The sequence below is a fragment of the Theropithecus gelada genome, chromosome 6 (genome assembly GCF_003255815.1).
Source record: "Theropithecus gelada isolate Dixy chromosome 6, Tgel_1.0, whole genome shotgun sequence".
Taxonomy (NCBI): domain Eukaryota; kingdom Metazoa; phylum Chordata; class Mammalia; order Primates; family Cercopithecidae; genus Theropithecus; species Theropithecus gelada.
Window position 1 is genome coordinate 96,339,711 of NC_037673.1, and position 131,717 is coordinate 96,471,427.

Below are 131,717 nucleotides of genomic sequence, written 5' to 3' on the forward strand. Positions count from 1 at the left end.
CCATACTCTTAAGTGAAAGTCTTAATGAAATTGTATGCTGCTTAGCTTTTTAAAGATTTTTGTAAATTGGTGAAACAAATCTGTCTGCAATATAGATATGCTTATCTAGCACTTACTTATTGTACTAAAATCTACCCACTATCTCTACCGCTGCCTTCCTTCTTTTAATGATTTACGCAACCACTTAGAATCCAGCCAGGGGTGCCTGAATACGCTTGATTAAATTTTAACTGTTCTTCACTCACCGGAAACTTTGTCAGACCCTCCCTCAAAACCTACTGGAGCCTCCCGGAAAGTGAATCCTGTCTGAACAAAGAGTTTCTCAGAAAACATTAAAAAGAAATTTTCATTTATCTTTCTTACCTTTTATTTTTCCTTACTCCAAGACACCACTCTAACTTAAATTCCGTTGTGCTATGGAGATTATGTTCATAACTGGACCTGATTGAAAATGTTTACATGTATCCATGTTACTTGAAAACACAGGGAGAGCTTCCATAGTAAAAACTTAAGAATCATAATAATATAATTAAAGTTAGAAAAGGAACTAGCCAAAACCATCAGTGTGGACACTGGCTTGTATACATGTGTAAGCTGTGAAGCACAGCACACTTTCTGCCAATCTGAGAGGCATACTTCTCTTCTATCCTTTAGTAGAATGCCTGGTAAAAAAGTTAGAAGACTCCTATGTCGAAAAGGTCCTTAGAGAAGCATATCTGACAATATGAAAGAAGACAAAATAGACTCTGCTCAGGTAACCAAAATTCATTTGTCTTGTTTGTGTGCTGAAGTTCTGGAACCTAAGACCAGAAAGTCTGTATTTGTTGTTTATTGTTTTGCTTGCTAAGGTGACTCATGATAAGTCAAACTGACTAGTTGGTACCATGAGGCCGTTAAGAATCTTTAACACAGATGAGCCATTTTATAACCCTACATTAAAATAATGAATAAGTGAATAAATGAATGATTCTTTGAATTTAATTTGTGGTTGTGATCACAGTATCAGACATTTTTGAAAATACAATGGATGAATCCAACATATTTTAATTGAAGGCTTAGATACTTTTGGAATGAATGTTGCCCGGAATTTCAATGTATAAAATTAATAAGTTTAGTCATGGAGAATGGGCTTGTTGAATTAGATATGTTTTCCACTTTAATCCCTTTATCAACTGTCAAAATTATGGACCTGAATATCATGCTTGTCCTGAGTCTTCAAATGTTTTGAAAATCTTTCTTTCTCTCAAAAACTAGTTTTTGAGCACCTATTATATATCAGATAATGTTTAAAATGCCAAGGATAATGCAGAGACTAAGATCAAGACTTCCTGCCTTCTCAAAGCTAACATTCTAGTAAAGAAAAATAGCCAATGAAAAAGAAGTAAGTAATGTATAGATACCCAATAGTGATGAGTGTTAGGAGAAAAAATCAAGCAAGAAAGGGAGGTGTGTTTAACTTTAATATAATGTAGCTAGGAAAGCCCACTGAGAATGTGAAGTATGAGGGAAGAAGATTAAGAAGAAGTGAACCCTGAGATATCCATGAGTAGAAGGAACACTGAGGAGAGAGTTCATCAGAACAAAGGCTCTGAGGCAGAATCATGACTGACATGTCACAACAGCAGAGAAACCAGTGGACTGGAGGTGAAGGAGAAAAAGCAGCACGTGAGTGCGTCAAAGTGCTGCAAATTCTGTTGGGCCACTCTTAGGACTGAATCTATGTCTGAGTGAGAAGACAAAGGGGGTATATTACCTTAAAAATTTTCACTACTTTGATATATACATTTTCTCTTAATATTAAGATTCATTGGACAGCTACTCTTTTGAGCATTTCAAAACAAGTCTAATCCCTGTAACTTCAGCTTCCTCCCCGAGTCAAGAAAGAGGGGTTTTATTGTATTTTGTCACGTAACTGTCCATATTGTCAAAATGCATTGAGGAGTATGAACATGTCGTGAAGAACATGTGAATGAAAACTATGTACGTGAGGTCTAAATTGGACTCAGAAGACCTAGATGTTTTTCTCACCTTGACAATCATTTTGAAAATCTCAAGGTGGGCTAATTTGTGCAGTAGGCTGATGACAAGAGTGGGGTAAAGAGGGGTGTGAAGGCCAATATCTGTGACCATCCAGGTATTTTTCTCCCACAGCCAGAACTGGGGTTGGCTAACTGGAGTCTGACCCTTGAGGAAGATCTAGAGACCAAGGAGAGGGAGTACTAACTTAGCAGCAACAGCTCAGAACAAGAAGACCAGCACTTCCTGCCCTCTGAGCCCTAGAAGTCTGGATTTTATAACTAGGCACTGCTGGCTGGGGCTTCTGTGTACTGACGCAGTTACAAGGTCCGTATAGACAAGTGATGGCGGCGGCCCCTCAGGAGCAGCCAGTTACAGTTGGGGAGTCAGAGCCAGGGCTGTGTGCTCCATGCAGTCAGTGGGGCAGGAGCCTCACTCCCTACTGAGTTGGTGGGGTGAGAGCTCTACATTTCCTAGTGCAGCTGCAGCAACCCAGAGACAGCTCTGGACCTGGGCATCCCTGCACTTTTGGGGTCCTGGGAAGCCCTACTTCCCCAAAGGTCTTGGAAGTGCCTGTTCCCACTCTTCCCTCCTCCTGCTCCAATTTCAGAGCAAAGTGGAGGCTGAGCCCAGGTGCTGTCACAACCCAGCCAGATATGTGCCCTGACACATTCAGGGTGCCCTGACACTCCATGGCCCTGCTGCTTCAGCCTGCTCTGGACTTTGGGTGCCAATGAGCACAGAAGGGAGGCTAAGGGGACACTAAGGGCAGCTTGGCATGGGCCTATAGGCACCCCTTGTCATGAACAGCCTGGGCACCATGGATGGCATGTTGATAGCAGCAGGAAGAAGACAGTATCCTGGGCTGAAAGGGACAGGTCCATGATGAAACCCCATGATCAAGCCAGGGATAACCCAAAGCCTGGGGGCCAGGCTGTCAGTAGTGCGTGGAGTCTACCACGGCCCAGAGTGAGAACTTGTGGTGTTTTTCCAGGCCCACACATGGCTGCCCATGGAACAATCAGCAGGCACTTCCTCCTTTCTGAGCCCATAAAAACCCCAGACTTAGCTAGACTCCAACAAATGTTGGGACTATCAGCTGTGGGAAAAAGCTACCCACTTCAAGTCTCCTGGACTCATCAGGATGATCTGCCTGTAGAAAGTTGCTACCCGATGTGGGTCTTCTGAGAGCTGTTCTGTCGCTCAATAAAGCTCCTCTCTACCTTGCTCATCCTGCAGGTGTCCATATACTTAATTTTTCCTGGACATAGGATAAGGATTTGGGACCCACCTAATGGTGGGACTGAAAGAGCTGTAACACAAACAGGGCTGAAACACCCCCTCCCACCCCGATTTTCTATGCTTCAGGCAATGAAAAGGAGAGAAGAGCTGAGGCCTTTCTGGGAGCCCATAATTCTAGGCTCCCCGACCTAAGTCTGTGACACAGTGTAACACTCTTTGGGGCTCTGCATTTCCTGGCATCTCTGAGATTTTGGGCACCATTGTGTTCCCTTTAACCAGATGCTGGTGCCCACAACAGAAGCCTCTTGTGTATGCTGGTGTAGAGTATGTCTACTCTAGGTTTGGTCTCGCACAGAACCAACAGCTGTGCCAGCACCTGGAGCTGCCTGCCCCACCACAGCCAGTGTGCCTGGCTGTGCACAGTGGCCAGACCCTGCATTCGTTCACCCACCCCTCACCACTCTGCACCTGGCTAGCCCTTGGCAGGTGTGGGATCCAGGCTGATAGTGCAAGCCAAGTGCAGCCTGCAAGACCAAGTGGGTGGGATAAGTCCAGTGGGCCTGAGCAAAACTTGGGCATAGGCACCACAGGCCACAGAGGTTTTCCACCTGGAAAAGTGATGCCCTAAGGATCCTGAGACACAAGCAGCACTCTGATTTCAGAGATGTTAAAATATATGTGCTTTGAAATTGATTAAAACACAGTAATTAAATAATTCATTCATTTAATACTATAAAGGACCTACTATGTGCTAGGTACTGTGAGAGGCCTCTATTAATAACAGGTTGAACTGATAAAATAAAATTTGTCTCTATTATTTTGATAATTTTATGAAATCAATAGACAAACAAGTAATAATAATAAAATTTGGATGGTGCTGTGATGGGGGAATGTAGATTCATGATTGAGATGAGAACCAAGTGATATAGATACTACCCAGATAATATGTAGTGAAAATGGGATATCATATACTCTAACTAAAAGTAATAAACCAGAGATAATAGAAAGAGGACAATGCACATAGGAAACTAACAAAATATAGTATGGCTAGAATACACTGTTTAGCCCTGATGGGGCCCAGGACATGCTACCCCAAACTATGGCATATTGGTATTTGACAATATAGAAGCAGAAGGAAGGTCACTGTCACCTTCCCTTGTACTTCTTCCCTGAAGCTGACCGCAAAATCTAGGAAGACCATTCTGTGACTTTCTCTTACCATTTTCCCTGTGGCAGGTTATAAAAACCCTTATTTAAAAGGTACCCTCCTATACCTAGAAATAAGGAACATTCTTATGTCTGAAGACACAGAAAAACACAGATAAGGATCCAAACAGGTCTTTCTAAAATCCCCCCAGTTTAACACTATTGGTTCATGCCCCATTTGTCCAATCATAGTTCCCCGTCACTGCCCACTCTTTATCAAATCTAAGCATAAGAACACACAGGTTTCCCTGTTTCTTTCTGGCTTCATTTTCTTATGAAGCCTCCTGTGTCATGTGGAAAGTATATTAAAGAAGTTAATATGCTTTTCCCTTATTTATTTGCCTTTTGTTAAAGGGGTCTCAGCCATGACCTAATAATGGGTGAGAAAAATAATTCTTTCTTTTCCCTACAGCCGATGAAGTTTAAGCATCAAGAAATGTGATTAAAGAGACAAAAAAAGAAGTTCTTGAAGCGTTGATGAGCAAAGATTAACAGAAAAGTACATTTAGATCCATAATAGCTATCATTTAATACACTAAGAGTCCAAATCACCCTGAGTGCACCTTCTCCTTGTGATACCCTGCTTCCTTTGGAGAAAATGGAATTACGTGTTTGTGGTGAGAGAAAATGTTTACCTAGAGAATCAACCTGTAATTAACAGAACTTTTTGACTTGAGACATACAGGTGTGCACTGGAATGCATCTTGACACATGCAGAGAAACTGACTTTACATCTGGAAAGCTGAGGGCAGGATATTGTCTAATGATTCTTTCATTTAAGTATCTCAACCAAAATAATTTTAAAATTTATATTCATAAAATGAAATACAAAATAGTAGTAAAAATGTATCAAATAGTGCTACTTGTATCAACATCAATATGGCCTACAAACATCCACTTTTGTTGAGCTTAAAGTCATGCAAAATGAGCTACATATCATTTAATAATGTAAACATGTGGTAAAATTATTACAGAAAAACAAGGATTATGTATTCTATTTTATTATGAATAAATGTTAATGTATATGTTAAGTTTTCTGTATTCTATTTGTTATGAGAAACTAGTTCCTTTACACCATTCCCAATATCTAGTCTACTCAGCACATCACACAATTCTTCTCACTGCTAAGATTATTTTCTATTAATCATGGTATCTTATCATATCTAAGTGTCAGACTCTATGAGGGCATTATTATTCTCTCCAGGTAACAGATGATGAAAATCAGAAATTTCACAGCAAATGAGCAAAGGAGCTAGGACCAGACCAGGCCTGTAGCCCTGGGGCTCTTTCCCATATAGATGTAGCCTGAATGTTGACTGTGAAGGTCCCTCCACAATTTATCGAAGAAGGAATGTTTTGGGCTGTCCTGTCCAAGTCAATAGTCATTAGTCCTATGTTGCTCTTGAACACATTAAATGTGGCTCAAGAGAATCCAGGAATTCAATAAGTTGAGAAGTATCAGCCCATGTGTCAGACTCATATTTTTTTTCCCAACCAGGGTCCTGATTTTGACTTAACAAGCTCCTTTGGTTAAGGATTTTACCTTCTTTGGAGGTGGGCTACTCTGTCATTCTTACAATTAGGTTTTAGTCCTGGTCCTCAGCTGTCTATGTCTTCCCAATGCAGAAGAAGAATGTGTTTGTGTGAGCTCTCAAAGAATCCTTTTATCATTCCTATGACTTTTAAACTACCTATTAATTGGAAGTATCTTTTCCTAGAGCATCAATTATTGTGCTTAACAAGAGTCATTCAATCCTATTGTTCTTATAATCACTATTTTCCCTGTACCTGTTACATGACACCACTAATATCATCTAAATTCACTGGAAGAGAGTTGTAACAATTAAACATCAATGCATGCAAGTAGATACCTGTGCTCTACCTACCAACAGTGATGAAATGAATTCTTAATTTTCAACTAGGTGGCATCTCACTGCTTGATTCTTCTGCCACCTCTAACACCAATCGTCACTGGTTGAATTCTCTTGGAGCAGACATTGAGATGGAGTTTTATAAGTTGCGTATTTATCAGGTGTGAATATCTGTGAACTAGGGAGAGAGAAAGAATGTTTTGACAAGGAAAAAAGTCAAACTCTACTGCTGACCCTCAGACAGCCCCAGAAGCATCGGGGCAGGGACTCTAGAATGTATAGAGTTCCTCATTGTTTATGTTTATTTTCATTGTCTGTTTCCTCAGACATAGAAAGAGGCATATTACTCAGAGGGCCACTGGATTTTGAAGGCAGCCTACAATGGACTTGGAAAAATTACTCTGACTCGTATGACAGAAGACAGAGGATTCTGTGGCAGGTCTAGGCTGCGGTAGAAGCTGACCCTACAGCTTTGACCTTACGATTAGATAAGATGATGCTTGACATTTTTGTAGTAACTAAGTATTCTGTGTCGATTTTCTGAAATACTCCAGTTGGAATGCCACACCATAAATCCCTGGTGTTTTGGAGTCAGAGTCATGTCTTATTGGGGAGATAACTACTTGCAGTTTGAGAAGCAACTCTGGGAATACTGATGGACTCTGGTAAAGACTGAATGGCTGTGCTTGGGACTTCAAGGGATTATGCAGCTAACACTGCCCACCATGAGCTGGGGACTATCAGATACTCTGAGTAATAAGATCATACACCTGCAATCATATGTAGGATGAAAACCAGTATAGAACTCCTGTTAGTCAATTCGGGTTGTTGTAACAAAATGCCATAAACTTGGTAGCTTATGAAAAAGAGAAATTTATTTCTCACAGTTCTGAGACTCAGAAGTCTAAGATTAAGGTGCTAGTAAAATTGGTGTGGTAAGAGCCCACTTACTGGTTCATGGACAGCCTCTTTTTGCTATGTACTCATAAGAAGTGAACAAACCCTCTTTGGCTTCTTTTTTAAGGGCACTGATCCCATTCATGGCCATTGCCCTCATAACCCAAATACTTCCAAAATAGCCCACCTTGTAATAACATCACCTGAAAGGTTAGAATTTTTAAACTATGATTTTTGAGGAACACAAATACTCAGATTATAGCAGGACCTTATTTCATCTAGGATATATACCTAAGTTACATAAATAGGTGGCCTAAAATCCCGTGTAAACTACTTCTAGTGAACCATTGTTTATCTTAGTTCACTTCTATGGCCTTCTAGGGAGCTCCCTATGACCAAGTGGCAGAGGTAGAAAATTTGGGTCTAGTTCTCAGAGGGGTCAGCTCAATAGATGATGTGACCTAAATATGTACTACAGCCCATCCCAGGTGTGTTCCTATAGGACAGCGGTGAGGGGATATCCTTCCAGGGAGCAGAGTTAGGAGTAATATCTTTGATCATTCGCTTTGGTATCGAAATGGCAAATGATTTCTACTAGTTGAATTGGGACCTAAACAGACAGAAAATGGAAATAAAAGAAAGTTGAGAATATTATAAGCAGTTGATTATGGGGAGAGGGTTCAAAGTTTGTGAATTACTGTGTGTTTCATTGATATCTAAAAGAGAGCTTCTATCACAGAGGAGAATCTCAACCAGTAGGTGAATAGAATGGCTTGTCCTGCCGATGTCATTTGACTTGTTTCTCAGCTGCCACGGTGTTTGTACAATGGGCCATTTATGGTGGCAGAAATGGAACTATGTAGGGGCCCAACAGTATGGGTTCCTTCTCACTAAGGCTGATTAGCTACTGCCATTTATAATTGGACCAATTATCAAAGACAGTAACCAGTGTGGACCCCTAAAATGTTACCAGCTCAAGTTGAATAATTTGGAGGCATGTTGAAATGAGACAGGTGCAGTTCTATTGGACTCTTTAAACCCTGGAGAAGGCAGTAATTTAGTCTTACTAAATTGATATAATTAAGTCTGGATATGGATTTGCTTTCTTATATACGGTACTTCTTCCAACCTTGTCATCCAGGCTCTTACAAAATCACTAATTTATTGGAATGGGATGCTGAACAATTTTTTTTTTCAGACTAATAATTTCCTAGCAAACAAGATGAGGCATTAAGTGCATTACCATGGAATCCACTTCTCTCAGTACATAGCTTAATACCACAAAGCGGCAACATCATACAATGGAATGACCTGTCAACTGTTTTGCAGAATGACAGGTCAGGGGCAAGACACCATGCAGGTTTGGGAGGCTGTCCTTTAAAATGGGTTATAGACATTAAACTAATAGCTAATATATGACGCTGTGTCCCCAATATCTAGAATCCCAGTTCCATAACCAAGAGGTAAAAGTACAATTACTCCTGTTAATCCACTTTGGAACTTTGAATTTCCTTTATTCATAATTCAGGAAGTGGTACATCAGAAGTTCTGGTTTCTAATGGAGGAATGTTTCTTCTAAGAGACACAATGAAGTTCCCACTCAACTTAAGGCTAAACAACTACGTTATTAAATTGGGCTCCTTATCACAGTGAACCAATAGGCAAGGAAAAGGGTTACTATGCTGGCAGGAGTGATTGACATTGATTATGACAAAGAGTTAGAGTTTATGCTATACAACGCAGGTAAAGGAGGCTAAGGTTGGGACCCAGAAAATTCATCAAGTGTCTTTTAGTGCTTCAATGCCCAGAAATAAATCTGAATGGACAATTTCAGCAATCAAGTTCACCACATAAAAGTCAATTGAGTGCTCACACTCCTTGGAGTAAAAGTTTGGGTCATCCCTTAGTTAACAAACCCACACTAGCTGAAATGAGGGGGCCCTAAAATGAGTAATAGGAGGAGCTGATAAATATCAATCCTCCTGGAATGATTTACAGATAGAGGGGCTATAGTTTCCAAACTAACCCTTTTACATACAGTCTTCCATAAATTTGGCAGCCTTCTAATAATTTGGAGAGTTGGCTATGAACTGGAATTAATGGAGTACATGAGCCTATCCAAGTGACGCACTAGGAAGACTGTGTTAAACATCTAACACACTACCTCACTTCCTCTCTGCTTCACCCATGATTCCAGTCACAAATTCAGCAAACAATATTTTGCATACAATGCCTCATGTTAAGCACTACCTTTCTTGATACTGCAAGTGTTCTTCTGGCATATGCTATGAGTAACTTGTGGGAGCTAGCTTAGAATTCACAAGCACATCCCAGGAGTTCAGGGAGCTAATGACTCACAGGGAAACTCTGCGTTGGGAGTGGGGTCTGATGGAGAATAACTTCTTTCTTTCACCTCTTGAATCCTGAGACCCTTATCTTAAGGCCCCTCAGATAGTTCAAGTGAGAGTGAGCTCCCATTATTCACAGAAATGGCCGATTTGAAACATATCTTTATATAGGCTTTCACTCCTTTTCTGTCATAATTTTCTTGATTCTTCACTTCTGCTTCCTAGGAACATTTGCCCAATAAACTATTTGCGTTAAAATTCCCTTGAGCCATGTTTTAAGGGGACCTAGACTAAGACATGCATATGCACGTTATTGTATGACTAGACTCCTTGTTTTTATTATTATCTCCAGGGTGTCTCTACATCTTTCAAAAGCATCAGAATAGATATGACCTCTAGAGGTGTGGAGATTTAAAAACAAGGCTAAAATATCTTCCCCCAAACATAGTATTTTAGAGGAGGACATAATAGAGGAGTCTATGGAGGAGCCTAGTCATTGAGTGAAAAGTAATATTAAAAGTTTCAAATTGTATATCATGAAAATTTTGGCAGGTGGATTTTCAGATTCTGAGATCACTAAAAATCAAACTTTAAAATTAGGATAATTTGGAAACATATATTAAAGTAACTAAAATCACTTTTAATTCATTATTTAGGATCAAGTCTGAGACATTTTCTTTTATGATGCATTCACTCAAGCTGGAAACATAGAGAAAGTATTAAGAGTAATATTTGCAAGTGAAGGATTTCATAAAGTAAATAATTTCAGGCAGTCTGCAGTTACTTGGCATTGGTAGTAAGTGCATGCTTTATGGTATGCTTTAATTTTATTTAAACTTGTAGTTCAAAGTTAACCTGGAGAAGTATGATCAGGATGTGGGGAGTGCAGAGAATTTTATAATTTCTATATGCAGGTATTGTTAGGTATTTCAATTTTCTAGGACAATAGTTAGCTTCTATCAAAGTCTACTGTTTAGATTACTAAAAACAAACAAACAAGAAAAATAGCTGCCTTTTGTTATTTTGGTGTTCTGTCTTAAATGAATATTGTTTATTTTATTAATTAAATATTCCTTGTCTTGATTTTACTGCTGACTACAAACCATGTCCAACTCTGCCCATGTCCTGTGCTCAGGACATTTCAAGTTTGCAGAGGATGTGCAAAGACAATTTATTTAAAAAGAGTGCTGTTCTTCCACCAGGCTCCATTCTTTCCCGAAATTCTTCTGCTCCATGTTCTGCCTAATCAACTGCTGCTCTCATAGATGATCAGAGTTCCTGTGTTGCTTGTCGTATTAGTGTGTTCTCATACTGCTATAAGGACATACCTGAGACTGGGTAACTTATAAAGGAGAGAGATTTGATTCATGATTCAGCATGTCCAGGGAGAGGGAGGCCTCAAGAAACCTATAGTCATTGGTGGAAGGGGAAGCAGACATGTCCTTCTTCACATGGCAGCAGCAAGGAGACATATGGGAGCTGAGCAAGGGGGAAAGTTTCTTATAAAAGCATCATAACTTGTGAGAACTTAATCACTATCATGAGAATGGCATGGGGAAAACCACCCCTTAATTCAATTATCTCCCACCAGGTCCCTCCCACGACATGTGGGGATTTTCGGGACTACAACTCAAGATGAGATTCAGGTGCAGACACAGCCAAACCATATGACTTGTCATTCAAATAACTGAAATAAAGCTGCACAGATGTAAAAATTGCTAGCTCTTCATAGGTGCACATTGTCAACACTGAAAAACGGTTGTCAAACTGAATGAAAGATGTTCTTTAAAACTCAGTTTAATAGCCACTGGTCAGAAGACTCTTTCTTGATGATCCATTTCTATAGGCCAAGATCAATGTCCCCCATCCACAAACCTCCTTGAGGCTCCCCTATCTCTTTGGGCACACTATGAGTAGAATACTTGACAACAAATGATGTCATTTATTTTCTTCTATGCTGATTCCATTTAAATCTTGATAACCACAGAGAAAGGTATTCCTCCGTGTTTAACAGAGTGACAAGTAGTTACTATTACTTTATAAATGCTGAATAAATGTAACCATTTTATACGATGAAGTATTTCGAGATTTTTATATGCCATCAAGATTTACAAATACATACATATTAAATGAGTTTATAAACTCATATAAAAATGTACTTTTAAGATCTACAGTATTAAATAAATTTACCACAAATGAATGCTGAGTATTTCAATAAAAAAGCAGGACTAGAGCAATTAATGCAGATAATGATGAGAACAGCACAAGAGAACACTAAATCAAATTATACCAATGATCATAGAAAAGCAGAAAGGATGCTTATTTTTATTCCTCTAAACTTTATATTTTACTGTTGAAGAGCTCAGTAAATGAGATCTTAAAGTAAAATAAGTCCCATTTATATAAGAAGAAAAATCTTGACCCATTAGGAGAGCCTTTAACAACATTTCTACGTATATGAACATGGTAAATATAAAACAGTTGAGCCTTAATCTACTGTGTTATTGCTCTATACCTGGGAGACAAATGATCTATTTGAACAGAATAGCCTTATATCCAACCATAAAGATCAGCTAACAAAATCCAAAGCAGAACAACTCCAGTGGTAGTGATCTTTCCTGGAAAACATCTGCTGCCAGCTGAGTGTGTTTACATTTTGGCAGCATTGGCAGATGTGCTCATAGTCAGCCCATCTGTGCGGTGCCCAGAGGCTGGAGCCAGGGAAGCTGGGCTGGACAGACAACAGAGAATGAGCTTACTATAATATCCTGACTTGTTCTAGAAAATGCAAATGAGTGCCTCATAGCACTTTGTTTCTTCCTGTTCTACAAAAAAGGCCTGAAAGTTAACTGATTTGTACGTATGGCCTAGAATGAGCAACAGCTTTTAGTTGCCTGACTGCCCTTAGGAATGTAATCATGTAGGTGTGTGATCAATATTTTAGAAAAGAGAGTAATCATTTCTGTGAAAAATAATTTAAGAAATGTTTAGAGAATAAATAAATATACAAATTTAAACATTTTTCATATTTGAAAATATTAAAAATATGTAGTAGGTGGGAAAACACTGAATAAGTAAAAACTTTTACTGTGAAACTCTTATTTGTTCTCTCTTCTTGTATTGTTTATTACATTTGTTACATTCAGAAGTGTTATCCAAAGTAAGTTCTTCAGAAAATAATTTCATAGCCAATAGAGTACTTATAAAAGGATATATGGCTTTTAAAACAATAGAATTTCTATATTGCAGGTTCTCAGGTCTTTTATGATGTTAAATTATATTCTCAGTCTCTAACTAGGGAATCTATGGAGTTGTCTTTTACTGAACATATTTTTGTGGAACACATTCTGGACTAGAATTCTTTTGTGTTTATTTGAGTAATTCTACTTTGGTAATTGAATCAGAAATCAGCAATCTGGAAGCAAAAAGTAAATAAGTAAAGAGTTATTTTCATGTTGGTATTCATTTTTTACATAATTTCTTTATTGAGATTCTAGAAATTAAGCAACTAAGTGACTGAAATATTTTATCTTTTAAAAACGCGTTAAATTAGTTTTATTTCTCTCTCTTTTTTTTTTTTTTTTTTTTGAGACAGAGTCTCGCTCTGTCGCCCAGGCTGGAGTGCAGTGGTGTGATCTCGACTCACTGCAAGCTCTGCCTCCCGGGTTCACGCCATTCTCCTGCCTCTGCCTCCCGAGTAGCTGGGACTACAGGCGCCCGCCGCCACACCAGGCTAATTCTTTTTTTGTTTTTGTTTTTGTTTTGTAGAGACGGGGTTTCACCGTGTTAGTTAGGATGGTCTCGATCTGCTTACCTCGTGATCCGTCGGCCTCGGCCTCCCAAAGTGCTGGGATTACAGACGTGAGCCACCGCGCCCGGCCACTAGTTTTATTCTTCTTCTTTTTTTTTTTTTTTTTTGACAGAGTATTGCTCAGTCGCCCAGGCTGGGGTGCAGTGGGTTATTTCGGCTCACTGCAAGCTCCGCCTCCAGGGTTCACGCCATTCTCCTGCCTCAGCCTCCCGAGTAGCTGGGACTACAGGCACCCGCCACCACCCCGGCTAATTTTTTTTTTTTTTTTTTTTTTTTGTATTTTTAGTAGAGAACGGGGTTTCACCGTGTTAGCCAGGATTTTATTCTCATGTCTGATACTATTTTTTTTTTCTTCTCATGGGCTCATGCACAATGAAGCTAGTTTATAGAGCAAGTAATTAAGCTGCCACCTTAATTTGGAGATTAAGTTACTCCTATCCCCAGGAAGAGAGATAAATTAGTAAACAAAACAAAACACAACAAAAACAATATCAAATAGGTTAGTTTAGCTATCTGTAGCTATATGCAGAAGTTCAACTTTAAGAGATTTTTATAAACAGTTGCTAATGGAGATGAATAAAACATTTAAATTCAATCAAAATGTTTACATAGGAAGTTCATATTTAGATTTTAAAATAACTGTAATGTAATAAATTCTGTGATACATAAAGTCAGATTTGAACATAAAGGTAATCCAGCTTGCATGAAAAAAAACATAACAAGAAGAGTCAGAAGCAAGAATTTGCAGTTTTTATCCAGCACCATTCAGGGGAAAAACACTGACCTGGAAATCAAGATACTCTTATTATTGGAAATGATTGTCCTATTGGGGACAGGAATCAGTAATTAGACCTTCCCAAAGTCTAAATTATGTATTATTTCTACATACTTACCTATATTTTTGATCTGTACTCATTAAATAGTCATCTATTTTGCAAACTGTTTCCCAAAGAACTTCTTGGCAGCTAAGGAACCGCAGCATCAAAACGTGATGGTTAGGGAGGTGGACATTGAAGTTAGTGGTTTCAAGTCCTTATTCTCTCATTTTTGAGCTATGTAATCTTGAGCACATCACATGACCTCTCCCTTAATCTTATCTACGAAATTATAATATTTGCAGAATCCATTTCATAGACTTGTTACTAGGATTAAATCAGTTAATACACATTAAGTATTAAAAACTATGTTTGGCCCAGAGTAAGGACAATTTAAGTCTTGATAACATATGAAGGGGGAGATTCAAATGGCTGATACACTTTTTGGATTCCTATGAGTGCATATTCAATCTATTTTACACTAACATTATAGGCCTTGGTGAATTGGATTGATTTGATTCAGTAATCCATAGCTAATAAAGCTTGTTCAAAAACTTAGAGGAATGTACATTTTAATAAAGTATATGGAAAGCCCGTACATATCCAAATGTTCATCTTGACACCCGTGTTTTACATTGTAGCATGTAATATAAGGAAAGGTGTGAATACGGTAATCTATATTTATATCATAAATTGTGTAGAACATTATACTTACTTAATTATAAGGCAAATAAAAATGTATGCTCAGTTTTTAATTCTGGGAAGAGGTTTGTAAAAATAGTGTATTTTGGAATTTCTTAAAATAAGTATTAAATATGCAAAAATTTGATACATTTTAATATTCTTGGTTAGGAAAATTTAAATCATTTTCTTTATTTGGAGACTTCTCGGTTTGTAATATACTACCATCTCTTATTAATTTCTGAGAGTATTGTGGAATTATGTGAGAACACATCATTCCTTTGCAGAGCATGTTGAACAGCAATGTTTCTCAGAATACATTTTGAAAAGGCCTGGGCTGTAATATAAAATAATAAGTGTAAAGAGAGGGATTATAGCAAATCATCTACCATTTCAGGCAAAACCATACCTAAACCTATTTTTAAATCATAAGCATTTAAAAATAATATTTGAGAGTAGGAATAAATTATTTGTAAATACTGCCTTTTAGAAAATTGCTTCAGGCATCAAAACTCATACTACAATCCTGAAAGCTCTTCCATAACATCAAAAATGGAGTTCCACATGATGAGGTCTGATTATATCCCCCAAAGTAGCTAAGAATAACCCATTGTATATGAATCTTTGAAAAACAAGGTAATAACACAAATATAAATAACATCTATATGTATTAATTATTGTCAGTGCTTCATTACTGGTCTCCAGTAAATGTTTCAAAATTGCAGAATGCTACAGTGGCTTCTTAAAATTTCTCTTAAATGTTTCTGCGGAAATCAATACAGAGTCTGAAAACAGACTTGCAAGTTATAGAAAGCCATGGAAGAAGATTTAAGCATGTAGTTTTTCGGAATCATCTCCTGGAAGGCAAATTGCAAACAATATTAAGTGGATCAAATAGCAGTCGAAATACTAAATCAAAAATCTGTCATAGAATGTGCAGTGTGTACCAACCCATTGTAGCTAAAATAACTCACTAACATTAGTCAGTGGGAGTGTGAATTGGATATAAATGACTGTCACTTGTGAAATACTTTATTCCCTCAACCACAAACAGAATGTACTACACAAAATATTGTTAAGGATTTCCTAATAGTCATGGAGTTTTTGACATTGCTCATATTCCCATGTATACACTTACAAATAAATGGTTTGCCTAATTGCCAACCACTAGGGCTAAGGGGAGTGGAAAATCAAAGCACTAACCAAAGCTTGTTAAAAATGATCACTTAACATTAACGTACAAAGTATAACCAAGGGCTTGGATATATGAGATAAGAAAAGCAGTGAAAAAAAGGGATTTAATTTATTTTACAATTTTACAAATGATAAAACAATAACACCCGGTTGCTATACACAAACAATAAGAAAACAGTGTTGAACAGAATGAACTTGACAGAAAAAACCTCATCTTTCAATTCCACAAATTCTATAAGAAATACTCAGTAGCAATTATTGTGTGCAGCAATGCTATCTCTGTAAACTCTTTTTTTTCCTGCTATTTACATTTGAAACACTTGTGCTTTTGCCTACACAAAGAAACGGTTTTTATTAAAAGGTGCTACTTAAATGAAAAACACAAGGCCTAGAGCCACAGTCTGAAAACTGTAATTCGAATACATTGCTAGCTTGAAGGCTTTACTTTTCTTCTTTATTATTATTTTTAAGATTTGGACATACTAGACTCTTACTGTAACTCTACATATGAACGACATAGAATTCAGTTATAAAGTAGATACCTCTTAAAGCAGGTTAGTAACTGAAGTCTCAAAAGAACTTCTTTATTCTAAAGTGGCCTTACTTACCTCCAGGGTAGTTCACAGTGCAGACCCTGAAGATGTTAGCATAACACAAATCTAGTGTGTACATATTACAGACTCAGTGTGTATAAACATATATAGACATATATAACATTGTATATATGCATCACACATGTCTATTTGTACTATATAGTTATATCTATAGCACATATATAATAAAATATCTATTTCTAGGTGGGTTTTATTTGGATTTTCTTTCATCAAATACAAATAATAACCCTCACTCAATTTTTAAAACGTTGGGATATTGATAATGTTTGATGGGAAAACTTTCAAACTTGTAGAGATAACAACTAACTATACACAACTCTTCCCATACCCCTTCCACAATTACATATACTCCCTACAAAAACCACATGAAAACAACTCTTTTATGAACCAAGTATCACCTTATATGCATTATGTCTAACTGACTCAATTAGAAATAAATTAATTTGTTCACCCTTTTTCTGTATAGTAGCTGAATAACTAATTGGTATGTACACTACCCCTAGCATTACTTAAATAAATTGCTTTTGTAAGCATATATGTAGAAATTCCCATTAGTAATTGATATACAATTCATATGATATACAATACATGAAGACATTTGAATGCCCAGCACCTTCTTTCAGATAGAAAAACTTCCGCAGTAGTTTCATCATCCTGTGGGCTGAATCATTAGATTTGCCCAGAAAATCTATTACTTGCTCACTTTTTATTTCAGCAACTTAACATTAATTACAGCACAGGCTGAGTAATAATGATGAAAATGTTTCCATGGTCTATTCATGTCAACAGCACAATAACAACCATGTTCTGTAAAGGACAGGAATATTTCACAATCAGCTGCCTGAGCATTGCCAGGTACAGGGTTAAATAGTAAAAAATAAATTAAAATATTAAAATTGTGAATATATGATATTTTCAAAGTAAAAAAAACTCCACTTATTTCAAGTATGCTTTTATAATTTGATTTTGTTATGATCCTTTATGCTCTGCTATTGGTTAAATCTCAACTCGTTTTCTTATTCTTGCCATTAGCCTTCATTGATCCTGCTCTGTTCCTACAAAAAGGCCACAGTAGACAGTGAAAGCGGGAGGGCAGATGGAAAGATATACAACAAGGAATGAAATGGGCTTGTACGGTTTGTCTTCTTTGAACCCTAAATACTTTTAACTGAATTCATTCTTGACTATTGAAAGTTCCCTGAGATGAACAAAAGTAGTCTCAGTTGATACTGAAGCCCTTTTTTTCATGCTGAACATTTTTGGAAGTGGGCAATGTATTTAGGGAACACAAAGGATACAGTAGTAACAAAGCAATGTGAAAAAGCTAAAAAGGCACTACTCAATGCATCTATGAGATAAACATCAATACACAGAACAATTAATGGCTGAGATATGTGTGCTGTGGCCTTAACATGTTTAAATATATTTATTGAAAATATACTAAAAATGATCCAGCTGCAGTGGCTCACACCTGTAATCCCAGCACTTTGGGAGGCTGAGGTGGGTGGATCACTTGCAGTCAGGAGTTCAAGACCAGCCTGGCCAACATGGTGAAACTTCGTCTCTACTATACAAAATTAGCCAAGTGTGGTTATGGGCGCCTGTAATCCCAGCTACTCACGAGGCTGAGGCACAAGAATCACTTGAACCTGGGAGGTGGACGCTGCAGTGAGCTGAGATGGCATCACTGCACTCTAGCCTGTGTGACAGAGTGAGACTCCATTTCCAAAAAAAAAAAAAAAAAGAAAGAAAGAAAGAAAAAAAGAAGAAAATATGCTAAAAATGGCAAGGTACATTGCTGCTGCTTTTTAAAGACATACTTTAAGTGCCCAGATGGATTTTACCTATAAGATATTTGCTTGTGACTTCTAGATTTCTGTTGGATTTAAATTAAAGGCTACTTGAACAGCTTATCATTTGCAAGTAGTCCAAATTTAGATTTTATAAATCACTTTCAATTTGTTAAGTAAACCAGACTTTTCAACTTTACATTCAAAACATGTATCTATTCTCTTACAATTTCCAATAGATAAGAGGTTTAATTATAAAAGTACATTAATGTTCCATTCATTTTTAGCTATCAGCCTCCTATACGTATTAGATTTCACTTACTTAGAGACACATACATTCTCAAAAGATGTAACATTCTATATCCCAAGGTTTTACTATATTTTTAAAAGATGGCATCTCATTAAAAATATTGAGAACTGTACTACTGTGAATATCCTTTTCCATGGTAACACACACACACACACACACACACTTCATGCTTTTTATTCATTTCTCAGATTGTTTTCCCTAAGAAACAAAACATATATATTCCCCATGCATTTCTTCTTTCCTCAAATTGCCTCCCCAAGAAATAAGAAATCAAAGTAGAAGTGAGAATGCAGTGCTTCTGCTTTCTAAAGAAACACTCCACTATCGTAAGTTACCAGAAAACTGGCCTACCGGTCAATTCTGTTATACATTAAAAATTTTTAAATTACTTTATTAATAATTTCATGTGTTTCTTGAAGAACACATGTGATATTGTGACTAAATTTAACTACAGAAAATATTGGTCAATTAAATTCATTTTAAATGCAAAATATTGACACACAATTTCATTGTTAAACCTCTTGAAATTAATCATCTCTGTTTTGAAAACAATACTCTATTAATAATGTTATTTCTGCACTAAGAAATTTAACAGTAATATATGAAGCATTTCCATATTTCTATTTGAATAACAAGGGGAATATCAAAGAACTGGATGTCACATTTCAGCTATATCAATCTAATATTTATTCTAAAGGGCAAAATGCTTCCACAAAATTATTATGTAATGCAAAAGGTGTGAAAAACATTTCAAATGAAAATAAAGTATGAATTTGGAAATTTAAAAATATTTAGAGACAACTTTCACATTAATAGCAAAATAATATATTCATGTTAATAATATATTATTTTCATGAAAGAAAAATGGTTTGCTGTGTAGAAACGCAAGCGTAATCTTTGGTACCAAAGATCTTTTTTTCTTTTTTTTCTTTTTTTTTTTAATTCTGCCTATTTTACCATCTCTGATGACATGGAACATCTTTCCTTTAGAATGGCCGAATATTACTTAGTGGTTCACTTTAGCTGGTACCTTCTACACCACTGGAAAATAATATGCAGGTTTAGAGCTGTGCAAAATGAAACTTTTTAGAAAGTCGGCCGGGTGCAGTGGCTCACGCCTGTAATCCCAGCACTTTGGAAAGCCGAGGTGGGCAGATGACGAGGTCAGGAGATCTAGAGACAATCCTGGCTAACATGGTGAAACCCCATCTCTACTAAAAATACAAAAAATCAGCCGGGCGTGGTGGCAGGCGCCTGTAGTCCCAGCTACTCAGGAGGCCGAGGCCGGAGAAAGGCGTGAACTTGGGAGGCGGAGCTTGCAGTGAGCTGAGATCACACCACTGCACTCCAGTCTGGGCGACAGAGGGAGACTCCATCTCAAAAAAAATAAAATAAAATAAAATAAAATAAAATCTTTGTGTGATAGCTTTTAAAAAGTATAAGAACTTTAAAAATAATTACTTAAAGTTTCTTTCCTCATTCATATGTATCTCAGAAAGGATTTCTAAGCACCCTAATACCCAAAACAAAAGAGATCCCAGAAGACAAACAAAAACATAAATTAAAACATAAAATTCATGATCAGACTCAGAGTCCTGACTGAAGGCATTTACTTGAGTTGTTTAATCTTATGGATTTCATTGCTCAAACTGCTTCCATCTTGGTTTCTGCTGACAAGGATGGTTTAATTTCCCAAGGTCAGAGTTATGTTCCTGGGGTTCCTCTTCTGATGTGCTTGGCGTTGCTGTGGGCAGCCTGACAGTGATAAACATATTTGCTTTGTTAACTAATGATGAGTGCACTGTTGGATCTTGTAAACACTACTGATTATACATTCAAACTGTATTCTTAGTGGAAGTGGCACTTACTAGGACCCTTGAAGTCAAAATATTTAATTTTTAGAGCACTTTGCAGGTATTTCGTCAGCTGGTAGTCGATTTCTCATGAACGTCCTTTATTCACCTTTCAGTTAATTGGTGGATGCTGAAACCCAGCCGTGTTTTGGATCCTATTTTCAAATCTCCGGAAGCATCTTCAGAAAAGAAGTGCATATTGTTTGTTTCAAAATGTGCTTTATTGCTTTACACACTTTCCTGTTGTCAGTTTTAGAGCTCCTCTATTATGTAGCACATTTAATGTTTTGAATTCCAATGGCATTCTGTGAGGGCTTGTATTGGAAAAGTACCTATATTTTAAGTCATCATAATAATGATATTTGACCGCTTTTCCATTTAAATCCTTAGGGAATGGCCAGAATCCATACAGGTGAATTTCATCACAGAATCTTGTGGCAAGTGTATACATGAGGAGACCTGTGCTGGGTCTTTTGATAGGAACTTTGTTGGTCAGCCAGTAACTGGAAAAACAAAAAACAAAATCAAGAAGAGAAGAATTTAGAGAAACAGAGCATATCCTATAGCAAGCATACAATGCAGAAAACTTAAAAAGTATCTTTATGAATAATATTTTAAAGAATTACTGAAGAAATATTTCTAAGCATTTAGAAAATTTGATGCTTTTATTTTATTTTTTCTTTAATTTTTATTCTCTTTCTTATTCTTGAGGTCATATAAATACGCAGGGGACCTGTAATGTAGGTGAATATTACTCTAGAACCTCACCTTTGAAATGAATCAATAGCAAACATTTATATAATATGCAGAGTAAAATCTTCTCAAAAGGGACTAAATATGACTGCAGAAGTCATGGTAACTGGGTAAAGATTAAATAATCTTCCTAGAAAAAAATAGTTTGAAACTATGCCTATAGATTTTCAAAATGTATGATATTGCAATTAAAATTCCAAAGAAATAAATGCTTTATCTATGTTATATCAACTGATTTATTCAGCTCTAATTTTCCAGGTCACAAGGTACTAAAGCAAATTAGAAGCCTTAGTTCCACTCATAAATAAAAAAGTTGTAGAATAATTGATAGTTTTCCACATATGCAATTCAACATTTTGTTAAATAGATAAAATATATTTCAATGCTGATAAGTACTTTACAGGCAATAAAGCACTTCAAAATGTTTAAATCCATAATTGCTGTCAAACATTCATGTGAAAAGCACACAAACTCACATCTCTGGAAGAAAGGAGATTTCCAATATTTCTTGGCATATTCATTTCCTTAAGGACAATGATGTTTTTTGAAAACAGCTGAGTGTGGATTTTTCTCTTACTTTCAAAGTTGTCCAATTATAAACACAAAAACTTAATAAGTTTAAAAATTATTTTGTTTTTGCTATTGTCTTCTATTTGGAGAGATATGTACTCTGCCATCCAGATGTAAGGGAAATATGTTAGATCCCATTTGTTGCTGTATTTAATAAACTTGCTTTAGATTTCACATATTATTTTCTTTTTCTCTAAAACTTTTATAAAGCTTTCCAGGGGAGATAAAATATATCTAGATTACTGAGTATGAAAAAAACTTAAAGTGAGATGTTACTTCATTTCCTTAAATAAATTTATACTTTCAAACCTCACTGGAAACATCCAAAACAGGGAAAATATTCCTCACCATAATAATTCTATATTTTGTCTTTCATTTTCTCGCTTCTCTGAATCAGGAATGGCCTTACACATATTCTATTTTTCTCATTTACTGAAGGCCGTGGGCTAAATATTTTGAGCTGTATGAAATGTGTTATGAACCATTTATTATCACAATTGTTTTGAGAACGTCTGTAATCAGTAAAGAAGATTTTATAAGAAATTTTCAGAGAAGAACATCTAGGAATTTTCTCATAACTCAGAGTAACTTAATGAGCAAAACCATAACTTATACACTATTAACATAATGAAGAAACCATAGAGAGTGATTCTATGCAAGGAGCATGGTCAAACTTCTTTGAAGACTTTGAAGAAACTATGATATGGCCTGAAGCTCACTGGGCTCTGAGAAAACAAGTGTTTTTTAACATGAAATAATGATTATAGGAAAGTATTGAGAATGTGATCTTATGTGAAAGCATTGTGAACGTGTATGGTTACAGAGGTTAGGTGATGCAGTTGGTTAGTTTAAAAAAACTATCTATTTATAAATTTTTAAAGTAAGCCAAGCAAATTCATATTCAGTCAAAAAGAAAAGAGTATTACCATTAGGCAAAGTCAATGATTGGGAATAATTTGACAGTATGAGGTTCATGGTGAATTATTTCTAAAGTTAGAAAAATGCTGCTATATTACTTGTATGAAACTCCAAACTTCTTACTATCAATGAATACTTTCCATTTCCTAATTCTGGAGAGATTTCCTCAAAGTTCATGTAACTATGGTTGCTCATTGACAAATACCAAAGCAATTTCTACATGCACTACAAATAAGTAACTACAATGTTAGAAATGCTGAAGGCAAAATTATTTTCTTTAAAATGGTGTCAGAGATGAGCAATCACTCAACCTTTTTTGATTCAGCGCATCTTATGAGAAACCACAAATAGAATATCACTGAAGTGTCTTGAAAATGAAACTGTGATTGCGAAGCATCTTATTTGAAAGTAATGGGTAGAGTGGCTTTAAAACCTTTCTGTGGTCTTGTTCTAGATAAATTAATCTATGCAGTTAAAATACTGAATTAATTTAGCTTTAATTCAGCTAACAGAAAAATAAACTTTGCGATATTTCATTTGCAACACTTTGAATAATTTCAAAGAAAAATATACCATCAATATTTCAGGACATTTTTGAAGAAACAACATAAAATAAATGCCACTTATCCTATTGATTTCTAAAAAGTGTCACAGGAAAATACACCTTAATAAATGACATCAATATGTAACAGATAAGTTGAAAAATACCTTAAGTCAGGCAATAAGTAATAACTTTCTAAAAATTTAAAAACACAGAACTGATCAGTCAATAAGACTATATTTTGTGTTTATTATCAACCTAATGTTGTGTTGGAAATTATATAGGCCAATCTAAATTATAGTAATTCAGTATTAAACCAGTAACAAATTCCACATGTGAAAAGAACAAAAATAGATATTCTTTTAAATTCTGTTAGCATATTTGGTTAGATAATAATTATCAGCATTAAAAGCTAGAGCCCAGACTACAATTTTGAAATCCATACCTGAATGTATACACCTATATACAATTTGATATTTGAAAACTGCAAATTCTTATGGAGTCTATCAAAAAGAGATAGAATATTAACTTGTGTTTCATCCTCATTAGGAAAAATAATAAATTGAAAATAATGCATTATAAAATAATGGAATAGTCACACTGTTTCAGTATAGCATGTTCTAATTTTTATCCCAAATACACATGTTATAGTTTAAAATTTAGCAAAATTTTAAATTCAACCAATAATTTAGTTTGCATACATGTATTTCTTTTTATGTAAATTGATTTTTTTGTGTGTTACCAAATCAATGTAAGCTCCTTGTAGAAAATTTGAAGGAAAAAAAAAACTGAGTAAGAAAAATATTACCTATAATCCATACACATAAAGATAATTACTGCTATAATATGCGACATTCTTTTGCTTCTCTGGTTGATTTGGATCTTAATATATGTTACATTCATACATAGACATATACAAGTTATTTTTCATCAGAGAGGCTTTGTTTTATTTTTAATATTATTAATTTCCTTTCATTCTTCCTTTCTTCCTTCTTTCCTTCCTTCCCTCCTTTCTTCTTTCTTTCCTTCCCTTTTGTTTTATGATTATACTTTCTTCCGTTGTATGAAACATTCACTCTGTACTTTATGTGTAAATAGAACATTTATAACTTTTTAATAAATTTGGTAGCCTCTGTAGATCTCACTACTCTCTCACATACAAAACAGAGCATGAAAGCTCTGTTTTGGCTAAGTGAGGTGTCTTATATACTCTTGCTCCAACATGGTAGTTCCATTTCTTACATCAAAGAAACTCAAAATTTGTAATGGCTCTACCGACCAAATCAGTGTGCTATAGAAGGCTATATTTATAGTCAGTAGATGCAGCTTTGAATCTGTGATATGTTTATAAGTACTTGAGAAAGCTGCTTCCCTTCCTTGGAGCCCAGTTAACAATATTTAACATAAAAGGTGTGATGCTGTAAAAGAGACAGTAAAAGTAAAAGAATATAAAGCTTGACATATAATAAGTAATACTACTTGGCTCTCAGCATATCCCAAAACAATCATTCTTCAGTCCCACTCCCAAATCCCACTTCTCTCTTGGAAACTTCTGTGACTACTTATTGGCTGGACAATTGTGGTCACGTTGTTTAACCTCAATGGACATATTTCCTTAATTGTGAAACAAACATTTAATTTATGGCTTTGGGGTTTCCTCTATAAAATTCGATTGTAGTTTCAAATCTTCTCTCTCCATGAAATTGTGTGAAACACTCTTATTCCTTGTCTCCTTTCTCCTCACAATTTTGTTCCCTCTCCTTCCTTCAGGTTGTAGTACATTGCAGAGAAAAGAAGGTACCTAATAAATGCTTACTGATTTTAAATCCAGTAATATTTTAGATTGTATCTCATAATAATAGCAGATATTAATCACCTGATGAGTCAAAATACCTGATTATTTCAAGCAACCACAGTTCTCGAACAACAATGTTATAATTAACAACATTGATACTAAGGAGAGCTCACATTCAATATATTGACAAACAAGGAAAATTAGTTTGTGTTTATATTTAAATAAAGAAGTCTAAATTTTTAGAAGTATAACATTGGTGCAAAAGTAATTGTGGTTTTTGCTATTGAAAGTAATAGCAAAAACTGCAATTAATTTTATACCAACCTAATAATGATAGTTTTTTTCCTCTTAAAATGTTAGTCTTCTTCAAAAAATCAAATGTGATAATTTCTAGAAGAATTTGAATATCAAGGATGGAATTTCACTGTGCCAACAGTTGTAATTTAATGTTATATTATAAACAAAGTTTCCATTAATGATCCCAGAAATTCTTCTATCTGGAATGTGAGATGAAGTGTATAACAAAATATACCTTTATATTCTTAATTCAGGAGCTCCTCTATTTCTCCTCTCATATTTATCTTCCAATAACTGAGATTTGTGCTTGATTCCACTGGAAGACTATGTCACGGGTTAAAAAAATGGTTTTTGGTTCTTCTAGTCTACAGTAATTTGAGATATTATAAAATAATTGGTTTTTTTTTTGTTGTTTTTTTTGAGACAGAGTCTCGCTCTGTCACCCAGGCTGGAGTGCAATGGCTCGATCTTGGCTCACTGCAATCTCTGCCTCCCGGGTTCAAATGATTCTCCTGCCTTAGTCTCCCAAGTAGCTGGGATAACAGACACCCACTACCACACCCAGCTATTTTTTTTTTTTTTTTTTTTTTTTGTATTTTTAGTAGAGACTGGGTTTCATCATGTTGGCCAGGCTGGTCTCAAATTCCTGATCTCAAATTCCTGCCTCAGCATCCCAAAGTGCCCCACCAAATAATTGGCTTTCTATTAGTAATCTTTGCAGAACATATCTGCACATTCTCAACTCTAGAGTCACGCCAGAAAGCTAACAGAGACCATTTATGATGATATTATTTTTCCCATCAAAAATCATGTATGGAACAATAAATAAATGTATGTTTTTTTGAGATTCCATCATTCACATTTGTCAATATTTCCATTCATTCTTATGAGGAGTATATGTGTGTCAACCATATAAAATGGAACTTAAAGCAGTCATCCCTGGACATATTGAAATGGAATATCTGCTGTTTTCTTCCCTACTATTAAAATAGTCCTTTCATTGTTTTCTAATCTGCAGTATATTATGTAAAGCACAAGCAAGTTAATTTTGTTTTGAAATTATTTTGGCACAGTTCATGATACCTTTTAAGATTATGAAATGGCTGGCCGGGCGCGGTGGCTCAAGCCTGTAATCCCAGCACTTTGGGAGGCCGAGACGGGCGGATCACGAGGTCAGGAGTTCGAGACCATCCTGGCTAACACGGTGAAACCCCGTCTCTACTAAAAAAATACAAAAAACTAGCCAGGCGAGATGGTGGGCGCCTGTAGTCCCGGCTACTCGGGAGGCTGAGGCAGGAGAATGGCGTAAAAACCCGGGAGGCGGAGCTTGCAGTGAGCTGAGATCCGGCCACTGCACTCCACCCTGGGCGACACAGCGAGGCTCCGTCTCAAAAAAAAAAAAAAAAAAAAAAAAAAAAAAAAAAAAAAAAAAAAAAAGATTATGAAATGGCTTGTGCTGTCAGATAAAGCAGGGTTGATAGTAAATTCTTTAAATAAAAGTAGAACTTCCAGCACTGAACTTGCTGAAAATAATTCACTCTGCCATGAAGTAATCCTTATAGTATGCCAGACAGACAATAAGTGATAGATCTTAGATCTTGTTCTAATGTGTGTAAATAAAGGGACAGACAGACATATTTAACATGATTTGGCAAGCTAAGTGTAAACCTAGGGGTAAAAAGATAAGCAATTATTAAGAGGTAGCAATAAGAATAATTTATTGAGAGTATATAATGGGCCAGAAACAGTGTAAAGAGCTCTATATATGGTCCTTTTTCATTTAATCCTCGCCAAAAACCTATGAGTAGATGTTATGTCATATATGAGGACACTGAGGTTTGGTGGTGATGGGAAAGAAAGGCTAAATAATCAGTTAAAAGTCACAGAAATTGTAGGTGACAGGACCAAGATTTAAGCTCACATATACCTGGCTATAACTATTTTAATTTTAACTTTTAAAAATTGTTTTCTTTAGCTACTTAAGAGCATTCAGCTTGGAATAGCAAGTTCTTAGGATCATTTCCAACAGGGAGTTAAATGGTGGAAAAAGTAAATAATGATCTGTATGGTGGTGTGGTGATTAACAGGCCAGTATCAATAGTGATTTTTTTCTATGTATGAAGCTTTTTGGAAATTTTTTTTTCAAAGGTAAATAAAAGAGGACTAGTATAGAGGACCCACTTTTCCCATGTACACTCTCAAAAGTGCTTGAAGTCAGAAGACAATTTTGTACTTTCACGATATATTTTACTTAACCACATTGCAAATGACAAAGGCAATGACATTGTACCAAAGGGTAAGAATTTCCTTGCAGAGTTTTATGATGCTTCTGAAGGTATTTTGAAGTATCATTAAAATGAAAGCAGAAGTCTGTAGCTTTAAGAGGTCAATTGCTAATTTTTTTTCTACGTGCCCTTTGTATTCAGAGCTCTGCGTCAAATAGCTGAGAAAGAGAAAGTAGAAAATATTTTCTACAGAAGCTCTTCATAGTATACATACAGAGAATACTTTATCACACTTTATAAGCTTAATTCATCAGAGGCATAAACGACTCATGGCATGAGGAAAGGAATGGGGATACTACTTTATGCTCAAAGATCACTAAATTCTATTCAGTACCAATGTACGTTATCTGACATCTATCAGAGAAACAAGGCTTTGCCCTTAGCTCTGAATTTCACCCCTCTTCTTTTTATCTGTCTATGCACATTGTCACATCAAGTATGGATACAATGTTAAGAAATTCTAGATCTACCTATATTATGTTGGTTCAGCCAACTGTCTCATATTTAATGAATACACAACTCCCATTATTGTGATATTAGTAATTTTACTCCATATAGTTTCAAACCACTTTCACATGATCCTCATAAAATATTACAATATACGCAATAGAATATATTATCATCCCTACTTCATAGAGGATGCAGTTGTGGCTCAATAAGTAAAATAGCTTATCCAGTTTTGCTCAGCCAACAAGCTGTACATTGGTATGTTGTATGAATGTTTAAAGCAGACATTGGGTGTCGGGAGACAGTTCAATGATATATAGCATTTGTCAGTTTCTGTGGTGTAAATATTACCATCATGGCTGATTTCAAGCCACCAACCTGACATCAGTGAACACTAAATTGGGAAGAGATGGTGCAATGAGATCTTACAAGCCAGTACAAGCAAGCTCCAGCATGCTGCAGACTGCAGAAGAGAGAGAAAATATTCCTTCTGACCTGCAGCTTCATGAGTTTTAACCAACAAAATTCAATTTAAAAAATTACTTAGAAACATTTCCAGGTATTAGTTGTTTATTCCATTTGTGAAGAGAGAAAATAGAGTAAACCATTTATTAAGAGAGAAAGTGGAGTAAGGAAGCTATCTTTGTAAAGATAGCATCATTGCCTATTAATATAAATGTTTACCATTATCTAATAAAAATAGAAACAGAAGAGATAAATGATGTTTTTATTTTAAACTCATATTCAACACAATACTGGAAACACAGTTGGTACTTAATGCATGCTTATTTAATTTATTCTTGCTGGTATTTTAGAGAATTGTAGTGTTAATAAAACAGCATTCTCATGACTTGCTAATCCCTGAGTTACAATATTCAATAGTTTGAAAGTATTGGAAAAACTGAAGCCCGGCTTTGATGTACCTTTGTTAATGATGTGATCTTGAGCAAACCATTTAAACATATTCGGACTCAGTTTACTCACCAACAAAATGAGGATCTTAATATGGTTTCACTGTATCTAAAACTTTCACTTCTATATGATCAAAAGCAGTATGAAATTCACAATAAGGAACAAGAGAGCTCATTCAACTATAGCAGTAGTCTAGCCTTTACATCTTGCTGGCAGATACTAACTACCCCTACTTTATCTGACATAACATGCAGCATTTCTCTTCAACCGCATCATGGAGCTCTTTGATTAGATCATCCCTACTGAAAAACTTACAATATAATTTCCACTTTCTTGTAATACTCGTAATTAAGGGTCATATAATCTTTTCTCCCAACAAATTCATAATTAATGTTTATTTCAATTTATTCATTTTAATTGACATATAAAATTGTATTCATTTTATAAAACATGATGTTTTGATAATGTTTGATTATCTGAAAGTTATAAAATGACCCATTACAATTTAAAAGCTAAAGCTAATGTAAGAGAATTAAGTCACAGGAAAATGGAATCTTGCTGAAAATTGAGAAAAATTAAACAAAAATAACCATAGAGAACACTCTAGACTTTATTTACCATGTCAGATTGTTGAATGGAATTAAAATATATGTCTCCCAAACTACATATATGATTCAACTAATCATATGTGGGCTAGATTTTGGTGAAGAAGAATTTTAAAAATAAACATCATATAATAGATGGATTATAACATAACTGCATTAGTAAAATATATTTGGGGAGTTGTCAAAGATAATGCTTAAAATCTTGAGCTGGCAAATTGGAGGTAGAGTAAAATATGAAACAGATGTCAAACCACAGATGTTAATGGCCTTTTCTTTAAATCCATTACTATTTCAATGACCTTCACTTTTAATCCTTCTGAGAAAAAACTGAAACTCATAACCTAAACTTCCAGAATGAAGAAGTGGTGACGTACAAAAAGTGAAATACTAGAAAAATAGAAAAGGGATGGTCTTCTGAAGCATGATGAAGGAGTTAAATTAGGTTAACATTTAAGTGCTCTTATGAGATCAGGTTACTGTTTGAAAATCAAAAACCAGCCGGGCGCGGTGGCTCAAGCCTGTATTCCCAGCACTTTGGGAGGCCGAGACGGACGGATCACAAGGTCAGGAGATCGAGACCAACCTGGCTAACACGGTGAAACCCCGTCTCTACTAAAAAATGCAAAAAAACTAGCCGGGCGGGTTGGCGGGCGCCTGTAGTCCCAGCTACTCGGGAGGCTGAGGTAGGAGAATGGCGTAAACCTGGGAGGCGGAGCTTGCAGTGAGCTGAGATCCGGCCACTGCACCCCAGCCTGGGCGACAGAGCAAGACTCCGTCTCAAAAAACAAAAAACAAAAAAAAAAAAAAAAAAAGAAAATCAAAAACCATGGAAACTGTACATTTTTCTTACTAAGATTGAAAGGAAACAGTGCAATAATTAATCACAGGACATAGAATCCTACAAGAAAAAAAAAAAAGCATTAAAATACAAGGAGTGGTAGTTATGTAGGTAATCCTAAAGCTCAGTAAAAACGGGTTAGATAGGGAAGACGATAATGATCTAGGTGTTTATCCATGCACATTTTTTCTTTACATTAACATGGAGTCCAAGGAGGTACTTAGAGAATATACCTCCATATTCCCCAGCTTATATGAGGTTAATTTCCCAATAAAAGTTAATTTTACTATGACAACAAAATATAAACAACTCTTCTAATGATCTGATGATCTTATTTTAGCTTGATTTGGACTGTTTACAAATGGATATGCTCAGTTTACATCAATAAATCAGGTTACATTAACCTCTCAGTTGTGCTAAAATCAATTTCAAGAAAAGTAAGGACCAACACATGTGATCTATATTCCATTGAATAATGTAACATTCTTGCTATCAATGTACACTAACTAAACATCAGTCAAAGATCAGAGTTCTCAAATCCCAGCAAATGAATAGAATTAAGATAGCCATAAGCAAATTCAAAGTGGTTCCTAAAAACATTCTCAGCAAGCATCAAACTAATAGCATTTGGGAAGGTTAGTCAAATATAAATCTTTATTCTCTATTTTTATTGCTGCCATAAAGGGCAGATACTGTGGGAACTGCCCATTTAGACAATTGCCTTGTCCCTGGCATAAACTGAACATTCAAATAAGGACTTTCCATGAGCATATAAGAAAGGGAACTTCCCAGCTGAGGAAAACCTCCATGAAGGAATAATGCTAAGACAATGTCAAGGTGGCAGGCTTTGGGTTTTGAATTCTATTACAAAGCCACTGTTTTAATTCTGCTTCACAAAATTAGAGAAAAACTTTCAACTTTTAGCCCTGAAACTTTAAAGGGCTATAAGATGCTATGAAATATGTTTCATTAGTCAAATATCAATAAATACCTGGATTGTTTTTCCCCTCCACATGTTAATCCCTATTTGGTGAAATGTCAATCTATTCAAACCATTGTTAATTTTCCTCCCTTTACTTTATGTTAAAATAAAGTCAATGGTGATACCTTCAACACATTTTAGGCAGAATCACTTAGTTTAAAAACTGCATTTATAAAATGATTGCCGAAATCAAGAATGTTAATATAGAGAAAGTTTCTAAAATAATGTTAACGTTCCTATTGAACAACTTCGGTACAGTGAAAAATCCTAGGACTTAGATTGCAGTCAGCCCTCACAGTGTAAGCTCTAAGCCTTGGCTAGTCCTTGTCATGTCTGTGTTTCAGATTCCTGATCTCTAAATTTGGGCAAGAACCTCTTCCCTTTAGGAATGCTGAAAGAATTGAATGATACCATACAAATAATAGTTCACTGTAAATTACGTATCAATATGTAAATGAAATGTAATATATTATGTCAAAGCAATCACATTAACAAAGTCAGGTCACATTACCTATGTACAAGTGTTAGAACCAGAGCAACTCCATCTTGAATAGGAGCTCGGTGAAATAAGACTGAGACCTACTGGGCTACATTCCTAGACAATTAGGCATTCTAAGTCTGAGGATGAGACAGAAAATCAACACAAGACACAGATCATAAAAACCTTGCTGATAAAACAGTTTGCAGTAAAGAAACCAGGTAAACCCCACCAAAACCTGTAATCCCAGCACTTTGGGAGGCCGAGGCGGGCGTATCACTAGGTCAGGAGATCGAGATCATCCTGGCTAACACGTGAAACCCCGTCTCTATTAAAAATACAAAACATTAGCTGGGTGTGGCGGCGGGTGCCTGTAGTCACAGCTCCTGGGGAGGCTGAGGTGGGAGAATGGCGTGAACCCGGGAGGAGGAGCTTGTAATGAGCCGAGATGGCACCACTGCACCCCACCCGGGGGCGACAAAGCGAAACCCCCCTCAAAAAAAAAAAAAAAAAAAAAAGACACCAAAACCGGGATGGTGATGAAAGTGACCTCTGGTCATACTCACTGCTACACTCCCACAAGGGCCATGGCAGTTTACAAAAGCCATGACAATGTCAGGAAGTTACCCTATATGGTCTAAAAAGGGAAGATATGAATAATCCACCCCTTATTTAGCATATAATCAAGAAATAAAAATAAAAAAGGGCAACCAGCTCTGTCTATGAAGTAGCCATTCTTATATTGCTTTACTTTCTTAATAAACTTGCTTTCACTTTACTGATTTGCCATGGATTCTTTCTTATGTGAGAGCCAAGAATCGTCTCTTGGGGTCTAGATGGGATCCCTTTCCAGTAATACATGCTCATATAACACTCAACTAACAAATGTAAGTTCAGTTTCATTTAACTCTTATTTTTGTTTAAATAATTTAACGAATTAGTGCCTGAATTATACAACCAGGACTTGAAAATTATCCGGTAAAACAAAGCAAAACAAATGAAGAAACAAAAAACTCCAATAGTTACCTTTTTTGGACTTGATAAATTTTAGAAAGCAGTGAAAAATGATCATGTGGTATCTATCTAGAATGTGGACTATGCAATTCAACTCAATATAGCAATCATGAAATTCATTTAAATTTAGAGGCACTGCCTAAGACAAACATTTATTCCATACAATTTGTTTTCTTTCTGTTACACTGGTATAATAGAAATTCAAGAATGGGAGTCACAAAGTTTTTTTACCGACACTTTGAATAAGAATATAAGTTGATAGAGATAATTAACTGAGACTTTATAACAATAAACTTAAAGAGAGTTAAATATAACTTTCTTTACAATGAAAATGTGATTGAAATGGCTTTTTGTTGTTGTTACTGTTCAAGAGGAATATTTCCATAATAAAGCCTCTCAAATCACTTGTTTGATGATTGGTTCTACTTGGGCAAAAAATCTGAAGAAAGGCAATCTGTGGGAGTTGGTTTGTGAAGAAGTGTACAGTGTCCTTGACCGTCTGTTTCTCTTTTAGTACATTCACATAATATTGTTTTGTATGATGACTCAAATTTCATGTATAAACTGCTAGAATGCATGTAATACATATAGAGTGCAGAAGGCAAGAGAAGAATCTAGGGTATATACAGGTTCATAAAGAATGTATAGAGTACTAGAGTATAAACTGCATTAAAATATTGGGGAAAGATTAAGTTTAAAATATTACGAAACCTCACATTGAATCTCTAGTGGGGTTACTTAACTAAAAGAAAACTGAGATATCTCAGTTGCTATCTTAATTCATTCTTTGGAAGAAGGCTACAAATCCATAAAATTTATGGGAACTCTTTAAAGGATATCCAGAGGATCCTACATTTCGAACAGACATGAAAAAAAAACAAAAAAAAAAGGCTTTTTATTTTTGGTCTAACAATTGTGTATCAAAGCAAACTCAGGAACTAAGGAACTCTGTTATATATCTAAGGAATTTTAAATAACAGCATCTAAAAAGGAAAAAAAAAAAGAGCGGGGGGTAAGGTAAGTCATCCCATTCAGTTCCTTAACCAAATAAGAAAATACACCTAATGAGTTCCTCCAACAGCTGCCTACACAAAAGACTTAGTAAATAAGATCTTTAGGCCAGGCGCAGTGGCTCATGCCTGCAATCACATCACTTTGGAAGGTCGAAGTGGGAGGGTCCTGGAGGCCAAAGGTGTTGAGACCAGCCTGGGCAACATAGAAAGACCCTGTCTTTACAAAAAAAAAAAAAAAACACATAGTCAGCAGTAGTGGCATACACCTGAAGTCTTAGTTATTAGAGAGGCAGAGGTAGGAGGATAACTTGGGCCCAGGAAATTGAGGTTACAGTGAGTTATTATTAGGCCACTGCACTCCAGCCTGGGTGACAGTGTGAGACTCTGTCTCTAAGTAATAAAAATAAGAGATTTTATCAGATTATTAGAACCAGTGATTATTCACTGTCAGAGAAACATATAGATTCCTAGAGTGGGATATAAGTAGAAGTATAATAAATACAGTTGTTTTGATTGGGTTCAAATCATATTATTTAATTTATTTTGCAACTCCAAATATTACTAAAGACAGACATGAGATTTCATGTTTATTTATTTATTTATTTATTTTGGAGGCAAGGGTTAAAGAAACTTTGAGGATGGTCTATGATTCTACTGAATTATATTTTATATATTAACATTAAGCTTTCTAGATCAGTGATGTTGAAATTAAGTAATGAGCACAGAAATAAGAAGTGCATTAGTGTCTGTCTTGGATAGTTCTCATTTTTGTCATCAAATTCTGTCTGTAACATATGAAGTTTTCAAATTTGCAAATATTCAATAATTCAGATTTATTCCAGACAAACTGCCAATCAGATTGTTCTCATAGACTTTAAAGAAAGCGAAGGATACTCAGTATGATTGCTCTTTCTACTGCAAGAATTATCAGGTCAGAAACAGGCTCTGAAAGCGCAGGACCATGACTGAACTCTGGACATTAAGTGGCATTTTAGGTCTCGCCACTGGCTAATGTAAGGAAAATATATATTATTTATGAATAGGATATTAATGCACAAATAAATGTACTTTTTCTAGCCATATAATTAACGTCTGTCTTAGGTAGATATTTTTGTCATTATTTACCTAACCTGTAGCTTGTAGAGAGATTATTCACCTAATTTGTAGCCTGTAGAGAGCTTAACCTAACACTGAATTGCCAGTAATGCTTAATTTGACTTGCTTATATTAGGGTCAAAAAATATAATTATAATTTATATAATTACATAAAATAAAATTCAGCAGAGCAAACACATCCTTGTCAAGGGCATAGCTCATTTCTTTCTCTTTTAACATTTCACCAGCACTTACTGTATTTCCAGAATTCCAGTTCTTTTGAAGAATATTCTTACTGGATAGAAACACAGGCAACCTGATGAACTTTTGGTTGGTTTGGAACCACTTAATTTTTTTTTTTTATGATGTGGTTCTATAGAATAAAGAAATTGTAACTACGTAGTAATGCTAAGTAATGATCTTCCAGTTTTTCTTGCCACACACCCTGGCCAGTTCCCCTATTCGTTGTTTCTTGTCTATATTTAAGAGCTGACTACATATGCCAATGTGGGAAAACATTGCTCCTTTTCAAACAGAAGTTCTACTTAAGTTTCAATTTCCACTTGATTCATCAAAACAAAGCTGGTTCAGAAAGGGGAAAAATTACAAATTGCTTACATCTGTTCGATGTAAAACATTATTCATAATCTTCCAGTGATGATGGCTAAGCCATCTGGGGAATATGATAGGTACTTGGGGCCAAAAAAAAAAAAAAAAAAAAAAAAAAATCACAGTGCAGTGAAGAAGTGACAAGAGTGAAGGTCTGAAGTTTATCCTGCAGTCCAGTTATGGCTTTCGGGTATTTTGGGATATGCAAGTTCTAAATTTATATGTAAACAAACTAGAAACTCTTATATACTTAACATTTTCACATAACAAGTTTGAATACACTTGTTAAATTAATGAATTATTAAAATCAAGAGTTTCTGAAAAAAGTGAAACAAATTGTTACAGGGTATCATTAGGTAATATATCATTTAATTATAATAAATAAAGTAAATATCCATATGAGTGTCCTATTCAGAATAGTTATATAACATGTATAGTTAGATGTTGTATATTATATTTATACAAACAATTATATATAATACATTAATACATCAAATCATATCTGTAAACATATATAACACATATGTAAATATATATATTCAGTCTGCTATTCAGATATATATATATGTACACACACACACACACACATCCCATAGGAAGAAAATTTCCTCTCCAAGTTTTTATTACCACCTATTTGGGCACACCTGTGCGGTGATATACGTTAGTTCCTTATTAGAAAAATACTTACAAAGTAACAAATTATATTTACTGGGCTTCTCCTAACACTAATGGTACAAGTTAGAAGTTTTGAAGTAATATTATAAATGTGTTGCTAGCACTATACATTTGACAGAATGTTGAAGAGAATAAGTTCAATATCAATAAATAAATATAAAATAACTTAAATCTACGTTGTAAAAACATCTCTTTTTCAGATGAGTCATTGAAGTAGCTTGGATAATCTACAACAATTTTGTCTTCATTGAGGAAAAAGAACAACAACTGGATATCTTAACTCTGTATGGCTTACAAATGTTCCCTGCCCCTCTCAGATGTAAACTAAGAGAATTATGGCTTCAGAAAAGGCTCAGCAATCAGAGATGAGAAGAGGTACTGGGGTCACTTGCATACATCTGCATATTTACTAGGGACCATCCTGCTGATAAAACTCACATTCAAATATGACTAGAGCTGCTGTGCATTTGTATTCATTCCACCATGGAAACAGTTTGAATGCTGTTCTCTGGAGACTTATGTATCTCAGTGACAGCTGCATTGCCACAATATGCTGAAGTGGCTCATCTTGACAGGTCATATCCTGGATTTCACATTCTGAATGGCAGCTGGGATGGCAGAGTGTTTTCTCACAGTGGGTGGGCCCTGTATTTAATCAGGCCCTCCCTGACTTCAGAGACAAGCAGCACGTGTGGCCACAGGCAACTCAAAGAAATCCAGGATTTACCTTTGTCACTCTAGTTCCTCCCTAAAGAGCATTGACATTCACAGCAACAATCTGCAGCTCTACAAGAACAGGGCAAAGTGCATTTTAAGATCACGGATTTCCTATGTTTTCTTATAGGACTTTGCCCTGGTGCCATGTGCAACATCAGTACTGTACACTGTTGATAAACACTGGTTAAGTAATTCAAATTTCAAACTGAAATCTATCTCTGTATCCATTTATCTATGCATATACAGAATGTATGTAGTGAAGCAAAAATAAAACACTCTAATTTACAGTTCTGGGACATCTCACTAATCAGAGCAAACCTGTGATTGCAACTACAAAACATGAGTCCACTACCATTCACTGGAAAAGTAAATTACCTGTCCTGGGAGAGCCTGGGGTTCTGGGGGAGTTTTCACTTCTTGGGTTCATTACACACTGGGGCCCACATAAACCAACCACCGTGTAAAACCCTAATGAGCTGATGAGCAATAAATTGATATGTGCTGAAATGAGGAACATTTCTGTGAGCCTTTCAGAGTTCCTCTTTTGTGTCAGTCAAGAGCTTTCCAAAACGTTCACTCACAGCAGCCTGAGAAAGCAACTTTCCGGTATTCCTTAGGGTCAGTGTGCTTTTTGCAGGCTCCAAGCTCCGCTTTTCCTTCTCTGAGACCTCAAAAAGCAATACCTCTTTGAAAATCCCTGAAAGAGGCTCATTATGGATCAAAAGCTTTTCCGTTAGATGGAAACATAGGTTGGACTTGAGATTTCTAATCACGTCTTTGCTAGAAGTCTCCTCTCAGGCCAAAAGTTGATTTTGCCCTAGATTCCTCACTCGTGGGACCCCATAGACATCTCTAGGGCTACTTCCCTTGCCTAAACCTGCACTTTGCCTCTAGAAAATTTAGGTAGAAAGGTCTTAGAATTCCAGAAGAGGATCAGAGGATTGTGTGGGATGTGGAAGATCGTTAGTCTTGAACAAGCATTGGTTCAAGTCAAAAGAGGTAAACTACTATTCCTTAATTAAGGAAGGGAAGAGTTCCGTTTTCTTCAATGGCCCACATTCCTGGGAAATTTTCTTAGCAGGTCTGAGACTGAGAAGAATTTTCATTGGCTTAATTATTACAGCCAGGAAAAGAACAAAACCTTGTCAAATGACTCACTATGAAATAACTATGAATTCTGACGCAAGCAATTACCTATAAACTATGAATATTCTGCACATAGGAGCATCAGTGTGTATTCACACTTGCTCTCACCTCACTGGCATGTTCTGCTCTCTTGGGCTAATTGCCAAGAGAATCCCAGTGAACAGTACCCCGTGAGCCCCTACAGAACTGTGTGAGCCATGCAGTCTTCCCCAGCACTCTCTCTCCCTTCAAAATAATTATCTATTGGTTTGATCATTAAGATTCTTTGTCTTTTGGTCTCTCATGGATTAGAAATTTAAACTCAACCCTTTTTCAAATACAAGCACCTATATATTCTTTGATCTGTTTTTTCCCTTCACTCCTCCCAACTATTACCTAAATGCTTTGATAAATCTTTTCATTTACTTGAACTTTTTTCCTTTGTCTGAATTCTATTTTAGAGTAATAAAGTAAAGGTTGAAAAAATAGGATATTGACAGTGATATATCTATAATGGGGAAAGGAAAGTCATAAGTTAAAGAGAAAGTAGACGTAATAAATTACTTGTTGTGTATAATCTCTGAAATCCTCGAACATGTTCAGATCCTTTAGAATTACAACAACATTTCTACCTAGCAACATATTCTTCTGTAAGGAAAAACGATCTTTCCAAAGCACAATTAAACAACATAAAGAGATAAGAAGTCTTTATTTATTATTTATGTTTCTTTTTTCTTTTTTTTGAGACGGACTCTTGCTCTGTGCCCTAGGCTGGAGTGCAGTGGCACGATCTCGGCTCACTGCAAGCTCCGACCCCGGGTTCACGCCATTCTCCTGCCTCAGCCTCCCAAGTAGCTGGGACTACAGGCGCCCACCACCACACCTGGCTAGTTTTTTGTATTTTTTTAGTAGAGACTGGGTTTCACGGTGTTAGCCAGGATGGTCTCGATCTCCTGACCTTGTGATCTGCCCGCCTCGGCCTCCCAAAGTGCTGGGATTACAGGCTTGAGCCACCGCGCCCGGCCTATGTTTCATTTTTAAGAGTATAGTCATGTTAGTTTTGCAATCTTTGGTCACAAATGTGCCACACTGAAGATAAAATACTTATGTGGCTCACTCTAAGACATTAGGAATCGCTTATAAAACTGTTGAAGACCTGTTACAAGGGACAAGTAAGTGAAAGGGAATACTTAGAAGACATTCTGTGCAATAATTATAGGTGCAGACTCTGGAATCAGACTGATGAGTTTCAAAGCCAAGTGCTACCACTTACTATGTGAGCTTGTATAAGTTATTTGACTTCATTGTGCTTTATTTCATAGTCAATAAAATGGGAATAATATTTACCTTATAGAGCTGTTATGGAGACCAAATAAAGTAAAATTTGTAAAGTGCTTTAAGTAATGCCTAGCACATAATTAGTACTGTAGTATTTATTGTTGAATAAAACAGTCAATAGTTTCCTATTTGGATTTCAAATTTTTAAAGCCCAATCCATTTCTAAGTTAGAAACTGCCATACGAAGCAAATATCTGTATACATCAAATATTTTATTCTTCTGAATTCAAAATACCTCTATAAACCCTCGACAGACTTATTTTATGTCTTATAATATTTCTGGGTGGTAATATATTATAATAACTTTATGAGTTCAGGCAAGCAGTCAAGGACACATCATCAAGAATGGTATGGCAACTGATTATTGCATAACTTAAAGATATTCTTTCGAATGGTTGCATTATATTTGTCTATGTGTGTGCATGTATGTGTGTGCATAAATGTACAAATACACAAGAAACATGTACAAGTACAACTCAACTTAATTTTTAAAGGATACAAGCAAATAATTTCTATAGGAGATTCAGTAATCATATATATTTATGTAACTATACTTGCATATGACTTCAGATATAAATATTATGTTTTATTATGTTTACTTAGAATTGGTAAAGCACAGTATAACCAATGCATTCTTAAAATTAGACCTATAACTTCTCAAAATAAATCCTATTACACCTACGTATAGGACTTATAATAAATGTCCAGTGACAACTCTCTTCAAAAGTATTAATTGAAATTGAAGTAACTGGTTTGCAAGAGGTAATTAGTTACATTATATAATTATATTTATCTACCTAAATTAACTTTTGGAATTATTTCTTTTTTCATTATTGGTTCTGTTCTCCATTGACCACTTAATTTTGAGGAACTACTGTTCTCCAGGTACTTGACTCGTGAACAAGCCCAGACAAGAAAAAACATATAGTCCTTACCCTGGGATGACTGACAGTCTCTATCCCATAACTAAGGCCCAGGGTCCCGTTTACCGGACCACAAAAGGACTGTATAAAATGCCTTGCAGGTGCCACAGCAAGACAATCTCCAAAATGTAACTATAAAAAAATTCTAAAATTATACCTTGAGACATAAAACATTTATCAATTCTAAAACTTCCCATCTGGATTCTTAACAAGATCTTTTAAAATTCTTTTGGAGGCACAGTTCTTTTCATTTAAAAAAAAGACTTATAAAACCTACTTCTGATGATTCAGTGATAAAATAAATGTTCAATAATGGAATTCAATAAATGGAATTATTATGACGACCATTGTTTTTCTTTCATGCAGAGACACAACTCTTCTTCAGAGTACTTTCTCTTCTCCATCCTGTTTCATATTAATTTTTCTTTCATTCTCCACTGTCTCTGCTCCACTGAAATGTTGTCCATCAGGCCCAATGCATAGAGCTAAAATGCCCCTATATGAGTTGGTCTGATTATCTCTGAGGGTCAGGGGGCTCAAAACAAAAATATTTATTTTTTAAATTTTCCTTATCTAACTCTTGAACTAACTTTTCCACAGTTGGTTTGCGTTATGGGGAGAGGGGCTGGAAAGGTGACACAGGAATTGAGAAATGATGGGAATCTACATATTGTATGCAAGTCAAAAATACTTGAGTATACTCCCAGAATCTAGAACTATAACTTTATTTAAAATATTGGTTCTAGGAAATATTTAGAAGGAAGGAACTTACCTATGAATTCTAAAGAGAATCTAGTTTAGTTTAAATGCTATTTTTAATCTTTGTCTACATAGATACTAAATATCAGTAACAAAAAGTTCATATTTGGATGGATTAAGTGTGCTCCGCTCATTGACACTTAAAGCAGGAGCTTTGATACAAATCAGTTCACGCTTTAGGTTTTATTTAATTATTTATATTTATTTTAGTTAAATTCATATGGGTTAGTTTTTCTTTTGGAGGTTCTATTGGGGCACCACAGTGTTTGCAATTATAACTAAGATGTGATACTGTATATCTGGGACATATGCCTGAGGGAAGCCTTCTCAATTTCTAAAAAAAAATTGAAGATATTTTTGTATCACAGATGTTTTTTTATTGAAGATATTTCAGTATCACAGATGTTTCATTTTCAAACATGCTTTGGACCACAGAAACTGCAATGATAAGAAGAGAAATTTGCTATGCCCATAAATGAAATGAAGGAGATTGTTCTTATTTTCAAAGTATGACTCTCCCTTTTTCAGTTAATGTAGGTTACTGCACTAAAATGTATTGCAGCATTCTAAAAACATAATCTTAATAGAACCCTAGCTAACTTCCACATATATCTCTTTCTTTATCTTCTTGTTTTCATTAGTCTGCCTTAGATCATCATTAGTTTGCACAAAGTGTAACAAATTAACCTCTAAAACGTTCTTATAGGCTCCTGTCACATCATTCGAGACCATCTAGAAACTTACACCAACCCAACTCTTCAGGACATTCTCTCATTGTTCTTACTCGGCTCTAACTTGTCTATTCTATTGCTTTTGCTCCTCTTCCCCTCTATGTGTCAAGTTTCATCTACCTTACTACTCTACCACCTTCCATTGAGAAAATCCAATCCACTCTTACAGGCCCTAAATGCCTCCTTTTAACGAAGTATCTCATGATTGACCCCGAGAAAAGTAATTCTTCCCTTTACAGCATGTTGTTGTGTTCATTCACTCATTCATTCATTCTGTCTTTAGTCAGGTAATAGATATTGTGTTATAAATTCAAAGGTGAATCAGGCAAACTCTGTACCTTCATATCACATGTAGGTTGCATTTGGCATAAGTTTTATACATTCTTATTGGTTAACATGTTATTTTGCAGGAAACACTGTGAACTCTTTGAGGGTAGAGATTAAACTAACTGATCTTTACATGCCTGGTAACTAGCACAGAGTCTTGCATGTACAGGAAGACAATAAATCTTCGTTAAAGTGAAGTAAATTCCTAACCTTCTTGCTGAGTTCAAATTCATGATTGATGACACACAGGGTTTATGTATTATTTCAACGATTGTAAGTTGGTCTCTAAAATTATTTTATGCAGTTGATTCGGCTGTAAAATGAATACCTAGCATAATAAATCAAATTTTTTTGTGCATTTTTATTGTACAAGGCAGTATGGAATGGAGAGGAAGCAGGAAACGTACAGATGATGGAACCAAGCTACTTGGATCCCAGCCTTGAATTTTACTGGTTATGTTAACTTGGGCAAGTTACTTAACTAATTTATTCCTCAGTTTTCTTAAGGGGAAAATAGGATCAATAACAAACCTATGTTAAAAGGGCTGTTTACATAGTGTGAAAATCACTTGTAATAATGATTGGCACACAGTGTTACATGGGTGTTAACTAATATTACACAACAAAAAGGCATCTGGTTTTGCACATGTAATTTTCTCTGCCTGAAACATATTTCCCTATTCTTGGCATTAGCTAGAGTATCAATTTCATCAGCAGGTCTTTTTCTTTTAATCAGTCCCCTAACTCAGTTTTGCTAGAAGGGATTCTCCAAGAGCATCCACTCCTCACTCATCTTGCACTTATCATACTGTACTATAATTTCCTAGTAATGATTTAATTATCCAAGTGAGGTAACAACTGTATCTATTTAATCCAAATGTGCACCCCAGATATGGCAAAATGCCTGGCACTTAGAATATGTTCAATAAATATTTGTTGAATAAGTAAATGAAAGAATTAAAGGATATTGAAGAGATTGGGTTATCATCTTAATCAAATGAGTGCTAATATAATAATCAAAAGACATTATTTCTATAAAATTCCATCTAAAAATAGATGCACTTATATATACACACATATAATATATACGGATATGTACTACTGAGGTCCGTTTTAAATAGAATTAGGTAGAAGAATAAAAGAATAATAAAACATAGAACGCTTTAGTGACAAAAGGAATTGTAGGGTATAGAGAGCAGAATGCTTAGAAATTAGAAATTAGCATTTAGTAAAACTTTAAATATTAAATACAGTGATCTCATAACTATTTAACTCACATTAAAAAGAAATGTTTTCAGCTATGATAATGCCTATAATTTGGTATCGAATGGGGACATTAAAATATAATTGCTAAAACGTATTATTATGGTATTTATTTTATGTTGACAGTTTTGAGTTTCTAAAGCTTTAATATTGCTTATTATTTTTTCCCTTAAGTTGTCACTACTGATCAAATTGATTCAGTGATACAATTTGGATCTATGTCCCTGGGAAATATCATGTTGAGATGTCATCCTCAATATTGGATGTGGGGCCTTGTGAGCAGTGATTGGATCGTGTGGGTGGATCTTTTATGGCTTGGTGCTGTCCGCGCGATGGTGAGTGGGTTCTCACAAGATATGATTGTTTAAAAGCGTGTACCATCTCCCAGCTCTTTTCTCTTGCTCCTGCTCTCGCCATGTGAGAGCCTGCCCCACTTTGCCTTTTGTCATGATTGTAAGCTTGCTGATGCCTCCCCAGAAGCCAAGCAGATGCTGGTGCTGTGATTCTTATACAGCCTGCAGAACCATGAACCAATTAAATCCCTTTTATTTTTAAATTACCCAGCCTCGGCCGGGCGCTGTAGCTCAAGCCTGTAATCCCAGCACTTTGGGAGGCCGAGACGGGCGGATCACGAGGTCAAGAGATCGAGACCATCCTGGCTAACACGGTGAAACCCCGTCTCTACTAAAAAATACAAAAAGCTAGCCAGGCGAGGTGGCGGGCGCCTGTAGTCCCAGCTACTTGGGAGGCTGAGGCAGGAGAATGGCATAAACCCGGGAGGTGGAGCTTGCAGTGAGCTGAGATCTGGCCACTGCACTCCAGCCTGGGTGACAGAGCGAGATTCCGTCTCAAAAAAACGTAAATAAATAAATAAATATATAAATAAATAAATAACCCAGCCTCAGTTATCTTTTTATGGCAACATAAGAATGGCCTAACACATCCAGCCTTCTTGGATTATTGTTTTTTCGAAATATAAAACATGTGAAATGAAAAACAAACAAGGAACTAGGGCTGAGATGTCTTCCAGCTTATATTCTTGTTATTACAGATGTGGCATTTTTATATCCCAGAAAATATGTTAATTTGTTCTTTGTTTGTAAACAAAATTTTCAATCACAAATGCTAAAGCTACCCATGAGTTTAGATCTATTAGTAAATGGCACATGATTAGCTATACAGTGACACTTCTCCCTTGAATTATCATATGGAGAGTTAATCAATTTTTCATGGAATTGTGAGACATTCTGACAGCCAGGAATGATTCTCTACTTATTTTGAAAGAGGTTGTCATTTTTTCTAACACAAACAAATTAAGTTATACTCACATGAAAGTAGGTAAATGAGTAGGAAAATGCATGAGAAAAACCATTCAATTTTTAAAAACCTTTTTTTTCAGCCCAAGTAAATGTGGCTACTTGAAATTTGAAAATATGCAATGCTATTAAAGATAAACATTGGAAAGTTAACTTGTTACAGTACTGCTATTACTGATGGTTAAAATAAGGTTCTCCACTAATTCATATTCATTCATACCAAATTTTTCATCTGAGATTGTACTTGTCACTCCTGTGAAAAGCTTAAGATGAAGTTTAAAATATTAAAACATCATTATAGGTGCTGTGGTTGCCAATTATTGTTTCAGAAATAGCATAGTGAAGTCAACAGATATTTACCAATAATTAATATACAGCTATTTCAACTGCCAAGTTTGGAATGGACCCATCCCCACTTTGGGGGATACATTGGACATATTCCTTCATTATTAATATTCACCAGAATAGAAAGATAACCATCAGTTGACTTTATTCTAAATTGAGAGAGATATAGAAGTAAAAAGGAAGCTAAACGCAGATATTTTGAGTAGAGTATTTTCTGAAATCAAAGTAAGGCATAATAAGATGTGATCACTAGGTCTCCTACTTGTTTTTCTAACCAAAATTCATTTATGTATTTCAAGACACTTTATTAGAACAACTGTGATTAATTTAAATAAACCTGCAGAAAGGGAAGAGTTGTCTGGAAAGAGAGAAATACCTTGAGAGAGAAATGAGCTTTGCTTAATTACCCAAAGGAGAATTTACTGAATCTATTTTTCAGTGATGTATTAATTAGAGATAAGCCTTGTTTAGCACTTAAAATGTGCCAGGCACTGTTCTAAGCGCTTTGCATATAACTCAAATGATTTCTCAGTAGCCCTGAGTAGACACTGTTAATAATCTTATTTTACAGATGAGGAATGATAATAACTAACTGGCACAAAGTCATGGAACTAGTAAAATGTGGAACTGGGAATTACAAAGTAATCTGGCTCCAGAGTCTGTGCCCCTAAAGACCATGTTGAACTGGATCTCTAGTATTACTATTAATTTGGCCATGCCATTTTTACATGGATTAAATTAATTTCAAATATTAAAATTAAATTGTTAAAATCATAAGATGTGATAGAGGGTTGAATGCAGAATTCATTTTTTTTTTTGCATTGTTCTGAGATTTGTCATTAGGTTTGGTAGACTACTAATGGATAAAAGTACATAGAAAAGAAGAAACCTAAAATTGAATGTAGAAAGGAAGGTTCACATGCTTTCTCAGCTAAATATATGGTACTCCTTACTAAGTATAACCTAGAAATAATTAACTTTCACTTTTCTACAGCAAATGTTAAATCCCACGTTGACTTCTCCAACTTGGCAAATTAAAGTTATCATTTCAAAACTCCCAGGTGGACAAATATGTTTTAAATAAAATGAAATTTAAACAATAAACTTGAATTATTCATAATTTTTAAATTCTAAAAGCATTATTTTATCATTTCCAGATTCAATTTTTTATTTAGATTTGGTAGAAAACACAGACTGAAACTTGGAAAAAAATAAAATCCATCAGAGAAAATTGCTACTGTTCCGTACTGACGTTAAAATATAATACTTTGGAGACTTACTTTCCAATTTCCAGGTTAAAATACTCCCACGTCACTTATCACTATTGACTTTACTCATAGGAACTCTAAAGGAAGTCTAGGGAATTTTCTCATTAGTGCTAAAACACACACACACACACACACACACACACACAGAGACCATAATACCTAAGGGAAATAAGATACCATTCTGATCATTAGCTCTACTTTCCACTTGCAAAACCTGAGTCATCAATAAGTGTCACAAGTGCTTTAGGGAGCCAGTATTGAACTGGTTTCCGAGACAGAGAGAGAGAGACAGAGAGAGGAGGGGAGAGAGAGAGAGAGAGACAAGAGAATAGATAGTAGATAGATGGGTAGATAGCTAAATAGTAGAGAGATCTAGAATTGATTGTCTACTACAGCTTTATTTTCCATACCCATACTCTCTCGCTAAATTTGTGAAAGAACATAGAAGAAAATAATAGGACATTTTAAATCTCAGTCTCATGTCATCATTTCCGCTCCAAATTCTTTCTCAAGAATAATTCTAGAATACTTGAGCACAGACTATTTTACTTTTCTCTTATGCCCTTTTCTATTTTCATACACTGTTCACTTCAAATTCAAAGTCCTCTCTCCAAATCATTGGGCAAAAGGATGATTTCCTTTACATTATAGGTGAGGAACTATAAACAGCAGAGGACAGATTTCAACAACTGTTCCAAGTGAATTTCCCAACACACACACACACACTCACACACGCACACACACTTATCCATTTTGCCAGTCTTTTCATAGACAATAAGTAAAGGCATTGGGGTGTGTAAGTTCTGTGAGCAGCAGAAATCTTTTACTAGTATTTAATACTATTTGAATATTTTTCAGCAAATTTTATCTTTCTTTGCTTTCTTTAAGTCAAATGTTACATTTATCTGTCATTTTATGGATTTTTTTTTTTCATCCAGACAGGACAGTTAATGGAAACAAATGATGCAGATTTTCTATCTGTAACATTTAATAGTTCTGTAGCACTGGGCAAGTCTCCTTCCAGCAAAAAGGGTGAAATATTTTAGATGCAGTGGTTGTAATAGAATGACATTCAACCATAAGAATGAATTTAAGAGGTTTTAAATGAAACATCTGCCATTTTATTTTGCTCATGTAGTAGCACAAAATCAGTCTTTTGAGAAAACCATTATGTTCAATATTAAATTAAGAAAGCTAGAAATTAAGATAACCTATATATTCTTAGGTACTGTTGCAAAATATTTGGTTGTAATTCTCTTTAGTGGTGAGATTCCTTTTTTTATGGAACGAGGGAGACATTATATTTCAATTCTTAATTTAAAAGCTCTATAAGTCAATCACTGAGAAGTACAGTAAAACATCATAGGTGAAAGGAGTTTTTCCCCCTAAAAAGTTGAGCATACTTTACACCCAAATACCTTATTTCTATTTAAAAATTAATCATAATCTGTATTAATAGTTTAATAAAATACTGCATTACAGTTCTGGAATTAGGAATAGAATTGAATGCATAATAAGCTGAATATACATACTAACTGAAATATGTATACACACACAAATATACACATACATATATATATACAAGCATACTCAAATGTGCATATATATACATGTATATGTAATATTTGTCATATTTTAATCATGTATTATCAAGAATTAAATCTTATTTCTGTTTCTTGTATAAAACTTATATCACAAATTCTAAAGGAAATGATATAATTTTACTTCCTCAGATAAGCAGCAATCACTTTACTAATATCTCATTTTCAGGCTAAGTAGTTAAGAAATCAATTTTTTCCAATTATGTAAGTAAACATATTTCTTACCTGTGAGAACCAATGTCATAACTACCAAGTTTCCAGAATAAAATGAAAACATTTAAATAATGTCAAAATGCTTTTAAGCATATATAATAGAGAAATTAGAATATATATACTGTGCTATGTCATTACTACTGGATTTTTTTTACGTTTTAGACAAAGAATGAAAATTTAGAAAAATAATAACAGATTTAGAGTAAATATCCATTTCTGACACACACCATAAAATCTGAATGCTATTCAAAAGCATTTAGCCAGTCCAGACTCAATAGCAGGATGAAGAACTTAAATACTTTTTCTTTGTCCAAAACATTTAGAGACTCCACTTCAGGGATTATTATATAAAGTATCCATTACACATGTTGATATTTGATTAGTATAATAAACCAGAAGTGATGAAGTCTATAAAAGCTATTGACTTTGTGTTTACAGATATCACTGTTGCCAGTGTAATTGCATTGGCCAATCTAAACTACGATGACAGTTAAAATCTAAATAAAATATTCTAATACATGAGATAGACATTTCTGATAGAGTTTCCAATGTGATAGAAATGATTTCATTTAATAAGCCTGAATGTTAATAGCTGTAGTTTTCTTCACTCAATTTACACAAGAATCTCCTTGAATCGTATGTCCATTCTGTAGTGCTGGAGCTGGCCCTTATTAATTCACAGAGCCACAGTGAATTTTTTTTTTTTTTTGAATTTTGTGAGCTGTTTGTCATCTTCTCATTAGTCTGAAATTGGACATGGTGGGAGTATTTACATTATGAAAATCAGCAAATGCTATAAATCCAGTTTGTTTTCCCAGAGAGTTAGTTGTTAAACATTTACTAACACATACGGCCTGAAAGGAATCTCTACTGGTGAGATGTTGCCTCCTTTTTTGCAACTATTTCAGATTTGGTTTCTCAAACTCATGCCGAAAGATGTATATTTGAGACCAACCTATTGTATATGTTGTCTTAGTAAGTCACTTAATCTATCCAAGCATGTCTTAATGTCATTATTTTTAAATGAGATATTCATTGGAAAATATGCAGTCTTCTCCACTTCTAAGAGTGTCGGAATCAATTACCACATATGTTCATACTGCATTCTACCCTCAAAAGGCAGCATAATGAAGCAAATAGTTAGAGAGCTGGATAAAGCCAGAAACTAGGATGAGTGAATCAGGCTTGTTATCAGGATCAATGAGACAAAGCGGTACATGGGACTGTGAAGGACAGGATATCAGTGCCTAGAGTATAGAAGACAGCACAATTTAGCTCTGCCTCACCATAATCATGAAGAAATAGAGATCTAGGACAGACAGATATTCTGATTTTTAAAAGAATCACCAGATATTGAAATGTATTTTGAAAAATCTCATGATAATTGGATGTTGACAGTTAATTTCATTTTTAAATATCTGTGTTATTAAGCAGGTCAGTAGGCCAAGTCAAATTGTGAGTCATGAGTCTGCTACCTCTCTTCTACAACCAGAAGAAGGAACAGAAATTACACTATGGTGTTTCTATAAGATAAATGAAAGAAATCAGAGATTTTAATGAAGGCCAATGTTACATTACTTAGATTGCTAACAAATACACATCAAATAACATAACCAAAATACATCTTGGCCAGAAGTAGCATGCAAATTATATATTTTTTTCATTCCAGTCAAAATATTAGGAACTGATTAAATTTGGAGCACTAGAGGAAAAAAAAAAAACCTCTTAAATTAAAAATCAAATTAAAAGTCACTGTATTACAAGTATTTACTTATTTATCTATAAGAATATAATTAATTTAATCTGAATTTATAATGAAAATGTTTCTGTGAATTCCAGAGACTCACTGTAAGTCATCAACACTGTAGATACTTAGAAGCTATTCTCTGGCAGTTTCTTCTGCTATAGCTTCATGAATATTTGCTTTGAATAGACTAGCAAATATGTACAAGAGAAACTAAAATTGCTATTGAGTAATTTCAGCAAATCATAAAATGGTAGCATTCAGTTTCCGACACTATGACATCCACATTATAAACTTCCTAGCAAAATTATTTAAGCCATAGTGACAAAACTTGCACTAAAAACAGAACATTATTATTTTTTTCTTTTTTGTAGAGATGAGGGATTGCTATAATGAAAAGTCTGATTTCAAACTCCTGGCCTCAAGCAATCCTCCTACCTTAGCCTCCCAAATAGTTGGAATTAGAGGCATGAGCCACCACACCCGCCGTTTAAAAAATTTTTCTATAAACTTTCGCCAACTTACAATATGTAAAAAATTATATTTAGTTATGAAATGAATTTCACTTGTTTTCTGGGTAACTGCATATTGCAAGGTTTCATATCTTGTTTCAAATTTCATTTAAACTAAAATATTTCAAATGTACATAGTTTGAGCTTTATAAATACTATGGCACACCATCAATCAATTTGCCAGAAAAGATCTTGATTTTGCTCTGCAGATGTCAGCTGAAAGCCTGAGCAGATAAATGAACTTAAATTTAATGAAATGCTTCAAAGCTCAGCTATAAAATTTATACTCTCTTTGTTAAATTGAAAAAATAACCATTGAAATTCTATTTTAGAATTATTTGAAAACTTGGGTCTGTCTGAAGTTTGAGCTTTGAATCCTTAGCTACAAAGGCAGTTAATTTAGTTGTTTCCTCTTCTTGTCTATGAAAAATAATCTTCTCTTTATCTCTGGCCAGGAAATACAAGACAGAACAGCTCAAGATCTGTGATAACTTATATAAATAGAAAGCACTCACTTTCTGAATATTATTTTGGCAATACATACAATGGTCTCTAAATTAATAGGTGTTATTATATTGAAAAAACATACATCAAAAAGAAATGATAAAATGGCACAAATATTGCCATGCTATTATAAAGATAAACTGTTCTATAGGGAGACTGGTCGAAAGAGAGCTGCTCCTGGAATTAGCAACTCTAACTGTGCCACTAACTGAGTGCCCATTTTTGAGCAAATGAGACTCTGAGCTGCAACAGTCTCCTTTATAAAATAAGGAATTTAACTGGATTATGTCCAAAAATCATGAAAATATTTTCCATATGTAAGCATTAGCTACATATAATAAATGCATATATTTAAATAAAAATATATACTTTTAATATTTTCAATTCATACAGAGTATTTTTAAAACTATTCCTGATCCCAAACTTTTATATTATGTCATATCTTCTTCGGTCTTATCAGTGAGACACAGCAACATTGTCGAATACCTGAAAGGAGAATTTTCAAATGTGTTTAGATTTTTCCAAGTTATTATAAATTTCCTTTCACCCTTTCCTTTTCACATTTTAGAGTATTTTCTACTTATTTTAAGGAATATTGTAGTGCTATTTTAAAGAAATCCAGAGCAGAGAATACATACAGTTGTTTGATGAAATATTTGTGTGTGTATATATATATATGTGTATATACATACATATGCACATGGCTATTTTAGAGTTTTCTTTAGGGTACAAGTTGGGGAATTTTCAAGGAGACCATGAAACTAGTTTTCAACGTGTTGTTCTAATGGACTAAAAAACAAGCTATGAAAATGTTCCCTAATATCATCATCAGCTTGGTTAGAAAATCCCCAATCATACCTAAATATTAAAAGGGTCAGAACATTGAGCGAGTTGCAAAATTCCCCCAAGAAGTTGATTTCCTCATGACTCACAATGCTTGAATAAAGAAAAGTCATTTCTTAACACACAAGTTACTGTAGAGGAAGGTGAATGCCTATACTATCTCCTGACTAGCTTGGGCAGCATAACATTTTTGGAGCTTTTTGTCTTCCATAGAGTCTTTTCCAGTTAGCATACATTCTCTCTCATAACATTCTTGTCTCTAGGTTACTTAAGAATGTAAGAAAAAAAAAAGTTCCCAAAGTTTTCTTATTACATGTATTCCAAACAATAAAAACAAATGAAAATAGTTTGTTTTCTCAAAAAAAAAAAAATTGTTTCTGTGTGTCTTATTCTCTAGTAAGTACCCCTTTCCCTGGCCCCCACCTAATTCATTTGCAATCACAGTATGCCTCCTCATTATCACACTCAGTGTCACAGTAAGACATCCAAAAGCTTATTTCCTGTGCACACCAAGTTAAATGAGAAAGCCAAAATAAGGGAAATGCAAAACCTACTGTACATCATAATAAAGAAAGAAGAGAGGTTCACAAATCTATTTGGAACGTATTTTTGTTGTCATGTTGGTAATTTCTAAACAGGTTACTGATTTCAATAGTTGCATAGCTGTTTACTCTTATTACCTTCCACGCCCTTCTAGAATAAAGTTGAGTATGTAAAATTATGGTTGGGAACCTGATGCTTTGTGTAAACTGGAACTTTTGTAAATTGGGATCAATAGAAATTTTTATTCAAGCCATAGGTATTGGAGTCATTACGTTTATTTCTTTCAAAAGAGGTCGATTATGCAGTATATAGCTGAGGCAGGAGGATAGGGTCTGGAGGCAGGGAACGTAAGGTCAATTCACATTCCAATTGACTCCTTAGAACTAAATCATTTGGAAAAACTTTAGCTATGACAAGAAATATCCTCTTCATTTACACACGGCATACAAGAAGTAACCAATGGAAACCTCTAGAGGGTATTTAAACACTAGAAAATTTGGTAACCCAGTTATTGAGCGCCTACGCTTGGGCCCGCTTTCATCCTGTGGAGTGCACTTTCATTTTCAATAATTCTCTGCTTTTGTTGCTTCATTCATTCCTTGCTTTGTTTGTGTGTTTTGTCCAATTATTTGTTCAAGATATCAAAATCCTAGACACCCTCCACTGATGACACAGTTCTGACACAATTTGTGGATAGACATTTCTGTAAACTCTTAGTCTATACTTTTAGCTGATCTTTAATACTGTTTGGAATCTCTTCTGTGAATCTCTAATCAGTGACTAATTACATGTCCCATCCAAGCATTTGCCAAATCCCTTGATCTAGCATTCCAAAACTACCTTGTCACTTCCCTATGTAACCTTGTTGGCTACCAAGCTGGTTTTGTTGCTTGAGGAAGTCCCTGCTTTGTTTTCTTTTTTGCAGCTTCAGATCTAGCCCAGTACAGCACTCTATACGTGTTTACAGAAGGAATTTAGTGATATAGCAGGAATACTTCTATTCATATTTTCAAAATGTTGTGGAATTGTGTGATTTCAAATATTTTACTGCTTCAATAGACTATTTTAATGAAAAATATCTGTATTTCACTCTTATTCCGCCTGATAGGAATTTGTAATTTGTACATTCCTAAAATATTCGTATTTATATATTCTGTGTTACTTCTCATAAAATAATTAGCTTATTAATTTTGAAACTGACAGCAATTCTAGTGTATGCATCTGTTCCACAGAAAACAGAAAGAGAAGAAATAATTGTGATCTGAGCAAACAACAAAATTTTAGTGGCATTGATTCTTCCTGGTAGTGACGTTTATTAATGGAGACCTGCTGATGGATTATTTGATTATAGCACAGATGGATTCCACAAAGTATCAAGTTCCTTAAAAAAAAAAAAAGTTGACTATTAAGCAAAAACAAAGATGAAAATTTTGATAACGTGCCCACATCCCCCCTCAACACCATCCCCAGTTTTTACTATTTTCAGTTATGGACTATTAACATTTATAATGACTGTACAATTCTTTCAAGCAGTATTGAGAAACATATATTTTGGTGTAAGATTAGCTTGCCATATTGTAGATTTTATATGTGCCTATAAAACAGTTTTTGCAAAAAGTTCACTGAATTCTATTGAGAGGAATAAGGTCATCATTTGAATAAAATGCAGAATCAGAACTTTAGCTGCAAGTAATGATTTTACTTTAATTAAGATTCACCAGTGAAAAGAAAAAAAAGTTAGTTTATATTAGATCAAATTATCAAATATATTAAGTGTAAAGTAGAATCCGTGCCATGCTAGATTATGTTATGATACATCCAGTCACATGATTCTTTTAGCACTTAATTTCACCCAAGTTTGTAACTGGTGCAAATATTGTTGAGTATCTAAAACAAGGGAGCTTTAACGCTGAACTCAGTTGCTTGATGCTGTAGCTTAGCTTAATGAACATTGGCAAAGTTTGCTGAAATTTGTATAAAGGCCAAGGAAGCTCCTATTATAAAGGCCAATAATTTTTAAAGGAAAACCATATAAGCTATTTACCTAAGAATTCCTCATTACTTTATTATATCGTCACTTTATTATTTTGTTTATTTTTTAAAGAAATATAGTTTTCCACTGATTTTACTATCTCTAGAGTGACATCAAAAGGTAAATAAAGGAGTGTACTTTAAATGACGAATTAGAGAATGGGGCAAGCAATATAGACCATACATTCATTATGAAAATAATTTGATGTTGACAATCAAAGTTTATACTGTCTGAAACAAAATCAGTTTATTCTTAGTTAGAAAAAAGGTAGCAACTGCCAGCACAATCTCCCTCTGCAACATATTCCATTCAACTATCAACATGGTCACTGGAAGATGGTTTGGACGCTAAAAGTGGAAGCAGGTAAGAACTGAATGTTTATCATTGAGTTCTTAAGATGCTAGCATTTGACTTGTATTCTCACCAGGAAAACTTAACCAGAGGATATAGCTAAACAATATCATTGCTGAAGAAATGAAGTCTGGTGTTGAAAACTCATGTAAAAATAAAAAAAGCAGCAGGCATTTACACAATGCAGAGCAATGATTTGTCACCTACAATTTTTTGTTACCAAGCTTAACTATGATCCACCTGAATGAAGATGCAGTGTATGCGTTATCATGAGGAATGGAAGTCAGCCATACTGCTGCTCCAACATATTTTCCACTGCTTGCTCTGCAAATTCCCCAAGTGTGTTCACAGGGCCCTTATAAATCCCTTCTTTTAATCTCAACAACTTATTTGCCCCTAAGAATGAATTAGCTATCGGTTATTTACACCTTACTTGGTATTTAAGTATTTTATTATCTCTCTCCAATATTTGAAGTTTAGGTGGTGCTCACTGAGATGTAAAGCCTTTCAAGTTATAGTGAAGTAAGGTCTTAAGAGGGACAGGAATTCTTCATGGAATGTACAAAAATGGTACCATCTGGATGGCTCCCTAATTTGCCAACAAATAGGCACAATGTTGCACTAGAAGGCCAGAGTTCCTAAGATATGATGGCAAGTATCCTTCCTTAAGAACTGAGGAAACATTTTATAGCTTTGCTTTCACTTATGCTCCTCAGGTGACAGCCCCAGCATAAGACCATCTGGAGGAAATAGTGTATAAGAATTTGCATCTTATATAATGTGATTTGATTGATCTTGAAAGAAACTATTGAACAATATTTCCCACATACGTCAACCACCATGTATTATGTTTAAATATAATCTTCAGAAAACCATACTCAATCATAAATGCACTATCTTGAAGGGAGAGCACATTCATCTACTAACACATAAACAAGAAATCTCATTCAACAGGGTAGTGGGGAACACAGAATAACCCTGGCTATTTGGGATGCACATTGATGTGGGGAGGCTGCCAGAGGTATGAGAATCAGGCCACTGCATTTTGATTTTACTTCCTGCACTGGATACTGGTCTTCACTAGGGCTGTATTTTGTGATTCTTCTCTTGTAGGTCTGAATATTCTTCTTGACTTATTTTATCCATGGAATGTGAAAAAGTAAATGGCTTATTTCTGGGAAGTCATTCATAGGTGTTAGGCTCAAACTGGAAACTAAGAAACAAAACTTCCAGCTTGCCTCTGGTGAATGTGGCTCCAATACTTGGCTTTATGTAATCAAGTCACTGAAAACGATTGTTAAAGCCACTTTAAAAATATTTTTATAGCTAAAGTCTTTAAACTTATTCTGCTACAATGTATGTACTCATCCAGGTTGGGGGGTAAGATTTTAGAGCAAAGAGAAAAAGAAGCAGAAACGACTGTTTCTTTGATCTCTTACCAATAGGAACCTGGTGTGGCACACCAGTCTCTGAAAAAGTTGGCAGAATGTACCAGTATCTTGTTTCCTACATGGCAATTCTAGTGGTCAAGCCCCAAGTCTTTTGCCTTATTCTCTAACTTATTTCTTGTATGTTGAGCTGGCTTGACCAATGGCAATAGCCATAATTTGGAAGTTGTGGCCGGAGGCTGTGATTATATGATCAACCACATGAGACACTAGAGTTAGTTAACTGACCATGATCAATCACATAAAAACAAAAGACCTAATCTAAACTATTACACTCAAGCTAAAGTACACTTGTATCATTTCAAGAAGATAAGAACCTGTAACGTTTTCAAAGATTTATGGGAAACTTGATTAGATAACTTTTATCCACAAACTCAGGAAGTAGTTAGTTGTGTTCACTGTCTAAAAATTTATATTTGCATTTAACTTTAAATTCCCAAGTATTTAATATTTAATAGTTAAAATATATTAATTATTTTACTATATATAAGAAATCTCTGAATGAAATAATTGACCAGTCATCTTGACTTAAATTAGAATAGCTTAATGCAAATTAACTCAGTATATATTTTGCATATTGATCAATGTTCTTTTCTTCTGAAAAGTCAAAGAAACAAGGGAATTTTTATTTGTGCACCTTGTATCACTCATTAAAAGATTGAGCCTTGAAAGTAAAAGGTAATAGAACAAATTATTGAGCTTTCCCTGCAGTTTGTGAATATAGCAGTATAGCGCTTCGTTCTGATTATGAAATTTCAGTCCTAGAATTTATAAAATAATGACAATTAATTTATTTCCCCAGCTAAAATGTTTGAGTAACCATTTTTCCTCTATAGAGCACCATGATAAATTAATATTAAAAATTAATGGACTGATTTATTTATACAGATTTTGAAAGATAACACCCAAGAGAAAACTGTTACTAAATTATAGATCTAGGGTACTTTTCTCAGGTGGCCAGGATGAATTTATAGATGATCAGCCTGGATGCTTCCATACGTCATGCCTCATTATTATGATTCATCTACTTTTCTTATCAGAACTTGCTCTTCTATTTTTACCCTAACAAACACCACAGGCAGGTAAAATTTAGTAAGCATTAATTCCATAATTTAGTAGATTCAGGGCACAAGTTGATACATAGTTTGATTAATAATAAATTGAAGGAAAACAAGCTATCCAGATTATGTCCTCACTATTTAGAATTCAAGCCTTCCTTCTTGAAAGTTTCCCTCTTCTTCATCATAATACTGCCTGGTGAAAATAATTTCTAGTGCTACCCAGATTGATGAAAAAAAACCTCTCTTCAATTCTGTTTGGTTTTCTGCTTATTTGAATTGCTCTAGAGAACTAACTGAACCAAATTGCAACATCTAACTTCAGCATAACTTTGCCCATTTTTATTCTCCACCCCTTTGCACATGTGCCCCAACCTCCACCATAACATATACTGGGAATTCATGTTTCTTTTAGTTACAGAGATGAATAAGTCAATATTTGCTATGAAAAACTTTAAAATAAACCTAAAAAGTTGAAAATAAACAATACTCATACATTTTGAAGAATGTTCCAAAAGAGAAGAGAATACAGAGAGCGGAAACCCAGGTCAATCTCACCAAAAGGAACAAGAGTGAGAAATGATGCCCAATTGAAACTTACCTTTAAATTGAGACTTGAAGGAATAAAAAATGATCTATATGAAGAAGAGAGAAAAATACACAACAAGAAGGAAAGCCAAAATATGCCAATGTCACAGGGGTGCTATGAAACCTTAACTACTCTTCCAAAGAAATTCTAGATATTTTGCAAAGCCTTTTGGTCTCAATGAGAGATAACCAGAACTGGGAAGCATATTGGTCAGGGGCAGAATGAAAGCTGTTTTCCATAGGTTCCAATTTGAGCCACACACTTGGGAATATCTTCTCAGACATAAACTATTTTTACTTCCACATTACACAATGCAATATGAATAATAGGATCTGCTAGGAAATAACATTGTGACTGAAGGGTAACCAGATTAAAATATCAGGAAACACTGAAGTTCCGGAAGTGTGCATATCAGAGTCCACCAGTAAGGAAAGAAATATCCTTTCATGGAAATCTCCTTTGGTTTAAAATACCTAATACGCAGCATCTAGCTACTCAAAAACATTAAACTAGGACACATGTTTTATAAAGAAATATTACAGCTGTGTTGCTCATAGGTCAAAATAGAAACCATATGGAAATATTTTTAGCCTAAGACTAATTTTAAAACAAGTAAGCCATTTTCAGAAAGCACTTGGAGTGAATATTCTCTTTTCAAAGTTGTTTTTTAAAATTGCTTTTCCTTATGTGACTTGAGTTGATTGAATACTCCAAAACAATCCATTAGAATGACTAATAAACTCAATTTCCTGAGGTCTATTGATGATGTATTTTAGCCTATAGTTTTGCTAAAGACTATTGGGAGCCTGGTCTGATTCACATTCTTCTACAAACCCATGGCATTCACATGAAGTTATCCTGCAGAAGATCATCTTCATTTTATATAGACTTTAACCCTTACATTCATTTAAAATGAATTTTTGCATCTGAAAGATGAGTGCAGCAACTAACATTTGAGAAACGATATTTTTGTTAGTCTTAATGCTGAAAAAATGTTGATGGATGATGTGTGAAAATATAATCTGTTTATTTGTTAGAAACTATAAAAATATTCTACCAAAGCAACTAATGTGTGCTTTCATTCTTTTAATAACCATTAAATATTTTTCAACAGAGTGAAAACTACCCAGATGAGAAGTTAGAGAGATATGTCACTTGACATGTGTAAGACATATTTTTCCCTCTTATATTTTGCTAAGAATTATGGTATTGATCATCGTGCCATAAAGTGCGAGCACAGGTAGTTTAGGAAGGTATGCCAAAATAAAATATCAATGTTCTAGCAAAACCCTGGGAACCCTGGGAGGGTACATTAAGTGATATCCTCTTGTTCACCATAATTTTATTTAATAAAATTAATGAAGCAAAAAAGGTACTGCATATAAAGTACGTAAATCAATTAAACTATTATCTTATATTCTGAATGAGGAAATAAAGAGTTATTTAGTCACTTAAAGTAATAATGTAAAACAATACCTACTTAAAAACAAAAGATGAAATTACTAGAAATAAATTCAAGATGGCATGTCAAACACCAACAACAGAAATATAAAAGGGAGGATTTTTACTATATATTAAGCATGGAAAAACTGATTTCTGAAAATCCTAAGTGACTACAGTTGAATAAAATTTAGTAATGTACCATTATTACAAGAAAATCAATATATTATTGGCACTATGTTTGACATACAAAATGTCTAACAAAGTAACTTGCATAGAATAATAAACATATATACTATGAGTATACTATTACATATTATATAATTATATAAAACATATATTTGTATATTTTATACTTTGTTAGTATGTGTAAATTATATACAGTATATCTATCTATTTATGCCGTGTGTATATATACAAAGAATATAAACATATCTACACACAGAGTATATATACTCTGTATATCATATATAGAGACAGAGAAATAGCAAGAAAATATATAGAATTATATATAATATATTGATATATGTTTTGTGTGTGTTTACAAAGTATATCGAGAATACATATAGACTATATATGTAAAGTCTGTACAGTGTGTGTATATAGATATAATAGTAAATATTTATGTATACTAATTTTATTTTTCATATATATAAATACTAGTTCAGAAATAGGTTTTCCACAATTGACATTTATAAAAAAAGTTATGAATTTTTAAAAAAATTAATAATTGCAGAAATCAAACAAAGGGCAAATTCAGCAATAAACATGTCTGTTCTTTTTATATAATATTTACCTAGGTATATATACATGCTTATATATATATGAATGTGTATCTATGTGTGCCTATGTATGTATATATATTTCTTATATATTTCAAATATATATATTTCTTAAATATATTTCTTTTGCTGTCAAGTAAACATTTAGATGATGGTGGGTTAACTTAATTGTGTTGAAACATGTAAAGAATAAATATCAAGAGAAAATGACTTTAAAGAAGAAATATTTTAGAAAGCTCTCTTTATTATCATGATTATCAAAAATTTAATGAACCTCTTTAGGAAGTTACGGAGAAGACATTCCTGAGAATGTTTAATTAAGGACAAGAGGTTTTTTTGTGACAGTTTGAATTTTCCCATGTGTAAGGACAATCAAAGTTCAGAACCAGTGATTCTTAGAGCCCAAAGGAATCTATACGATTACACACATCAATACCTATATTTTAATGGTTATAAATCTGACACTAAAGGAATTAAACAGTCTTGTCTAAAGTCAGAATAGGAAAGGTTTGTTTTCGTCTTCCTTGGAAATCAAATTTCTGCAAAATTCTTTAAAATTCTCTAAGTCAGTGTTCTTAGTTAGAATTGTTCAAATCCTCTTTAAAATCAAGAACATTTTCACAGAACCTCCAAAATATATATGTGAGCTTGAATTTAAGACACACTGCTACCTGGGCGCAGTGGCTCATGCCTGTAACCCCCGCACTTTGGGAGGCCAAGGTGGATGGATCACCTGAGGTTAGGAGTTCGAGAGCAGCCTGGCCAACATGGTGAAACCTCATCCCTACTAAAAAAAAAAAAAAAAAAAAAAAAAAAAAAAAAAAATTAGTCAGGCATGATGTCGCATGCCTGTAGTAGCAGCAACTAGGGAGGCTGAGGCAGAAGAATTGCGTGAACCCAGCCAAAAGGCAGAGGTTGCAGTGAGCCGATATTGTACCACTGCACTCCAGCCCGGGCATCAGAGCTACATTCTGTCTCAAAAAAGAAACCAAAAAAACAAAGATAAACAAAAAACAAACAAAAAAACACTGTTGTAGGGCATGAGATGTTTACCAAGTATTTCAAATAAAAACAACAATTTTTAATTCCAGGCAAATCTAAGGCAGTTTATGTAGCCCATTTATCTTACACATACTCATGTGCTTTGCAATCACTACAAAAGACTCTATTTTTTTTAAGTATACAGGTATGTTATGTATTCTCCACTAAAAGATAAATAACGAAAACCAAAAGCGTTAGGCTGGTGCAAAAGTAATCATGGTTTTTGCCATTATTTTCAATAGCAAAACCCACAACTACTTTTGCACTGAACTATACTACTCATTGAATCAAAATTTTAAAAATCTCTATGAAATGAATTATCTTTAAAATTTTTTTTGAGAAAGATGTAAGCTTAAAAATGGTAAATAACTTTGGAATTATTTATTATGATGGTGACATCACAGAATATTATATACATTTATCGGTATCTTCTGTGAGTACTCAATCCAAGTGTTTATCTTGATTAATACAAAGTAGAAGCTTATTAATTTAATATGAGGATAACCCCCATCATATTAAAACAAATTAGTACTTACAATGTGGTGGCAAAAGAATATATCTATATTACTTTTGTTATAGTAGAATTAAAAAAAAAGTAAAAATCAAAAAAAAAACTTAGGGGCCATCAAAATTTTTAAGGTAATTGAATTAAAAATCTCATTTTTGGTTTAAATCTTTTAATAATAGTTCATAATAATTAGCAGGGGCCAAAGGATTCAAATGTAAATATTTTAACATTTGTTTTCCCAGACTCGAATATCAACAGATCAAAAGCTTAAACCAATTAATGTTTAAAATTAAAATATCTGAATACAGATAACATTTTCAGAAGGGAACATATTATACAGTATTCACTAGGTTTAAACCCATCCATACCTCTGTGTTTATTAAAATTCCCTTTTTTTGTGGGGAAAAAAACACATTCTAAATGAATGCATATTGTGTAGATGTATATACATGTATGATGTATATATATAAGATGTGTGTGTGTGTATATATATATATATATATACACACACACACATACACAGACAAAAATAATAGATCAATAAGAGCAATTTTGGGCCCAAAATGCTCCACTCTTTATTTTTAAAAAAATACAAAATGTTAATTTGAAAAATGCAGACTATATGGGGCTAGAAATATCAATAAAAAAGTGGCAATCCCACACCAATTTTATGTTTTCATACATTCTTTGAATGTTGTTACTTCAGGATATTGTAATTGAAACGGTAATATAAGACTAGTTTATATATAATTATTTGTTCAGAATTATTATTGTAAGCATACTTTTTTTTTTTTTTTTTTTGAGATGGAATCTCACACTGTTGCCCAGGGTAGAGTGCAGTGGCATATCTCAACTCATTGCAACTTCTGCCTCCTGGCCTTAAGCGATTCTCCTGGCCTTAAGTGATTCTTTTGCCCCAGCTTCCCTAGTAGCTGGGATTATTGGCCACCATGCCTGGCTAATTTTTGTATTTTTTATTAGAGATGGAGCTTCTCCATGTTGGCCATGCTGGTCTCAAACTTCTGACCTCAAGTGATCCACCTGCCTTGGCCTCCCAAAGTTCTGGGATTACAGGCATGAGCCACCATGCCTGGCCTATTGTGAGCATATATTAATTTTATATTTTAAAATATACTATTAGCTTATAAAATTAGCTAATCAGAATTGTATATTTTTTTTTTTTTTTTTTTGAGACAGAGTCTCGCACTGTGTCACCCAGGCTGGAGTGCAGTGGCGCGATCTCGGCTCACTGCAAGCTCCGCCTCCCAGGTTCAGGCCATTCTCCTGCCTCAGCCTCCGAGTAGCTGGGACTACAGGCGCCCGCCACCACGCCCGGCTAGTTTTTTGTATTTTTAGTAGAGACGGGGTTTCACCATGTTAGCCAGGATGGTCTCGATCTCCTGACCTCGTGATCCGCCCGCCTCGGCCTCCCAAAGTGCTGGGATTACAGGCTTGTGCCACCGCGCCCGGCCGTCAGAATTGTATATTTACTTTCCTTTCCCTACCTCTCATTTTTCCTATAATTTATTTTTAATAACAAAATAAAATTATATATAACAAGAACAAATGAGAATACAAATGTCCATCAAACAAGATTGGTTAAATACATTATAGAAAAGTATATGATGGAATATACTTTGCTATTTAAAAAAAAAGCTGTATTTATGTGTTGTTAAGAAAATGTCATGTTAATTTAAAAAATAAAGTGCGAAAGAGTACATATGATTCGAGTTGTAGAGCTACTACAATAAATACATATTTAGGCTTGTGCATATAAAACATAATTTTAAAATATGCTTCTCTATCTGTCTGTCTATATGTTTTTTGGAAAGATTCTTATGAAATTATCTGTCATAGTTCGATAGTGAAACTGAGGATACACTTTCTGTAATGTTTGTTTTTTTCCCATATTAAATGTAAGAAAATTAAGTATAATCATCCCACCAATGTAAAAACTACATTTGGTTATTACTAGTCAAATTAAGGCAACTGTAAAATAGGAATTTTTTTGGCCAGGCGCGGTGGCTCAAGCCTGTAATCCCAGCACTTTGGGAGGCCGAGACGGGCGGATCACGAGGTCAGGAGATCGAGACCATCCTGGTTAATATGGTGAAACCCCGTCTCTACTAAAAAAAAAAAGTACAAAAAACTAGCCGGGCGAGGTGGCGGGCGCCTGTAGTCCCAGCTACTCGGGAGGCTGAGGCAGGAGAATGGCGTGAACCCGGGAGGCGGAGCTTGTAGTGAGCTGAGATCCGGCCACTGCACTCCAGCCTGGGCGACAGAGCGAAACTCCGTCTCAAAAAAAAAAAAAAAAAAAAAAAAAAAATAGGAATTTTTACCTGTCTCTAAGCATTTTATAAAAATGTATTTTGAGCTATGTCTTAGATAATATTTTAAAATATTATATAAAACTGTCATTAATTTAAACAGGTTATTAAGATATTAAGTTGTATATTAATAATTTTCTTAGCTGGATATAAATAAGAAGCTTTTATTTTACATTTTGTAGTCAAATTTTTAAATGACTTTGAAGACCCCAAATCCCCTCTTCATGCTTACTATCTTATTTGCTCCAATCTTTTTTTTTTTTTTTTTTTTTTTTTTTGACGGAGAATCACTGTGTCACCCAGGCTGGAGTGCAGTAGTATGAGCTCGGCTCACTGCAACCTCTGCCTCCCTGGGTTCAAGCGATTCTCCTGCCTCAGCCTGCCATGTAGCGGGGACTACAGGTGTGTGCCACCATATCTGGCTAATTTTTGTATTTTTAGTAGAGGCAGTGTTTTGCCATGTTGGCCAGGCTCGTCTCGAACTTCTGACCTCAGGTAATCCACCCACCTTGGCCTCCCAAAGTATTGGGATCACAGGCATGAGCCACTGCACTGGGCCCAAAATTATTCCTTTCTTTATTAAAAAAAAAAAATACAAAATGTTAATTTGAAAAATGCAGACCACGTGGGGCTTCTGAAGAAATACCAATAAAAAAGTGGCAATCCCACACCGATTTTATGTTTTCATACATTCTCTTAAACTTGTAATGTATATATCTGATTTGTCCCCATTAGATTACTCTTTTACTATTTTGCAAGATTCTTTTTAAATTATGAATCTATGTATATAACTTTTCCTTCTGTTTTACTGAATATGGTTTCAGAAGAATTACAACACATTAAAACAATACTTAAGAGTATCTGAATTTTGTGACTGACGGCTTCATTTTTAGAGCTTATAGAAAAATCTAAAATTAAATAGGATTTTAAAATTAGTAAGGAATCACAGTTTTTAGAGGGCAAAATGGTTAAGTAATGATGTCTGACCGTATGAAAACTATCTAAATGATCCTCATTGTGTTCAGGAATCTTGTTTTACAAATCACTTAAACTTTTTATTTGTAATTGCAGTACTTGGAAGAGCCTTCACATTTTAACATTATGACTATACACACCCTAAATTCTGCGTCTTGGGTGCTTTAATTGCTCATGAGGGTCAACCAAGTCCAGTAATCAACAGAGGATATGAAACTCCTTATTTTGCTGAACTGTATTAACCACAGGGTTTCAGAGAGGTAAGTCAAAGGAGATGTAAAACAATTACTTAAAGAATAGTTCTTTGGGGAGTTTGCCTTTGCTTTCATATCACATAAATCATTTTTGTTTCATCAGTGCTCATACTTCCTTATTTTCATTTACAGTTCCAGTAGAAACTACATACATTATGTCAAAACACTATCTTGCATACATTAATGTACTAGTTTCAATAAAATCCATAAATGAAGTTGCCTTTCACACGTACACCATGTGTACAAATTTCCATTCTATTGGAAAAGTCACAAGACTCTCTAGAGCTCCTTTTATTATCCGTGGCCACAGTTTAGAACTCCATACCTTGACCCTTTAAGAGGGTATATGTAGATTTGTGATAAGGAAGGTGGAGAGAGAAGTTATTTCTACAGAATTCAAAATCAGTTTAGAAAATATATCTAATTCACAGTAACCAAAAAAAGCATACCATTCCTTTCACCAGTGGTAAGAAAGTTAGCCTTGTTGCTCTTTGGAATAAAATGCTTAGGAATTAGTGAAGTAGTTTATATTTATAATGGTTATAAAAGTGAATAGTACAAAACATAGGAGTCTTATTAAATTACTGAAATAATCTGCAATTTTTACCTTTAAAATATATGTAAAAACCCATGTGTATTCACTGTTAATCATATATAACACTATCTGGATTCTAACTTATTGAAAATGCATTATTGCAGTCACTCCTCTTATTTCATGCTTCGGTTTTGGTATTGGATTGAGAAGTATAAACCAAAATCTAGGAAACAAAGGTACTAATTCAGAGTAATCTTAAGTTTTCTCATTAGTTTTCCATAGTCTGCTTACTTCAGAGTATTTCTTACTAAAACTTAATCTGCTATCACTGGAGTGAGTGTGTGTGTGTGTGTGTGTGTGTGTGTGTGTTTAAGATGGAAAAGTTATCTTTTTAAGGTGTTTTTCAGAATAACATGATACCCAAACAGACAAAAACAGACATGTTCTTAACACAATGCACTGTAATGTTACACTTTCTTAAAATGTACTATTTTTTAAGAGTCAAATTGTAATTACCAGGGATATTTGTAACTTAAAAAACAAACAAACAAACAAAAACCAGTTACTTATCCAAATGCACGTTTTTTAAATCTTACTTTGTTGAAATTTCCTGTCAAACATCAAGAGAATGTGTGTCGAATAACCATGATGTAATTATAAGAATGCAATTTAGGCAGGGCGCCATGGCTCACGCCTGTATTCCCAGCATTTTGGGAGGCCGAGGCGGGCGGATCACGAGGTCAGGAGATCAAGACCAGCCTGGCTAACATGGTGAAACCCCGTCTCTACTAAAAATACAAAAAATTACTTGGGCGTAGTTCCAGCTACTCCCTAGGCTGAGGCAGGAGAATGACGTGAACCCGGGAGGCGGAGCTGGCAATGAGCCGAGATCGCGCCACTGCACTCCAGCCTGGGCGACAGAGTGAGACTCCGTCTCAAAGCAATGTAATTGTGTGCAGAATAATACAATACAAGAAACTCTCTAGAGATTTAAACAGGAAATGGTAAATCCTTGCAGGAAATTATCTCAGAAACAAAACAAAAACACCTTAGCCCAGTTCCTGTTACAGTATAAGAAACTATTTTTAAGTCTGGGCTTGGAAACCTGTGTTTTTCAGGACTTGTATCCATTGTATTTAATTGGCCCCCTGAACTTGCCCTTCCTTCCCAAGTCCACTGCTTCTGTCTTACATCCTTATTATCTTTTGAGTAAATTGATCAAAAGCCTAATTGGTTTTTATGCCTCTAGCATTTTTCTTGTCCTTGCCAAATAAACGTCTGCAGTTACAAGATTTCTTATTAAATTCAGACATCTAACTGTGCTTCCTACAGCATAAACTCAATTCCCTTCTCAACCACATCCCAAGTTACTTTTCCAACTTTGTATTCCAGTGTTCCACAACAGGCTCCATTATTCCATATGTTTACTGTGCACTTCATCATTTCCTTGACCTGGTACCCTCTAAAAACGTAACAGCATTTCCTTCTGTTTGGTTTTCTTATTCTGTTTCTTTTATCCCTCTGGCAATTGCTATTCTGTTTTTTTCTTTATTTTTTCTTTTTTTTTTTTTTTTTTTTGAGACGGAGTCTCACTCTGTTGCCCAGGCTGGAGTGCAGTGGCCGCATCTCAGCTCACTGCAAGCTCCGCCTCCCGGGTTTACGCCATTCTCCTGCCTCAGCCTCCCGAGTAGCTGGGACTACAGTCGTCCGCCACGTCGTCCGGCTAGTTTTTTGTATTTTTTAGTAGAGACGGGGTTTCACTGTGTTAGCCAGGATGGTCTCGATCTCCTGACCTCGTGATCCACCCGTCTCGGCCTCCCAAAGTGCTGGGATTACAGGCTATTCTGTTTTTAAAGTCCAGTTCAAATGTTTGATCTACTTTCCAAGTGTCTTTGTGAACCTGAGTGACAAATTATACACCTCTGACAATATATTCCCCTATTAGGCCACTAGTGAATTGTATATGCCTCTGTTTGTACCATAAAGCCTATGCATTTTTTAAAGTTAGTTGTCAGCTCTTCATTTTTGAAGCTACAGTATCTGACACTCAGCACACTTCCAGTAAAAAAACATAATTTCTCATCTGTGGTTCATCTTCTTTACATACTTATATGTGTGCATGAGTGAATTTGGCCTTTTGGTCATTTGCCACTTTTAAGCAAGCGTTTATATTTTAATGCTTTTTTGTGAACTTGTGTTAATAAAAGGGAAATGTTGGCTTAATTCATTAAAACAGCATCTGTGACTTTGGGGGGAAGCATTAAGGCATTTTATCTCAGCCAGCCTCCTTTCTCACTAGTAGGCCTCTTGGCTACAGATGGGACTTAATTGCTCCTTAAATATATCTAACATTTATGCTTACATAATATTGCCCACTAGCCATTCAGTACTTCTGTTGTAGTTTCCTTACACAAAACCCATTAATTTTACTATGAATTCTTATTACTTTTTAGTGCTAAAAAAAAAAAAAATAGTAGTTTGTTCATGAGCAGACATAAATAAGTGACAGGTTCAACAATTTGCTTTTTCAAAAAAGAAGATGAATTAAAATCATATCATATGTAAACAAACTTCAAGTTTGTAAATAGAGTAACCACTATGAAATAATGGAAGCATATATCCATTTGGAGATTTTACTGAAGCTTATTCTTGTCTAGGAAAAATGTTTAGTTATATGTGTTCCACTGTGCCAAGGACAAACTGATCCTTTCCAGTCACTTACCCTCTGACAGCATGAATAAGTCTCAATGATGGATAGGCAGTTCGCACTTTCAGTTTATTCTTAAGGATTAATGCATTAACCCACTCCACGTGCTTCTCTCCTCCTTTGACCATGAAAGCAGGAATCCAAAGGACACTGTCATTCAGCATGGAAAGTCTATGCACAAATTTTTCTCTGTCACTCTCATTCCGAAAGCCTCCAAATGCTCTTTGTACAACTGATGGATTCATGGTAATAAAATCTGATTTAGTTCCCACATCTGCAGCAAACTCCACCACAGGAGCTAGATTACACCTGAAGAGGAAAAAATTAATGGGACAAATGAAAAAAAAGAAATATTCACTGGTAAAATGATGTTCATGAAAAGAAGAATGGGAAATGAGCATTTTTTTAACCATGTGAAAAGAAAACCAAAAGACCATCTACTTGGTAAGACTGCATTTTCAATAACTCTCCGCACGTGCAGGAATGCTGCTTGCAATAAAAAAGTGCACTCCCAGTACAGGGCTCAAAATGCCACTTGTGTGAATTCAGCCTGTTGTCTAAGAATACCCTTTGCTATTATCTTCATAAAACCACACAATTTGAATTTGTAATCAGAGAATTTATGATGGTAAATTCACAAGGGTTCTTTGGCCATTCAGTAGGCAATTTAAACCACATGCTGCTCTACAAGTAAATAAAACACATTGGACTTGACATTCTAATCTGCACCACTTGTAAAACTTAAGTCATTTCAACAACTTTGTAAGTCTAAGGAGATAAAGTTGGCTTTACTTATACTCTGAGGTTAAGGGAAAAGTACAATTCCTTATAGTGTCTTACACAAACATATTTACAATTGTTTTCTATAGGTCTAAATGGGGAAGAAAAATAAGAAGAGTGGAGATATCATATTTAATGTGACTTTCTGGGGTTTTAAGTAATACGAAAAATTCTTACTATAAGATCAAATATCAGCCTTCCTGTTATTTTAGGACCTCCTCAAAATATCTGTTTTCTCTTTTTGGACGTATGCATCCCTGGGGAATGCATATGTAGGGAAAGAACAGAATATGTTGTATTGTTTTCTCCACTAGAGCCATAAGGTTTTGAAAAGAGCTTGGGCCTGATGTTATTCATATAACCTGATTCCATTCTTATATTAGAAGAAAGTTTTGAAAAGCACCTTGAATATGGCCTTTAACCAATTTCTGTTGCTTCTTTGATCAGTCACATAGACCTTTTTATACTTGATTTTAAAAATAACTTCATTAAAAAAATTATTTTAACTTGCTTTTAAAAAGGTAGGTTTTAGTTGACAAAAGAAAAACTAGATTTTGATAAACAAGAGTTTACTGTATTGGGAAAAAGTTGTTTGAATCAATTCAATCAAACCTTTCATGAAAATATGAAACTATTTTTAATATTTTTATCAGCCTTTCAAGGGACGTGATTTTCTTTTTCTGCATTTTTGAATGTTTGGTCACATTATGAAAGTTCCTTACATTTCTTTTCCTTGTGTACTTTGTCACATTAATCGAATTATTAAACATTTTAATTAAAAAGTCAAGTATGTGTTCTGATATTAAAAACACTGTCTTATATATCATTCCTTATCTCTCTTAATTAACATATCTTATTACTTCCTAGATCTCTGACAATATGTAGCTATAACAACAAATATATTTCATCTCAAATTCTATGTTATTTAGAGTTAGCTACTGAGGGAAAAATATTAACACAATAATATTATTTAGAAAGTATAGGTTAAAGATTATTATCTTTTCAATTTAGGTATCTTTAATTACATCCACTATATTATATGACAGAGTACATATTCGTTTCTATTCATGATTCATACCACTAATTGTGATTAGATATTATTCATTCTCATTATGGTAAGAATATTACAAACAGGACTGACCAGAAAAAGATTTGCTGATGTGAATACTTGTCAAAGTGAACACCTTCTTGTGGAACTCAAGGAAGATCAAGGACTTGATCATTTTAAAGTCCTAAAATGTGCTCTACACAAATATTAAAAGTAATCTAAAATCTTAATGAAGCTAGTTATAACACGAATTTGGAAATTGTGGAGAAATTATATTCTGGACATCATTATTACTGACACTTCTTTAGGTAAAATAGTGAGAATACTTGTAATATTACAATTAACATGTTCCTGTTGGGGAAATGGCTTTGGATATTTTTTCCACTACAACAAACCCTCAGTAATTTCTTTTCAGAGGATTCTGATTGTAGAAAAATCAATATTGATACTTTATTTTCACTATAATAGTAAAACTAGTAAAAACCAACCCAATTAAATAGAATAAAAATGATATATTCTGCTACATTATCCCTTCAGGAAAAAAATCACTCAATTACTCTATACTTTTTCTTGTCACATATTTAAACATCCTACCCCCTATCCATATTTTCCAATACCCACTCTTGATTTTCTGGCCATGAATTTCTCAAGAGGTGGTAAGATGCTCATGAATTAAAGCTGAAGGTTGAAAGATAAATGCTTTTCACTTTGAAAGAAAAAAGAAGCTAATGGAATAAGAATATTTATGGAGAATAGGATTGATTTAGGAAACAAACCAACATATTTGATTTAATTAATGAATTCTAAATGAGTATGGTGCTAACTAAAAGAGCAACTGGAGATCAAAGAGTAACAAATCCATGTGCAGAGTCTTGAGGATCTGAGCAGCGCCAAATTAGACTTTGTCAGGGATAGTAACTGAGGTACAGAAAATAACAAGACAGAAGACACTTCATAAAATATAACCATTTCTGGATTTAGGAATCCAGCTTGTTCGTTTTCCTGGGGAAGAATCCATTTTCCCTGGAAAGCAGAGTAATACAATGTCCACATGTTGCTGGTAAATTAAAAACTCTGTTGTTGAGTCAGATTTTTAGTCATAGAATTAGCTGAATGCCACATATTTAAAATAAAGCATTAAAAAATCAAAAATAACCAAAGAGCTGTGATGCACTTCAGCAATTCAGTAGACTTGTTTTGAGCATCCAAACATTACTAGCAGAAAAACTGCTGACTCAGCAGGATTATGAATATATTTGCAATCACAAAATTTTCGTTTTTCTTTTTAAAAATTCATTAGAGGCTATAATATTCAAAATTAGCCAGAATGTGTCTCATTTATGAGTAATACATGATACTCATGTTACTCTTGATCTCATAAAACAGAAGAGTGGCCAATTTTAAAATGGTGGATTTTGGTGAGTCAAAATTGTTGAGTGCATATAAACATTTAATAGAGTCAAACAATATTCTCTTTACCCAAATTAAATTTTTGTGCACATTTTATATTTGACATGTTGAAAACATATACACAGAATTAGCTATATTAACAATACTCTTTATTTACTCTAAACTTTCCAGTTCTCAATTTATTTGTGTTTATTCTCCAATATTGATTAAACACCTACAGGAATGCAGCTAACTCCACTGTATTCTAGGCCTCTGAATTTTCTTCCATGATGGCTTCTCATCCCTATATGCAGAATTGAAGTTACTTTCATGTTAATTTAAAAGTTATATAAAATATTTATTTTAGGATTCAAAGGGAATAAATATTTATTTCATGTATGAGCACCTCAAGATTACAGAATTCCCTAGCAAAAAATCTCTCTTGGATTGGCCATTATTCTCTGCAGTTCCCTTAAATGATAGTTCAGTAAATATATGCAACTGGGAGATCCCACTTTGATTTATTCAACAGGCATTTATTGAGAGTTTGTTTTGCAAACACTACTCTAGAAGCTCAGAAATCTTTTTCTAGCTATCTAGTTATTTATGTTATTTAATAATGACATAATCTATCCAAAATATATTCTTTACAGATATTAGTAGTAGTTTTAATAAGTTAATGCTCATTCATTAGCAAAATATTTTTTAATTCTACAACGTGTTTTATGTATCTGTGCTAGGTATAGAACTCATCATTCAAAACTGGAGTAAATATGGTGTAAAACATGGTGTTCTGTGATAATTGGAGGTTGTCACTTACATCCTTTCACACAAAACAGATTAAGAAGAAAACAATTCTAGGTGTATTACAGACCAAATTTTCCCCACCTTTTAAAATATTCAGACAAATTACAAATATATAATTATCATCCTTTGTCTGTTTTGGCCAGTCCCAGTGTATTGCTTGCTGTGCTAACTGACATCCCTCAGCCAAAACATTATTACCTACGGAAACACCTTTGTCAATCCACTGTGAAATAGGAACCAATGTCTTCTCTTTTCTGCCCCTAGAGGAAGCTTGTTGATCCTGTTTGCTCCCATCTTGCTTCTCAGCTTGAGGAGCAAATGGAACAACAACAACAAAGATCTGTTAGCTATCTTTTCTTAGACTTTCTGATTACTTTATCAAAATTCCTAGGGAAAGCTAGCACATGTGACCTGTCAGTCTCTTTGACTTTCCTGTCATAAAGGTTGTGGGCTCCACATAGACTTCAAACCATTCATTTTGCTTTGAGGTAAAAAGTAGTATTAACTTCACTTTTAGATGAGAAACTAAGGCTAAAGTGGTTGAGAAACATGTCCAAGGGCATATAGGTTATAAAGGAAAAGCACCATCTAGTTTGTAATCATTCCAGGACAAGAGTTTTAACTGACACTATTGTACATACGATTTCATTCAGAAATATGATAAATGTCTATAAATTCATCCTTCACACAAACCTTCCTGTAGAAGAAAGAATGTTTTATCATTTAGCCCTAGCTTTATAGCTCAGATTCCTAGCACTCAGGTATATTATTCAAGGCCATTCAGCCAGGACCTTTCCCAAATTTTGAGCAGTTATTAAACAAAAGGTTTTAAACATCTAAAACATAAGCATAATATCTATACCTCAGATCTCTTGATAGACAAGATTTCAAAATGTTACTAGAAAGTATTAAATAACTAATTGATAAGACTTTTGAACTATTAACCATAGGATTAAAAGTTGACTTTCCTGTGGTATACCATAATGTAGTAAACAAAATATAAGAAATAAAGTTGAAATATCACCTTGAACATTTGCATTTCAGTATGCTGAACAGGCACACAAAATACACACATATACACACATACCACATTTTATGCTTTTAACAATGCCAATTGATGAAATTCTTAACTTGATAGAAATACAAACAATACACATCATGAAAATAATGAAATGACTAAACAGAAGAGGAAATTTTTCACAAACCCAGATTCGTTAACATTACTGGCAAGGGTGGGAAGAACAGTGTCATAATTTCTAGAGAAATTCACAGAATGAAAATATAATCAAATTCCTTCTACCAAACAAAGATCTGAACACCAAGAAATATGTTAAACTGTGTCATTCTCACATTTCTGTGGAAACAAAAATGGAAACATTGGTCAAATTTGCTATAACTGCACAGATATTACAGAATAGCTTAGATTTTGGAGGGGACAGAAAGGGGAACCATGCCAAGGAAAAATATATTGTTTAATTTAAATAAAAATGTTAAATATATACCTCATATTTATCCAAATTTGGCTTAAACTTTGAGAAATAAAAGATACTTAGCTTCATTTCTATTCTTAGCTATCTGATCATCAGTAACCACGTGGGCAATGGAGACCTAAAATGTGGGCAATGGAGTTCACATCAAATAAGTTACTTAACTTCTCTAAGCTTATAGCTCTTTTTTCTTTTTACTTTTTCCTTTATTCAAGTATAAGTGACAAATAAAAATATTTCAGAGATTCAAATTTTTCTATAAATCAGGCTAACTGATTTATAGAAAACTGTAACCGGAAAATTAAATGAAACAAAATATTTGAAATTCTTCTCAAAATTCCCTTGCCCTGGATGGATAAAACATATTAGATTATGCTAATTCCTTTCACATACTCTTTCCTTTTACAATGTATTATGATCATAAATCTTTGGAAATGCACGCAGGTAAATTAAAGGCATGTCAAATAAGATCTTTCTGAGCAACAGCATAAGGAAGTCCAGACTTTATTTACAACACATTTAGTAAGCCATTTTGGCTGAAATTTACTTTTGATCCCCTGGGAATTGAGACTTGAATGACTGATGGGGCCAGACTGCAAACATTTTAAATATTAGATGAAACAAATTTGACTCCATAGGCAGCGTGGAAACTTTAAAACCCATAGACATGGTCAATTGTACTTAAAAAGAGGAATATGACTCAAGTATTCAGGAGAATAAGGCCTCCCAGTTAAAATTTCATAATAACATAATTCACATAGAAGGTAATAAAAATCTTTTATTATTGCTCTAAGAAGAATACTTATATTTTTAAAATATTTATTTCTTTATTTCTGTATTTATTTTGAGATGGCTTCTCCCACTGTCACCCCGGTTGGAGTGCAGTGGCACAATATTGGCTCAGGGCAACCTCCGCCTCCCGGGTTCAAGCAATTCTCCTGCTTCAGCCACCCAAGTAGCTGGGATTACAGGTGCCTGCCACCACGCCCAGCTATGCTTTTTATTTTTTTTGTATTTTTAGTAGAGATGGGGTTTCACTATGTTGATCATGCTGGTCTTAAACTCCTGACCTCAGGTGATCCACCCGCCTCTGCCTCCCAAGTAGCTGGGATTACAGGCATGAGCCACCCCACCTGGCTGAATATCTAACTTGTATTGAACATTTGTGATGTGCCAGGAAGCATTTTCTGTGCTTTGCATGTAATATATGTGATTCTCACAATAAGCCAATGAGATAGTCACTATTGCTGTTTTCCAATGATGAGGAAACTGAGTTGCAAGAAATATGTCCAAGATTACATAGTTTGTAAGTAGTAGAGGCAGATTTTAAGCTCATGCTCTTAAATATTGTGTACCACTGTATCCCTAAGAATGGAAAGGAAGCAAAAAATAAATACAAAGAACTTGGTCACAAGTTCAGTTGTATATGTGAAGGTGATATGGCTATGACTTCCATCACCTTGTTGAACCTTATGTTTGGTCTGAAAGTCTGATTGGCTAAAGTGAAGGTTTCATCTTTCCTCAGTCTTCTGTAAACAATCCTCCCCAAAGATAGGGTCTTGGGTGGGAGAGGATGATAATTCCAGCATGCAGAAAGTCACTGCCTGGTAGGAATATACAGAAGGTTGTGATTCTCTGAAAAGCCACCAAAGAAAACAGACATAGGAAAGAATGTGAAGGAAAATAAAAGGTTGATTCTGAGATTTCCTACTATGTAAGTGTGGAAAAAAGGTTAGGTAATTAATAGTAGATGTGCACACACTAAAGGAGGGAGGGAAGAAGGAAGCAAAGAAGAAAGAAGAAAAATGATGCACTTCTGAGATGCCATTTAAAAGTACAGTACTAAAATTCAGAACACATGAATTCAAATCAAGACTCTTTACAATAAAACCAGTGGCCTATATTCTCTTTCCTAAAATAAAAAGTGGTTCTATGTGAAAATGAGAAGTAAAAACCACTCATTGAGTTTAATTTTAAAATAAATATATTGAAATGTGTAAATTTTTATCTTCTTTCTCTTCAAGAGATTTACATCTTATAAGAAATGTGCCCAGTATGAAAAACTACACCTAAACAAATGTTATTGCTGAAAGAAAAAAATCTTCTTTAGCACTGGAACTCAAGTCTCAAAATAAATAATAAGAGGATACTGGAAGCATTATCTCAAAATATTATGAGATCGCTAAAATGCTATTAGTATCTTTAATTTATTTAAATGTAATATAAAATCACAATTATCTTCTCTGATATAAAGCAATGGATTAAACTAAGACCTAAAATTACAGAGATATCCCAGGACTTCAGCTAAGGACAAACGGCAAGGACAGCTCTGTCTTACACTGTCTTTATTAACTTCAGCATACCAACAGAAAAGAATCTGTAAAATCAGGAAAGGTGCTTATAGTCAGAGTGCTTCCTTGTGAATCCACATTTTAAATCAAACTAAAACTTTGCATTTATCAGCTTTCTCCTTGGAGACTTGAATGGTATGACTAATTACAAGTTAGCACTTGTTTTTTCAAGAAAGGATAAAAAAATAGAGCAGAGTGTAAAAGGAACCAAAAATGAATAAATTAAAATGATAAGACATCATAAAGACAACAATTTGTAAATACTTTTATCAATTAAAAAGAAAGTCTAATGGCATCTGGTTGTCAATGCATAGTTGCTTGTAATAAGCAAAACGGAGGGTAAAGCGTTAACTGCTGTTCTTTATCTGGGATTTCACAATATATTTATAAAAGCCAACAGCAAATTCTGAAATGGCAACAAAATTCAGGTTCTACTAATGCGGGGAGCTATCTTGTCTGGTTCATTACTTATTTCCACTGCCAAAGTATCTCATAGTAGGTGTTCAGTAATCATTTTGTAAAGTTCTCTCATTTATTAAATGCAGTACAAAGCACATAGCAATATCAGTGACACATAACATACACATAACTGAATACTGTATTTTAAAAATGGCATCCCACAAAGCAACCAACTATTATAATGTTTGTTATTTAATATGACTTCTTGTGACATTTGCATAGTGTCTATTTCCTTTGTTTCTGTTCTGTTCTTGTCCATACCCAACTCCCAGAAACCAACTCTGGCTTAACTTAGAAAAAAGTGATTTATTGGAAACCTGGCTAGACCACAGAATCACTAAAAAGATCATAGCCCCCAAACAATGGGTTATGTCCCTGTCAGGGACACCGTGATTTCTCACTATCAGGGAACTCAGAACTTCTAGTAAACCCAGTTTTCTTACCCCACATTTCACCAGCCAAAGTCATAATTAGGAAAATGTGGTTAAACTAGTTTTGACCACATTTCTGTTCCCGTGCTGCTAGGCAGAGAGAAATGAAAATATTGATCAATTTTTGCTTTTGTAGTGGATAGCAGGTCCCCTTTCTACATATTTACAGGTTCTCCTTAAATAACAAGAAATTGTCAGATACTGAATAGTTAAAAAAAGGCAAAAAATGTCCAATTGATCACTCCTTATTCTTAATTTTTCCTTGTTGGCATTTTCTAGATTTTTGTTACTAGCCATATTATCTCTCAATTCACACCTCACCTCTTGCAGGAGCGCAACTACTCCCATCCTTCACTTAGCATGGTTAAGGAAATCTTTATCTCCAACTCTAACACCTATCTGGGTTTCAATCAGTTACTGAACTCCTCAGTTATTATCCCAACGATACTTCAAATCAGCATGTTTACAATGAAAGTCATTACCTGTAGTGTTCTCTTTTCTCTTCCATAAACTTCTTTTTTCTTTATTTTCTAATACTATGTCACTATTACTTCTACTGTTACCAAAATACAAGCATCTCAAGAGACTTTTTACATCTTTCTCCCCATTGTATTCCCCATATCTTCTTGGTCACCAAATTTTGCCTTATATATACTCTTCTTACCACCCAAATATGACACTTCCTATTTACTCTTCTTGCCACTGTCCAATTTAGTTATACCTTGCTTAGATTTTTGTTATAATTTAAATGGTCTTACAATCTTTAGTCTCATACTCCTCCAATCATACATGCGCATTTACTGATTATGATAATTCTGTTTGTTGAGACTTCCAGTGAATGAAATTTAAAATCTAGTGTTCTGGAATCTCAGTCTGCTTTAGAAAGCATAAGCTTGTCCCTTAAGCTTGAGGACACATGGGCATGGCCAATAGTAATTCTCAGTGCCTTCAGAATTAAGAACCAAGCCTTAGATTATGTCATTTTAACACTGGTTTTACTAAGTGTTGTCTTGTATTCATTGGCACAATGTTAACATAGTGTCTGTCTGTCTCTCACTGAATTTATCACACTGTGGATTAATTACATAGTTATGTTAGTTTCTTCTACCAGAATATGGATTCCTTAGACATATCTCTTTTCTCTTTATGTTTCCAGGGCCTATCAGTCAAAGCCCAAAACATAGGAGAAATAAGAAATAAGATGTGTAAAATATTTGCTAAAATGAGTGGAAATATTTGAAGTTAAACGCGCTATATCTTGATTAACTGTTTAATTTAAGGTTCACATTTTTGCATCACATATAACACACATATTTACTTTCAAAGAGTAAACTGAAAGATGTTTGTGTAAGTAAAAATAATTACTATGCGGGCCGGGTGCGGTGGCTCACGCCTGTAATCCCAGCACTTTGGGAAGCCTAGGCGGGCGGATCACAAGTTCAGGAGATCAAGACCACGGTGAAACCCCGTCTCTACTAAAAATACAAAAAATTAGCCGGGCGCGGTTGCCGGCGCCTGTAGTCCCAGCTACTCGGGAGGCTGAGGCAGGAGAATAGCGAGAACCCGGGAGGCGGAGCTTACAGTGAGCGGAGATCGCGCCACTGCCCTCCAGCCAGGGGGACAGAGCGAGACTCCGTCTCAAAAATAATAATAATAAGAAGAATTACTATGCAAAAAATTTTCTTCAATGACATGTTACAAAGACATCTTTGTTTTTGTTTTAACACTTGAAAAGGACTTTAAAAATGCCAGGACCTCTTCTAAATTTCACACACACACATATACATAAATTTAAACATTTAACCTAATAAGGACGCAAAGAAATAGTACTACAATTATATATACTTTCCAGATTAGTAACCTGAAGCACAAACACAGAGGATTGGTGACCAGACTAACGTCATTGGTTTGTAAGTGCTAGAGCTAGGGTTCAAAACCAAGCAGTCTACATGTGATTCTACACTCAAACTTTTTTTTTAACACCTGGGCCAAATAAACATATACATAGATGTGAAAAATACATCATTAAACTTCATGAGCATTGTTGGGAACTTGCTGTTACACTACATGAATTGTCAAAGTAATTTAAATATGACATATTAATTTCACCATTTATCACAGACCATTAAGAATCAGCATGTGATTGTTTTCTTTTTTTCATGAAAGTGAATATGAATGTATTTATGGTAGTCGACTAAAATATATTTGAATCATAAATATGTTTCTTAAAATTGCACATAGAATTAATACTAGGTATACCCTCAAAATTCTGCCTTTGTAATTAAAAAGAGGTGTAATCTTTATTTGCCTGAAGGAATGCAAGGAAAAAATATGAGTTGTTGAAAGATTCCCTGTGTATTACAAAATAAAATTTTGAGAAAAGTTTGTAATTAGGATATTTAAAATTAGGGATTGGAGAACCAAGTGAGAATTCTCAAGATATATGTATCATGACACATTCTTGCCAAAATAATCAGTAAAACTACTCCATTGGTCTGTGGTTGCAGCAGTTACTACTGTTTAACAAAAGAACTGATTCAGCATAGTACTTAAGTCCTTTAAAATTATGTTGTACACTTAAAAGAAGGAAACAACATTTGCTATGGTTGATATTGTAATCACCCATGATAGAAAACTAAGGTAGAAAAACTATAATTTTTCCCTTTGCAATTCATGCTGTTGATAAAGTATGTACAATGGGTACATTAGAGGGGTTGTAGGAAAAATATCTAACTCTTAGTGATTATATCATCAAATTGCCACAGAAATGTCACTTTGACATTTAACTTTCTTGTTTAAATAAACAAAAAACCTTAATAACATATTCACTTGTCATTCTTATAAATATCTTTTTGAAAGTATAACCCAAGGTTGAAAATTATTTTTAACTTATTATATATTATTTATTCAATACTGAGTCCCAAAAAGACAGTCGGTTTAATGCTCAAAATATGTAGGCATTCTAATACCAATCAAGCATTGGGAAAAATATTACGAGTGTATAAAAATGAATGTTTCAATTTCTGATATCATAAGGTATGCCAAGACAATTTCACGTTTATTACACCATACTTATTATAAGGGGATCATTCTCCAGCTCTATTTTAACAGGTTCATACTTTGACTTAGTTGTAATGCCTGATCCCCATAATGTTCTTATCCTCTGTATCTGATTCATTACAAAGCCCTAAAAATTCCTCTCAGAATTTCCCCTGAATATATTTCCTCTTCTATGTTCTTACTGATACATTCTCAGCTGAGGCACCACCATGTTTCTTTGAACTAGTATTGTAATAATGTCCTTATTATTTTTCAAACAATTAACTAGATTCATTGGTAGATCATGAATTAATTGTGTGCTCATTGATCGCTAATTTTGAAAGAGTAAAAAAGGATAGAATGGATTATAACAGAAAATGACAGTGTTCCTTGAACATCATTTTAAGAAAATTTGTTGAAGACTTCCATATATGTGTGCATGGTTAGTAGCCATAGTCGGGAAAACAATACGAGGAGTAAATCATGATATAAAATTGATTCTATTACTAATCATCTTTGTGAAAAGATATTAAAAGACACTGCTGTAACCAGCTGCTTGCCACAAGGACTGTCAACTTTATCAATTCTCTGTTTCAGAGATAGTGTTTTGATGTTTACAATGTACATTTAATCATGTTATGAACCTAACCAAACATCTTCATTAGTTTCAGTCAAGATTCCGAATTGGATCTTCCACAACTATTCCCTCCCCTACTCAGAATTTTTGTTTTATACATCCTATTGCCTATCTTAGATTCAAATATTATCAGACTCCCTATGTCTTTGTTTATTTGTATTCCTTTATTTATGTTGATGTCTCTGCCTGAAACTACCTCCCTCCCTAAGACACCCTAGCCTTAAGCCTGAAAAAGTCGTATTTGTTCTTAAAAATCAATGATTAATATCCATTTCAATGCTTTACCTAATTTCCCAGGCCAAATTGATTGTTTCCACTGCTCTGGTGTAAAAGTACTTACTGTTATCTATATTCTACTATGTATTAAACTCTGACATATTTTGTTACTTGTCCAGGGATTGACATCTTTAATAAGTTAGTAAAGCTACACATAATAACATAATAATAATGAGAGCTTATGTCCTGCCTTTGCCTTATCATCAGTGGCTAGTTCTGTGAGTACCTTTAATAAAGCAATTTGGACATTGTTAGTGTAACAATTTATTTCCTTCATCAGAGTATGATCATCTGAAAAGTCAAAACTTGCTCTTTATATTTGTATCTGAACTTTCTGATAAAGCACTGAATGAAGAAGTGGAGAACAATTATAAGGAAGGTGAAAGTTATAATTACACATAACTGGAAACAATAGGCACTGACAAGTGTATCTGTGTTTGGCTTTGGAGTACTTTTTTTTTTTTTTTACCTATGTCTTATTTACAGATAAATATGATAGTTGAAAAATAACAAGTACTTTAAACCAAAAACTGTAGCTGTATTTTGAAAATCTGTGGAAGGATAGATCTACTGACCATTTGCTAATGTCCATTTCATGTCGAAGAGGAATGATAACGATAATATTTCACATTAATAGCAATCATACCATCAACACTAGGTGTTATCATCTTACTTACTGCTATGATCTGAATGTCATCACTTTTTTCCTCCTCTAATATCTTCCTCATTTAGGGTGCCTTCTCTTTCATATACTTTTTTATCTGTTTATTATTATGGTCTTTCCAAGTGTTAATATGCTCATGTTTCTATACTTCTCAGTATTTTTCTCTTCTGTTTATAACAACGACAACAAAACTCAAACAAACAAACAAAAAAGCAAACCAACATAACAACAAACTCCAACGGTCCCTCTTGGACTGTAAGATTCCATGCAAATTCTTAACATGATGTAATGATCCTTCATCATTTAAAGTTAGCATGTCTTGGCATTTCCCCTTGAACGTTCATTATGAACCTAACAAGAGGGTGGTCTCAAATTCTGTCTTATCTTTTTTTTTTATTATTATACTTTAAGTTCTAGGGTACACGTGCACAACATGCAGGTTTGTGACATATGTATACATGTGCCATGTTGGTGTGCTGCACCCATTAACTCGTCATTTACTTTAGGTATTTTTCCTAATGCTCTCCCTCCCCCTCCCACACCATGACTGGCCCTGGTGTGTGATGTTCCCCACCCTGTGTCCAAGTGTTCTCATTGTTCAATTCCCACCTATGAGTGAGAACATGCAGTGTTTGGTTTTCTGTCCGTGTGATAGTTTGCTCAGAATGATGGTTTCCAGTTTCATCCATGTCCCTACAAAGGACATAAACTCATCCTATTTGATGGCTGCATAATATTCCATGGTGCATATGTGCTACATTTTCTTAATCCTTTCTATCATTGATGGACATCTGGGTTGGTTCCAAGTCTTTGCTATTGTGAATAGTCTCATCTTAAGATCATGGAAAGTATTTGTCTGTGTGCTTACAGGTCCCATTGCCTCAGATTCCTCTTCTTCACATTTTGAATAATCATTCAGATGTACAATGATTTAATTTTATTTATAAGACTTTGGAAGACATCATTAACTTGATTTTTGGAAAAACTGTTTACAGTTTACATTTCCAAATGCATTTTATGGGAATGCCAACATCAATGTAACTTTTCACTGACTAGTAAACATTTTAAAAATCTTTGTTAGACTTATATATGAAAAATTGTTTACAATCTTTGCTTTAGAAAATGGGTGAAAATTTAAAACGTTTTAAAATTTTAGATAGTTTATGGTCATCATTTCCATTTTTAAAAATTTTTACTTGTAGATAAAATAATGTCTGTGTGAGGAGTGACATAATTAGAAAAAAAGAACTGTACCTCTCATCACAATTTATATTTCATATTTCATGTGTAGTTTTAAGATAAATTTTAGACATCATAATTAGAACAACATATAAATCATATTTCTACATATAACACAAATTTTGCATTTAAAATCAATAAACAAAAATCACAATTTAGTTTTATATAAATTATAAAATTTCATAGATCAAAAACATGAACAAGGTATTAAGCAAAACTACTGGAGAAAATGTGTGTAGCAAATATCAGATAAGCAATGTTACTATTCCTAAACTATAAGTCGTTATTTTTTTTAGTAGTAATTTTTTAAAAAATCATTCTAGTGCCCTAGACTTAGCTCTCTATCATGGATTTAGTTGTTCGCTATTTGCTGTTTGAGTTAAGGAAATACATATCCTTTGTGAAATAGAAGGATAAAGCCTTAAGGCCTGATTTTAGTTATTTCTTGCTTGCTGCTAGCTTTTGAATGTGTTTGCTCTTGCTTCTCTAGTTCTTTTAATTGTGATGTTAGGGTGTCAATTTTAGATCTTTCCAGCTTTCTCTTGTGGGCATTTAGTGCTATAAATTTCTGTCTACACACTGCTTTAAATGTGTACCAGAGATTCTGGTATGTTGTATCTTTGTTCTCATTGGTTTCAAGAACATCTTTATTTCTGCCTTTATTTTGTTATGTACCCAGTAGTCATTCAGGAGCAGGTTGTTCAGTTTCCATGTAGTTGAGAGATTTTGATTGATTTTCTTAGTCCTGAGTTCTAGTTTGATTGCACTGTGGTCTGAGAGACAGTTTGTTATAATTTCTGCTCTTTTACATTTGCTGAGGAGTGCTTTACTTCCAACCATGTGGTCAATTTTAGAATAGGTGTGATGTGGTGCTGAGAAGTATGTATATTCCATTGATTTGGGGTGGAGTGTTCTGTAGATGTCTATTACGTCCGCTTGGTGCAGAGTTGAGTTCAATTCCGGGATATCCTTGTTAACTTTCTGTCTCGTTGATCTGTCTAATGTTGACAGTGGGGTGTTGAAGTCTTCCATTATTATTGTATGGGAGTCTAAGTCTCTTTGTAAGTCTCTAAGGACTTGCTTTATGAATCTGGGTGCTCCTATATTGGGCACATATATATTTAGGATAGTTAGCTCTTCCTGTTGAATTGATCCCTTTACCATTATGTAATGGCCTTCTTTGTCACTTTTGATCTTTGATGGTTTAAAGTCTGTTTTATCAGAGACTAGGATTGCAACTCCTGCTTTATTCTGTTCTTCATTTGCTTGGTAGATCTTCCTCTATCCCTTTATTTTGAGCCTATGTGTGTCTCTACATGTGAGATGGGTCTCCTGAATACAGCAAACTGATGGGTCTTGGCTCTTTATCCAATTTGCCAGTCTGTGTCTTTTAATTGGATCATTTAGTCCATTTACATTTAAGTTAAATATTGTTATGCATGAACTTGATCCTGTCATTGTGATATTAGCTGGTTATTTTGCTCGTTAGTTGTTGCAGTTTCTTCCTAGCATTGATGGTCTTTACATTTTGGCATGTTTTTGCAATGGCTGGGACCAGTTGTTCCTTTCCATGTTTAGTGCTTCCTTCAGGATCTCTTGTAGGGCAGGCCTAGTGGTGACAAAATCTCTAAGCATTTGCTTGTCTGTAAAGGATTTTATTTCTACTTCTAAGATCAGAACAGAACTGAAGGAGATAGAGACACAAAAAACCCTCCAAAAAATCAATGAATCCAGGAGCTGGTTTTTTGAAAAGATCAACAAAATTGATAGACCGCTAGCAAGACTAATAAAGAAGAAAAGAGAGAAGAATCAAATAAATGCAATAAAAAGTGATAAAGGGGATATCACCACTGACCCCACAGAAATACAACCAACATCAGAGAATAGTATAAACACCTCTATGCAAATAAAGTAGAAAACCTAGAAGAAATGGATAATTTCCTGGACACTTACACTCTCCCAAAACTAAACCAGGAAGAAGTTGAATCCCTGAATAGACCAATAGCAGGCTCTGAAATTGAGGCAATAATTAATAGCCTACCAACCAAAAAAAGTCCACGACCAGATGGATTCACAGCTGAATTCTACCAGAGGTACAAGGAGGAGCTGGTACCATTCCTTCTGAAACAATTCCAATCAATAGAAAAAGAGGGAATTCTCCCTAACTGATTTTTTGAAGCCAACATCATCCTGATACCAAAGCCTGGCAGAGACACAACAAAAAAGGAGAATTTTAGACCAATATCCCTGATGAACATCGATGCAAAAATACTCAATAAAATACTGGCAAACCGGATCCAGCACAGCAGCACATCAAAAAGCTTATCCACCATGATCAAGTTGGCTTCATCCCTGCGGTGCAAGGCTGGTTCTACATACGCAAATCAATAAACATAATCCAGCATATAAACAGAACCAAAGACAAAAAACACATGATTATCTCAATAGATGCAGAAAAGGCCTTTGACAAAATTCAACAGCCCTTCATGCTGAAAACTCTCAATAAATTTGGTATTGATGGAATGTATCTCAAAATCATAAGAGCTATTTATGACAAACCCACAGCCAATATCATACTGAATGGGCAAAAACTGGGAGCATTCCCTTTGAAAACTGGCAAAAGACAGGGATGCCCTCTATCACCACTCCTATTCAACATAGTGTTGGAAGCTCTGCCTAGGGCAATCAGGCAAGAGAAAGAAATAAAGGGTATTCAGTTACGAAAAAAAGAAGTTAAATTGTCCCTGTTTGCAGATGACATGATTGTATATTTAGAAAACCTCATTGTCTCAGCCCAAAATCTCCTTAAGCTGATAAGCAACTTCAGCAAAGTCTCGGGATACAAAATCAATGTGCAAAAATCACAAGCATTCTTATACACCAGTAACAGACAAACAGAGAGCCAAATCAGGAATGAACTTCCATTCACAATAGCTTCAAAGAGAATAAAATACCTAGGAATCTAACTTAGAAGGGATGTAAAGGACCTCTTCAAGGAGAACTACAAACCACTGCTCAGTGAAATAAAAGAGGACACAAACAAATGGAAGAACATACCATGCTCATGGATAGAAAGAATCAATATTGGGAAAATGGCCATACTGCCCAAGGTAATTTATAGATTCAATGCCATCCCCATTAAGCTACCAATGAGTTTCTTCACAGAATCGGAAAAAACTACTTTAAAGTTTATATGGAACCAAAAAAGAGCCAGCATTGCCAAGACAATCCTAACCCAAAAGAACAAAGCTGGAGGCATCATGCTACCTGACTTCAAACTATACTACAAGGCTACAGTAACCAAAACAGCATGGTACTGGTACCAAAACAGAGATATAGACCAATGGAACAGAACAGAGCCCTCAGAAATAATACCACACATCTACAGCTATCTGATCTTTGACAAACTTGAGAAAAGCAAGAAATGGGGAAAGGATTCCCTATTTAATAAATGGTGCTGGGAAAATTGGCTAGCCATAAGTAGAAAGCTGAAACTGGATGTTTCTTTACTCCTTATACGAAAATTAATTCAAGATGGATTAGAGACTTAAATGTCAGACCTAAAACCATAAAAATCCTAGAAGAAAACCTAGGTAATACCATTCAGGACATAGGCTTGGGCAAGGACTTCGTGTCTAAAACACCAAAAGCAACGACAACAAAAGCTAAAATTGACAAATGGGATCTAATTAAACTAAAGAGCTTCTGCACAGCAAAAGAAACTACTATCAGAGTGAACAGGCAACCTACAGAATGGGAGAAAATTTTTGCAATTTACTCATCTGACAAAGGGCTAATATCCAGAACCTACAAATAACTCAAACAAATTCACAAGAAAAAAACAAACAACCCCATCAAAAAGTGGGCAAAGGATATGAACAGACATTTCTCAAAAGAAGACATGCCTACCGTCAACAGATACATGAAAAAATGCTTGTCATCACTGGCCATCAGAGAAATGCAAATCAAAACCACAATGAGATACCATCTCATACCAGTTAGAATGACAATCATTAAAAAGTCAGGAAACAACAGGTGCTGGAGAGGATGTGGAGAAATAGGAACATTTTTACACTGTTGATGAGATTGTAAGCTGGTTCAACCATTGTTTAAAACAGTATGGCAATTTCTCAAGGATCTAGAACTAGAAATACCATATGACCCAGCCATCTCATTACCTGGTATATACCCAAAGGATTATAAATCATGCTGCTATAAAGACACATGCACACGTATGTTTATTGCGGCACTATTCACAATAGCAAAGACTTGGAATCATCCCAAATGTCCATCAATGACAGACTGGATTAAGAAAATATGGCACATATACACCATGGAATACTATGCAGCCATTAAAAAAGGATGAATTCATGTCCTTTGTAGGGACATGGATGCAGCTGGAAGCCATCATTCTCAGCAAACTATCACAAGAACAGAAAACCAAACACTGCATGTTCTCACTCATAGGTGGGAACTGAACAATGAGATCACTTGGACTCGGGAAGGGGAACATCACACACCGGGGCCTATTATGGGGAACGGGGAGAGGGGAGGGATGGCATTGGGAGTTATACCTGATGTAAATGATGAGTTGATGGGTGCTGACGAGTTGATGGGTGCAGCACACCAACATGGCACAAGTATACATATGTAACAAACCTGCACGTTGTGCACATGTACCATAGAACTTGAAGTATAATAAAAAAATAAAAAAATGTAAAAAAAGCCTTAAGGCCATTCATTGTGAACATGTAGAAAAGGAAAAGATATTTTTTTCTGTTCCAGAAAAGTCTATTTTCTTGTAAAAGAGTTAGCATTCAAAGAAGGTCAAGAAGGTGATTTAAAGCTTGTTGTAAATTATCCACCAGTGGAGAATAAAGAATTGATTGAGTTATAAAAATGCATTGTACCAGCATTGTACCAGGGAAAGTTTGTCTTCTTATTCATATCAGACAATGATAATTTGCATCTCTAGTCATCAGGCTTCCCTTTTAGCCATGGCTGTTAGAAAATGCAATGCCAATTTTAAGTTTTACCTATGACAATGAACTCAAACAAGACGTCCTTTAGCATCACTCATTATCAGTTTCATTTTACAGTTTGTGCTTTTCTTTACTATGTTCTCATCTGATAAGTGAGAAAATCACTCTGCTGTTAACAGGCCTATTATTATTGACCTCACTGAACAATGAAAATACTGATGGTTTTCTAATATTACACTTATAGTAATTAATAGGAACCCAGGTTTTCTGATTCCTAATTTTTAGAACATTTCACTGTACCACTCTTCATAGTTCTGTATTTTCTTGTAAAGTTTTAAATTATCTTTATATATGCTTTATCTTATGTACTAATGTTGAAATTCAGTGTGTTAAAAACTCTGGCAGCAGATACAAACCAAAATTTTCTCAACTCCTACATTAATTTTCTCATTCATTTATCCATTCAATAAATACATTATATATACCTCAATGTATCCGGTTTTCTTGGCAGTTATATTCTTCTTTTAAAAAAAGTATTCACTCTTTATTTTTTGTTTATAATTGACACATAATAATCCTATATATTTACAGGATGCAGTGTGATGTTTTAATGCATGTGTAGGTTATAAAACAATCAAATCAAAGTAATTACCATATTCATCACTTTAAACATTTTTTTCATTTCTTTCTGGTGATAACATTCAAAAATTTTTCTTGTACCTATCTTGAAATATACAATACATTGTAACTTTCTATAGTCATCCTACTGTGTAATAGACATCATAATTTATCCTTTTTGTCTGATAGGATTTAGCTGTCTCCCAACTCAAATCTCATCTTGAATTGTAGTTCTCATAACCCTCAGGTGTCATGAGAGGAACCAGATAGAGATAGTTGATTCATGGAGGGAGTTTCCTCCATCCTGTTCTTGTGATAGTGAGTGACTTCTCAAGAGATCTGATGGTTTTATAAGGGGCTTCCCTCTTTGCTGGGCACTCATTCTTTCCTGCCACCCTGTGAAGAGGTGCTTTCCACCATTACTGTAAGTTTCCTGAGGCCTGCCAACCATATGGAATTGTGAGTCAAGACTCTTTTCTTTATAAATTACCCAGTCTTTGGTATTTACTTATTAGCAAAGCGAGAATGGACTAAACTGTCTAACTGTACTTTTGGACCTGTTGACCAACCTCAGTATACCAATCTTGGTGCTAGGTCCTAAAGATATAGGCTAAAAAAAGTCAGACATAGTGGGAGCTCCAACGTGCCTAAGGCATATTGTTTAGGCCAGCACATCTCAAACCTTAATGCACATAAGAATCACCTGGGCACTGTAATCAAATGCACATGCTGACTCAGCAGACCAGGTGCAAGTTCTGACATTCTGTAGTTCTAACAAGCTTCCAGGTGATAATGCTGGTCATCTAAGACCACACTTTGAGTAGCAAGGATTTACTTACATAAATACATACACATTTAAGTGGCCCTCTCAATTGATATCTTATTGCTGTTTTTGATTTATAAGGAGAAAATATGTACCAAGAAGAAATTAGGAGGAAAGCAGTCAAGGAGAGCAAAAGTTGCAGGAAAAGGACTGAAGATGTTGGTTAAGAAATTAAAAAGGAGTAAATAGAAGATAGTGATTTAATCTAGAGGGAAGACGAGAAGACAGAATGGAGAAAAGGTAAGCAGAAAGAAATAAGTAAATAAAGAAACTTGTTAGAAATTCCAACTAATTAGCCAAAAGTGGCAAAAGAAAGTGTTTTGTAGCTCTTAATTGATTTCTGACTAACTGTCTCTAGAAAGACTCACTACCTCTAGCATCTTTGTTTAAACAAAGTAAGGAGTGGTATTTCATGGTTAAAGAATATTAGGTGCCAATTGCAATTGTTAATCATTGCCTCCCTCAGAGTCCACCATGTAACACCAAAGACAGTGCAGGGCCAGATTTTCTTGTTACCAAGGGGAAACAAGGTTTCTTTTCTGTGAGGAACCAGTACTGAAGTGCTGCTTGAGAGTTTCTACAATCCACAGCTAGCCCAGAGAAAGGAAAGAATTTACCACCACTTTTCCAACAAAGGTGGGGAAAGAGGAGACTAGGAGCGATGAAATGAGACTTTGCTCTTTGTCATCACTCAAAATCACTATTAGGAAATATATGAATATTTTTATTGAAAACCACTGTTGTGAATTTATTGAGTATAGCTAATACAAATATTAGAATATGCTTTTTTGTAGATACTCATGAGAGTAGATTATGTAAAAACTTGAAAGATAACTAGAGAAAAAATTTAAAAGCACTTTAAAGATTGCTTTGCAAAATTCAAAACAATTTTCACAACCAACAAATTAAATTCCTTAATGTAAGATAGGCACTATTACATTAATTTCAAAACTACTCAAAGAGAAAGAACCTAAGAAAAGTTTCAAAAGACAATTTATACAGATTGTATGAGGGAATCTTTCTAAACTTGTGTTCCTTTACCTATGGTGATATATAAATGATATGTGTAATCTTTCAAACTCTCAATTCTTGAAATTTTACAGCACACTTTTCGATAAATAAGTATACATGGTGGGGGTAAACTTGAGGCAAGGATTTTGTAGGACACCATCATGGCTCACTGTAGCCTCAACCTCCTGGGGTCAAGTGGTCCTCTCACCTCAGTCTCCCGAGTAGCTGAGACTACAGGCACATACCACTACACCTGGCTAATTTTTAAATTTTTTGTAGAGATGGAGTTTCATCATGTTGCCAAGGCTGTTCTCAAACTCCTGGAATCAAGCAGTCTTCCCACCTAGGCCTCACAAAGTGCTGGGATAACAGGTATGAGCCACTGTGCCCAGCTTCTATCTGTTATCTCTGTTTATCGTCTATCTATCTCTATGTTTATATGGTATTTAGCACATTAGACAATCCAAGTGCAAAATTAAAAAAAATTATATCAATTGGACAATTTTTCTAATGCTTACCAGTTTTTATTTAACTTAATAAAGATTCTACTCATCATTATTCCACTTTTTGTGGCATTAGAAAGGGTTATTTAAGTTAAATTCAGCTCAGATATGGTAATAGACTATCCCATGAACTGTATGTAAAATCTCAAAGTGGGTCAAAGTATTCTACAGTACAGGTACGGTAGAAACCGCCATGGTTTTAGTCAGTTGAATATTTTTCAGCCCCTTATCATGATGACTAAGTCTGTTAATAGTTAATCATATAAGGTATGTAGATGTTGGCAGTGTTCTGGTTGGTGTGTAGCAGAATGTCAGACAGCTTATGGCACTTAACTAAAACTTTAAAGTTACTAATGATTTCTTCTTAAAATTTATTATGTGTGATATCTAAAGATTAGTAACCTAATTAGTTATCCTGAAATATCTCAAAGACTTCAGATAAAGTTCTGAGTGGGAACACTTCATTCAGCATTGGAAGCATACCTTAACTTCTCTTTCAAACATTCTATTAGTCCCTCTGCATTATTGGAAATAATAAACCTGGCCATAGTCAAATATTTTAAATGTATTATGTGTCTTTGGAGACTCTGAATTGTAGTGATTATTCCTCACCCCACACAGCACCAGCTGTCCTTTAAGAATGAATGTATAAAAAATAAAATAAAAAAGAAACACTCTCCAGTGTACCTAAGATAATATTTTCAAAACATTTTTTAAAGATTCCAATCGAAAATCTTTCAACGTGGTGCTTTTAGAGATAATATTCTACTGCTAAACGTATGTTTAACAGATGCTTGTGTTTGACTTTGTCCCCTATTAAGGTGTAGTCATTACAAATGTTTTGATGCATTCATTGTATTGGTAGCTGGACATCTTCTGTGGTGTATAACCAGATAGGATAAATGTAATACTCTTGAACAACATAACATAAGAAATCTCATTGCTGTTATAGTTTCTCTAGAGTTGATTTTTTGCTCTTGACTTTGTATAATAGATTTTGTTTTACATTCTTATTTATATCACTTTGTTGTAAAATTCTAGATCCTTTGAATTAGAATACTCATAATATGAGTATCTTGCAAGGTAATGTAGCTAATTTCATAACTTTTTAGGAGGTTTTGTTTTGTATTAAGGATGACCTCTGGAAGAACGTATTTAACATGTTAATTAATACCGTAAAAGTCCCCTGAAATTGATAGATAAAATAAATGGGAAAAGTCCTCATGGCAAAAAACAAAAAGAATGAATGTAGATGTTCATTTCTGTAATTGGGCACTGTTCATGACTGGCTCTTGGTTGGTACTCATGAAATGTTATTGTATAGATAAAATAATGTAACAAGTGTTAGTTCCTTTGATAAAATAAGCTTAATGTTTATCTTTTAGAAGGTAATTTTCTCTTTAAATGTTTACAAGAAAAATATACAACCAATGTATTTCAGTTGATAGACTTTTCATTAAAATGGACTCTGGTTGAGACAAATTTTAGGGAACTAGTTCTAGAGGTTCCTAAATTTACTAATGTTAAAAGTAGTAGTATCAAGTAGTGTTTTAGTGTTTTACAATTTTAAAATCACGTATAGTTTACCTTCTTCTGCACACATCATTACTATTGATATTAGAAGTGTAGCATTAGTCAACTGATTATTGGAATTTTTCTCTTATTAGGTTATTAAAACAAATATATAAAGCCTAAAACTATACTCCTCTGTACTTAACAATACCAGAAATACAGATGTTATTTGAAGGATAAAATAAATTATCCCAGAGATGAAAAAGAGAATATGAGAGATTGAATTATATATGTAAATGAACATTCTTTTGTACAGAATCCCATAGGGGAAAATCATCATTTTCTGCAGTTTTAAGATAGCGCATTGAGGGTATTCAGAATTCCTATCAATCTTTGAAGAGATAGGTCTAAGGAATAATATCAAAACAATATTTTCTCTTATGCTCCCATTTGCTTGTTTTCTCAAGCAGGTGAGAAATGGTATATTTTAAATGGCACATCAATGCCCAACCAAATTTGTCAAAATTTTGCTTGTCTATAATCATATGATTAACTCTTAATATTACGAGGACGTTATCATTTTTTACAAACCTTTCTTATGAGAGGGGACTGTAGGACAAGAAGATATCTTTAACCTAGTCAATGACCGGCTTCCTTTGTTTTTCTATCTTAGCCAATCTTCTTTCCTTGAAACATGGCATTTGCTATTTAAAGAATCTCGTAAAAACACTAGGTGTTTTTAGGGTTTCACATATAAAAACATTGATAGCAGTGTATTTGAAATTCTTACGTAAATTTTGGTTTTAGACATTTTTGTTAAGAAATAAGAATTTTACTCTTATGATTATTTTTCTGTTATTTAGGTATATATGTACATGAGATCTAAATTTTAGAAATTAGTTCAATGTTGAGTCACTCAGTAGGCAATGAAAATTGAGTTTTAATTTATTTTCCTATTTTTATCTGTTTTTTTTTTGTTGTTGTTGTTGTTGTTTTTTTAACTTTAAGCATCATGTAATGATATTGACCAGGACTCCCTTTTTTTGAAATACCCCACTAAAACCATTATTTAACCTAATTGATTAATTAATGATACAAACATCCACTAAGAGACTATCTTGGTTTATAAAGTTAGAGGTCAACTTGAGTATAATACCTCGGTACATCTTAGCCTTAAGGAGTTACTGCACTAATTAGTGACCACTGCAAGTAGACCAGGTATAATTTATCTCTCCCTCTCTCTTTCAACAAACTTACTATGTTAAAGGAAAAGTAAGAAACAAAAAACTGGAAACACAGACTATAAAACCAACCATCCAACGAATCAATTGGGTCTACAGCTACGCAGATACATACACATCTCCAGGATAATAAAAAATTCTAGAGATCCTAAAAATTATTACTAAAATTTTGTAATAATTTTAACCAGTTCAATGTGGCTAGGAAACTATTTCAAGGAAGAATAATGAGGATTGATTAAATTTGAAGCAAAACTTCTCCGTACCTTCTACGGTAGAGGAGACACATTTGTAGTAACAAAGGGCTACACACACACTTGGGGAAGGAAATGTATTTGTTACACAAATAATGAGTCAGAAGGCAGCAAGAGGAACAAGAGTTGTAAGGAAGAATGGAAGTCTGGTATGACAACAGGTCATTGAAGATCTTGTGTCCACAATGAAGTGACTGGTTTGTTTATGTTCATAAGTCAGATTAGAATTTTGTATTTTCAAGGGTTATTATAAATCTAAGAATGTTAAGAGATAGCACGATATGATCTTCAAAATAGAAAATAGATATCATACTAAGGGAAAAGGTAGTACCAGAAGAAATAATCCAAAATCTATTGGTTGAACACTTACACGTGATTTTGGAGAGCTTCTATTATTAAAATTATTACCAAAATAGTCTCTGATTTTTGTTTCATATACTCTATATTTAAATTACTTACGGTCACACTCTCCAGCTATCAATTACAAATTGGCATTTGTGAGCTGAAATTAACTTCTGTCTTTGGGAAAACTGGTTGGCATTGGATTCTGTTTTACTCTTCCTTCTTTACTATGCCTCAAATAATGACTTGATTTCAGATATTCAGATGGCTATTAATGAACCTTTGAAAAGGATCTAACTTACAGGGAGTTTAGGCACTGGGACAGTTTGGTTCATCATTAATATTGCCAGATATAGCACCTCATTTTTCGGCTTGATGGTTTGATGAATATATTCTTAGGAGTGGCCTAATAAATAAAATGAGAAAAATGAGGTTGCATGCCTCTTGGCAAGAAGTGACAATCTTTATTCAGAAGTGACAAAGTTATTTATTTATTTTTTAATGGAGTTTCACTCTTGTTACCTAGGCTGGAGTACAAGGGTACAAGGGAGTGATCTCTGATTGCAGCATCAGTCTCCCAGGTTCAAAAGATTCTCCTACCTCAGCCTCCCAAGTAGCTAGGATTACAGGCATGCACCAACACACCTACCTAATTTTGTATTTTTAGAAGAGATGTGATTTCTCCATGTTGGTCAGGCTGAGGTTGGTCTCGAACTCCGGACCTCAGGTGATCCGCCTACCTCAGCCTCCCAAAGTGCTGGGATTACAGACATGAGCCACTGTGCTGGGCTGCAAAGTTTTTATTCCCAGGCATTACTTTTGCTCATTTTTTGTTCATAATGATGACTCTTAAGTGCTAATTGAACTTTGATACAAATACCAACTACTTAATAATGACCAACTATCAGTGTTTTGCTTATTGCTTCCTACAATAAAGGAATATATTTTTCAGCTCATAGGTACTGAGAAAACTTTTCAAATATCTCCACAATTAAACACTGTAGAATACAGTAAGTGATCACATACAATTTCATAATAAAATGATAAAATTAAACTCAAGGGAATGAATTTCTCAGCTAGCTATTAAGTAACAAAAGATGATTTTTCTGTAGATATTGTTTCTAAAATGTAGATACATTTGAAAATGTTCATTAGAAAATCTGATTTTTTTGTGGTAAATCAGAAATTTTGTTGTAGAATATTGTAGATTAGATTATGTGGTAAGCAGTACCACATGTTTTGCTTGGTGAGATGGTGAGGCAAAATGCAAACAACAGATGCCAAATCTGTAATCCCTTACTCCGTGAAAGACAGTATAGCCCTAGCAAATAATTCAATCTACAACATTCTAACCTCTATTTTTGGAAAGTAGTAAAAACATAGAAAAAGTAAAAAATGATCACGGTGATAATTTCTGTGCCTTCATTAAAATGCTTATCTTTACCTTTCTATACTTCTTGATAAGTCTGGAGTACAATTATGAACTTGAATTGGTCACTATTTAGTTCTTATTAAATAGTTTTTTAAAAATAATCATAGCTGCTAAAAATATCAAGAGACTCCTAAACTCCTAGTTCTAAGTGTACTCTGCTATTTACTAATTTTCAAGCACAAATCAGTAAGTTTCATGGCTATTCAACTCATTTCTACATTGCAAGTTTATAGAGAAAGGTTTAGAATTTTTTCTTGAAAGTTAAACTCATAAATTTTGAATTTATATAGCCCAATAGATTTGCCCCCAAGTTTATTATCATCTTTAAATATAATATAAAGGAATGTTTTATCTTTAAAGAAATAAGAGAGATGTTGTGTCTTTAAAGGAATAATATAATAGAGATGACAATAATTTAGAAAAACAAAACTAGTTACAGAAAGATTTCAGATGTGCACATGTAAAGTAGCCTCTACCCTACAGCATTTCTCTAGGTTGTAAGACACTGAGTTTACGTAAATTCAACTTCATGCCAATTGTTTCATAAGATACATTCTACATATTTGGAATTATAACTATATACTGTAAGTTTAAAAATATGTTAATACGAGAAAATGAAGAGACACGCAAAACAGAGATCCTCATGTTTTGCTTGGTGAGATGGTGGGCTAAAAGGCAAGCAACAGATGCCCAATATATATTACTCCATGAAAGACAGAGTAAGATAGCTTCTGCATTTACTGTAGGAAGAATTTGCATCCTGCTCTGAAACTTGGTCGCCTAAGGTTTTAGAGGAGATGATGACTAGATGAGCTGTAGTTTTGGATGAGATGATGTGACAGCCACTCATCCCAGACAACCAAGTACATTATTATGGTAATACTGAAGATTATATAAGGGATTATCATTCATGCAAGGTGGAATGGATGATGGAAGACCTTGATAGAACACTTTTCTCGCTCCTCTCCCTCCCTCTCTCCTTTACTTCCTTCCTCCTTCCCTCCCTTTCTTCCTTTCTTTCTTACTACATGCCTTCTCGCTTACCTCTAGCAAATATTTATGGAATATATAAATATGTCAGACTCTTCACAGGGATTGAGATTAAAAAATGATTAAATGCAGGCAAAACTTGTCTTGCATATTCTAGTTGAAAAGATAAATAATAAAGAAATAAATATACAATGCAAAAATAAATACATAAATGGAAGGGTAAAGAGATAGTGAGAAAGATGGTGATAGTGGTAGGGAGTGTTTCTGATATTACAGTCAGGGAAGACTTGCAGAGGATATTCTGTACAAGCATAGACCCTCATCCTTTCCCCCAAATGGGGGGTAAAACCACCCATAGGTATGTGGGAAAGAGGGTTTCAGGGAAAATGACTGGCAGGAACATCGTCTGTCCCTGAAGCTTCAGATTACCTCATTTATTGTTACTGGCAAGATATTAGTACTTTATAGAGTGTGGTAAGAAGCTGCTTTATGATAAAGAGTGACTTTGGCTTTGGGGACAGGAAGCAAGAATGCAACCAGGGACATCAGTTAGGGAACTATTGGAGAGTTCTAATCAAGAGATGATGTTGGCTTTTACCAGGGTGACAGCAGTGGACGTTATGAGAAATCATTTGACTCCTGATATATTTTGAAGGTAATATCTATAGCATTTGCTGATTAATTGGTGATATAACACTAAGAAGAAAAAGGTGTCAAGGCACTTTTATACTAATATCAATTTTTCTCATTCATATTTACCATACAATAATTAAATATGATATTTTTATGTGCCTGTGGGTGTGTATATGAATCTGACACTCTAAGACTTAGTTATGTGAGTTAGATATACATAAAACACATATATCTACATTCACTAAACTTCTACCTTATAGTGAATTAAGTGTCAACTCCCCATATATATGCTTTTCAAAGATGCAGATTCTTGCTCCACTCTAAAATTTCTGATTTTGTATGCAGGTAAGACTCATGTAGGAAAGTCACCAACAGTGGGAGGTAGGCTGAAGTAGGTTGTAGATTTACAGAAATGCATTTGAAAAATCCACGGTGATGTTCCAAAGTCAAAAATATAAATTAAAACTACAGCAAGCCTGTCTTGTTTTTTAAGTTTATCAACTCTGTTTGAATTGTCAAAGAACTCTTGTATTACAAAGTATAGAGATAAGTCTACTTTGAATTGAGAAAGTTAGTATTTTGTGTGGCGTATATTCTTATATAATACCTCTCATTTTAGTTCATCTGAGGTCATCTGTTCTCTGGGAAGAGAAAGCACCTGGAAACTACCAATAAGAGAAAATTCTAGTTTGTTAACTATTTCAACATTATTCTCAAAGCTTTAAAAGAATTTTTTTCACACTAGTTAATATTACTAGTTATCTAGGCAAGGAATTTTACCTTTTAAAGTTTGGATGTATATATATTTTATAATACTCATGAAATTTGAAAGAAAGTAAAGCACACATTGCACGCAGAAAAAGTATAAGGTCAAAATACAGCTGTTGACCCCATGAGGTTCTCACTTGATATAGTTTAGCTGGGTCCCCACCCAAATCTCATCTTGAATAGTATTCCCATAATTCCCATGTATTGTTGGAGGGTCCTGGTGGTAGATAATTTGAATCATGGGGATGGTTTCACCCACAATGTTCTCATGGTAGTGAGCAAGTCTCATGAGATCTGATGGTTTTATCAGGGGTTTCCGCTTTTGCATCTTCCCCAGTTTTTCTTGCCGCCATCATGTAAGAAGGGCCTTTTACCTCCACCTCCCGCCATGATTCTGAGGTCTCTCCAGCCATGTGGAATTGTAAGTCCAATTAGACCTCTTTTTCTTCCCAGTCCCAGGTATGTCTTTATCAGCAGCATGAATACAAACTAATACAGTAAATTAGTACCAGTAGAGTGAGGTGTTTCTGAAAAAAATACCCCAAAATGTGAAAGCTACTTTGGAACTGTGTAACAGGCAGAGGTTGGAACAGTCTGGAGGGCTCAGAACAAGACAGGAAAATGTGGGAAAGTTTGAAACTTCCTAGAGACTTGTGGAATGGCATTGACAAAAAGCCTGATAGCAATATGGATAATAAGGTCCAGGCTGAGGTGGTCTCAGATGGAGATGAGGAACTTGTTGGGAACTGGAGCAAAGGTGACTCTTTTTATGTCTTAGCAAAAAGACTGGTGGCATTTTGCCCTTGCCCTAGAGATTCGTGGAACTTTGAACTTGAGAGAAATGATTTAGGGTATCTGGCAGAAGAAATTTCTAAGCAGTAAAGCATTCAAGAGGTGACTTGGGTGGTGTTAAAGGCACTCAGTTTTATAAGGGAAACTGAATAAAATAAAGGTTAGGAAAATTTGCAGCCTGACAATGTGATGGAAAAGAAAAACCCATTTTCTGGGGAGAAATTCAAGCTGGTTGCAGAGTTTTTCATAAGTAATGAGGAGCCGAATGTTAATCCCTAAGACAATGGGGAAAATGTCTCCAAGGCATGTCAGAGGTCTTCACAGCAGCCCCTCCCATCACAGACCTGGAGACCTAGGAGAAAATGGTATCATGGGCTGGGCCTAGGATCCCTGTATGCAGCCTAGGGACTTGGTGCACTGCATCCCAGCTGCTCCAGCCATGGCTGAAAGGGGCCAATGTAGAGCTCAGGCTGTGGCTTCAGAGGGTGTAAGCCCCAAGCCTTTGCAGCTCCCGTTTGGTGTTGAGCCTGTGAGTGCACAGAACTGAAGAATTCGGGTTTGGGAACCTGGGCCTAGATTTCTGAAAATGTATGGAAATGCCTAGATGCCTAGGCAGAAGTTTGCTGCAGGGGCGGGGTGCTCATAGATAACCTCTGCAAGGGCAGTGTGAAACGGAAATGTGAGGTTGGAGCACCCCCCTACACAATCCCTACTGGGGCACTGCCTAGCAGAGCTGTGAGAAGAGGGCCACCATCCTTCAGACCCCAGAATGGTAGATCCACAGACAGCTTGCACCCTTTGCCTGGAAAAACTGCACTCAATGCTAGCATGTGAAAGAAACTAGATGGGAGGGTATATCCTGCAAAGTCACAGGGGCTGAGCTGCCCAAGACCATGGGAAACCCTCTCTTGCATCAGCGTGACCTAGACGTGAGACCTGGCATCAAAGGAGATCATTTTGGAGCTTTAAAATTTGACTGCCCCACTGGATTTTGGACTGGCATGGGCCCTGTAACCTTTTTGCTTTGGCCAATTTCTCCCATTTAGAATGGCCGTATTTACCCAATAACTGTACTCCCATCGTATCTAGGAACTAGGCTGCTTTTGATTTTACAGGCTCATAGGCATAAGGGACTTGCCTTGTCTCAGATGGAACTTTGGACTGTGGACTTTTGGGTTAATTCTGAAATGAGTCAAGACTTTGAGGGACTGTTGGGAAGGCATGATTGGTTTTGAAATGTGAGGACATGAGATTTGGAGGGGCTGGGGTGGAATGATATGGTTTGGCTGTGTCCCCACCTAAATCTCATCTCAAATTGTACTCCCATAATCCCCATGTATTGTAGGAGAGACTGGTGGGAGATAATTTGAATAATGGGGACAGTTTTCCCCATACTGTTCTCATGGTAGTGAACAAGTCTTACGAGATCTGATGGATTTATCATGGGTTTCTGCTTTTGCATCTCCCTCATTTTCTCTTGCTGCTGCCATGTAAGAAGTGCCTTTTACCTCCCACCATGATTCTGAAGCCTCCCAGCCATGTGGAACTGTAAGTCCAATTCAACCTCTTTTTCTTCCCAGTCTCAGGTATGCCCTTATAAACAGCATGAAAACGGACCACTTAAAGAAGTGCTAATGATATTCTGCTAGAAAAGTAGATCTGTTGATTGACAATAGAGGACAAAAAACTGAGAACAGACATTCAAATTCATCTGATAGTTAGTAATAAGGTAGATAAAGAATCTAGGAGTCACAGAATATGGGGTAAAAACAGTTAAACCAGTTTACTGAACATCACTGGAGTTGGGTTACTATAGGAATGATCAAAGAATATTCCAAATTGAAGTTGGAGTGCATTAATATATGGCAGATTATAGGGTTTTAAATCTAAAAAGTAGGCATGAAATTACGTGCCTAAAACATAAAAGGAAGAGAAAGTATATGTACAATATCAAGTTCTAGACATTTTGCTGAAGTAGCACCAGAGTAGCTTAGTAGTGATCTAAATGCCCAGTAGTCCATAGTAGAATTGTGAAAGCAATACTATCAAGTGGCCAGTTGTTGCTTGGCCAGTGAAAGAGAAAATAGTCTTCAATTTTAGAATAAGAGGGGTGGACAGAAAGATTTTTTTGAGATCAGAATTTTATTCACAGGTTGACCACATCCCAGAAATCTGGAAACCTATAGGCTTGCCATAGCCAATTACAGGGAAGTGAGATATAGTGCAGGCTGTATAACTTCTAGAAATTGAAGGCAGGAAAAGTGAAAATGAAAGGTGGTAGTATAAAGCAAGGTTGGTCACCAGTCACTCTTAAGACAGAGAAAGAGTGTTGGAACCTACTTATTGGACACACAATTCCATATGAGATAAGAACTCAGTAGTTTAGGAACTGGAATAATGCAAAATCCCAGTCAATAGAAACTGGAGTAACAAAGCCAGATCAGGAAGCAATAAGGAAATGAAGTAAACTTTGGGGACTACTGTCATCAGGCCTCTAACATTACCCACATGTAAAAGCAGTCTTCATTTCGGAGTCACAGCTGGGGCTAAATCTAACAACTTGGCCCCCAGTGTCAAAGTTTAGAGGGATGCAGAAATAAGAAGTCATTTAGACTCTATTTTCCTTCAGTATTATCACCTTTCAAAATTCCCTATTGTGATTGCTGAAATCCTTACATTGCAACAATTTTGATTATGCCTTGACATCGTTACTTCTTTATTTTACCTGCCTTATGATTTAGTCACATCAGAAATTCTAGAGGCCTTACATTTTTTCACAGGTATACTTTGCATAGACTTCAATATTTGAAGCTCCTGATTTCCACTTCCATTGCCATTCCCTCATCAAATTTTTTACATCCTCTTTCTATACAATTGTCTTTGTTTATATCTACTTGTTCACAAGGTTTCTCTCATAGTCTAATTAGTGTAAGAGTTCAAGTTTTAAAAGGCTAAATTGATTTCACATTAATCTCTGACCCTGCACCCAAGAGAGAAAAGGAAAAATAAGGAGAAATGTTTGCAGTTTTATTTGCTGTTATGCATTTTCTTCACTTGATAATGCCTGGGTGTGATTTTTCATGACTTTTTTTTTTTTAAGTAGTTGCCTATTTATGATTTAATACATACATAATTAGTTATCTTTCCTTTTAAGGCTTTATTTCAAAAATATTCAAAAAATATTCAAAATATTCAAAAATAATGTATTCCAGCATATCTTCAAGAGACTGTGTTTTTCAACATGTCAACTCAGCATACTTTTCTTCCATCTTTAAATTGTACTATTTCACATTTCAATATCCATGTTTCATTCATTTAGCTAATTTTTCTAAGGAACTAAAACAATCCAAAAAAACTGTACAGATATAAAAATTGACCATTAAAAACTGCTTACATTTATGATGTGATTATAATTCCATTTCTACTGTTGAGTTTTTTCAGTTAATAGATTAATCAAACACACAATTCATCAAATGTCTTTTAACCATTAATGAAAAACAAACATGCATGCTTAATTATGTAAGAAAACCATAAAACTCAAATATACTAACATACACAAATATCACATATAAAGAGAAATTAAAGAAATATGGCTCAGGATATCAAATATAAACTTGTTAAACTATGTTCTTACTATCTCTTAGATAATTATTAATAAAAAGTAACATTAACATAAATCTATTACATCATTCCATAGTAATATTGATAATCTTTATACACCAAATACAGTCACACAAAACTATAGAATATGAAGAAGAGATACTAAGAAAAAAGTTTGTGTGGAATATTAAATTTAATAAAATTGCCATTTGCCTCCCCCCTCACCAAAAAAAGCTGTGTGAATCTTGTTGCTGTGACGAGATCACTTTTTCTTTCAACTATGCAATAATTATAATATTCTCTTCCAGGGTAAATGTAATTTAAATGTTACACAGAAAAGGATATCATAGACAAATATTTGTTTGAGCTTTTAGTAGTACTTTAAAATTTTCTAACAGTTTTCCATCCCCAAGTAAAATGTCTTTGAAAAACTTACAATCTCAAAAAACAGAAGAAAACTCACCTTATTACAAAATTGTGACTGTCAATCTCCTTTCCACATTCACTGTCTAGCAGAATGCCAGAATTTCCAACAACAGCACAGGTCTTAAACCTGCGATTCTTCATTGGTGAAACTTCAGGTAGGAGGCTATGTAGATCATGAGAAATATTTAGTGTCCGGCGCCTATCAAGCACATAGTGTATGACATCACCAGGCTTAAAACTGCTCTTGACCACTGAGACATCTCGTTCTGCATCTAAGAAACGAAGTATGTTCTTCCTGTGTTTGAAATACAAGCAAAGTTTTTATATTACCATCAGCATATCCAAGAACTGGTGGTGTCATTTAAAAAGTAACATAAGAAAAAATACAAATTGGCAAACTATTAATCTTAGATTACCAAATGGGTAAGCTATGAATCTTAGGTGGTGATTAAACCAATGAATTAAGTCGATTCTATAAGAAATAAAATTTTAAAAATCATTTGCACAGATTCTTCATGACTGTGTACATAGATATAGTATATACATCTATTTGTGGAGTTATAAAAAGTACTCCAATTATCAAAATATATAGAAAAATTGGTATATTAAGTAGAACACAGTTGCCATGACTTGACTTTGAATAGTTATTCTGCTAGCTTCAGCCTATTTTGATAGTCATAAATGTTGTTTAGTATCATCTAGTTAAGGTGGAGAGAAATAATTTGAGATTGTTTTTGATTGTATCACAGTTAATGCTATTAAAAGGAATGAACTTCTCAAACTTATATACATTTATACATATGATATGTATAATTATCTAAAGAAGAATTAAAACTATAGCAATAAATATATATGCAACTTTTTCTCTAATATCAAGAGTCCAGGAAGTAAGATGGATACTTCAAAGACAAAATGAATAGATAGAACATTGGACTGTGTGTGGCAGAGGTAGCTAATTGTTCCTTAGTTTCCTCTCTTCTCTTTTTCCTTCTAATATTTGAACCTTCTAAGTTTTACCTGGTCACATGGATGCTCATCAAGTCTCAAAACCCAAGTAGAGCTCAGCTGGGTCATGCAAGTTAGTTTTCTTAATTAAATAGGATATGAGTGGATCATGTGAGTTTATGTGAGAAATAAAGAAATTTCCTACTTGTTTGGCCACTAAATTTTAAAGTTACTTTTTTGGTCGATACTTAGCCAACCCATACCTAATATATAAATTGATAACAGATTGAGAGCTACATGAACATAAATATATGCATATGCTTAGGTAGATGATGGAAAATGATTTTTTTATATATATACACACATATATATACATCCTATATATGTATAATTATTATACTATACATATATATGGCTGGCTGGAGAACTGATGATCCTTGGCATGATATAGAAAAGCACCTGATACAAATGCTGTCTGCAATAATTGGGAAGTTGTGCCATACATCTAATAAATATGTTGTTCTTAGATAATTGTTTAAAATGTGTCTGTATGTTGGTTTATGTTAGTTTCTCCTTTTAGCAAGGCACTAAAAGAGGTGAAGTCAGGCATAAAATAGCCAACTAACTTGCAGGCTGAGATAAAAGAGAATACATCTAGCAGTGCCTGTAATCTGAACTGTGTGAGAGTCTATTGATTGGGACCTTTTAAATGTTTCTGTCACCCCAATCAGCAAGAGATACCACTATAAATTGGAGCCATCCCGGCAGCAAAAGGGATGTTGCCTTCCCATATAAGTCCATAGATTCAAATGACTTAAGGGTAGCTGCCATTAAATTGACAGGAAGGAAGGATAGGTCAGAGTACTTAGAGGAGAGTTCGAAGGCTTAAGAACATTGAGCAGAAGAAATCACTGGATGAGGTTATTTATACCTGGAACTAACAAGAAGGGAAGAGTCCAGGACCCTAGTAGGTTTTAAGGAAAAAAAAAAAGTGTGTATATATATATATACACACACACACATATGTGTATATATACATACACACACACACACACACACATATATATGGCTTTAACATCTCAGCTCTAGAGAAACATGAATCAACAAAATCTAATGCTTAATATGCATGCTTTACCAGTACAAGTTTTCCTACTATGTGGTCAAGTTATTACCTGATATTCAAAGCAGGGGGTTGTGTTTAGCTCAAATTATGAACCTGGTCTACAAAAGTCTGGCATTGTTTGATTCTAGGGGTATCCAACATAATAGGGAATATACAACATAATAACAGCAAGAAACAATTTAAGAAAACTCTACACCTAGGTTGGAAATTGGATATTATTTACTAAAGTGCTGTTAGTGCAAGCTTATATTTTCAAAGTAATAACAATAATCGCATTATTTTAACATTTAAGATATGATGGACACATTTTTTCCTCTAGTGCTCTTACTTTTTAAGTTCATCACAATTGGTAAATTTTATTACTGAGAGCAGAATATAACCTCATCCCTTGACTCCATCAAAAGAGTAATTCTCTAACTTAGAAGGCATAAGCATGATTAGCAAAGAAGGGAGGAAAGTAACTCATATCTTTTCTTTTGTTGTCTTTATTTTTATTTGCTCTAAATAGGTTCCAGTTTAATATTTGTTCTAATTAGAAAACCAAGTGATTGAAAAACTCTGCTCTGATTTTATAAACAAGAAATATGTCCATCAGCTAGTTGAAAAAATAATTTTATGATTTTTTCCCAAATATTCTGAATATCAGGTTAAAAGCAGTAGAGGTTGTACAGGAAAGCCTATATAATACTCTACAAATGAAATCACAAAATTTGATAGAAATACCACTGACACACCATAACAGTTTATCTTAGCAAAGTCCAGGTTATATAAGAAGATAATTATATTTTAAATAAGAAACCCTAGGGCTTATGTATTATAGAAACTGCAAAAGTGTTTATGTCAAGCACTTAATGATTTTTCACAAAAGTTAACAACTAGCACCAAAAGTGTCAATATGCAGAGACTTTTGTATATATTTATTGAGTACCACTTATTTGTCTGGTGAATAATTAATATCTGACACCTGTACTTCAACAGAAATTTCTCATTTCCTGTGTAAATGACAAGGCTGGCTCTAAAATAGAGACTACACGGATGTGGTTAAATCATCAAGCTAGATGGTGTTATCGTTTTTCTTTGAATATAATTTAAATGGGTTGCTGTAGAGCTATTTGAAGATGTACACTACCAAGAAGTGGCATGTTTGCAAGCTTACAGCGAGTAGATTAGTGGTCCTGGTGTGAAAAAAGACTCTGTAGCTTGGAAATCCAAACGGGAAAATCTATCTTATTTGGTCAAAAAAGTTAACACTTACATGCTAGTCAACTAACATCAAAAGGGACTTTCCAATAACAGCACCTTTGCTGTGTTACAGACAAGTTAGTTGCAAAAATAATGTAAAACATGTCTTTTAAGTTCCTGAGTATAGCCAGACGCGGTGGCTCACGCCTGTAATCCCAGCACTTTGGGAGGCTAAGGCGGGCAGATCACGAGGTCAGGAGATCGAGACCATCCTGGCTAACACAGTGAAACCCCGTCTGTAATAAAAATACAAAAAAATTAGCCGGGCGTAGTGGTGGGTGCCTGTAGTCCCAGCTACTCGGGAGGCTGAGGCAGGAGAATGGCGTGAACCCTGGAGGCGGAGCTTGCAGTGAGCCCAAATTAGGCCACTGCACTCCAGCCTGGGCGGCACAGTGAGACTCTGTCTCAAAAAAAAAAAAAAAAAAAAAAAGTTCCTGAGTATAATTAAATCTCTTTATTTACTCTTAGGGAAAAATGATTTAAACGGGGAACTATAAGAGTTAAGCAAAGTTTTGAAAGACATCATATTGTCTAACTCTTAGAAGAAACTAATGCTTAATAAGATAAATAATTACTAAATGCAGATTTTAATTACGTGTTTTTCCAATGTTGTTATAGGCTCGCCAGTATTTTTTTCAATTGAAGCAGTAAAAATAGTAAAAGTGATTTCAAAACAAAAATGACTACCAACTCACATAGACTAATCAAAATATAAAAACACAAAAAGTTTAGGCAAAACTCAGAATTCGCTATTTTACAAAGTAAAAAGTAAAAGAGGTAAACTTTAGTGACTCTGGGTTTTTTGTTTTTGTTTTTGTTTTGTTTTGTTTTTTTCTTATTCCCGAATCAAACTTTTAGTTTCTGTTTTAGGTCTTCTACATATGGGAAGTTATCTGAGTTAAGATTCCTTTTCTAGGATCCAAGAAAGACTGAAAGTAATTACTATGAGTGAATAATATTATGACTTAAGTGCTTAATAATTTCTGGAAACGGTAAGAAAAGGTTAGCTTTTTATCTCCTAGTGAAAACAGTTTTTAGACTGTAGATGTAATGCAGAATTAAAAGCTTTGTGAATTTGCTAAGTCTAGTTGTTGTTCAGACTATAAATATGAAAAAAAATGCATTCAAATATAATTAGCTAAATGTCACTGGAAGCATAGAAAACTCCTGTATTTACACTGAACTGAAACAACACCATGTCACCAAGGAGAACATATATGCTTTTGCTAAGAAGACAATTGATAGAAATTTTTGTTTAACTGCAGGTCAAACAAAATTATTTGAGAAATGAGAGAGGTAGAAAGAAAACTGGCTTTAATATCTATGCTCTATCTAGAGAAACATGAATCAACAAAAGCTAATGCTTAATATGCATGCTTTACCAGTACAAGTTTTCCTGGTACGTGGTCAAGTTATTACCCGATATTCAAAGCAGGGGGTTGTGTTTTCTGTGCATGACTCAAAAGAACAGACAAACCAAAAAAAGACCCTTCACAGGTCTTTAACTGTCATTTTGTGATCATAATGCAACTTTTGAAGCTTCATAAGATAAGCAAACACCTAAATTGAGTAACTATTTTAACATTAAAGATAACTGAAGGAATCTGAAAATGTGTTTCATTTTCAGTGAAACTAAGTATCTTAGTCATAGAAATTATTTATTGTTAGGCAATATCAGCCTTAAACTGAGAGGCTGGTTTGGACTGTTGAACTGACAACAAGTAGAGTTCCACACGGAAACTTTTAACTGAATTTTCAACTAGAACTTTCCTTTCAACATCACCTATCACTTGAAATAGCAACTGCAGAATCCCAGAAAATGAATTTACTAAACATTGTTTAGTAACAAGTTTCACTTGTGAAAAGTTAAATATAGTTAAGCTATCACCAAGTGCCACTCTTCTCTGTAAGTTTCTTGGCAATAATAAGCACACAGTTGCAACTAAAATTTAATCTAAATGACATTGTTAACTGTATCAGAAAATACTGTGTGACAAATCTTATAGGTGGAATGTATCATAAGTTGAGAAGCAAATTAGGCTATGATACATATATTAGGGATCAGTTTTTGCAAACTTTAGACACTGACTACAAGAAAAATCACTGTAAATTAAGTTAGTACTGACACAGTTCACTAAAAGAAAATAAAAAGTAAAATTAAAAAATGCCAAGTGTTTCATTATGCCTACAAAAAAACAGAGAGAACACACATATTTTGTTTATTTGTTTATTTCAAAAGATTATTTTTGCAAGGCAACTTCCCTTAAAGCGCTGAAAAAATAAAACCTTTAACTGTATCTTGTTTAGGATTTCTAAGACCTAGCAGTTATGGGAAAGCCATCTTAGTACCCTCAAAAAAAAAAAAAAAAAAACAAATCTTAAACACAGCAAATGAAAAGGCAAAATTGTCCCACAATACTTGATGAAGAGCATTTTTAGTTTAATTTACACCCTAGACTGCCGTTTGATATTTGGCCCAGCATTTGGTAATGTTGAATGAAAAATATCTTGTGTTATTTTAGAGCAAAGAGAATCATTTATTCCATAATGATAAATTTTAATAATATACATTTGGGTACTAAAATATATTATTAACAAAAAAAATATTTATAAGGTCCTGGTTCCTCAGTCAAGAGGTCTGGGTTTGAGTCTTGACACTGCCACTAATAAGCTTTGTGACCCGAGATTAACTCTACTGGTAACTTATTGATCAAAGCCAGTGGAAGATGGTATACACATTGTATGTATACCTTTTTGTAAAGTACATCTATGTATGCAAAAGAAAATTTTTCTTGTCAGTTAAGCATCTATAAATTTGCAATTATGTTTAGTTAACCTGCAAGTTTTATGTATTTCAGATCATTGATATATCATGACACTAAGAGCTGAAATATTGTTTCCTAATTTTGATGTGATAAAGCTGTCCTGATGTGTACATTTGTACGTTTCTATACATCTATAATTCATGTTTGCACTGTTTGAGGTTTCTAGTCAACATATAAAAAACAACAACAAAAAAAGAAAATAAATAATCCAAATATGGAAAAAAAGTCAAGTTGCAAGTATTGGACCTGACTGTATAATCTCTCAGTACGATGTTCACAGATTTATTCACAACATCTAATGGATCTTAAATATGTCATTTCTTAGCTTGTAATAATAAAGAACAAACTTTTATCAATAATATCAAGCCTTAAAACTAAGATAATTATTTTGAGTGCAAAGTTAGCTGTAGAATGCATAAACTCCATGTATTTTGAATCCTCAAAGTACAATGAAGTAACACATGGAACCATCTCTCATAGACAACTCCATAGAAGTACAGTTGTTTGATGAATACATAGGAAGCAATTCTTGGTGTGCTTATGAAAATAATATAAGGCATATGGGAATGAAGGGGCTAGTAATAGGGATGAAAAATCATATCTACAAATGTAAAAAAATATATCTCAGGAACTATTTTCACATTTTAATATGTGGACAAAATTAGGAATATAATAAAAGTATTATAAGTTTAATAAGATTTTTAAATTTGAAAGATTTATAATCATAGTTGAATCACGTAAGATAAAAATTGGTTGGAAATAACGTCTTTATGTTCTCACTCATAAGTGGGAGTTGAACAATGAGAACACATGGACACAGGGAGGGGACCATCACACACCTGGGCCTGTCGTAAGGCAATGGACAAGGGGAGGGAGAGCATTGGGACAAATACTTTATGCATGCAGGGTTTAAAACGTAGATGATGGGTTGATAGGTGCAGCAAACCACCATGGCACATATATACCTATGTAACAAACCTGCATGTTCTGCACACATCCTGGAACTTAAAGTAAAATAGAAAATAAATTAAAATAAACAAAAATTTAAAAGTAGAATTTTGAAAACATTTTTAAAATTTACCCACAGCCAATCACTGACCCAAAGTGATACGGAAATTCTTAAATGCCAGAAAGGTGAGGAAGAAAGAAAATAATAATAATAATAATAGTAATAAATGGTCCATAATTAGTTTCCAATATGTCTTTTAAAAATATTTGCAAAAGCTAAGCCAACAGTCAGATACTTTCATATTCTAAATTTTTTATTACAGGTGTCAAACTGATTAATACTCACTAGTCATTTCTGCTATAGCCAAATCTAATTTTTATGAACTCTTTGTACATTGTACAATAATGGTTTTTCAAATTATCCTTTCCTTTCAAGGAAGTGACAACCTTGTATGTATTATTCAACATTTGTTCATTGTTTTATTGTTTATTTCTTTAATCTGTTAAGGAGAACCACACAAATATAGTACTAACATTTCATTCATATTTTCAGCTATTATAATTGAAAATAGATCACCCTCAAATACCTGAATGCAATGCTCATTGGTTTGTAAAGTTGTAATATGAATCTTCTGGGTCAACTTAGGTTTATTACCCTCCACTTGAGTATGTTATTAATAGCAAAATGTATAAAGCCTCATGCATATTTATAGTATTTGATTTTTATATAGCTATTAGGAAAGGCATTACCAGATATAATAATTGAACTAGTGCCAATTACTTATTTAATTTACTTAATAGATTTTTTGTTATCTGACACATTATTTAGCATGGCTAGATATGCTAGTTAAACTATTACAATATTTTATTTTACTTTCTTCCATCAGGTTTCTTTACCAGATCTCTGTAGCCTTATTTGGCCCCTTTCTTGCTAACTCATCCCATTTGAAAGTTATTTTTCTGCTTACAGATCAAATTTTTGCTATTTAATCACCTATCTCTCTCTTTTTCCAATGTACCTTCAAGAAACATGAACCTTCACACCATTCTAAACCAAAATATATCTGTGTTTGTAACCCCACATCGTCTCACATCTTGTGGCTTTTTCCTCATAATTATCTCATCTCTCACAGGGTTTCTAAATTCAAATATGAGGATGGGGATATGAGACAGAGAAGAATGCACTTGATAGGTATCATGAAAGATGTGAGCTCCAAGTATGAAAATGTCAAACTAGGCCGGGCGCGGTGGCTCAAGCCTGTAATCCCAGCACTTTGGGAGGCCGAGACGGGTGGATCACGAGGTCAGGAGATCAAGACCATCCTGGCGAACACGGTGAAACCCCGTCTCTACTAAAAAATACAAAAAACTAGCCGGGCGAGGTGGCGGGCGCCTGTAGTCTCAGCTACTCGGGAGGCTGAGGCAGGAGAATGGCGTGAACCCGGGAGGCAGAGCTTGCAGTGAGCTGAGATCCGGCCACTGCACTCCAGCCTGGGCGGCAGAGCGAGACTCCGTCTCAAAAAAAAAAAAAAAAAAAAAAAAAAAAAAAAGAAAATGTCAAACTTGAAAGACCATGGCTAGGGTCAGCTTTAACCAGCTAAATGTTAGGAAGAGTACAGATTCAGAGTTTTCAAATCTTTCCATTTCTCAAGAGTTTATGGAAATCTGTACTTTTATTTAAAAACCTCCTGGCTTTTAATCTTGGCTTTAAAGTTTCTTTTTTCTTTATCCAGTGGAAATAAATTTTGCTTGCTGGCCATATTTTACCCAGAAGTCATTGATTTATGAGCTCTATCATCAGATTCTACTTATCTATTCATTCTTGTAGGAGGCACATGAATATAGAAAGCTCCCACCAAACTAAAAGCAAACAAATATACACCATTTGACATTGCCATGATTTGATTCCTGTTTCCCTTTCCAGTCAATTTCAAACCTTTAAACCAAAGTAGTAATACTATTCCTGCATCTCCCTGATGCCCATATTTTTAAAATTTCCAGACATAAGTTCAAGTAAATTTCAACATGCTGTAATTATCTTTGTTCCAAAACATTGTGTGAAATTTCTGTGCATACTCTAAAGATGAGTGTAATAGACTAGTAGACTCCTCCTTCAAGTTTCTTATAATCTACACTAAAGGTGGGTATAATCCAAGAAATGAGTAGGTAGAAACCCACGAAAATTAATCAGCCCCTTATATCTTAGTCACTAAGCTACACCTATAAAATCTGTGTGTTAATGCTATCATTGACTTTGAGATTATTTTATTATATAACAAATGTGTTCTTTCACACTTTTAGTGAATTCTTGTTTACTGAAATGCTTTAATTCAAATGTACCAACCAATATAGTAATGCAATGTAACTATAGAGAAAAAACAATCTTCCTGTTTCCTCCATAATTGAGAAGGTGTGACCCTACCTGTTACCTATTAGTAACAGGTTTATATCAGAAGAAAATTACATACTGGATAAATGTAGGCATGGAGTATGATTTCAAGAGTGGGTTTCAGCTAAAATGACTAGTCTTACAAAGAAGTCAGTAATCTAGAAAGCTTATTTTCTGATTTTTATCCAATTTTTAAAACATGAGCCCACACAGAAATACTCATTCACAGGATAAGACTAATTTATTTATAATCATCAGCACAATAGGAGTGTAATAGTCTCAATTTTCAACTAGTTGAGAAAACTCAAAAGCAGAATGAAGACTCAATAGGGAAGTTAAAGATAATTCTTAAAATATATGTCCATCCTGAGTAATTGAGTGAAGTATGTTAAATATTAGTACTCTGATGAATATTGTATTCCACTCGTATAAAGACACTATATTCAAAACTCACATATTCATCCTTAAATCTCTGACTATGTAATGATTTCAGTTTTATGATTTCATATTCTTCAGTGAGCAACATTAAATAGAGCTGGTTCATTCTTTTAAGTATTCATACTTAAACCATAAATCAGGTGTTTAATATAAGTTTGCTAAGCCCAACATATTTGAGGACATGATGTGAAATTTATTATGCCTTAGTAAAGAAACTCACCTTATCTCTAGGACCAAAGAGAAATTGATTTTCCAACCTTCTACATTGTGCTGGAAGATTGAAGAGCCAGCCTTTCGAATGATTTTATCAGAGCTATTGACAAGTGACCGACTCAAAGACAATTCACCATCTCTGAAACAAAACAAAATTGCCAGCTTTGTGAAAGTAAGAAACATTTTGTCTATATAGCACAGTACACAATTCGAATTAATACTGGTGATGAATTTTAGATACGTTTTCCCCTACAAGTTAGAAGGAAATATGCAAGCATGATGAAAGGTGTTATGAGGATTAAGTGCATATGACTCTCAGAACAAGAATCTACAGGTAATATTTTTGAAATTAAACAATTTCTGAATAAAAATGATATATACGGTACTTGAAGAAAAATAATCACCAAACATAAAGACAGAATTACATAATTCAGCAATCTCTCCTCTGGGCATATACCCAAAGGAATTGAAATCAGTATGTCAAAGAGATGCTTGCAGTCCCAAGTTCATTGCAGCATTCTTCACAATAGCCAAATGTAGAAATAATATATGTGTCCATTAACAGAGGAATAGATAAAGAAAATGTGGTTATATATACCAATGGAGTACTAGTCAGCCCTTAAAAAGAACAAAATCCTGCCATTTCTGCCAACATGAATGAACCTAGAGGACATTATGGGAAGTGAATAAGTCTAAAACAGAGAGACAAATACCTTTTAATATCACTTACATGTTGATTCTAAAACAGTGGAACTCATGGAAGTAGAGAACAGAATATAGGGAAGAAGGAGTGGGGAATGGGGAGAAATTGGTCAACAGGTACAAAATTTCACAGTTAGACAGGAGGAATAAGTTCTGTTGCACAACACAGTGACTATAGTTAATAATATTGTATTGTATATTTTTAGGTAGCTGCAGGAGATTTTAAATGTTCACACCACAAATAAATGACATGCTTTTGAGGTGATGGATATGCTAATTAGCCTGATCTTATCATTACACAGTGTATACTTGTATAGAAACTTCACATTGTGGCCGGGCGCGGTGGCTCAAGCCTGTAATCCCAGCACTTTGGGAGGCCGAGACGGGCGGATCACGAGGTCAGGAGATCGAGACCATCCTGGCTAACACGGTGAAACCCGGTCTCTACTAGAGAATACAAAAAACTAGCCGGGCGAGGTGGCGGGCGCCTGTAGTCCCCGCTACTCGGGAGGCTGAGGCAGGAGAATGGCGTAAACCCAGGAGGCGGAGCTTGCAGTGAGCTGAGATCCGGCCACTGCACTCCAGCCTGGGCGGCAGAGCGAGACTCCGTCTCAAAAAAAAAAAAAAAAAAAAAAAAAAAAAAAGAAACTTCACATTGTATCCCATAAATATATACAATTATTATTTGGCAATTAAAATATGATAAAACAAATAAGCTCTGTTTCCTACTAGTCACTCACTAGCTCTGTTTAGACAACAGAGACAGAATGTTTTGTCAGTGCTCCTCCATCTGTATAATTGTGATTCCTAAGACTGTAATTTCATTTTTACAGAAGGCATATATGCATAATAGAAGGGGCTTCTGTTTTGAAGCAAGAATAACTTGGACTATCAGGTGATCTGGGCATCTTTGTGACTCTATGACTTGCTTGAGTTCCTGGACTCTACTCTCTTTCTAAGCCATAGTGGTCTTACCTTACCTTGAAAATTACAATAACTTTATCTAATATACAATGGCTTTGTGAGGATCAAGCAAGGCTCTGCATGCAAAAGTAATTCTTCAAAAATTGCATCGATTTCTAAACATCTCAATGAGTCACTTCCCTGACAGTTGGTGGAGAGACAGAGATTATAGTAGACAGAAAACTCATTCAGTAGCCATTGTTACTGGCATTTTCTCTTACATTTAAAAAAAAAAAAAAAGACTACCTCTCTGCAACCAATAGTGTCATGATACTAGCTGAGATGGTGGTGGGAATGATGATGCTGGCAGATACCTATAATAGTATGCATGCCATTAGAACATTTATAACTGAATAAATTCATTATTCAATGGACCATTTTCTTGTACTTTATAAATGTAAACCCAGACTCAGAAAATCAAAAAGCTACTTCTTATGGGATACCAATAGTAACCATAGCCCTTTGAATATTTGTATTTATTTCTTTACATCACCTTTTACTTCTTAGAATGTCAAAATATAGTTAAAAAGTAACATGACTATTTGCTCCATAACAAAGTCTAAATCTGTGGGGTTTTTTTGTTTGTTTTTGTTTTTGTTTTTTTTTACGCAATCCTCTCCTAGTATCAATGGAAACATTGCCTGTGTAACAGTTATTGGATGAGTTCTGTAATTGAAGCCTTATAGTTTGGTATTTTGGTTTGCATTCTTTTTTAAACATGCAGTTTAAATTTGAAGCAGTTCAAAGCATCATAGGCTGCTACTCCCTGTGAAATTCAAAATTCTATAAAAATTAATATCTTAAACTATCCTACTGATGAAAATGATACATTTGCATGCCTGTGCATGGCAAATAATTATTGCTTTACAGGGGGCATTTAGGATGCCAGGAAACACGGGATGTGCTTTACTGACCATCGGCCTAGAAGTCAATTTTTATATTATATTTCTAATGATAATAACTACTTATGAATAAAAATGTGGCTATACACAGAAGCTAACATTCACACTTTGGGAAATATGACTACATGGTTTCAGGTACAAACTATCACTATTTCTGTCGATAAGAAATATTTCTAATCATCATTTTATTAATTGATGTATCAATGTCATCTTTTTCTAACCACAGATTGATATCATTATAATAATTATTTTCACCACCAATAAACTTTCATAGGAGAAATAAAAAAATATACATGGACTTGCACTCTTTAAAATGTGTGGAAAATCAGGGTATGGTGGGCAGTGCCTACTCAGGAGGCTGAGGTGAGGGGATTACTTGATCCTAGGAGTTAGAGACAAGTCTGAGTAACATCACAAGTCCCTGTCTCTAAAAACTAAGTAATTAATTAAATAGATAATCTATAGATGATTGCTTCATTGACATGTAAATACAGATACATTTTTACATGGCAGAATGTTTGCTATGATGTTTTCAGTTGTTCCAAACCTTTTCAGAATATCCAAGATTTAAAAAGTTTAAATCAGTGTTCTATGAATAAAATGCTACCATCTTACTCTGCTGTTTGAATTTCTTTCATTGAGCTGGTGATAAGCCAAATTTCAGACTTTTATCACTGGAGAGAATTTTGAATGAAAATATCTGCAACTAGTCACACTTCTTATACTCAGTGTGGGAGAAGGCCACTTAGTACAATCTGAAGCTCTAGAGTAAATTTCTCTGTATACAGTTAAATGGGTCCCATGGGTTGTTTCACTCACGACCTTGGTAGCATTCTGTCTCAGAAAAGGCTCTTCCTTCCCATGAATGCGAAGCTCGAAGGATGTTGCCACCCCTCTACTTATTTCTCATTCCAGATCAGACATGACTTTTGAACAGCTGCACTGAAAACATTTATTGCATAGGATCGTCTACAAGAAGATTCAATACGTACTTTTACAAGGAAAAGAGCAAAACACATCAAAGAAATCACTCTGCACAAATCAATATAATACAAAGGATCCCTGTTTACATGGAGCAAAGAAAAATTCACTAAGATAATCATCCATGTGATACCAGTGGCAGGAATTAATCACTTTTTAGGCAACCTAGTATCTACAAATATTTCCAGGCTTCACCACAAGTTACTCTAATAGATTTGCAGTACGTAAGACATATGATTAATTTCACTTCATGGCATTAGGTCTCAAAAGCCCCGTATTCCACCCCACTGAAACTCTTCATGACTTGGCTTTTGAATGTATTTGTTCCCTTTGGACTAGGTTAAACTTCCTCTTTAATATAAAAATTTTAAGAAAAGAATTTGCATGAAACTAAGCCTGAACACACACAGCAGGCCATTTTGTATTTTCATTACCTAAGTGTCAAACAACTAAAAATAAAGATGATAGGTTCTACCTTAATTTATTGCTTATGAGTTTTATTAGAATTGTGAAATGTGAAATGTGAAGTAAAGTGCAAATTCTAGATTTCACGAGGTTGTGTTTCAACCTAGAACAAACTGGAACTAACTTTGCTGTCAATGGTAATACTCTAAGTAAAAATACTTATTTCCACTTTCAATTTTATCATAGGTTTCAGAACTAATATTGTTGATTACTTAGTAACACAACCTAAAGTACATACTCAAATTATAAGGGAGATTTCTGGATAATAAGAAAAGTAAGTTAGTCTCATTTGTAGTCAACCAGAAAAGTAGTGTGTAGCAAGTGTGTAGCAAGATTTAAGGACTAACAAAACAAATATTTATATCACATTAAAGTCTATGTTACACTTTCAAATATATTATCTCATTAAATGAGGATGCTTACATATTTTACCTGTGGGAGCCTTACATTAACACATTTCCAATCATACCCAAAAGAGCACATAGAGCTAGTTAAGTCATAAGCCAACTGTGAGGTCTATTAAGAAAGAAAAGTTACTCAAGAACACACCACTTAATGCCTTCACTGCTCTTTGACTTAAACTTTATTAACTAATAGGCTTTCGTGGAAGGAAGCATGAATTTTAGATGTTCAATAATCATTACTTGACCTATGCTGGAACAATTCCTTATATATATATTTAAAAAACAAAACAAAACAAAAAAAACATGCCACAGGTATTCCTTTGGAGATATGAGAGTGTGGATGGTTGGTGAGAAGGTTGTGCTGGTTCTCTATTTTTCCGTCTGCGTGGAATGATGGGACTATAGTAACTGTAGGTGGGACCTTCAGTTGGGGGGGAAGGGTCGAAAGGATAAAGGAACTGCTTGTGTATGGCAAAAAATGGTAGCAGAAAAGCTAAATATGAATCTGGGGTGGTGACGCAAGATTCAAGGACTACAGAAGGCCCTTCTTTGAAACTGCTACCAAGCCACAAGGCTCGCAGTGCCCCCCAAAGGCCAGAGACTGCCTTGGTTGCCTCACTTGAATACTGGACCGGGATCTGGAGTCGAACCTCCATTCCAGTTTACTCAAAACTGGCCTCTCCACGTGGCTTGGGTAGAAAGAGAGTCAATGAGATGATTAGATCGTTTCATGAGTCAACTCCTCTACCAGAAGCGCTATTTGGGAGTTGAAACGAAATAACGAGCTCGAGTCACAAGCTTTTCCACTGAACCTTTCATCCTGGAGAAAAAGGAAACAGTGCTCAGGGAGCCTAGATGTCCTCGCATTGTTCCTGGAGCTCCAACTCCATCCACAGTCTCGGTCTCTCAGGAAGAGCCAAAGCAGCCAGGACGCTACAGGGCACGGGTGTAAGCGCGATGTTCGCGGTCAGCCCTCTGCCTGGCCCCACCAGACTGCCATTGCGGGTTTTAATTAAGAAGGAGGAGCCACTTGCCAACTGAGCGTTGAAAGTGACTTTGGTGTGTGTGTGGGGCGGGGGGGTGGGGGGGGGAGAGGGGGGAGGGAGGGGGGGCGGGGAGGGACGAAAGGGGCCTGAGTCCTGAAATAAAGGCTTGCCCCTGTCTTCTCACTCATTCTTTCCCCCTCGCCGCCAGCGCTCTGGGAGCAGGGGGATAGCCCCGGTGCGCGCCTCTCTTCCTGTTTGGTTAACTCAAGCGCCTGCCCCAACGCCTTCTCAGCCAAGCTGGGAGGAAACTGCCTCAGCTTGAAAAGGATGCGGGCAAAAGCCCAGCCCGGCTAGCTCAACTGCCGCGCCTGTGCCCGCCTCCTCTGCCTTAACGCCTAGGGCTGCTTCCACCAGCCGGCGACGTCCAGGAAAGGCCACAGGAGAAATGACACCCGTGCAATGTGGAGTGTCCCGGCTTCACTCCCCCCGCAGGGATTCGAGGCGCGCTCCTTTTCCTGGCCACGGTTTAGGGAGGCTCGGAGACTGACACCTCGGCAGTATCTGGCGACCCTCTCCTCACTCGCCCCGCCCACTTCTGCTCTCCAGGGTCCGAGCCAAGGGCCCGAACCCTCGGAGCCCTAGTGAGCCTTGGCCGCTTTGTCTGAGATCAGGCTTATCTTCCTAGCCCACCGCCCGGGAGGGAACAAAGAGCCTCGACCCTCACGCTCTAGCCTCTGCCTCTCATCGGAGCCCCACGCGCCCATTCATCACCTTTCTAAAGACCCCTTTGTCTGTCTGGCAAGCACAGGTCTGCAAGGGATGCCCACGCCCCTGCCCAAAGTCCTGCTTTTCTAACAATTGAGCCAGATTGGATATTCAAGCCACCCAGTCTTGTGTAAACGATCTCATACCGGTCTCTTTTACCCCCTCAGAATAGACCATGTTTAGATTCGTTGATGCATAACGACCATTCCAGTCCATTCCTTGCTAGCTTTTTCATTCTCTTCCAGTCCTCATTGACTGTGCTACTGTTATCCTGGTTTTCTACAGAATAGCAAGTCCTTCTGTAAGGATAAACCTGCATCTTGCTCACTTAAATAAATGCTTATTACCTAGGGAGCAGGAATATCAAGAAATGGAGTGCAGGAAGTTTAAGAGCATGTGTGTGTGTTAGCAGTCCCATCACACACACACACACAAACACACACACAGACACACACGCGCAAGGACTGTTTTCTTTGTTTTAATCAATGTCAGATAAAAATATAAACTGGGCAGGCATCTCTGCTGGTGTGTAGTTTCTGATAGAGGACGCCTCCAAACCGGAACAGGGAGGACTTCCGAAACAGGACTTTGAATAGAGTTGACAATCAGGTTCACATCCTCAGAAAAAGGCTTCCAGGCTATGTCAGCAACACAAAGTTGCACCACCTCCTGGGTAAACTTCAAAGACACAGAGGCCAGCGGGTGGAAGGAAGTGTGATATTTAGAGAAGTTAATGGGGCGGGGGAGAGTCTGAACTCATCTAGACAAACTAAAAAAAAAATAGCAGAAATATAGTCTCTGTGAAGCTACAGTACCCAGTTTCTTTCTAAAACTGTAACCATGACGCCCATGCGTTTTACCCATAGAAGAACAAATAAGGAAGTATCCTTAGTGGTACTGGAGTTTCTAACGCAAATTATAATACATTAATCTATCCAACGTCAAAAAGAAAAAAAAATAGAGAAACAGAGTATACCTATTTCCTGCTTTCTAAGCTTTACCTTCAGCCCTTCAAGAAACCATCTATCTCCAGTATCTCCTTAGGTGATAGGACAGATAAAACAGGCAACCGTTTGGAGAATAAAGACATCTCTCTCTGTCCACAGATTAAAAGGACAAGGGCACACGTTCTTTGTTGACACTTCTGCAGTGACTTCTCCTTTGGCGTGAGAGCACCCAGGGCCAACACAACTGTCACCACAACCGCACAGAGCAAGTTGAACTCATACTGGGAACAGCTTAGAGAAGCACGCACATCTCAACAACAGCCTTTGTTATTTAATTCATGACACTAACCACACGCAAGCTCAAACACACACACATGCTATCCTAACCACCACTCTACCTTCTATATTCACATTTCATTTATGGCTTGACTTTTTGTCATATCCTGAAATGAAGCTTTGCATTTACCCGATGAGTTGCGTCTCCTGGTGCTCCTCAGTTCTTGCTATTTCTTTTGTCTTATAAAAGATCAGGAGCAGACTTATTGTGCAGATCGTCCACCTCTTCCTAATGGAGCGCATCTTGGGTGCCCGGGAAAGTCCTGGTTGCCCCAGCTCCGGCACCTTCTCTTGATATAAAGACTCCGTTTTGGGGAGATAGTCGCGGGGTTGAAATCTGTAAAATGCGAGGAGAGCTTGGAGCCGGGATCCCAGGATCAGATCGCTGGGGTCTTCTGTGGCCGAGCTCCCTCTTGTCCTCGAGCGCTGCCCAGCGACCTCTCGCCCCGTTCGCGCCAGCTCTGCCAGGGTCGCTCAGCGCCTCCTCCCTGGGGCTCAGGTTTCTTTTCAGATGAGACACCTTGTACATTGGAGGTGGCGGCAGCTTCTGCAGCTGGGTTCGGGGGCGTCACTGGCCCTTCCCTCTTGCTAGGAGATAAACGCTGCGCAAAGCCAATCACCGGGCTAAGGGGGCGGAGGCTGCTTGGAGAGTAACGTCCCCGGCTCTGCCGGCTCTGTGCCGGGAGAGGAAGCTCACAGTGCTACGCGCCTGCGAGCTCACGCACATACACATATACATACATACATACGCACACACACGTACACACAGAGCCACACACACTCTCCTGGGACATCAAAGCATCAGCTCTCTGGACCTGGGGGCTCCAAGATAGTCTATCCGCATCTAGGTGAGAGGGCACCTCGCCTGGGGACAGATTACAAAAGCGTCCCGCCCGAGGAATGCTTCGGGTAGAGCTAGGGGTGGATTGCAAGAGGAGTACCTTCTTTCAATCGCTTTTGCTAAACACACACCCTCACACGCAAAAACAAGCCCTCCGAGGTGGAGTGAAACGGGGTGCCGGGGTGGGGATGGCGTTGGAAGGAAGAAGACTTTTATTATTCCACCAACAGCTCAATCTGGAAAGACACGCATGAACCTGTTAGGCGATCAGCCCACTCTGCATGGGTGGTGGACGACGACCCTGGCTCAGCATTCTGAAGGAAACAAGTGATGATAGAGGTGTCATTAGGAACTTCATGGATATTTATGCTCCTCCCTTTAATTCTCATTTGGAAACTCCTCACGCAGAAGTCAAGGAAACTCCAGTCCCGCTTAAACTTCATTGCAGAGAAACAGGGTTCTGAAAAAAAAAAAAAGCAGCTACCACGGACCTCTCTTTTAAACGCAAATACACCCACACACATTCGGATACCAAGAAACGAAGGAAAGAAAGAAGGAAAGGAAAGAAAAGTGGGGCGGGGGGGGGAAGGAAGAACAAAGTCCTCTCCAAAAGTCTCAATTATATATACATACATATGCAGCCTCTGATTGTCACCTCTCCTCCGTCCTACCATTTTTCGTACTTGTATTGGGTGGCAGGGACACTTTTCAAGAGTTCTGTGTTCAAGCGCTCGCTCTGAGTACCTCTCCTCCATCCTTTGGTCCTTGACGTCAGTGGAAGAGATGCTTGCTACTCTGTTAGTACCACGCCTTGGTCCCGGTCTTTAATGTGGTCTGGTAGGTCGAGAGGCACCTCTAGCATGAGACAAGGTATTGGAACCAGGATTTCCCTCATCTATATGCGCCCGTCCCCAGCTCCCTGGTCGCCAGAGTTTCTCTCCAGTTGAATTCCTTGTTCCTTCAGGTTGAACAGTAGTTTCAGCGGTCTTTCATGCTCAGAAATGATGAGGCCCAATTCCAATCTTCCCTCCCGCCGGAAGTAAGAAGGGGAATTCTGAGTTGCTTGTCGCCTGACAGCTTAAAATAGCAACGAAAACTACCAGCATCTTTGCTTTAAAACCTGAAGTTCCCTCCAGTGTTTACCATACTTCCTCTAGAGTTTAGGAAGTTAAGAACTTGTGAGATCTTGAGTTTCCTCCTCGCAGCACAGCGAACGGGGTCGGGTATAAAAATGCTCCAAGGAGCAAGTAATTACGAACCTTTATTGACACTACAAGTGCCCCGCAGGGAGTATTTCGAGTTTATTGATGTCTAGGCAAATCCAGCCTGCATTAATGCATTTCCGTTGGACTGACTTCTGTTAGACTCACTTTTATTCTGGCAAAAACTGCCGGAATAAAACAGCTTCTTATTCAAGTTAAAAGAGTTAGGGGGCTGAGGGCAGGGCTCGGGTGGGATAGGGATGCGTGGTGAGGATGCTAATTTATCAAGGATAAACTTTGATTTGTAAACAGTAGACAACTATATTTTAGATTATAAGTAAAACACCACTCTCTGTCAGGGATAGAGTAATAAGTATCATTTCATTAAACTAATTATTTCTTAGGCAATTGTTATAGGGCAGGCAATGTGTGAGGGGATGGGAGTACAAAGATGAACAAAACGTAGCATCTAGTCAGACACAAATCCTACTCACTCAAAGGGGGACATCTTTTAAAATAATAATTTACAGTATGGCACCATGAATCAGAAACATCATTTTCTCTGAGTAAGCTCCTGGGTTGAAGTACATGGAGTGTTTAAGCCTTTTGAAGCCCCGAAGATGAGTTTCCCGGTGAAGGGAACACACAGACCCGTTTTCAAAACTGACAAGGGATTAAGCCAAGCAGAGGGAGGATAGAACATTGCAAGTGGAAAAAGGAGTATGCGCAACTGCAGAGAGGAATAAAACGCTGGTGCTTTGGGGCAACTTTGAAGTGGCTCAGTACTGTTAGAAGGGAAAGTGGTAAGGGAGAGTGCTGGTCCAAAAGTTTCGGTGTGCTCATAATATTCTATGGCTCCAGAGTGTGGAGCTGTCTACTCTAATGAGAAAGCCACAGAAAATCTTCAAGAGGAAAGTGAGTTTAATTTATGTATTAAGCTTTAAATTACATTAGGGGAAACTACTTACCTAGCCCAAACAGAAAAAGAAAAGAGGGAAACTAAAGCAACCAAGAACTAGTTATAGGAACACATAAGACAAATGTAAATGCCCAGAAGAAGAATAAGTGAGCTCTCCAACTGTATAATGCTGCTGTTTCTGAATTTTTTAAGCACAGAACTTTTTATATTACGGTGAGCAATTCTGAATGACTGATAACTGTTCAGCGAGACTCCAGGAATTCTTCTTCCCAAATTAAAGCAATTTAGTGTTTGGAGTGTAATTGAATGCCATTTGTTTAATATTGTTAGACTCATTAAATACAGAGCCATTATAATTTACCAATTGAAAAGAAGCCATACAGGCCAACACTTAGACCAAAGTGAGAACAGTATGGTTTTTCTCAATATGTAAGTAGGTGCAAGAATTATAAATATGGGATAAAAAAATCTTGTCCACATAAGAAGTCTTTTGGAATTAACTTCTTCTATTAGAATGCTTAGTTTGATGTTCCTGAGCAAATAAGGTTGTTTCTAAATTTTCATTTGATCTTTGGATTGTAAGTTCTTCAATAAAGAGAATATATCTGTCTTTATTCAGCACAATTCTGCAATTATACAATAGCCTATAAATAAATAATGTGAGTAATGGCAGCTGGTTTTAAAATTCTACTTTATCCTTTGACTTAATGTAAATTCATATTTTCATTGCTGGCTGTATTCTCAAATCTAGTTGGCAAGAAATGAATAGATACTTGCAGTCTCATGGTGGAGTTTTTAATGACCCGTGACATTTTTAATAGACTTTTTTTTAAAAAAAAAACATTAAGGTGTATAACAAAATTGAACAGAAAATACAGAGAGTTCCCATGTAACTCTACCTTCTCCCCATACTCACAGCCTCCCTATCAACATTCCTCATCAGAGCAGTACATTTTTTTTTACATTCAATGAACCTACATGTATATATATTAGCACCTACAGTACATGGTTCATATTAGGATTCATCCTTGGTGTACACTTTATGGGTTTTGCCAAATATATACTGAACATATATTCACCATTATAGTATAATACAAATTAGTGTCACTGCCCTCAAAATCCGCTGGGATCTGATTATTCATGCTTCTTTCTCACTGCCCCTCACCCCAGGCTCTGACTTCCCTAATATTTTTACTGTCTCCATAGTTTTGCCTTTTCAAGTGTCATACAGTTGGAATCATACAGTATGTAGCTTTTTCTGATTGGATTCTTTGACTTAGTAATATGCTCCATTTTTTTTCATGGCTTAAAAAACAGATTTTTTTTTTTTTCATGGCTTGAAAGTTCATTTTATTTTAGCACTAAATAAAATTCAGTGTATGGATATACCAAAATTTATCCATTCACTTACTGAAGGACATCTTTATTGCTTTCAAGTTTGGGCAATTATGAATAAGGCTGCTGTAAACATATTTGTACAGTTTTCTGTGTAGATGCAAAACTTTCAACCCATTTGGGTATATAGAAAGAAATAAGATTGTTGGATTATATGGTAAGAATATGTCTAGTTTTGTAAGACACTGCCCAAGTGGCTTCCAAGGTGGCTGCACTATTTTGCATTCCCATCAGCAATGAATGAGAGTCCTTGTTGCTTCATATCCTTGCCAACATTTGCTGCTGTATTGGTTTAGAGTTTGACCATTATATTAAACGTGTAGTAGTTGTATCTTACCTATGTTACCGTTGTCTTAATTTGCAATTTCCTAATATTATATGATGTTGAGCAATGTGCACATGTTTATCTTCTTTGGTAAGTTGTGTGTTCAGAACTTTTGCTCAGGTTTTTAATCAGGTTGTTCATTTTCTTACTATTGAGTTTTAAGAGTTCTTTCTATATTGTGAATAACAGTTCTTTATTACATCTCTTTTTTGAAAATATTTTCTCTCAGTTTGTGGCTTGTCTTTTCATTCTCTTGACAGTTTCTTTCACAGAGCAGAGGGTTTTAGTTTTAATGAAGTCCAACATATTAATTTTTATTTTATTGATGATTCCTTTGATGTTTATTTAAAATCTAAACCTAAGATAAACTAGATTTTTCAGATATGTTATCTTTTAGGCATTTTATCATTTTCTGTTTAGGTCTATAATCTGTTTTGAGTTGTTTTGTGAATCATGCAAAGTTTGTGTCTAGATTATTATTTTTTATCATGTCAATGTCTAATTGTTTCAGCACCATTTGTTGAAAAAGCTGTCTTCTCTCCATTGTATTGTCTTTGCTTCTTTGTCAAAGAAACAAAGGTTAAATATATTGGGTGGTCTACTCTGGACTTTCTATTCTGTTCCATTGATCTATTTGTCTATTCTTTCACCAATATCACACTCTCTTGACTGCTGAAGCTTTATAGTAAGTCTTGAAATAGGGTAGCATCAGTCTTCCAACTTTATTGTTTTCCTTTAATATTGTGTTAGCTATTCTGGGTCTTTTGTCTCTCTGTATAATCTTTGGAATGAGTTTGTTGTTATCTAAGAAAATCTTATTGGGATTTTCATTGAGCTTTCACTGAATCACGTATCATGTTGGGAAGGAATGATATCTTGACAGTTTGAATATTTCTAGCTGTGAGTATGGGCTATCTCTCCGTTTATTTAGCTGTTCTTTAATTTATTTCATTAGATTTTTTTTTACCTTTCCTCACATGGATCTTAACATATTTAATTAGTTTTATACCTGAATATTTTATTGTTTGGCGAGTTAATGTAACTGACACTGTGTTTCATTTCAAATTCCAATTGCCCTTTGCGGGAACTCATGGTATATATATATATATATTTATTTTTTGATAATGGAAATGTTAAATAGTGTATACTTCAGAGTTTTGTTTTTTTTTTTTTCAGAGAAAAAAACCCAATAATATTTGCATGGATAGTGAAAATGAGATTTATTTTAAGGAATAGACCTCATGGTGTGTGGGCTGGCAATTCCAAAACCTGCAGAGAAGGCTGACAGGCTGGAGATCTAGGGAAGAGCTATCTTCATGTCTGAAGACAGTCTAGAGGCAGAATTCCCTCTTATTCAGGGTACATCAATCTGTTTTTAACTAAGACCATCAACTGATTGATTTAGGCCCACCCACATTATGGCGGTCAATCTACTTTACTGATAGTTTTAACTGATTTAAAGTTAATTTTATTTTAAAAATACTTTCACAGTAACATCTGGACTGGTGTTTGACCACATATCCGAGCACCATGGCCTAGCTAAGTTGACACAAAAAATTAAAAAGTTGAAATTTTTATTTGTGATTATATGATACAGTGAGGATTATTCATGCTTAGTTTTTACCTATGAATGAGGAAAAGCATATAAATGAGAAAACTGCTGTTAACCATTGAGCAATTATTTCTCTTTCATTTTTTCCAGACAAAACATCTAGTTTAAGTATTTGTTTCTAAATTAATTTTTATCTATATGAATTCCTATAAAATATTAATATTTTTCTGTATATGTATTCACTTACATTCTTCTGTTACATTTTTTTCATCCATAATAACCAGATATAATAAGCTTACAACAGAAAGATGACCTTGACATTAGGTAAAAGACAAAATCATGAACCTAGTATAATTTCTGAAAGAACAGAAAACTTCCATCATTGTCCTTATCAATTCCTCCTCATTGTTTGACCTGTATAACTTATAGCATTATCCTTTGCATTTAGCACTCTGATCTCTCTTTAAACATGATTGTCCTTGCAAGAGGCAATTCTTAGGTACCATTAGTCAAATAGTCTTCAATTTGTAATATCCATTTCGAATGTCCTTTGAAAGAAATCTTTTAACTACTGTTGATCAAACAGACTCAATTTGTAATAAGCACTTCAATTGCTCACAATCCACATTTTAATTGTTTATCTACAGTTATCTCCTTTAGTTATATAGTCCAGGTTAGCATTGTTTTATTTTCTACTGTATAGACCCCTAAAATGTTGTAAACAAACAAATAGACTACCCCATACATGTTTTGGGAAATCACAGATGTCCTATTTTAACATCTAGCAATATATTGTCTTTTCTTTGTTTTCTTTCTGCTGTGTTTTTCTGATCAAATGTGATAAGAGGAACTGTCTGGTAGGAACAGAGTAATCAGTAAACAAAATATCCCTCCAACCTGCTCTCCTATTGAAAAGTGGTCATTTACTAGGCAATCTTCTATGTCACTATCTCTAGGAAATTTATTGTTTGGAGTTGTAATTTCTTCATATTTTTGGGCTTTTTAAAAGTTCTCACTTGTATCTGGTTTAGCCAACTTATTTCACCTGTCATAGGATCTTTCCTGTCTCATATTGTCCAATCCAATCTCCCGCTTAATTTTTTCATTAGAGTAACTCGTCTTCTTCCTTTTATTCTATTTTTAACCCTTCATATTAAAAGCAAAAGAAGAAATAATGGTACATATTATGCAAGGCTAAAACTTTATTTGTGTAAGTCTATGTCTTTTGAGATCTACACATCTACATAACAGCTTTTATAGTTCTAATAAAAACAGTGAGTATTACGGAAAAATATTGCATCAAAGTACACATTATTGCACGGAGCAGTTCTATGTACATTGAATTTTGTAAAGGAAATGACATTTTAAATATTCTTTTAGTATTTATTGTTTGAATGTTATAAAAATAACAATACTGAAATCATTAATAACTGTAGACTGAGTGATGGATATAGCCTGCAGAAGACTTTTGTTTCTTTGTAAATTGGGCTGAAATAAAACACACACACACACACACACACACACACACACACACACACACACACGATGCCAGTACTTCAAATTGCTTTTCAGAAATATCATACAATTTGTTAATGCCAGACTTACCTACTCTCAGAGTAACAATTAGATGGAGTTGAGTAACAGTTGTGTCAGCTTACTTTATCTTAAATTTTTGTTTATTCCAAAAATTTTATTCAGTGATTTGATTTACTTGGACCCTGCATGAATCTGAGTTTGCAATCCTTAAAGTGAATACTTCTACTATGATACACAAATTTCATAACTGACCTGCTTAATAGATTAAAATGTTAATAATCTTAGCATTTGTAAAGTGAATAGTTGAGGAAATAACTAAATAAAACTCATATGAACTAGAGTTTGATGCCAACTCTAGAGATGCCTTATCAGTCAGCAGGAGAAAGTTGCTCTGGGAGAATGAATCAATAGACACTTATTGGAGGGAGCCTGTGGGAATACAAGAAAAATAATGAGTCTTATTCACATCTGACCTGTGCCTACCCAACATATTATAAATAGTTGATCTCTCTCTGTATTTCCACAATTATAATTGCCTACATTTCACCAGAAAACTTCATGTCAATATCTAAGGATAGCATAGATATTGTGTTTAAGCACATTATGCTTACGAATATCAAAGTTTATGCAAATTGTGACAGCTTATGTTAGTTGCTGTCTGATTGTAATCCCATCAATAGAAAAAAACAAAGAAATACGTATTAAACTCTACCAAAAGATCTAAACTATCAGGAATTTTAATAACTTTTGTATGACCTACATGTAAAGCTATTTGCTTTGTGACTCCATGTCTTACATGGGAACATGAAGAAGGTAACAGAGTGGATTTTTCCAATTATGTTTTTGGCAGATGAATAAATTTAAAGTGAGTTCTCAGGAATGAATTGATTATTGTAACTTTTTTAACGTGTAAAATTCTTGTGAACACTAACCTAGAACCTATAGAGATTTTGAATATGTGGTGTGTAGCTAATATTACAAACAGCTGCTATATATCTACTAAGGTGAGCAGAGAGGTTTGGAGAATTGATTTTTTTTTTTTTTTTTTTTTTTTTATGGTGTCTTGCTCTGTCGCCCAGGCTGGAGTGCAGTAGTGCAATCTTGGCTCACTGCAAGCTCCATTTCGTGGGTTCAGCCATTCTCCTGCCTCGGCCTCCTGAATAGCTAGGACTACAGGCGCCCACCACCACGCCTGGCTAATTTTTTTTGTACTTTTAGTAGAGATGGAATTTCACCGTATTAGCCAGGATGGTCTCGATCTCCTGACCTCATGATTCCCCCTCCTTGGCCTCCCAAAGTGCTGGGATTACAGGCTTGAGCCAACACACCCGGCCGATGATTCTTGTTTATGCATGCTGAGATCTCTTTGAAGATGTAGTCACCTATAGGAAGCATCAAAAATAGCCTTATATCTGGAAATCTCTATGACAAATGGTAGAACTAGCCCAAATAGACACTTCAAACTAACAGTTGATTCAACTACCCACCTAATCAGGTGGCATATATATTCACAGTCTGTGGTCAAGGGGTTAAAGATGAGACTAAAACCCCAAAGAAGACTTTGGAAATCATGTATGTTTACCTTCTCTCTTTACATATGAAAAACTGAATTAGTGTTAGCAAGTGATCTGCATTTGGTATTCATTCATTCATTAATCAAAAAATCTTTCCTGTGTACATGCTCTTTGCCAGGCATTATACTAGACACGAAGGATATAGCAGAACACAAAACAGAAAAACATCCTCCTCTTGAGGGCTATAATTTTTAGATGTAGAAAGGTATAATAAAAGGGAAAAAATGGAGGTAATTATTGTGATTAGTGCAATGAGGGAACCAACAGGGCAATGTAACCGAAAGTAATAAAGGAGCTTTTCTTTGAATAGGATTTCCATCCAAGGGCTTTCCGAGGAGGTGACATTTGAATTGAGACCTCCAGAATAAGAGCTAGCTCTGAACAGATTGGGGAAAGAGCCTTATAGTCTGAAAGAATAGAAAGTGCAAAGATCAGGAAGTGGAAATTGTCTAGGCAGAAATGTCAGGAAATAAAGAATACAATGGAAACCATCATATTGAGCACAATAAATTAAGAAAGATAGAATAGTATATAGGGATAGATTTATTGAAAGCAAATTTCTGAAATAATTATACCAAATTCTAAAACAGCATACTGATTTAGGACACATAATATTATTTTTAGGCAGTGATGAATTTAAAGAGAGTCCTGTCAATACGGTTATATGACTATTTTCAGTTAAGTTCAGTTGTATGGAGTTTAGACACAGAAAATGTATGTACTTGAGTTCAAGTGGTGAAGAGAAAACAAGAGTTGTAAGTGCTTAAAAACTCGTGAGAATAAATATGAACCACCAAATAAATATAAGACAGTAACAAAGAGAGTGAAAACAGAAAGGGAATCATGCAAAAAGATAAAATCTAAAGCTCCTTGGGATGAAGTCTCAATTTTGAGGTACTACCAGGGAAGCTGAGCTGAAAAGATGGGATATATTTAGTAATACTGAGAAAGCGAGATGGTTACAACTTGGATTTCTAGGGGAAAATAAGTCACTGATGTACAGGAGTGTTTCCATGGGAACAGAAGACTAAATCAAGGTGAAACCAGATTTTGCTAGATGTGAAGGAGTAAAAAGATGGAGACAGACTAAGGTTTTGAAGAGCTCATCAATACAATTATTTAACTCACTGAGAATAATAATAAGTATGGATTACATGAGCTGTGCATGACTTTGATTACTGGGGAAGAACAGGTTATCTGTAGATGACAGCATGAGGAGTAGTAGAGAAAAATACAACTGGTGGTATAATCTCCAAAGGACATGAAAAGATGTTTTGTATATGTAATGGAGAACCAAAAACATACCTTTCCTATTCCTGGCCGTGACTTAGATGACATGACAAAGATGGAATCCATCATTCTTAGCAAACTATCACAAGAACAGAAAACCAAACACCGCATGTTCTCACTCATAGGTGGGAACTGAACAATGAGATCACTTGGACTCGGGAAGGGGAACAGCACACACCGGGGCCTATCATGGGGAGGGGGGCAGGGGGAGGGATTGCATTGGGAGTTATACCTGATGTAAATGACGAGTTGATGGGTGCAGCACACCAACAAGGCACAAGTATACATATGTAACAAACCTGCACGTTATGCACATGTACCCTACAACTTACAGTATAATAATAATAAATAAATTAAAAAAAAAAAAAAAAAAAAAAAAAAAAA

General features: G+C 35.2%; 1 protein-coding gene across 1 annotated transcript; it reads right to left on the bottom strand.

The window, feature by feature from the left end:
• Positions 1–20,204: 20,204 nt before the first annotated feature.
• ST8SIA4 (ST8 alpha-N-acetyl-neuraminide alpha-2,8-sialyltransferase 4) lies at positions 20,205–121,228 on the bottom strand. The gene is given in 6 exon segments (XM_025387973.1): positions 20,205–21,151; positions 68,610–68,903; positions 103,163–103,420; positions 113,256–113,387; positions 120,830–121,113; positions 121,115–121,228. Coding segments are annotated over 6 exon segments (1,365 nt in total). The 3' UTR covers positions 20,205–20,868.
• Between the last annotated feature and the right edge of the window lie 10,489 nt (positions 121,229–131,717).